Source organism: Balaenoptera acutorostrata, chromosome 5 (genome assembly GCF_949987535.1).
Source record: "Balaenoptera acutorostrata chromosome 5, mBalAcu1.1, whole genome shotgun sequence".
Taxonomy (NCBI): Eukaryota; Metazoa; Chordata; class Mammalia; order Artiodactyla; family Balaenopteridae; genus Balaenoptera; species Balaenoptera acutorostrata.
In genome coordinates, this window is record NC_080068.1 from 1686635 (window position 1) to 1830813 (window position 144179).

The window sequence follows — 144179 nt, forward strand, 5'->3', positions numbered from 1 at the left end:
ACGGAAAGGCTTTGGGTTTAAAGTGTTAGAGATTAGGGAAAATCCTCCATTCTCCCTGGGTGATATAGTCACTGGGATCTCATCCAAATCTGCCCTTGGAAGAGGCGATTGCAGTGCCAACTGTTAACGAGTGTTTTGTTTATTCAAAAGGTTGATAGCTGACATCCTTTAGAATACTCACGCAATGCGCTAACATCTTTGAACACACTCAATCCTCTGGCTCAATTTTTCCATCTACATCGGGTCTTTGATGTTGATCATTTTTGTTGGCTCATTAATTCAATTTTTCTTTGTTCAATAAATTCCCTGCCTGCTGATGTTGAATTGCCAGGAATAAGAATCCTGATGATAGAAATAGCACCAGAGAAATCACTGCTATTCTTGGCCACAGACATTTCCAGTCTGAACAATAGCTGTTTTCTTCATAGCTTTCACCAATGTCATATTTTAAGCAGGGATTTTGTGGGCTCCACAAATGAATGGAAAACTCTGTAAAATATGTTGCAGAAATCTCTCACAGGTAGGCAGGAAATTTGGAGTAGATTATCAGGACAGAAAAGTTATATAGAGATGTCTAGGTCAAAAGACAGAGTGAAAAAGCCGACGCGTGTGGTAAAGTGTGATGCAGTCAGCAGCTCGGCCGTGCTCTGCCCAGCTGATTCTGTATCCACTGCTATGAAAGAAATTAAAGGAGGGAGGCCAGGAGACCTGGCTATCTGAAGATCTAGGAAGTGTTAAGAAGGCAGGTTTCATAAGAATAGAACTATCTTAAGGTAGTTTATTTTATAACTCGGTATAATAAAGCTCTTATCCTTTTACTTTATTTATTTTCAAAAAAATTTTTATTGGCGCACAGTTGATTTACAATGATGTGTTAGTTTCAGGGGTACAGCAAAGTGAATCAGTTATATACATACACGTATCCACTCTTTTTTAGATTCTTTTCCCATATAGGTCATTATAGAGTATTGGGTAGAGTTCCCTGTGCTATACGGTAGGTCCTCGTTGGTTCTCTATTTTATATATAGTAGAGTGTATATGTCAATCCCAATCTCCCAGTTTATCCCTCTCCCTTTCCCTCCTGGTAACCATCAGTTTGTTTTTTACATTCTTATCCTTTTAAGTGATAATTATTTAAACCAAAATTTTCACAGATTGCAAATATCCAAATAGTCCATTCCAGAGTCAAGGGATATGAATGAGGGAGAATTAGGGAGGACACAGGTAACATGCTCATACCAGAGCTATCTGCCTTTCTTGGCTTTTCCTTCGAAGCATGAGTGGGAGGTAACACATGCAAAGAAAACAATATCTAATTGTAAAAAACATGCAGAAGAATAAGGAGTTTTCCTGAGAAATACCTGAGACCTAGGGAAATTTCCCAAGTTTATTCAAATCTTCTTCATCTTTCCATCTCTCCAGAGATCCTCAGGAGTGACAGCTGCCCCTCCAATACTGCCAGTCTTTTCAACCTTTCTCTTGCTGTTCTATACTGCTTTTTTTTTTTTTCTCATTCCTCTTTAGTGATCTCTTTATTATGTGAATCAAGATAAACCTTCGTAGACTTTTTCCTTTGGATCACCACAGTGACTCCCAGCAAATGTACTTCATTCTGAAAGTTTACCTCAAAAGGTCAATTTGTTTCTCTAGTTTAGAAGAGGCACCTCTTGTTAGGAAAAATTGATTATACTGAGACATCACAGGTATTTGTGGAATTAACTTCTCTGTTTTCAGACACTGAGTTCAATGGCTAGGGGTACTGTATTCGCTCATAGGCGGTCTAGGGAAGCTCCAACAAGAGTCACTAGACATACCTGACAGTTAATACTTGAGTTAACTTAAATGTACTAAAATTAAACTTTCACTCCCACTTGCCATATTTCAAAAGCTTACTTGCTAACTATGCCTACTATCTATCATGTTGGAAAGCAGGGATAGAGACCCTTTTCCTCTTTGCAGAAAGTTCTATTGGGATGACTGTTCTAGAATCTTCTATTCAAGGTGAATTCATGGACCAGCAGGGTCAGCCTCCCATGGGAGTTTATTAGGAAAGTGGATTCCTGGGCTCCACCCTGGACCTACTGAGTCATAATTTGCACTTTTTCACAAGATACCTGGGGTTTCATATGAGGACACCTCAGTGCCCCCAAGAGGTCATTTTGGAGTCTGCCTTTAAATATGAACTTCCTTGCAGAGAGAGCAGATTAAAATATGCCTGATTTTTGAGATGTAGAGGTCAGAACTCCATCTGAGACTTTCTTATCATGCAGTGCCAGAACAACCATTAAGCCCCTATACATTTATTTTAATAATAAGGACAATTATGATGTGTTTACAATTTTCCAAGATGTCTTCTTCAATTAAACAAGCTAATGATTTGCTATAATTTTTCCAACACTCACATTTTTCTGAAATTATGCTTATTTTATTGGGACCTTCAGAAAAAACGGAAATCACAGGCAAAGGGCAGCTCATCAAGATGTGACACTTTTTTTGAATCATGAAAATACTTTGGTCAACATGAGGGAGACAGCACCTAACACAGGCAGTTCTCTGGGAGTTGAATGAACTATCCACACTTGTAAATGTAGAATATAATGGGGTCAACCCAATTTTAAAGACAAGGATAATAATTAATCTATATCCACCATTACAGATAGCAACCTGAAGATATTTAATATTCATTTAAAATCGTAAAACAAAATTCAGTTCTCAAAGTTGCCAAGCCACTCACCCTGGCCTCCTTTGAAACTGAGAAAATCTTGCTTCGCATATATTGTATATCTCATCACTTTTTACATTACTGGTGAATTGTTTAATGACAATGAGAATTATTAACACGTCAAATATCAGAATTATTCCTGTAAGTCTTCTTAGGTAGATACTTTTAATATAATTACGTCCCAAATATTTATTCTTGAAGATGAATATTCTTTTCTTTATGAAATGCCAAGATTCTAAGATAAGCAATTCTTGTAAAGATGTATAGGGATTAGCTCAGGCTCTGAAGATAATTTGAAAGTTTCACAATTGGGCTGGCCCTGAATTCCATCTCTTGAGATAAACCAAGGATCCAAATAAAATAAGCTAATCTGGCTCAAGTTTTGTAAAATCAGGCCAAAATTCCATCTTTAACTGGTGAAAAATACAATATTCTTTGTGGTGGCCAAACAAAAAATAATCACGTTAATTTACGATGAAGACTATGGTCCACGTCTTTCTTTGAAGTGAGATTAAATTTGTTTTTCTCTGGCTCAGCTTCCTGGGTTCAAAGATTACCATTTGTATGTCTGAATTATCGAAAACACTGTTCAAAGTGAAAAAGAAAATTTCCAACTTCTAAGCTCATAGACCCTCACAGAGATCTTTTCTCTCACTCTGTCACTCTCACAGAGATCTTTCCCCTCTTGCTATATTTGATACTACTTTTCAACGCTGAAAGGCAGGATATTACAAAGGATGAGTATTTACCATAAGAACCTACTCTCTGCATTGGTTCCCACTGGCCTGCTGCACGCACTAAAATTTCACCATTAGGAGTTTATGACTTTATCTCAAGCTATATCATTTCCAAACGGCAGGGTTTTTTCTTATTGCAAAGTCCTGGGGCAGTTTTCCTTGACATTCTACTGTATGCATTCCTTTATCACATGATTAAGCTCCAGCTGTGACAGGTGGCTTCAGTTTTAAGGAATGTGGCAGAGGATCAATGGGACAGAAGGACAGAGCCAGAGCCCAGCACGTTCCCTGTGGACGCAGGCGTGGCCAGGCTGCTGAGAGGAACTTCTGGGTTGCCTGGTCCCCTGGGATGCCCTGGACGGAGAACAAGCCACACAGAGTGGAAGGGAGGGAGGAGGCTTCAACTTTATCCAGTGTAGACATGGATAAAGGACTATAATATTGGGAGACTATATCTATTTATTTATTTCTATTTTTATTGAAGTATAGTTGATTTACAATGTAGTTTCAGGTGTACAGTTTATATGTATATATGCTCATATATAATATATATTCTTTTTCAGATTATTTTCCATTATGTTTTATTACAAGGTACTGAATATAGTTCATTGTACTACACAGTAGGTCCTTGTTGTTTATCTATTTTACATACAGTAGTGTGTATCTATGAATCCCAAACTCCTAATTTATCCCTCCCCTCCCCCTTTCCCCCTTTGATAACCATATGTTTGTTTTCTAGGTCTGTGAGTCTGTTTCCGTTTAGTTGTGCTACAGCTACTTAATTCAAACAAGAATGCTCTACGTAATGTCTGAATCTTAGTGAATTTTAAGGGTCCAGCTTATTAATTAAGCAGATGGAGTTTCAGTTCAAAAGTTATGCCAAGCAAGGGACATAAAGCAACAAAGACTTTTCATGTACCAGTAAAAATAATTCAGATAACCGCTCCATTTTATTTTCTATTTTGGATATTTGTGAAAAAGTAATTTTTAGAATTTTTGGAATCAGCAGAGTTAACTGCTGATAATTCTTTCAAATATCCATCTCATTGTCACACCACTTATGACCCAGGGCAGTAGTTGGATTATAATTCACACACTTCTGGAATATAACAAAATAGTCACTGCACTTCACCAGTGAAATTATCACAGTAAGCCACTTTAATAAGAAAAATAAATCAAGGAGAATACATTTCAGTAATTGAAAATTATAAATATATAATGTTATGTTTATAATTTTACAAGTTTTTTTGTGTAATCAAACATGTTAACCATTTGCCATAATTGTTCCTATTGTTAGTTTGAGAAAATAGTTTTTCCAAAACTTTATAGAAAATGCATAAATAAATACATCGAGAATAATATAACTGAATAAACATATGGAAAGTGGAGCTGATAATGATATAAATTCTAAGAGAAATAAACTTACCTATAAAACAAAATTGTTAATATAATTACATTTGCATGAATCCTAAGAATTTACCTGGATAAAATTAACTGCATAAAAAAAGACTAATTATAATACTTAAGAATATAGAGAGGGACTTCCCTGGTGGTGCAGTGGTTATGAATCCGCCTGCTAATGCAGGGGACACGGGTTTGAGCCCTGGTCTGGGAAGATCCCACGTGCCGTGGAGCAACTAAGCCCGTGAGCCACACTACTGAGCCTGTGCTTTAGAGCCCGCGAGCTACAACTACTGAGCCCATGAGCCACAACTACTGAGCCCGTGTGCCACGACTACTGAAGCCTGTGCACCTAGAGCCCATGCTCCACAAGCCCATGCTCCGCAACAAGAGAAGCCACCACAATGAGAAGCCCGTGCACTGCAACAAAGAGTAGCCCCTGCTCGCCGCAACTAGAGAAAGCCTGCACACAGCAATGAAGACCCAACGCACCCAAAAATAAATATTAATTAATTAATTAATTTAAAAAAGAGTATATAGAAAAATTCCTGTCTGTGAAAACTTCCATTTAAAAAATCCAAATCTTCCAATTCCATGTATGTGGAATCTAAAAACAAGATACAAATGAACTTATTTACAAAACAGAAACAGACTCACAGACATAGAAATGAAACTTACGATTACCAAAGGGGAAAAGAGGTGGGGGAGGGATAATTTAGGAATTTTAGATTAATATATACACACTACTATGTATAAAATAGATAACCAACAAGGTCCTACTGTAGAGCACAGGGAACTAGATTCAATATCTTATAATAAGCTATAATGGAAAAGAATCTGAAAAAGAAGAGATATATACATGTATAACTGAATCACTTGGCTGTACACCGAAAACATTGTAAATCAACTAGACTTCAGTAAAAAATAATAATGATAAGAATAAAAATAAATAAATGTAAAAAAACCCAGCACAATGATTAGGCAAATATTGACAATGTTTACTGATTACATTCTTTGAAAACACCTATCGACGTTCATTTAGGTGTAATTACAAATTATATTTACAACAAATTAATCAATACTAGTAATATGATTTTTCTGCTATATAGCTACAATTCTTTGGTACTTAAGCTCATAGAGTGAAATGTTCTATATATTACTCACATTTAACTCTACCTTTCATTAAATGTTATTGAAATGGCAAACTCAGAAGATGGTGTTATGTAGAGGAAAGAACCTTAGATTTTGCGTCAGAAAAACTGGTTTCTAATCCAGTTTTGATCACTAATTGATTTTAGACACATCTCTTAAGTTGCCTGAACCTCATAGTTTTTTTTTTTTTTTTTCATTTAATGAACATTTACTGTGTGGATCTATTATGTTCCATACACCAAGATAACAGAACTAAACCCATAAATTCTTTTCTCTTACAGTCTGGTAAGAGTGGGGATAGATACACAAGGTAAAACATTCCAGTAAATGTGTGCATAGAATGATACAGAAGCAAATGGGCAAGGTGGTCAGTGAGTTCAAGGGTCAGCAAAGTTTTTCTGCTTCAGGTAACACGAGTTTGTTATGAAGAAAAAGTCTATGTCACAAGTTGAAGGAAAAAGGAAATCCAAGGTAGAACAAGAAACATAAGACACAGATACACAAGCCAGCATACTGGAAACTACAAGGAATCCAGGATGGTAGGATAGGGAGGTTTCAAAGTGCTAGGTGAAGAAAGATAAGGGGCAGGAGAAATGGGCAGGAACATATCTATCAATATTTGCATACCATGTTAGGAAATTTAGATTTGGTTCTGTAAGCAAGGGGCAGTCACTAGAAAAATGAAAAGCTTGGAAGTTGTCACAATCAAAAATTGTTTATTTAAATAGATCACTCTGAAAACAGTACAGAGAATGGCTCTGTAGAGGTTAAAACCATTGCCTCTAAAATCACAAAGACAAGCATGGCCTCAGTTTCCCCATCTGTAAAAGTGAGAATAATAATCCTAAGACTGTCACGAAGTTTAAATGAAATAGTGTATGCAAAACACTTAGTATAGTTACCAGCAGTTTGGGTGATGATGAAGGTGTCACTGCCAGAGACAGGATGAACCTCATGGTCTTAATTTTGGGTTTTATTTGATGATTTCTAATGTCATTTCAAGATTCATGGGTTGGGGGTTATTTGATTCAATGAATCATAGACGAACAATACAATGGATTTTGTTATTTGCTGAACAGTATAATGATATGCTATAGAATTTATACACATGACCTTGCTTAAAATAATGGTGCTACAAAGAATATGAAGAAATCATCCTGTCTACCTATTTGCTTCCAGATACATTAGCATACAAAAGTAAGATAAAATATTTTCTTTAGTAACAGCACTTTATTGAATAGAAATGGATCTCTGTTTGGTAGAAAATTGTTGCATTATTGCTAAAATTGGAGAAAATTCAATTAAATTTGCCAGAATCAGAAGGACATTGTGAGTTATTGTCTAAGCTGTGCTTTTTAAAAATAGATGTTAAGCTGTTGGCCGGGGGAGAGTACAAAGTAATTATTTTAAAGGTCAGTATATTGAAACTATTGAATAATCAATCTTGTATATAAAAAAGGGTTGCTATGTGAAATAACTTTGCCTTTGGAAAACTTGCCATTTTTCTGAAATGTGAAAATAAGAATCAAAGTGACATTAATAAAACTGTTGATTTCTAAAGCAGGATAAAATTTTGTAGAAAAAAAAATGGAAAGGACTGACTAGACAAAAATATAAAAGAAAAACCTGGAGTCTGGATGCTGAACCCAAGCTGTGAGGATTCTGGAATTTATTAAAAGGAATAATTCATGGGGCATTTGGAAGCAATATTCCTGCTATATTATGCATTCATGAACTCTTTACTAGGATCCTGTGGCTACTTTGTGTCACTATACTTTGTAAGAGATGCGGACAAACTGGAAAAGATGGGAAAGGAATGAGGAAAATGAAGAAAGGAACAGAAAATAGTAACCTGAGGAAAGTTTTGAAGAATCGTGTTGCTTATAGTAGAGAAGAGAAGCCCATGGGGCAGCCTGATTGTTATAATTAGATACGTGAGGTATTTTCACCAGATTGTAACTAATTATTGTTTTTTTTCTCCACACCAATGTTTCCTAGAACAAAAGAGGGTGTTTAATTAAAGAGCATTTAACTGTATATATACCCCCAAGTTAAACGTGTGTGTGTGTGTGTGTGTGTGTTTTTCCACTTCTTTGATCTAGCGAGAGGAGCGCTAGAAAGTTACCTCAATAATCCCTAGGAGGAGAACTCTCCCTTAAGACCTGAAAATAGATCCCTCTCTTTCTGAACAGAGTAGCTTCCTTGGTCTAAAAAAGGGACTCCATAGGCTTCTCTTGAGTTTTGCCTGGTCTTAGACGCAGGACATTTGATCTAACAATCCTTACAAAGGTAGGTGGCTGAACTGGTGAGAAGAGGCATATGGGGGGCCCTTTGGGTTTTGAGAGTTACAAAGCGGCAGGTTCAGAAACGCAAAGACAGTTTCTGAGAAAATGTGGTCCCTGTGCTCCCTGATCCTAGAGGATGTCCAAGGATGGCTTAGAGGTATAAGCACAAGTAGCTGGGTGATGCACATCCAAGCAGGGGAGATGCTTGCTCCAAGGGATTCTCAGAGCAGAATCCTTTGGGGATGCAGGGACTCATCACCTAGGCGACCGTGGAGTATGAGTTGTCAACAGAGACACCTTGTGGTGGGGAGAAGCAATGGCAGCAGGAGGAGGATGAGAAACCGAGCTTCCCCACCTAAGGGGGGTGGGGGAGGACCACAGAGCAGGGCTGGGGTCTCTTCCCAGCGTGGATACTCCTGAGGGATGTGATCACATCTACAGCCCGTCTTGGAGAAGTAGCTATGTGGAGGAGCAGCTTGTCAACAGAATGTTTTTAAAGATGAAAGGAATAATTAACAGGTAAAAATACAGATAAGTTGAAAACATTTAATTATGCCCACACAGTATTTCTTTCTTTTTTTTTTTTTAAGGAATACCTTTATTTTATTTTTTATTTTTATTTATTTATTTATTTATTTATTTATTTATTTTTGGCTGTGTTGGGTCTTCGTTTCTGTGCGAGGGCTTTCTCCAGTTGCGGCGAGCGGGGGCCACTCTTCATCGCGGTGCGCGGGCCTCTCACTATCGCGGCCTCTCTTGTTGCGGAGCACAGGCTCCAGACGCGCAGGCTCAGTAGTTGCGGCTCACGGGCCTAGTTGCTCTGCGGCATGTGGGATCCTCCCAGACCAGGGCTCGAACCCGTGTCCCCTGCATTGGCAGGCAGATTCTCAACCACTGCGCCACCAGGGAAGCCCCACGCAGTATTTCTTTACGAAAGTTGTTTCTAATATGTCTAGGGATCAAATCTTCTTGTTATTAACTCTCATGGCAGCCAGAGCCTCTATTTAAATTCATTAAAATTGAAAGTTTATGTTTATTGCTGTATAGTTGACAAAAACTGGTCTTTCCTCTAGAGTGTATTCCAGAAAAGAAAGCCCATGCATCTCACCTTTGTATTTTCAACACAAGCTCCATTTTAGACTCATAGGCTTACCGCTGAATCATCAACCTCTATCACACTGGTATAGTACATACATTTGATACATAGCTTGGTAGGTAAGATACACTCAATAAATAGGGATTAAATATCACTCCCTAATAGTCTAGAAGTTAAAGTTGAATACGTCATTTAAAAACCTTCTCACAGTAAAAATCCCAGACCCAGAAACATTCACTGGTGGATCTTTCTAAACTTTTAAAGAAGAAACGTAAATAAGAAATACCAGCCAGACATAAATTCTTCCAGGACATAGAAAAAAGGGAATAATTCCTTGGGTATTTTTTTGTTTGTTTATTTGTTTTTTATAATAGCATCCAATCATTGATTCCAAATCCTGGCAAGGAAATTACAAGAAAGTAATATTACAGACCAACAGTGAACATAGATGCAAACATCCTTAATAAAATGTTAGCAATTCCAATTCAGTATATGTATATGTATGTCTATATATATGCCGATATCATCCTTCCATATGCAAAGTTAGTTTAACACTGAAAAACCTTCAGTGTAATTTACCACACTAACCAAAAATGGTGGAGGGGAGAAAAATCACATTATTTTGATAGGTTGAGAAAAATCATTTGACAATATTCAACACTTACTCATGATTAAAAACTCTGAGAATACTAGAAATAGAAGGGGAATATCTTAATCTATAAGTAATCTATAAGAATATCTATAAAAAACCTAGTGCAAACATCTTACATAATGGTGAAATACTGAAAAGATTGTCCTTGAAATTAGGAAGGAGACAAGGGTGTTCACTATCAACATGTCATTCAACACTGTACTGGAGATTTAGCCAGTAAAATAAGGCAAGGAAAAAAGACATAACAATTGGAAAAGAAGAAATAAAATGATCATTATTCAGACATAGCCATTGTATGCTTAGAAAATATAACGAGTTTACAAACATTTAAAATTAATAAGTGAATTTAGCAAAGTTACTGCATATGTGTTCAATCTACAAAAATCGTTTGCATTCCATCAACAAATGACAAAAATGAAGTGGAAAAAATTATACCATTACAATCACATCAAGAAACATCAAGTATCTAGGAATAAATCTATCAAAAGAGGTTCAAAGCCTCTGCACTAGAAACTAAAATCCTTCTTAAGATGAAAGGCTAAAGAAATGGAGGGATAATTTATGATCCTTGGGAGTACAATGCTAGACACTTCCAAATAGCAAGACCTATTATAAAGCTGCAGTAATTAGAACAATGTGATATTTGTGCAGACAGAGAAGTTGAAAGCCCAGAAGCGGCCCCGCAGACTGTCACCTGACAGGGGTGGGTGCGCTGGTGAGCAGCCCGTATTTCCCTGAACAAATGAAGGGCTCCTTCTGTCGGCAGCTGAGAATGATGTAGATGCTGAGAAAGCTGCTGGGAGATGCTTCCAGACTGACAGCCATTTACTTTGATGGCCTCGGCTGAAGGAGACTGGCCTGCCCAAGGTCACAGCTGCTTCTGGGGTTCTCCTGCACCCAGTGACCGATCGGCCCAGGCCCCTCTTGCCCAACTTGGGGCAACTCTGAAAGGCCATGCCTGCTCCAGACCTCTCCATGGAATCCGGGGAGTCTTTTACCGGGACGTCATCGCAGCTCAGCCTCTCCTTCTGTCCAATCCTGTTTCCTTTCTGTCTCTTCTACACTTGCGGAGTCCCAGGAGTACTCTTTAACAAATGTCTGGCAAACTCATCTTCATCTCAGAGCATGCTTCGTAGGGAAGCCAAATCGCAGTAGCCGGTGCCAGGAGTGTTCAAAGGAGCAGATGCTCACACAGGATTTCAGGGCTGGCTCGCCTGCTGCCTGGCTGGAGGACGCAGCAGACTACTGGAAAGTCTACCAAGGCCTCATCCAAGTTGCAGCTCCTGAGCCAGATGTGATTGTCCTTGCTGGAGTAGAATAACAGGTGCATGGTGTCTGGCCACTGATTTGATGAGTTTGTTATTTTCCATTCTTACTAACAAAGAGCATCGTAAACAGTTTGTATGCAAATCAAAACTACAATGATGTATCACCTCACTCTGGTCAGAATGACGATCATCAAAAAGTCTACAAACAATAAATGCTGGAGAGAGTGTGGAGAAAAGGGAACCCTCCTACACTGTTGGTGGGAATGTAAATTGATACAGCCACTATGGAGAACAGTGTGGAGGTTCCTCAAGAAACTAAAAATAGAATTACTGTGTGATCCAGCAATCCCACTACTGGGTGTATATCTGGAGTAAACTCTAATTCAAAATGATAATGCACCCCTATGTTCACAGCACTATTTACAATAGCCAAGACATGGAAGCAACCTAAGTGTTCATCAACAGGTGAATGGATAAAGAAGACGTGGTGTATATATACAATGGAATATTACTCAGCCATAAAAAAGAATGAAATAATGCCATTTGCAGCAACATGGATGGACCTAGAGATGATCATACTAAGTGAAGTACGTCAGACAGAGAAAGATAAATACCATATAATATCACTTGTTTGTGGAATCTAGAAGAATGATACAAATGAACTTATTTACAAAACAGAAGTAGACTCACAGACATAGAAAACAAACTTATGGTTACCAAAGGGGAAAAGGGGGCAAGGGATAAATTAGGATTTGGGGATTAACAGATACACACTACTATATATAAAATAGGTAAACAGCAAGGACCTACTGTATAGCACAGGGAACTGTACCTGAATCACTGTGCTGTACAGCTGAAATGAACACAACATTGTAAATCAACTGTACTTCAATTAAAAAAAGAAAGCTCACATTTACTTGGAATAGACAAGACGTTTAGAGACCTTTAGAGTTCTGCCCCAGGGCACACTGTGTCACAATGTGGTCCAAGGAGATCTGTGCCCTGTGGATGCACCACAGTGCATCACATTGGTCCATGATAGTGATGCCCTTATACTAACGCGACTGGATGAGCCAAAGTGGCTAGTGATTTGGAGGTCTTGATAAGACCCGTGTGTCTGAAGTGTGGGAAATAGAATCCACAAAGATCCAGCGAACCATCACATCAGTGATGCCCTATTATCTTCAGGTTTCTCAACTTTAATACAGGTCAGGCAGTGTGTGTGTGTTTCAGAACTATAAATCTGTATAATACTGGTAACTTAGCATTTATTGAGTATGTAACCTGGTGCAGGTTACTTAACTTCCTTGGACCTTGTTATTTCCATCGATAAAATAATTTCCTAACAGTCCACAGGAAATTTATATGACAAGAAATATAGTTTTCTAGCATGAGATATTTTGCTAAAATTGAATCATTGTTGAAAATATTACTTTGAACTAAATTCTTTTCCTTTATGTCCCCAGTCTACATCTATAAAATGAAAATAATAATAGCACACCATAAGGGTTTTGTGACGATTGAAAGTGATAATATACGAATTTCCTCAAGTACATTTTCAATCCTCTCTCGTCTCCTTATGGGTCCTCTATAATGCAAATGTTGGTATTCTTATTGTTTTCCCAGAGATCTCTTAAAATGTTTTTATTTTTAAAAATTTGATTTTCTTTTTGCTGTTCTGATTGGATGATTTGCATTATTCTCTCTTCCAGATCACTTAGGCATTCTTCTGTATCACTTAGTCTTCTATTCATTCCCTCTAGTGGGTTTTTTATTCCAGTACTGAATTCTTTATTTCTGCTTTGGTCTGTTTTGTATTTTCTAGTTCCTTGCTAAAATTTTCACTTTGTACATGCATTCTTTTCCCTAATTCAGTTAGCATTATTTTTTCCAAAGCTTTGAATTCTTTATCTGGTAACCTGTTTATTTCTGTTTCATTATTTTTTTTTATGGTTTTTCTCTCACTCTTTCGATCGAGAGCAGATCCTCTGCCTTCTCATTTTGCTTAACGTTCTCTGCCTCTATGAACTTTGGTGAACCAGTTACCTACTGCGGCCTTGAAGCGGAGTTTTTATGTGGGGACGTCCCTGCGGGGACTCTGTGTCCAGTGCCTGTGGTGGGATTTGACATGGATGCGACTGGTGTCTTTCCCCAGGGTGTGCTGGCCGCCGTGGTCGGGGGTGGGGCTGAAGTGGAGGGGCCCCTGTCCCAGGGCTGGGCGGCTTCTAAGGTGCCCCTAAGGTGAGCGCCCACAATGGCACTGCCGCCCCACCTGGGCTCTGCCCCCGGATCGTGGGTCCTGGATGTCCCATGGTCAAGTCTTCTGCCCACCTGTGACTGCCCCAGACCCGGCGCCGCCCCGTGCCTGGGACCATAGTGTTTGCTCAGCTGGGGCCGAGGCCAGTGTGGGAAACCTAGCAGCCACAGAGCAGACCTCTCTCTGCCCAGCCCGGGACAAGCCAGCACAGGCCACCCTCAGGCTTCCCACTGCCCTCCTGTGGGTCCCAGTGGCCCTCCAATCAGCAAGGGGGGCTTGTCTTCCCACTGGGGGTCCCAGGACTGGGGGCCCCAATCTGTGGCTCTCCCCACTCAGTCCCTGGGGCAAGTGTCCATCTGTGTGTTCTCCCTTTTCCTCCGAGTCCCCTCACAGGGGCCCAGGTCCTGACCTGATTGCTTTCCTTCCATTCTGATTACCTGTGCGGCTTTCCTCAGCCTTGGTTGTACAGGAGTCCTTCTGCCAGTATCTAGTTTTCCGTGAGAATTGTTTCCCATGTAGATTTTTTGGATGTGTTCCTGGGGGCAGGTGAGCTCCACATCCCTTCATCCTGCCATCTTTATAGATCTCCAGAACTGTGTATTTGTAATAGAGACGATCTTGCTGGCAAAGTTTCAAATACAGTAAGTCCCCTACACGTGAACGAGTTCTGTTCTGAGTGTGAACGAGCTCTGTTCTGAGAGCGCGTTCGTAAGTCCAATTTGTTCGTAAGTCCGCCAGATTTAGCCTACATACCCAACTAACACTATCGGCTATATAGTACTGTACTGTAATAGGTTTATAATACTTTTCACACAAATAATACATAAAAAACAAACACAAAAAGTAAAGAAAACATTTTTAGTCTTACATTACAGCACCTTGAAAAGTACAGTAGTACAGCACAACAGCTGGCATCCAGGGGCTGGCATGGAGTGAACAGGCGAGAAGAGTTACTGACTGGAGATGGGAGAGGAGTTAGGAGATGGTAGAGCTGAAGGATCGTCAGCAATAGGAGACGGAGGGCAAGCTGCAATTTCACTCACGCCTGACGTTGATGTCACAGGTTCTGGTTCCTTGTTGGATTCAATTCTATCTACCCTCTTGAAAAAACGATCCAGCGGTGTCTGGGTAGTAGCTCTTTTTTTCTCATCATAGATGACATGGTAGCACTGGATTGCATGCGGAACAGATGCTGCGACCTTCGTGTACCATTCTACGTTCGGGTCCTGTGCCTCAAAAACTAACAGTGCCTCCTCAAATAAAGAAAATCCCCTTGCCATTTCCTGCGTCGTGAATCTCTTCAGTTCTTCAGTTACTTCTTCTTCCTCTTGTCTCCCTTCATCCTTTCTCTGGGCCCCCAATTCCTGGCACTTCTTAGCAGTACCAGCTACATCACCGCTGCTTGTACACTTGCTTCCAGACATCCTGATCTTGAAATAAAGATACTGTGCTACTGTGCTCTATACAGTCCTGTACAGTAAAGTACACAACAGCACAACCACTTGTAGAGGATGCACGCATGTGACAATGTACGCCAGACACCTGAACTAACTTACGCGACTGGACATGCGAACACATGTTCGCATCTTTGAAAGTTCGCAACTTGAAGGTTTACAGAAAAATGTTTGTCAATCCCTGCAATAGAAAATCCAATATTCTTTTCAATATAGTCTGTGGATATTGGTGTTTTTGTGTTTTCTATGTCTTCTTGAGTCAATTTTCATCATTTATCTATCTACTTGGCTATCATCATCTATTGCAACTGAATTTATTTTTTCTTTCTGTTTTCTCATTACTAATAATCAGTTGCTACCAACTTTTATTTTGGTAAAAATGATACTTGGCCAGACATTATTATACTTAATTGGCATAATTTACTTGTTATTTATTTTAATTAATTTTTACTTTTGATTTTATTGTCTACATTTAAAAGAAAATAACCTTGTTCTTCTTTGTAATTTCTTGGACTGAATGTTTAATTCATTTATTTAAAATATTATTGAATTATAATGAATGCATTTATAGTCATAAATTTTCCTCTTAGTACTGCTTTGGTCTAACTCCATTATTTTTGAAATATGGAGATTCGTGATTAAGTCTTAAAGTTCATATATATATATATTTGTTTTGATTCCTCTTTAACTCAAGTTTTATTTAGAAATGGATTTTAAATTTTGGAACATAGTGCTTTACGTGTATGTGTATGTTTTGAGTCATTTGTAGCTAATATCTAGTTTATTGCATTGTAGCTTGAAAATGAGGCCTGTATAGATTCTTTTTCCAGAAATTAATTGAGTTATTTGTTGTGGCCTTATACATAGCCAATGTCTACTACTGCAGGGGCAAAGAATTAGGGTTTGGGGTAAGAATATCTGTGGATTGTTAACATTTCTTTGTGATTTTTTCCTTTGTTATTGGCTATAAAATTCTATCTATATTAGATCAATCATGTTAATTGTTTCATTCGAATTCTATCCTCAGCATCTGGTCCCAATCCAGACAGAGATGGGAAAGGGGGAGGGAGGAGGGACAATAGGGAGACAAAACTGAGGGCGATTCCAGTTACTTCATATTCCATGCAGCACAGACCTACTCAGAGGCAAGGAGCATCTTATATCTTGTTAACAAAGCAAATAGAAGAAGCGAAAAGCAAACACATTCTCTACCTTTTACCTGTTTTGTCCACTTCATCTGACAATTTCTGAAAGATGTATATTAAAATCTCCCACCATGATGGTAGAACTGTGTACTTCTCTTTCTATTAATAGAAATTTTTGCTGTACATGCCTTAAGGCTAGCCTATGAGGCATGAAAATTTGTGATTATCAAACATTCTTTAGGTAAGCTATTTCTTCCCTTGCTGTGTTCAGTCTCCTGACAAGGTCATCAAAGACATTCCTCATTTCTGTCAGTCTTTTAGATTTCTAGCACTTCCTTCGATTCTTTCTTAGAATTCCCATCTGTCTGTTTACATCACCCACTTGCTCTTACTTGTTGCTGCTGTTCCCATTAGAGCCCTTATCATGTTAATCATGGTTATTTTTAAATTTTATTTAATTTTATTTTTGGCCATGCCACACAACTTGTGGGACCTTAGTTCCTTGACCAGGGATCGAACCCAGGCCCATGGCAATGAAATCACCAAGTCCTAACCACCGGACTGCCAGGGAATTCCCTAATCACAGTTATTTTAAATTCCCTGTTTGAGAATGCCAATACCTGTTGTCATATCTGGATCCGGTCTGACGCTCACATTGTCTCTTCAGATGGTTTTTTTCTTACTTTTTGACGTACCTTGTAATTTTTTCATGAAATCCGAGCATGCTTTACTGGATAATGGGAAGTGAGGTGATAGGTCCTTAGGGTGTAGCTTTGTGCTAATCTGGTTTGGAGTTGGGTTTTCCTTATGTGGCTGTTAAGTGACAATGTTTCAGACTCGTCTTGTGCCCTTTTTTTTTTTTTTTTCCTTCTTGACTTTGGACTTCCTTAAGTACTTCTCAGAGAGTCTGTTTGTATACAGTTGTAATCGTTGTAATCCACTATTCTTATAATAAGGTATGGATGACAGAGGGCATTCCACAAATTTCCAGTTAAATCTCTTTCATGGGGCCTATATCTCTGGCCTGTGACCTTCACGAGTGTTTTTTCTTGTATGCTTCTCCCCTTAGGAAGACAGGGACCAGGCTCTGAGGAAGTCTTGGTTCTTGTCATAGCAAAGTCTCCGGGCATTTATCACAAAGCTCACTCTACCCTTCCCCTGTCAGAGCCACTAAGGGACTTTTCCCCAGTCTTCACTGTGACAATCAGGGGAGGTCCCTAAAGGTAAAGTCCAAGAAGTGTGACGCTCGCTCGGAACTCAGCCCCCAGGAGATCTCACTCTTAAACAAGTCTTCACTCTGCCTCGATAATTTGTCAAAATCCCATTTACGGGTTCCTATCCGTTTACAGCTCCAAGGGCTTCTGCTGCAGGTAAGCAGATCTCAGCTAGGCGGCTCTAGGTTTGCCCGTCACTCCAGATTTGGGGATGGAGACTTTCACTACGAACTTAGTTCTCCGAAAGGTCTAAGAAAAAAAATCACTGATTTTCAGTTTATTCAGCTTTTTCTTGCTGTAGGTTTAGGAGTAACAACTTCCAAGCTCTTCCCAGCTCTTTACATCTGAAACTGGAACTCCCAATCTAGTCTTTATCATTATAAATATACTTGTTTTTGGCCTCATTTAATGCTTTTCATGTCATAGCTCACTTCATTTGGTTTTTAGATTATTATTTGTTCAATACATCCTTAGTCATTTCATTATTGTTAGCCTTTCTATGTGACTTTGTTTTTGTCTTGTTCCTTGTGAAAGGCACATAGCTGGATTTTGTTTTCTAATCCAACCTAGTATTTGTCTTTTAATAGGGCAATTCAACCCATAAATGCCATACCATCATTCTTTGTGTTGTGTGTATTCTGACCTTCGATTTCCCAAATTAATTTGCTTTCAGCAATCTATTTTTAATTTTCTTTTCTTTCCTTTTTTAATGATTGCTTTTATGTATTTATTTAGTTATTTATTTTTGGCTGTGTTGGGTCTTTGTTGCTGAGCGCGGGCTTTCTCTAGTTGCGGCGAGCGGGGGCTACTCTTCATTGCGGTGTGTGGGCTTCTCATTGCGGTGGTTTCTATTGTCACGGAGCACGGGCTCTAGGCGTGCGGGCTCAGTAGTTGTGGCATGTGGGCTCAGTAGTTGTGGCTCGCAGGCTCTAGAGCACAGGCTCAATAGCTGTGGTGCACAGGCTTAGTTGCTCTGCGGCATGTGGGATCTTCCCGGACCAGGGCTCTAACCCATGTTTCCTGCATTGGCAGGCAGATTCTTAACCACTGCACCACCAGGGAAGTCCACTTTTAATTTTCTTTATTGACTTTTTTTAATATACAAAATTATTTTGTTGCTGTTTTAAAAATTTTTAAACATTATTGTGTTCTCTGCTCTTTTCTTTGAAGTGTCGTCTTGTATTATTTTAAGAATTCTTTTTTTTTAAAATAATTTTTGTTGGAGTATAGTTGATTTACAATGTTGTGTTAGTTTCAGGTGTACAGCAAAGTGAATCAGTTATACATATACATATATCCACTCTTTTTAAGATACCTTTCCCATATAGGCCACTACAGAGTATTGAGTAGAGTTCCATGTGCTATGCAGTAGTTTCTTATTAGTTATCTATTTTATATATAGTAGTGTGTATATGTTAATCCCAATCCTCCAATTTATCCCTCCCCTCCCTTCCCCTGGTAACTGTAAGTTTGTTTTCTGTATCGGTGAACCTATTTCTGTTTTATAAATAAGTGCATTAGTACCATTTTTTTTGATTCCACATATAAGTGATATCATATGATATTTGTCTTTCTCTGTCTGACTTACTTCACTTAGTATGATAATCTCTAGGTCCATCCATGTTGTCTCAAATGGCATTTTTTCATTCCTTTTTTTATGGCTGAGTAATACTCCATTGTGTATATGTACCACATCTTCTGTATCCACTCCTCTGTCAATGGAGCGTCAATGGAGTCTATTTTTAATTTCCTTTCCTCAATATACAAAAATCATTTTGTTGCTTTTTAAAAAACTTTTTTGGCTCTCTGCCCATTTCTTTGAAGTGTCCTCTTCTATTATTTTAAGATTCAATTTTATTTCCTTACTCGTATCTGGGGAATGTCTTACCCAGGTGGTGAGAGGTTAGAAATGAATCCTGTCATCATTTGGTGAGGACCCCATGGCCTGGCAAGCTGACCATAGGTCGAGTGGCCCTATTTGGACTCCTCCAGGTTTGTCAGCCTTTAGGGAGGGAGCAGAGAGGGGCATTCTTCTCCTGACTTCCCATTCCCCTGGCCAGTCGTCCTTAGGGGGACACGATGGATAAGAGCTTTATGCTTTTCCCTGAGCCATGATCACAAAGCAGACAGGGGCATTCCTCTGCGAAAGCCACAGCCCGGGGCGTCGTCACCCTAGTGTCCTCAGCAGGCTGTCCTTTCAGACTTCACAGCCTCGTGACGGACACTGCTGCTTGCAGGGCCCCTTGGAAGAGAGAACATTTTACAAGACAGGGTGATTTCCTGCTTCTCCCTAAGCTGTAGCCCTTGGCCCCAAATTCTTAGAACACACACACACACACACACTCAAATGACTAAAGAGGTAATATTTTTAAAAAAGGATTTATTAGTAGCATAGGAAGCCATCTTTATAGACTCTTTTGCTGGTTATTAACTTTTCTCCATCTTCTTGAATAACAAAAAATTAGACGAAGCAGCCCTTTTATATTGAGATCTGCTAAAATACAGCAATGTGTGCCTGACAAAGACTGCAGAATGCTTAATATTTCATCTTTATAAGTAAAAGAGATCCTCACATTTCAATTAACTGAAGTAAAGAACTATATCTATATCTTTGTATTAGAAAAACTCTTCAATTCTTATTTCGCATCTGGCCAAGTGAAAATTCTCAAATCAAGACTGCCCTATTTATTCACAAAATAATATTATCCTGATAAATTGTGAAAATGAAGAGGCCTATTTCTTGAAATACATTTTGGCCTACTTGTCAATGTGGAGATCATAAAATACGTTGCTCAAAAACAATGGAAATAGCATTAAATTTACTGAGCTTTACTCACGTGTCAACATTCCAGTTTCTTTTGACCTTAAATCTTGGCATACTTTCTCCTCCCTGGCTTTCCTCATCTTCCTGATCAATTCCCATTCGGAGCCACAAATTTGCTAAAAGCAGCATTTACGTGTTCATGAGGAAATCAGTGGAACTGCACTAAATGCCACCTACTGTGAAATCTGAAATATGTTCTTCCACGAGTCCTGCTTTTAGCTATTCCATCAGTAACACTGTACCTGGTATGGCATCTGGAGGACACATCTTTTGTCTTGGTTTTCAAACGGAAACAATTAACTCAATCAGTTGCACACATTTTCCCTTGGAATTATACTAACCAAAATGGAATGGCAATAAATGAAGAATCATTTCTGGAATTCCTATATTTCTTTGTAAAACACACTCAAACACAAACACAAACAAAACTACCCCATAATTTTCCAAGGGGCGTAGACTCACATTTCAAGTAACATACTGATCTGTTTTTATGCTTGTCTTCCTAAATACATATCATTATATTCTAGACTAGAAAAAAGATAATAAATATTTTATCCTTATGCAATTTAAATGTATTATTCATCTGGAAGTTTTCCAAAATCCATGGACAGAGATTTATATTAAATAGCTAGGAATTCTGACCCTATTGTGTCATATAGTTCTCCAATACTTAGGAAGATAAAAACTTTAATTCATAATTCTAGTGGAAAAGATTCCCCAGGGCTGCTCCAAATTCATCCTGAGATATAAATGTCTCTCTTCTTCCTCTTTAAGTATTCCCAATGCAAGCCTGTCCATTGTGTGCACGTACTAGCATTCCGCGCCTGCTCGGGCATCAGGCTTCCAGAGGTTCAGCAAACCCAGCCACAGTTATGACAGCACAGGTGGAATTTCCTTGAGTGACACTGATTTGTGTTAGAGCAACTATTTTTGCCAGCTCTATTTTTTAAAACAGAAGTAGAGTTGATTTACAGTATTATTTTAGTTTCAGGTATATAACGAGGTGATTCAATTATATACATATACGTATATTTTTTCACATTATTTTCCTTTATGCCAGTACTATTTTTATTTTTAAAAAGTTTTAGGTACAAAATTACTTAACACATACCATTGGGATAGAGCCAGTTATCAATTGCGGATAGAGATTGGTTGACAGTCAAGTTTTGCACAGAATTTGTTAGTGGAGAGATTTACATTTTAAAAAATACCATAAATAACCTCTTGAATCAGTTTTACCTCTATTCTAATAAAATTACCTAAAAGTAATTAATATAGCACAAAATTGAAATAACGGTGCTGTGTTATTTTGGAATCGCAATATGTTACTTTGAAAGAGATTTACTCTCAGTGCAAATTCATTACACTGTTTGCTTAATCTATTTTAATGACACCCTTCAATATTTGACAGCAATTCAAAATCAGCATGTTCTTTTGCTAATCATACTTCTTAAATGTTAATCTGGTCGTTTTTATCTCCCAATTAAAGTTCTTCAATGGCTCTCATAGTCTTCAGAATAAAATGAAAATAAACTCTTAAGCATGTTGTTCAATGTTCTTCATTATCTGGTTATACTCTCCTCTCTGGCTTCATCTTTTTCCATTTCCCTATGATGATCCAGCCATTGTGTTAAGTGGCAACATGTAACATAGTTTTATAAATATATCTGTTTGCCTCACTTTGGATCACTTTAGTGTAAGTACCATTTCTTACTAGTTTTTATATTTCAGTTGCTTCCACAATGTTTGACCCATAGTGAATACCCAGAACATGCTTTTATTGAAAGAAAAATAGAATTAAAATAAGCTATATGATATTTTTTCAGCTTTAATTAGAGTAATTTTCTTACTAAAAATTAGTATTGTCTGATGTCATTGTTCTAAGCATCTATCATTTCCACCTTCAAGAACTTTCAATGACCAGATTCTAGGTTTCAGTAATCTACAAAGAAAGCATAGGAAACTGAGTTGAATTAGTTAGAATTAGTAAATAAAAGAAATTGAACACAAGAACGACAGAAGAATTTTTATCAAAAGTACAGTTAGTTATTTTGTCTTGGTTTAAATAGTTTTCACTTGGGACTATCAATTTTGACTAATGAGAACTTCATAAATGCTTATGGAGATCTCTTATTGGCACTTGGTGACCTACATATGAGGTTGAAGAATGTCAAAAAAGCTACTTAGTAGAAATTAGCTTCTACTAATGTTTTTTATAGTCTATCTACATCTAGGTATCTATCTATCTATCTATCATTTATTCTTACCAATTCTGTTTTCTGTTCAATACTGTGTTTTGACTTCAAATGTATTTATTTTAACATTCCATATAGATAATTTACTATGACTCATTTACATGAAGCAGGGTATGAAAATGAAAAGACCTAGATTTCAAACCTGGCTCTAACACAGAAACAAATGAAATCCGATACCTGCCTTCAGTATCAGAGATACAGCCCATAAAGCTTCTGATGTAAGGTAGCTGATCCATGCTTGTTCTGGGTCCCTGACCTCCCCCCCGACCCCCCGACCCCATTTTCCCGTGAGCTCCATCTTACTCATTGAAGATGGCAAACTCCAGCCTTAGGCTCTGAAGTCCTCTCTCTCTCTCTTTTTTTTTTTTTTTCAAACGCTCTCCTTTCTTCGCTTCCATGAATTTCATTTCCTTATCAATTTTAACAATTTCCCCATCATTCTTCCTCTAAGTGTAAGTGTCCCCACAGATGCAGCTGGCTGTCTTATTCTGTATTTTCCCTCAGTGTATCGGTTGGCATTGTGCCTGATATTACCTCTGCTTCCCTGACTTTCTCCTAAGCACCGGTTTGCTGTCTCAATCTCAGTGCCCCTGAAATAGAACACTTCATCCTTCTTCCCACAATTGCACTTCTTCTGTTCCGTCTCTCTAGAAATATCCCAATGGCCACCTACTCATCCAAGTTCAAAAATTGCGAGTGGTCTTTGAGTGCTTTTCGCTATCCTCCGCATTCAATCAGTTCTCTGTATCAACTGCATTGTCAAAACACTGTCCCTCATGAATCTCTCCTATGCATTCCAGGTGCTATGACCAAAGTCCAGGTGTTATAATAGGTCTGAAACGGTTCCCTCCACCTTCAGAATAAGAGAAGAAACCAATAACCTAATGCGTAGCAGTCAGTCAAGTTATAAGAGTCTTCGCTGTGCTCCTCCTTTATAACTGCTTAGAGCTCTTGCCTTGGCTGAATTATGCCCGCCCCGCCCCCGTCCCGCAAATGCATGTGTTGAAGCTCCAACCCCTGGTACCTCCGAGTGTGGCCGTATTTGGAGATAAGGTCTTCAAAGGGGTGATTAAGGTAAAACGAGGTTGCGAGGGAAGAGCCCTCCTCCAACAGGACTGGCGTTCTTATAAGAAGCAGAGGAGACACCAAGGATGTGTGCAGCACAGGGACGGCCACGTGGGCAGAAGCAAGAGGGCCGCCGTCAGCGAGCCGCGCAGAGACGCCGCAGAGGAGACCCCGGTGGAGCGCTGGCCTCAGCCTTCCAGCCCCAGAACCGTGAGAAGATGCACTTCTGTTGTTTACGTCGCGCGGTCTTTGTAACTTTGTTGTGGCAGCCGCAGCAAACTAGTACCGCATTGACCTTGGGTCAAGGACGTTTCCATCCACAGGTGTCCACAATCCACAGTGCAGAATAAAGCTGATCACGCGAGGAGGGAGAAGAAAGGTCTAGCAAAAGGAGCAAGCGCCAATGCGGATGGAGAGTTTCAGAGGCGGGGTGCTGTTTCCCACGACTTTGATTTTACTTAACACCAAAGTTTATTGTCAATGACTTAGCTTTCGGGAGAAGGTTCTTAGTTTCAAATGTTGGAAAGTGTTATGTTTGGTGCTGGGGTTGATAGGAAGGGAGTAGATGGAGGTAAAGGAAAGGGAGAGGGGAAGGCAGCGCCACAGCTCCTGAATGCGTGAAAGATGCTGAGAGTGGGAGCGAGGTGACGCAGCTGGTGGTGGACGGGAGGAGAGAAACGTCTTCTGTTGGCTGAGTGCAGGAGAAAAGCGATGTTCTCATCATGGGTAGGTCTGTTGAATGAACGTCGAGTGAATGCTGCCTTCTGTTTTGTCACCTGGTGAGGGTGAGTAGGGAGCCGGGTGATGGAAGTTCGAGGACCGTGGAGAATGTATGAAATAACCATGGAAACCGGAGCAAACGTAATAAGATTGCTGAGCACATAAAGGGCCCGTCTACTGTAAATGCCATTAAAGCTGTTCTGTTAAGTAGTTAATCCGTCCACTCAGTTTTGGAGAAAGCAGGTCGTGGGCTTCACGCAGGATTGGAATTTTGTCAAGGAGATGTAGCAGGACAATCAGGGAGTGTAGTGCAGGATATCGATAAGAAAGTTATTCCTTGAAACTGCCCAACCACAGTTGCCATTGTCCTGTCAGCCACTGAAATGAAATAAAACAAACCAAACACACAAGCCAAGAATAAGTTCCCTGTCGTGCCTGTTTTTGGCCATCAGCACACTTGGTTCTGCTACCCTCATCCTACCATGGTCCATCGTGCATCCTCAAGTCTGTGTCATCGATGTCTCTCTTATTCTCTGGACTCTTTTTTTACTTCCTGAGACACTACCTACTGACAACTTGCTCAGTGTTCTTCTTGCTCCTTGTCTGTCCCAACACTGTCTCCAGATGGCTGTTCAAGTGATCACTCTACAAAACAAATCCGATTACATAATTCCCTTCTCTTAAGACCCTTCCCAGCTTTATGTCAACCTATAAAATAAGCATCATTGTAAATGAGGCCCTTACTTGTCTGGTCCATGAACCCCTCCAGCTTCATTTTCTGTCATTCTCTCTCTTCCCTGAATCACAAATTCTTTATGTTCCAGAAAAATAAAACTCTGTGGAAAAATGTCCACACCATGTATTGTATATCTATGTCTCCACACCCATCTTTCCACTTGTTAGGAATTCCCTTTGGTCAATCTGGCACACTGATTCTCTAAAACCCAACTCAGACATCATCTCCATGAGAGATGGTAATCTTCCCCCTTCCCCCAGGCTGTTAATCACTCCCTCCTCAGGGAGCCATGAATACCTCATACATGAGTCTTTTGTCGTAATGATAAAACTCTAGTGTTACCCTGCTGGTGCCACTAGTCTCTGATTTTCGCTAATATTCTATTCTTACATGAAGCATAAAAAGCATAGAGATTATCAGACCAAGTGAAGTAAGTCAGACAAAGACAAATATCATATGATATCACTTATATGTGGAAACTAAAAAAAAAATGATGTAATTGAACTTATGTACCAAACAGAAATAGACCCACAGACATAGAGAACAGACTTATGGTTACCAAAGGGGAAAGGGGGTGAGGGATAAATCAGGAGTTTGGGATTAACAGATACACACTACTATATATAAAATAGATAACCAACAAGGACCTACTATATAGCAAGAGAACTATACTCGGTGTTTTGTAATAACCTATAAGGGAAAAGAATCTGGAAAAAATATATATATATGTATACCTGAATCACTTTGCTGTACACTTGAAACTAACGCACCATTGTAAATCAACTATATCCAATTAAAAAAAAAAGTGAATAGGAAACTTAAAAATAAAAAATGAAATAAATACTATATTTCCCCCATTAAAAAATTCTATTGCTAAAGTAAGTTCTAAAAACTAGGTTAGAGAGATATTATGTTTAAAATGCACAGCAAGCTTGTGTCTAGAATGATGTATAATAAATGTTAACGAGTTATTTTTGAAAAAAAGACAAAAAACCAAATTTATGTAATTTAATATATATGGTATAATTGTTAGATGATCAAATCTAATACAACAAATATTCATCTTGATTTCTAAAGTTGGTTTCACAAAAATGAACAGATTCTGGATTACTTTTCTATAACAATTTAAGAAGTTTTCTTCCTTAAATATTTGTGTTTAGAATAGTTAAACATTTATAATTTGCTTTTGTTCAAAGTAAATCTTTTTTTAAAATCATTTCTCATTTTATTTTTTTAATAAATGTATTTATTTTATTTATTTATTTATTTTGGCTGTGTTGGGTCTTTGTTGCTGTGCACAGGCTTTCTCTAATTGCGGTGAGGGGGCTACTATTTGTTGCGGTGTGCAGACTTCTCATTGCAGTGGCTTCTCTTGTTGCGGAGCACAGGCTCTAGGCACGCGGGCTTCAGTAGTTGCAGCTCGCGGGCTCAGTAGTTGTGGCTCGTGGGCTCTAGAGCGCAGGCTCAGTAGTTGTGCGCACAGGTTAGTTGCTCTGAGTCATGTGAGATCTTCCTGGACCAGGGCTCAAACACGTGCCCCCGGCATTGGCAGGCAGATTCTTAACCACTGCACCACCAGGGAAGCCCCCAAAGTAAATATTTTTAAAAACATATACACCACCACAAAGCTCCACTCACCATAAAAGCTGAAGAGAACATTCCAGCAATATTGCTTTTTATCATTAAAATATTGTCTTTGCCCCCCCCTTCTTTGGAATAATTATTTTGGTGACTGTGTCTCTAATCCCTGTCTCCAAGAAGGAACACATGATTCTGAGAAGAAAGTCATGCATCCAGGGCTTTTCAAATGATCTTTTGAGAGATGGGTCATGAAAATACCAAGACATAACTAATATACTAATAAAATAAAGCCATAAACTCCAACATGCCAAAAAACCAAATCTACGACAAGCTAAAGTTGTTCTTAATGATAACATGATGAGCTTAATTTGCTTGGTGAGGCTGATTTTAAGTCTTATTTTAAAACCATAATAATTTGATACATACCACAGTTTTATTTCTATAGCTTACTTTTAATATTTGTACGACCATTATACATTCACTTGCTAATTCTAAAACAAAAACTGCTGAAATAGGAAGCCAGTTCTTAGTCATCATCTCTCATATCATAGACAGAAATTGTAAATGGAGTTTACTGGTATGGCAAATAGAAAACACTTCCAACAAAGACACAGATTTAGAATCCATCCAATTTGCATTTTTGGAACTTCCAGTTGATGTAGCTTGGTATTAGAAAACTTAGAGGAATAAATTCTTAATATTGTCCATAGGTAATACTTCTCTAATATTAATTGTTTACCTAGGTCTTAGAAAGAGGTAATAAGCAAAAAAAAATGAACATTGACATTACTTACAAGTTTCTAAAAGACAGGTTTTGGGTTGCTTTTTAAACTGATGTGACACATCTGCTCTGGTTACAGGGGAAGACAGCTGTTGTTCAGGACACTTAAGGCATGAACTCCTGGAGGAGAGCATGACGTCTTCCCAGACTTGCAGCACTGCTGATGGGCACATTCAGAGCTGGTCAAAAGAGGCTGATATTACTTAGTTCAGACTTGGTAAAAACTGAAAATACTTTTGGCAGAGATTCTGTTTCACTGGAAGATTTGTGGGCCTGAGTGACTGGCCATCTGCTTCTGCCCCAGGAACTGTCGTCATTGCTTCAGAGAAGCATCTGGCTTTGAGCGGTAGGAACGAGCTGACTTATCACAAGCTAACTGCAAAGCAGAAGAATGAAAGACTCAACACACACAGAAAAGGCAGGAATGAGCGAGAGAAGGCACGAGAGAGAGAGAAGCATGATGTGAAAAAAATATATATGTTTATGTTAAAATATAAGTTTATATATATATTTTTAAATAACTGGGGAAATTTAATTATGGGCAGAATTTAGGTGATACTAAGGGATTCTTCATTTTGTTAAGTGTGAAAATGACATTGTGGTAATGTGTGAAAGTGTCTGGTTTCCAGAGATGCATATGGGAGCAAGTATTGAAATAACATGGCAATGCCTTTAACTACCTTTAAAAAGACACAGATAAAGCAAATGTTCAGTTATTGATAACTATTTTATGATGGCTATATGGGGGATTGCTGCACTGTTTAAATTCCAGGTCTATGTCTTTCTAACTGTAACCTTATTTACACTAACTCTTCTAGACAGAAAAATGGCTTCAATACAACTTTCTGCGCCTATTAAAAAAAACAAAAAGAATAAATAACTCACACAAACTGATCTGTGGATGACAGTTGCTCCATAATATCTATCTGGATGTTAAGAGCTTTGGTGAAAATCAGTGATTTTGATATCGTTAATATTGGACTAGCCTTGATAATGAAACTGTGTACAAGCTCCTGTGTCCTTGCTTTTTTTGAAGTAAAAGGCTGGGTCAAGAGTTAAGGATTAGGAATATGAAGATGTAGAAACAAAGGTTAGCTGTTGGGCTTGGAAACTGGTAACAATTTAGACTATAAACCAGCCACATAGCAGAATCACTGAACTCCCAGTTCCCGGAAAGATACAGATAAAGGCCCGACACACAGTCCTAGGTTGTTTTTATAGGAAGCAGACCCACCAGATGAAAACTGCTGACTGTAAGAACGTAGACCCTAGACCATTTGAAACCAGAAGGTTGATGATGCTTGAAACCTCACCTTGATGCCAACCAAGCCGAGAATCGTGCATGAGCTAATCATGCACCCTGCAGCCCCTCTCTCACATGGCCTTTAAAACCCTTCCCTGAAAGCCATCAGGCAGTTCAGGTCTTTTGAGCATGAGGTGCCCATTCTCCTTGCTTTTGCCCTGCAATAAACCCTGTACTTTCCTTCACCACAACCCAGTGTCAGTAGTTTGGCTTTTCTGCACACCAGCAAGTGGACCCAAGTTTAGTTTGGTAACAATAACACTAATTAATCATTAAGTTCACTTGTTTTTTCCTAAGGCATATTCTTAAAGTATGGTAATAGTATCATGTCATTAACAAAGAGGTGAGTAATTTTTCCTCTTTTTTTGCTAAGGCCTTAGGACATACAGTATATCTAATTTATCTAAAAGCTGTATCATATAATGTCACTGCTTTTATAGTGAATATTCTGCAAAACATTAAAATCTTGATATCCATACACCTCCAAACACAGATAGGTCCTCTCTATGGGGTAAGGGCTGTGGTGGATTAATAGAAGTTACAGTGGCCTTTGATGGTTCAGAACTGTTTCCTCAATTGGATGAGACAGAATATAATACTCAAATTCATAAACAGGAGTTTCTTACTCATATTTCTACTTTTATTTTCTCAAAATTACATCACAGTTAATGTGTTTTGGCTGTATATAAATGTTATTTTGGATGTCATTAGCTATTATTAAGTATAAAATTTACAGCCACACAAAAATATTTTTAGTGCCCAGCTTCCAAAATCAGACATACTTAGGTGCATAGCTCTCTCAATCATTTATTAGGAATGTTATTAACAAACTTGGGAAAAGTTATATGATGCCTTTGGATCTTTATCTATGAATGGTAATAAGAAGAGTATTGCCCTCATAAAGGTGGAGAGGAGATAATAAATTTATGCAGCACCTGGAAAATAGTACACCCTCAATCAATGAAAATGATAATTATTATTATTGCTATTATATGGAACAGAAAGAAAAATTAAGTGAAAAACAATTCACATATTCATTAATCTTTAGGACCAACCTGGCACTGGAAGTAAAATTCTGGATCTATTACTAGAACAGCCTCTTTTACTTCAACTTCCTAAACTGTAGCCAGAAATCTGTACAAGCCAAGTCTATGTCTAAAAAATAAGCTGCTTTAACTCGTGTGCAACTAAAACTGGAGTTTTAATGTTCTAATATGACATTAAAGGTGAAGTACTCCTATCTCTTCCCCTTCAACTCTATTATCCTGGAGAAATAAATTCCTTTTCTGAGCCTCTGGTTTTTCGTAGATAATAAGTGTATTAAAATAACTTGCAGTCAGAGTGGAAATACATGAAATAGAGACCAAAAATAAAAAACAATAGAAAAGATCGATGAAACTAAGACCTGCTTTTTTGAAAAGATAAACAAAATTAATAAACCTTTAGCCAGATTTATCAAGAAACAAAGAGGGCCCAGTAAATAAAATTAGAAATGAAAGAGAGGTTACAACTGATATCACAGAAATATAAACAATCATAGGGGAATACTATGAACAGTTATATGCCAATAAATTGAACAACCTGGAAGAAATGGGAATTCTTAAAAACATACAATGTTTCAAGGCTGAATCAGGAAGAAAGAGAAAATCTGATCAGACCAGTTACTGGTAGTGAAATCAAATCAGTTATCAAAAAACTCCAAACAAAAAAAAAAGATAGCTTCACAGGGGAATTCTACCAAATGTTGAAAGAAGAGTTAAAACCTATCCATCTCAAACTATTCCAAAAAAGTGAAGAGGAAGGAACACTTTCTAACATATTCTTAGAGGCCAACACTATACTGAAACCAAACCAGGAAAAGATACTACAAAATAAGAAAACTACAGACCAATGTCCCTGATGAACATAGATGCAGAAATCGTCAACAAAATATTATCAAACCAAATTCAACCATACATCAAAAGGATCATACATCATGATAAAGTGGGATTTATTCCAGGGATGCAAGGATAGTTCAATATCCACAAATCATTCAATATGATACACCACATTAACAAAACAAAGAATAAAAAACACATGATCACCTCAATAAATGTGAAAAAGCATTTGACAAAATTAAAAATCCATTTGTGATAAAAACTCCCAACAAAGTTGGTACAGAGGAAACATATCTAAACATAATAAAGGCCATTTATGACAAACCCACAGCTAACCTCATACTCAATGATAAAAAGATCAAAGCTTTTCCTCTAAGATCAGGAACAAGACGAGAATGCCCACTCTTGCCACTTCTATTTAACAAAGTACTGAAAATCCTAGCGCAGCAATCAGACAAGAAAAAGAAATGAAAGGCATCCAAGTTGTAAAGGAAGAAGTAAAACTGTCACTATTTGCAGATGACATGGTACCATATATAGAAAATCCAAAAGACCTCACCACAAAACTATTAGAACTAATTAATGAATTCAGAAATGTGCAGGATACAAAATCAGTATATAGAAATCTGTTCCATTTCTATACAGTAGTAATGAAATATCAGAAAGAGAAATTGAGAAAACAACCCCATTTACAATCCATCAAAAAGAATAAAATACCTAGGAATGCTTTCTTTAACCAAGAAAGTGGAAGATCTGTACTCTGAAAACTGTAAGACACTGATAAAAGTAATTGAAGACAGTACTAATAAATAGATACCCAGTATTCATATATTAGAAGAATTAATATTGTTAAAATATATTTTCTACCCAAGCAATCTACAGAATCAATGCCACCCCTATCAAAGTACCCATGGCATTTTTCACAGAACTCTATAATCCTAAAATTTGTATGGAATCACAAAAGATCCCAAATAGCCAAAGCAATCTTGAGAAAAAAGGACAAGGCTGGAGGTACCACACTCCCATATTTGAAATGATATGACACAGTTACAGTAATCAAAACAGTATGGTACTAGCACAGAAACAGACACATAGATCAATGGAATAAAATAGAGAGCCTAGAAATAAACCCACATGCACATGATCAATTAATACAACAAAGGAGGCAAGAATACACAATGGGGAAAAGACAGCCTCTTTGATAAGTGGTGCTGGGAAAACTGGACAGATACACGTAGAAGAATGAAACTAGAACATTTTCCCACACCAGATACAAAAATAAACTGAAAATGGATTAAAGACTTAAAATGTAAGCCCTGAGACCACAGAATTCTGAGAAGAAAACTTAGGCACTATGCTCTTTGACATTGGTCTTAGCAATAATTTTTGGATCTGACTCCTCTAGCAAAAGCAACAAAAGCAAAAATAAACCAATGGGACACAAACTAAAAAGCTTTTGCACAGCAAAGGAAACCATCAACAAAACGAAAATGGAACCTACCGAATGGAAGAAGATATTTGCAAATGATATGTCCAATAAGGGGTTAATATCCAAAATATATAAAGAACTCATACAACTCAATATGAAAACAAACAAACAAACAACCCAATCAAAAAATGGGCAGAAGACCTGAATAGGCATTTTTCCAAAGAAGACATACAGATGGCCATCAGACACATGAATAGACGCTCAACATCACTCATCATCAGGGAAATGAAAATCAAAACCACAATTAACTATCACCTCACCTGTCAGAAAGGCTATCTTCAAAAAAGACAAGAAGTAACAAGTGTTGGCAAGAATGTGTAGAAAAGGGAACCCGCCTACACTTGGTGGGAATGCAAATTAGTGCAGCCACTATGGAAAACAGTATGGAGGTTCCTCAAAAATTTAAAAATAGAACTACCATATGACTCAGAAATTCCACTTTTAAATATTTATGTGAAGAAAATTCAAAAAGATACATGCACCCCAATATTCATAGCAGCATTATTTACAATAGCCAAGGTACGAAAACAACTTGTGTCCATGTTTATACGGTTTTAGTGATTCTGCTCAATGTAAGTGCGCTTAAAAGGTCAGGCTTTGAGAAATTGGAAATAAGACTCCGAGATGAAGTTAGATGCCAGGAGACTAGGCAAACGATGAAGTCACAGAAAATGTATGTTTGGTCCAAGAAGGTCATTTGTTAGTCTATTGTTTTTTTGTTGTTGTTGTTTGTTTGGTTGGTTTTTTTGTCTTTTCAAACTAATGGTCAAAAATAGACCCTAAACGATTCCAGCTCCTTGAAAGGGTTTTCCTTCTGATCCAACACTGCCCTCACCACCCCCGCCCGCATCGTCTCCAGCCCCTGGCGGGGACCACGTTCTCCCGCTCAGACGCGGGGAGGCGGCGCTCGCGCGGCCGGGACACGCCTGCCGTCCCCGGCCCCGGCCCCATCTCCGTCCCCATCTCTGTCCCCAACTCCCCTTCTCCGTCCCCATCAACTCCGTCCCCATCTCCGTCCCCACCTCCGTCCCCAACTCCCCTTCTCCGTCCCCATCAACTCCGTCCCCAACTCCGTCCCCATCTCCGTCCCCATCTCCGTCCCCACCTCCGTCCCCATCTCCGTCCCCAACGCCGTCCCCATCTCCGTCCCCATGAACTCCGTCTCCAACTCCGTCCCCACCTCAGTCCCCATCTCCGTCCCCATCAACTCCGTCCCCATCTCCCTCCCCAACGCCGTCCGCATCTCCGTCCCCATCTCCATCCCCAACGCCGTCCCCGCTCCGCGCCGCGGCCGCGCAGCGCCCCGACCGCACAGGCGCGGACCACACGGCGCAGGCTCGGCGGCCGGAGCAGGCGCGTCAGCCCATCGCGGAGACGCGGGGACGGAGACGCGGGGACGGGACGCAGCCGCTCCCCCCGCACCGGCGCGTCCGGCCCGAGCGCGCGTCCTCCGGGGTTGCGGGCGGGGCGCCAGGGTAAGTCGGCTCCGGGGGGAGGGGCGGCGCGGGGGTCCGGGGTGAGCATCGCTGCGGCGAGGCCGGGGCGCGGGGCGCGGGGGTCCGGGGTGAGCATCGCTGCGGCGAGGCCGGGGCGCGGGGGTCCGGGGTGAGCATCGCCGCGGCGAGGCCGGGGCGCGGGGCGCCGTGGCGGCGGGAGGCGGAGGCGGCGGCGGCGGCTGGAGCGCCTCCCGCGGGTCCGCAGTGCCGGCGAGCTTGGCCGCAGGGGCGCCGTCGGCGGCGTGTGGTCTGCGGGGCCGCCTTCGGGAGGTGTGGGCGGACGCCGAGGGACGGGGCGGCCTCCCTCTCTCCGCCCTGCAGACCTCCGGGACGGCCTCGGGCTTCCGGGCGCCGGGAGGGAGGGCGGCGCGGCCCCTGCGGCGTGGGCACAGGTGCGGGGCCGGATGCCGCTGCCGGCTGGGGTGCGGGGCGACCGCGGGCAGCTGTGGGCCTGGTGAGCGCCCGTCGCCCTCGGGAGGGAGGACCAGGGAGGAGTCCCCGCCTGCCTGCTTAGGGCTGCGAAGGGGAAACGTGAGGAGATGAGACTTCCGGGGCGGAGGAGAGAGGAAGAACGTGACCCCGGGGAAGCCAGATGATGAGGGCGAGCTGGGGCTGCCGCGAGTGCGGAGGAGCAGACCCGTCTCTTACTCTGCAGGAAGCAGCGAAGGAGACACTGCTTCTGGTTTGCGAATTAAGGATGCGGAAGAGGTTTAAATACTACGGGGTTTAGGAGATGCTTAAAGGTTTTTTGTTTTTTGTTTTTTTAATGCATCAGATAGGCAAGAATGTAATTCTCCTGGAGCAGGGAAAATGTTATTAAAATACAGCTAAGAAGAGTATTTGGAGGAAGCTGACTGTATTTGCTATTTTATTTCATACAATGTTGCCTCGAATTTCTGGAGTCAGAAATCGTCATTTGAATGATAAATGTCAGTATCATGTGAGTAGGAAAGCCAAAAGCTAACTTAAATCAATGTGCACCGTTTTTGGGTAAAAGGTAACTTGCGAATTTAATGTACATAAATAAAAACAATGAATTTAGACAGTGAAACTCTTTGATAATAATTTTTTCTTTTTTCTCTATCAGTCCTTTAATAGAATTATCTTTCTTCGAGAATAGTTTTATTGTTTTTGAAAAAATATACATGCGAAAGTCAAAGAACAGACGAAATTTAAAAAACAAAACATCGATTTAAATGACCTAGCACGACGTAACCATCTTAAAACCGTGTAAACATCTTTCCATGTATCTTTCTAAGCATATGTTGATATACTGTGCGATTCAATATCAATTTACAATTTTATGAAACTATACAGTGGAATTTTTTGCATACTTACCTTGTATTCCTCATAGGGGTCTTATTTTCTATGAAGCATTATTTAAACTAACTTTTACTATGAAACCATCACAAAATGTATAGTAAAGTATAACCACGTAGGGCCTCCCTGGTGGTACAGTGGTTGGGAATCTGCCTGCCAATGCAGGGGACACAGGTTCGAGCCCTGGTCTGGGAAGATCCCACATGCCGTGGAGCAACTAGGCCCGTGAGCCACAACTACTGAGCCTGCGCGTCTGGAGCCTGTGCTCCGCAACAAGAGAGGCCGTGATAGTGAGAGGCCCGCGCACAGCGATGAAGAGTGGCCCCCACTTGCCACAACTAGAGAAAGCCCTCGCACAGAAACGAAGACCCAACACAGCCAAAAATAAATAAATAAATTAAAAAAAAAAAAGTATAACCACGTAGGTTTGAGCAATGAGAATTTTTTTAAAGCCAAATAGCATTTATTCAAGTAAAACAAATCACAGACACTATACATGATTATACATGAAAACACACATGATATGATTTTAAAAGTCTAAAAGTGGACTTCAAAGATGGAACTTACAGAGTTTTTTCTTCAGAAGAGAAAGAATAGAAAATTATACTGAATATATTGAATAAGCTTAAAATATGATAAAATCTTAATGTTTGCACCTGCATGCAAGACAGATGTTTGCCACGAGCAATGAGAAACTGATGTACAAGACACCCTTGTCCATTGAGTAGTAATGGTCGTACTCCTTAAAGAGTCATGTAGTTACCATTTGCCTCATAAATGTAAACATTTTCTTGTTCTTTCTTGTAGATCGATCTCCTGAAGTTTAACTTTTCAAGATGAAGTTTGTATTGGCGGTGGCCTTTTTTATTTTAATTTCCTTGTGTGTTGAAGAAGCCTGTTCTAAAGAGAAGTCGTCAAAGAAAGGGAAGGGGAAAAAGAAGCAGTACCTATGCCCATCGTATGTTCTTCATGTCTTATATTCTTATACGGAGAAATATTATTGCATTTTTTATCAAAGTGGTTTATTGAAACACATGCCAACAGAACTTTCCCTATCAGAATTGCACCCATTTGTTTCATAGGTAGAAAGTGACAGAGTGAAGAAGGCTTTACAATGGGAAAGCTAATTCTCAGTATGATAAAGGTAAAGTTTTATAAAGTTTTGTTCGTGCCCTGGGCTTCTGTAATTTTCATACATCTTTTATGAAAGTAGAAGAAAGTTACTGTTTCTTTCTTACCCTGAATGTGCAACTTTCGTTGGTTACTGAGATTCCCTGCTTTGAGCAAATACCATTTCAAAAAGTTGACTTTAAAAAAAAATACTCCTGAAATTGAATATTCATTTAAAAAAATCAGATTGCTAGACTATGATTTTAAGGTCTATTTAATTCACATTAATGCACAGCAGGAGAAGAATTACATGGTAGATCCATTTTCCATTTCAGTGTTTTTTTTGGGGGGTAAAAGATTTATCTTAGGAAATGAGTATATTTCTCAAAAAATATGTCATTAAATTTGAAGTTACCTGTAAAAACAAAATCTAAATCCAATTCCCACTCCCTCCCCACCCAGAAAAAAAACAGCAACAAAATTTTATGGACTCCATTTTTTAAAAAAATAAAGTGTTACTATTACTGGTGAATAACAGTAAATAATATCCAATAGTTAGAACAATTGAACAGTATATAAATCAATAACCTTCACAGAATATGTGCTTTTAAGTAGTAATGTTACAACATATGCAGTAATGTGGAGGAAGAATTAATTTGCTGGTACTGGTTATTTTTACATTAAGATTTCCTAAGTGCCATATTGATCTCAGGTAACATTATTTCAGCATCATCATTACTTAAATATTGATTATTATAGTTTCATAGATGTTCCATAAGAATTATTAAGGTACCTTCTGGGAAGTAAATTTTGTAAAGAAAGGATATTAGAGTTGGTATTTCGGAATGGACGTCTGTATGATTATGTGAGACGGAAGATCTGGGGACGGTATCGTGACCCACATAAGGTCCCGTAGTACAGAAAGCTCCCTGTTAAGAAATACCTCCTAGTTTTCAGTGTTCCAGTTACTGCTGCTTCCAGTCTACACAGCCTGACGTCAGGGCCAGGCTTCTGGGTGTGACAGGATGGCCCCACCCGCCCGACTGAGTGTGACTCATCTTCACAGATGAGCGTGTTTGAGCTGCGACCAGGAGACTAGCATTTTCGGGAACTGGACATGGTCAGGCCTTACTCTTCCCCAGTATAAGGACACCTTGTCGTATTTTGGATGTCCTTCATTTTAACGTTTTGTTTGATAAATCTTGGCATATTGATGTGAACGCCTGTATTTGTCTTGAAGGCACGCTGATCCTATGTGTGGAGTCAGGCCATCTGTGGTCAGTCGGGTTCCGCTCTCTGTGGAAGCTCATGGGGCTCCTGTCTCCCTCGCCCCAGCCCTGCTCCCCCCCCCACCCCGTATCCCGTCAAATGTCATGAATCACAGCTCTGAATATGGCAACTGCAAGCCTAACGGCTGCCGTGTACCTTACAAGAGTCTTTAGAGGGCATCCTATTTCTTCCCAGAACTGCGCTGTTGCCTCATATGTAAACTGACTGTGTATGCTTAGGCTGTCTCTGGTTAGGACAGATTTTTAACGTTAAATCTGGTAGATAAAGAGTGAAACAATGAAGGTTCTCTTTGGTGCATATGGAAACCTCCAAGTGGAAGGCCCAGCATACACGTGGTGAGCTCGTATCGCAGTGTTTTACGTATGTTGAGAAATTCAAAGTTTTATCTCTGAAATTTTCTACCACAGTTTTCAAATTTTGATTATATTACTTACTTTCTTGCAATTGTGAGACTGAATAAAGCTTTATTAACAGTAGCCCTGCTGATGCTGCCCCAGACCCAGCTTATTAAAAAGCAGACGTACTTTGGAGAATTACGTTTGTGTATTTTTTGTTTGAGCATTTTACTAAGAATTTTGATTTCATGGTCACTGAACTTCTGAAGACTAAGGCTTTCTCTGGCTATTGTTGGATCCGTTGTATTAAATTGCTTTGGATATCCAGGTTGGGAATCTCAGTTATAATAACGGGCTGAGAAAGAATATGCAAATTATTTGTTTCTCAGCGGATGGTCCAGTTTGCCCATCTTGTGTAAGCTGACTAAGCATAAAACACCTTGATTAAGAGGAATATTTGAGATCACAAAACCCGGAAGTTACGTACAGGCTTCCATATACTCCTCAATATGGTGAAATTTTGCCCAGTGATGTTCTGATTTCTTTAAATTTTTTTTTGAATAGAGTTGAAGAGCAATGGTGTTAAATGGATATATGCAGTTGATGTGTTGTGCACATGTAGTAAACAGGAGCAGAAACTTCCCTTTTTATTCTTGTAAGATTGGAAATAAGAGGAAAACTGTTTCTAAATGTAGAAAGGACTTAGGACCCTTCGTATTCTAGGTTGATGTGGAACTTGAATCGTATGATACACTCACCCTGGCTCTTTATTGTTTTTTTAAACTTTAATTGTTTTGAGAAGCTCGAAAATGATAAATTTCTGCTATTATTCATTGTTTTTTGGTGTGTAACCGGAGCAGCAGTACCAGGTTGACAAACTACCTGATAAATTTGAGTTCCAAAATTTTAGAAATTTAGTAGATATTAATAAATACAAAATAAACTTTAAATTAGAAGCTAGGTTTTAGATTAAGTCCTTGGACACGGTTTAGCTTTATATTTTAAAGCTTGAATTTGACACTGACCTGAATCTATTGATCTTCTGATTTCCTATACATTGTGTCTCAGCGATTTTGTCCAAATCTCTGGCTGTAACTCCATCTATGCACTGTTAACGCCGAAGGTGCTGTATGCAGCCCAGCCTCGCTGAAGAATGTACCCATACATCCATCATTTCTACCTGGTTATCCCATCTTGATCTTAAAACTCAATTCAAAATGATAAAACCCGAGTACAGAAATCCTCCCCACCTCTCCTAATACAGTGTTTCCATTTGCATCCTTTGCCATCCAAACTCAGATCCTAGGGATTACCTAGGACCCCCTCTTTCTACCTTAGCTCCTCAAGTCCAGTCGTTGCCGAGACTCCCGCGTTCAGAGTCTGCGCCACCTGGGAGTGTGTCCCTCACTTCCTTCCCCATCGTGACGCTGCTGTCGCTTCTCCCGCCAGCCTTTCTGGCGAGCTCTTTATTAGTCTCCTCTCCTTGTCTTCCTCCACCAGTTCCTACCCCGCCCTGACCCTAGAGTGCGTTTTCCTCAGCGCACTCAAGCCACTCCAGCGCTTAGAGCCCCCTGAGGGGTTCCATAACCTGCGGAAAAGGTTCTGATTTCTTGCTCCGCACGCACAACTCTTGCTGAACTGGCCTCTGACTCCCCCGGCTGTATCTTTCCATCCCGGCCACGCCCTTACTCGAGTCTCATACACGCTTGCTCTTTCACACCTCCGAAGTGTTCTTCCCTTTACCAAAAGGCCAGAGGTTTCCTTCTTCCATTAGTTAACCCCTGCCTCAGTGGTCTTATGAAAGTCCACAGCTGTAAATACCACGTGTTCGCTGGCGACTCCTGTATCTGTGTGTCCGGCCCAGATCTCTCTGGAGAGCGCCACATCCATACATCCAACACTTTAATCTGACTGTCCCGTAATGACCTCACACTCAAGCTTTGTTGTCTCCTTTGGGAAACCTTTCCTAATCCTGACAGTCTGATTTAGACAATCACACTCTGTGCCTTCGTGTTCCCTAATTGCCTATCCTGCTTATAAAACTATGTGGTGATACCAGCTGTAATTGTCTGCTTCCCCTACTAGACTGTAAACTCCGTGAGGGCTGCGTCTTACTTAGTCGCCAGAGATCAACATCGTGCCTGGTACAAAATGTACATGCAATCAACATTTGTTGAAAGAGTGAATACAAACTCAAGATCGTTGACCCGTACAAGTCACTGTATCTGGATTTTGTTACAGTACTTGAAAATAATTTATATGATCTCTCTGGACAGTATTTAGACATATAGTCTCAATATAAGGAGAAGAAGGTAGTTAACGTCTAGGTTATTGGTAGAGCGTCTTCAGCCTGGATGATGGTTCCTGGTGAAAGTTTGGCCTCGTGATAAACATCGTATCAATGACTAAAATAAACTATACAGAGGAAACATCCAGATGGAGAGTAATGTGATACTGAAACACATGGTGGGTATGTGAGACAGAATTAGGATCTAATATGACCTTGAAGGTCCAAAGCGATGGGCTGAATCTAACGAGATTGAAGTATAAACTGCACTTTGGTTCAGAAATCATGTGTGCAAGTATAGGATGGGGAAAGCAGTGTGGCCGAACACATTTGGAAAAAATATTAAATAGTGTTTTAACCATAATACAAATGAATAATAATTTACTATAGTATAGTATAGTATAATATGATATAATATAATATGATATATAATATATATACCTGATGTAGATGAGTAACTCTGTACACTATCTTTCCGTCCCAGCTAAATATAACTATATATATAGTTACTTAAGAAAGAAATTAGTGTTCTTATTTTACCAATTCTGTGTTAAGCATATTACTAGCCTTAAAAGAATTATATTATTTAAAGCAGGACTTACAGAGATTTCTGCACTGTGCTGGCCAGTACCTTCAGGGGAGAGAAATAAGAATAGTTGAGGTAATTAAAATAATGTCATATTAGGAAGTGCTGAAGGAACTGAGGTATTTGACAGTTATCTTCAATTTTGTGAAAACTTGTGATTTTAGATGACAAAGTAGACTTTGCTGCTTGGCACCAATACTTACAACCAGGACTAATGAGTAGAACCATGAGAAGGGATATTTTTGGCTCCAAATTAGCAAGAACTTTCTAATAGCATTCTGCCAGATATAATTGCCTGGGAACAGAGGCAGTGGAGCTCACAGCAACCCCAAGCACTCCGCCATGGGGGATAATTACTTGCAGGCATATTTGATAGAAAGTTTGAGCCTTGGGTAGGTAGTTTGGCCAGACAGCGGTGTTTAAGGACATTTCAATTTGTGAGATTTTTAAGAGTCTTTGATTCTAATATATTGTATGTGATGACGGTCTTATGATTATCCAATTGCAGAATGTTATAGAAAGAATCACCTTTTAAAAATTTAATCTCCATCCAGATTTAAATAGCTTGGCCGCTATTTTTGGTGCATTGTCGTGGAGAGCTCTACCATATAAAATAAGTATATCTTGGTCTAATGATAAGGATTTAAAAACTTGCAGTGGTAGCATTTCTTCTTGAAATTTCACGAGTAATCAGGTTTTTTGAATATCTTTCAAACTCAGACCATCTTTTCTCTTTTCTGACCTAAACCAATCGGAATAAATATGTCAAGCTACTGTTAATCTCAAGAAATAATGATTGAGGGATGACGAATATTAATTATCTAATCAATGCCTGCCATAATTGATAAGAAGAAGGCATAGGTTTATGGATTTGTGTTTATATGTCTATTGTATATGAAACCAGAACATTCTAAAATATACTTTCAGAATTCTTGATTGAATGAACAAAAACAAAACAAAACAGAACTATTTGAACCAAAACCAAAGCATTATTTGTCATTTCTATTTGTGCTCATAGCAGACACAATAACACTTTTTAATACTGAATTTGGCCCGACTGTAACCTCTTGACACATACTGACATTTTTGTCATCGCTGAGTTAGGGAACTTTCTACCATTTGTTGAGGACTGTTTGAATTTCAGGCATCTGATAGCTCACTGTTAAGTGTAACTAATTTGCTTACAAGTTACATTTGAAATCTTTCTCCCATTTTGGGCCCAGACTTATATCTTAGTTGTGAGGAAGCATCATAAGAAACCCTTAATTGATACTTGATGAGGGCTGCTATTATTTATATGAGTGTTCGGTCATGTTTGCATGTATTTACTTCATCTTAATGATCTTTCCTCCAAACTGTTGGTACTCTAGCTTTAAAATCATGGCATGAAGATTTATGGTTCTGTGTGTGTAATGAGAAACAATATGACTACTTTTTATTAGTTTGTTCACAACCTAAAAAAGTTGTGTGTGTATAAATGTGTTTGATACCAATATGAGATTTTTTTTGTCTCCTTGAGAGAGATACCATTTAATGGTAGTGTTTGTGGACATCAGTTCTGTGTAGTAAGAAGGGTTGAGTTAAGTATAATGTTAGCCATTTTCTTCCTATTCTGATTTTATTACCTGTTATTCATTAATAGAATGGATTGATTTCAGTTTAGTTCCATTTTCTTACTTCCTAATGGAAATGTTCAAGATAAATACATTGGCCCAAAAATGAAAGGCTGCTTGGAAACGGATATGGAGAATCTGTACAATGGATACAATTGAAAACTGCCTGTATTATTATTACTATAACAAAGGTAGATCAAATTTTTCATTGATGGGCAGTTATGTATTTTCTTACTACCTAACGGACAATTCTGATTTAATGGCATGATATTATTTTGCAGTCAATTGAATTAATGATCTTCCCTTTCCAAATAATTTCCTAGGTTTTGAAATCGGCATCCTCATTATTTTAGTTATTCGGGCATGAAACTTAAATGGAACCTGTTTTCTCTTTAAATGATCTCCTGTGTCTGTCCTGTTCATTGCATCTCCACTTACCGTCATTTTCAACATAGTCTGTTACAATAGTTTCCTAATTACTTGCCGTATTATTTTCCCCGCTCATTATTATTCATCTTACATACCGTTTCCATTTTCATCTTGTTAATCTTATGTTCCAGACCCACAATGTCCAGACCCACAATGTTCCTGCCCTCAAGGATCCAGGGCAGACTGTCACTCTGACTTTCAAAGGTCTCTCTGATTTACATGTGGAACTTTGTGCGAAACTACTCTCTCATCTTAGAAAGGCTGATCTGTCCTCGTGCCAACCTGCCACTGCTTATGCTTAGACATGCTTATGGTTATAGAGCGACAACCTCCTCTTAATCTATGCAGTCCTTCAGGGCTCATCTCAGTCATTACCTTGCCTGATGAAACCTTTTAAACGATTAGAAGTGTTCACTGAAAGTAAGATTAGTGCAAATTATTAGCATGCTATGGCTGTTAGTGCATTGAGGTCTTGGACCTTGATAGAAATACAGTGTTTGCAGGTGAAAAAAAAGGGTTAATTTCGTGGTGGGTATATCATACCTGGAACATTGTATTGAATTCTGGTTGCATTTGTTTGTGAGGATTGGATTTATGTGGGAGTTTGTTCAGAGAATCATGACCAGCGTTTGCAGGAACATGAAAGTCTGTGGTTTGATAGGTTTACCATGGGTTATTTTCTTTAAGAGTAAATGAGTAATCCCCCGTTTTGAGGAGTTTTCATATAATACGAACTAGAATTCATATTTAGACCTCAAGTTATAGAACCAAGACCAAAGAGAGAAACATAGAGGAAGACATTTCCATTTGAAAGGGTAGGATGTAACTATCCAACGATATAACTATCCAAGGATTTCCTTGGGAGGTTCTTTGTCACCAGAGTGACGAACATAGCTTGGGTAGGGACACTACCTAAACGAAGCATCACTGGGAAGTTGCCGAATTTAAAAGTTCTTTTCACCAGGGTTTCATGAGCTTATGATTAGAGCTAAAATTAAACTCCCTCTTCTTGATCTCTTAGAATCCTTTTTGTGCATCCTGTATGTTTTGACACTTGATTAGATTTAATAGTAATATTCTTCCTATGATGTCTTTTATTTTCTAGTTGAAATGTATATATTGTGTTAACTCTTTAGCCAAATTATAAATACTTGAGATGAGATGGCTCTCCCTGTCTATCCACTTTCATTACAGTATATACACTTTCATTTAGTAAGCATAAGTGAAGCTCTGATTCAAGGAATTTTGAAGTAGGAAGAATATATATATACACACACACTTTCATAAAGATACACACTTTCATATATATATAGTTTCATTTTCTGCCTACTTCAATGTTCTTTGCATTTCAGCTACGTTTATACTTACTAAATCAAATGGAATCAGATGGGTGACTGATCAAATAGAAAAATCATAAATTAATCTTTTGATGGGTCAGTGGCTCACTGGGACCATGTTTAGAGATCACCTTGAAACATGCATTGTTTAAAATTCCCTTTGTATGTCTGCTTAATCTAGATGGATAAAACCTTGTAATCTGGGAGAAAGCCCACTGCTGTATCTCAATTAGGACTCTTGCTGATGGGCTTTATAACTTTCAGTAAGTCATTTAATTTATTTGGGTCTCAATTTTCTCATTCTTATGGTGAAAAGTTTCATCTCAGTAGTTTCCTAATTTCATTCATTCATTCCAGCTCTATCTGTTATGATGCAGTCAAGTTTTATTTATGATTGTTTTGCTACCTTTATATTCAGGGCTAACTATTCCTGTTTTTGTCAAGATTTTTCATTTTCTGATTTAGAACTAGACAAGCCTAACCAATGGAAAGAGAATACACAAAATTCTGTTTCTTAAGCAAGTTAATTACTAAGGGATCTAATTGCAGAGTTGACTTATCAAAATGTAGGTATGTAACCATCCTCCCAAGTAGAAGAATAACATGTGTGCAAGGTGAATTGTACCCATTCTTAGCTCTATAATTTTTCACAAACTGAGGAATTTGACTTACAAAAATGTGTCCTATGTTTGTCTTTTGTTTTCTTTTGGAGGTGAATAATTTCTGTAATGCAGTAAAGGATAGCATATCTTTGCCGAAGTCTCTTGTATTCTTCTTGAGCTACTACCTGAAAAAAGCACATCACTGCGGTCCTCCAGAGAGCAGAGAGCACATCATAAATGAGTTCCTTTGCCCTCAACATGGAAATTTACGCTTAGAATTCAAGAAGCAAATTATTCAAATTTATGTACATACAAATAGCTCCTCTGAGAGATGATGTAAATAGGAAATTACCTTTCTAAGAGCTCTGATTGGAATAGCAGCAAACCAATGATTCAATCACTAATAGACTTTGTTGGAGAATGTGAAACATCTGACCTTTATTAGTCCTCCTGTGAGAAAACAGTGGGAGGAATTCTTGATGATTCGGGGGAGTTTAGGACTCCACTCCCGAGAGTAACCCAATAGAAAAGGCCCACATTTAGTGAGTGGCCTCGTAGCCTTGTTTGCATCTGTGTTCAGCTCTCAGTTACACCATGGACGCGGCTGCCGAGATAATCCGAAGGTCGTACTGCAACACCCTTTAATATCTCCCGGGAGTTCCATATGTATTTGACCGGAATATCTATAACGTTTTCGGTTTCATTCTACAGATGTTGTTTGGAGTCTTCACTGGTTTATTTTGTGTGTTGATGTAGCCTTGGCTGGGTCTTCATCGTGGTGCCTCAATTCTTCACTGGCCCTTAGTGGCTGCATGTTTCTCTTTCCCTAATAATGCTTTCGGTCCTTGATCAGTACCCCGTTCAGTCTTCACCTACGATAAGAACTTCTACTTTAAAGAAAAAAAAAAGAAGCTGCTAGACTCGAGCTCACCCACCCCTCCATCTTCCCTCCAGAGCTGCCTGCGGCATCATCCTTTCGCTTCTCCTTGGCTCCTGACCGAGAGGAAAAGGGACGTCCTTTTCTCAGTCCCGGATTCCATCCCCCACCCCCTTCTGAGACTCCCCCCATCACCACACTCTGCTTGCCCATGCTTCGTCGTCTTCTCTTCTTTGGCTCCTTTTTCTAACGGCTTAAAAATACGCTGAAGCGTCACCTACCTGAAAAAATGCATAGTTTTTTTGTTTGTTTGGCTGCACTGCATGGCATGTGGGATCTTAGTTCCCCAGCCAGGGATTGAACCCACATCCTCAGCATTGGAAGCACGCAGTCTTAACTGCTGGACCACCAGGGAAGTCCCAAATGCATAGTTTTTGTATTCCTATTTCATCAACTTTGTTTTATCCTCTGTGTTCATTATCACATTTCTTAAACTGACAGCCCACAATTTCAGCTCTAATTCACTATTTTTTTTCCTTTTCTTTACTTGAATTTCTTTGAATTACAAAAGCCAGACATTATTGTTGTAACAAAGGAAACAGTAGAACCACTTAATTCTCCTATTAGTATTGAATCCTGCCGCCATTCTGTTTTTTGATGAAGATATTTATTTTATTCCTTTTAAGCAAATCTGCAAAATTTCTTTGGAGTCCTTACATTACTTGACAAGGACAAATGATTGTCTTCTGCGTCCTGAAGTGATCTCTTACCCCCAACCCCTCTGCCCTGATTTGCCTTCCAGCTTTGCGTCTGCCTCTCCTGCTACCCCTGATTAGACACCTTCCCAGCTATTCTTTTTTGTCTGTCCAGAAATAGTGGGTTGTACCACATACTCATATCCTGGATGTTGCTAGATGTTCATCTTGGTCCTTTCAGCTTCTTACTTATCGCTCTCCCCCTGAGTAATTTCTACCTGTCTGTGGTTACACGCACATCCTTATCTCCAGGTGTAACTACTCTTGTGAGTTCCAGGTCATTATTTGTAACTTCCTACTGGACCTCAGAGTTAATGTATCAAACCAGCTCTGCCATCAGCCTTCCTCAGCTCCGCACCCAGCCTTTCATGAGAAACAGCTGAAACATCTGCCATTCTGTCCCGGACGTTCACCCGGATCATCTCATCAGTTACTCATTCGGTTGATTCTTGCTCAGAAATGACTCTTGCATCTGGCTATTTCTCTGCATCTCAACGGTTGTGGTCCTTGTTGGGTTCTAATCATTTCACCTTGAATCTGTTGTTGCAGGAACTTCCCCAGACTCCTGAATTCCATCCTGTCCTCTGTAGTTCGTCCTCTATAACAGCGGCTCTCAAACTTTGGTCTCAGGACCGCTTTACAATCTGAAGCATCTTTAAGGACACAGTGAGCTTTAGTTTATGTGGGAGTTATCTATTGGTGTTGCCTTGTTATAAATTGAAACAGAAATTTTAAAAATACTTATTAAATTACCTAAAATATACTCATTGCAGATTAACATGAATAACTTATTTTTATGAAAATTAACTATATTTTCAAAAATAACAAAATAGTGAGGAGAGTGGCATTGTCTTACAATGTTCCTATCTGTTCAGTGTCTGGCATAATGGAAGACAGCTGAATTCTCATATCTGCTTCTGGATTCCCTTTGTTGTGATATATTGTTTTGGTTGAAGTAGGTGAAGAAAATATGACCTCATGCCGACATACAATTGGAAATGGGAAGAGTATTTCAATAGCCTTTCTATAATTATGAATATTCCTTTTTAATGCCATGCCAAAATTTGACAAGTGATAGTTCCTTAAAAGTTAGTCGTGATGTAAAATCTGAAATCAGATCAGTGAACATTTTGATCTCTGTTGTATTAAAATTTGCTCGTCTTGCATTTTGAATGGCTTTTTTTTTTTTTTTTGCCCAAACATAAATTTATAACATGCATTGCTCATTTGGAAAATATTGGTTTGTTGGGTTTTGCAGATGTTCCAAATGTTGACAGGTTTCATTATACAGTATCAAATAATCACATCCATTAACTATTACTTTCGATCTCATTGGAAAGTCTGTTAGTATCAGGAAGTTGTCAAGTTCATGGTGGTGAATATTAAGTTTTCTAAAATTCCGGTTGTTTGAAAACTCATATTTTATTACTGGCAGCGAATACTCTCATTAGTTTTTCTTGAACTTATAGTCTCTCTTCTTTCACTTGTGAAAACTTTTTTGCCAAATATCCAAGTCTGAATCACTATAGGTTTTCCATGGTCTTCCATGAAAACAGTGTTGCATGAAAAGTCTCTTGTTCACTAGCAAGTGAAACTGTCATCCAAGTGCTGTTCTTTGGAACAATTATCGTAGTTTAGTTTTCTGTGCAGCAGAAGTGCTGTCTGGATACTTCCCATTTTTTTCATGCAGAATATTAAAATAATATGGATTTAAATTGCAAAATTTAATAAATTTAATATTTTTTACTGCTTCTTTAAGAACATTACATGGGAGCACCATCTTTAACATCTTTTATTTATTTTTTACTGCTCGTGTCTAGTGGTTAAGAATACGAACACTCTTGCTACATAAAACTATTATTTTCCTGATTTGTGCACTGACAGTCTTATCCACTGTTGCTTGTGCAACATCAGTGCAAATGTCTGCAGAGTGAAACAAAGTAAATGTTGTTTTGAGGATGATGATGATGATGATGATGGAGATGAAGAGAATAGGTTGACTTTCTGGATGCTTGGAAAAGGTCTTGGGCACCGTCAGGTGTTTGTGGACCACCCTTTGAGAACTGCTGTTTTCTAGTGTCAACAGATTTGAGATGCTCATTGTATATCCAACCATGTATTTCTCTTTTCTTTTTTTTTTTTTAATTGGAGTATAGTTGCTTTACAATGTTGTGTTAGTTTCTACTGTACAGCAAAGTGAATCAGCTATACGTGTACATATGTCCCCTCTTTTTTAGATTTCCTTCCCATTGAGGTCACCACAGATCACTGAGCAGAGTTCCCTGTGCTATACAGTAGGTTCTCATTAGTTATCTATTTTAATACGTCGTAGTGTATATGTGTCAATCCCAATCTCCCAATCCGTCCCAACCTCCCCTTTACCCCCTTGGTATCCATCCACACATCTGTTTTCTATGTGTGTCACTCTATTTCTGCTTTGCAAATAGGTTCATCTGTACGGTTTTTCTAGATTCCGCATATATGCATTAATAGATGATATTTGTTTTTTGCTTTCTGACTTCTTCACTCTGTATGTCAGTCTCTAGGTCCATCCACATCTCCACAAATGACCCAATTTCCTTCTTTTTGTGGCTGAGTAATACTCCATTGTATATATGTGCCTGTATATATGTGCCACACCTTCTTTTCCTGCCATGTTGAGCTTCTCAGTGCCTCTCTGTTAGTCATCTGCTGTGTTCGCTGTGACCACCTCCTGGAATCTGCCCTCCCCCTTCCCTTTCCACCTGTTACCTGCTTCCTTATCCTTCCAGCCCAGCTCAGGAGTCACCTACTCTATGTGTCTACTCTAGACACAATTAAATGATAGAGAAATAAAATTAACATTGACAAATTTTAACGTGAAATTAGTTGAATCAATACAGGGGAGGAAGAATGGGAAGAATGGGGTTCTAGTTCACTCTGTTACTAACTCACTGTGTGTCCTCAGATAAGTCACTCTGGACCTTAATAGTCCTGACCTGTAAAATGGAGGAATTACCAATAGGATGAATGAATTTTTCATGGTCATTAGGAGAGGAGTTTGTTTTGGAGTTTTAACGTGCAGAAACAATGTTGTCTTGAGTCAGATGATCTTGGTTCTGTTCTAGGACAGATCACTTAATACATTTGTGACCTTGAATAGGCAATCATTTTGCCTTGCCTGTGCTCAATTTTGTTACCTGTAAAATGGAAATGATAAACTCTAATTTACAGCGCTTATCTAATAGTATAACTTGACAAATGTATATGAAAGTATTTTCTGAACTCTAAAAGTTCTGCAAAGTGGATTACCTGTGTTTGTGATATTAGAGTTTCTTCTAAAGAGCTCAGAGGTGCTTTGCATATTTTATATTATTCTAGGTCCCTTTTTTCTGTCATTACTTAAGCTAATTTTTACAGATGGAACACCTAATTTTACAGCTAGAAAATCCTGTGTCACCTTATTACACATCTTCTCCTTAGACTCAGGATATCAGGACTGGGGTGGGTACAACTTGTGGCCTACCTTTCTGTGCAAGGGCAGTGCTGTGTGCTGTGTGTGGGACTCAGGACCTGGTGAATTCTCAGGCGATTCTATACAGCAGGCAGCTGCAATCTCCTTTTATATATGAGCAACCTGTGTTGTGGAGAGTGTTTCTTAAAGTCATAAGGTTAGTCAGTGACATTCCAGTGATCTAATTCAGGTGGGTATTTTAGGCTCACTTTTTGGTTGTACAGCACATGTCATAGTTTATCCTGTTTATTTGGGAGGTGAGAACACTGAGGTCCCAGGAGGTAAGATGGCTTTGCCAGGGGCACAACTGGGTGCCAGAGGGAAAGGTAGGCCTTCTGATTCCGAGTCCAAGTCTTTTTATGTGCTTTCTTGCCACATTGTATGTATTTATTTAGTTGTTACCCTTACCAGTAAGACCACCTCTTTCTTTATCTTGATTTCACGTTGTGTATTTTCAAGCAACATGTTAGATTTACTTGGGCTTTTACTAAGACTTAAACGTCAGTGAAGTCCTTTCTCTTTTTTAAAAAAATTTATTTATTTTATTTATTTATTTTTGGCTGTGTTGGGTCTTCCGTTGCTGTGCGCGGGCTTTCTCTAGTTGCGACGAGTGGGGGCTACTCTTCGTTGTGGTGTGTGGGCTTCTCATTGCAGTGGCTTCTCTTGTTGCAGAGCACGGGCTCTAGGCACGCGGTCTTAGTAGTTGTGGCTCACGGGCTCCAGACGCGCAGGCTCAGTCGTTGTGGCTCACGGGCTTAGTTGCTCCACGGCATGTGGGATCTTCCCAGACCAGGGCTCAAACCTGTGTCCCCTGCATTGGCAGGCAGATTCTCAACCACTGCGCCACCAGGGAAGCCCTGAAGTCCTTTCTAAATAACAGAATGTGACTTTCTGAGCCTGTAATCTCAGAAGCTTCCTGTTCATGGATGTGTGTTCCACCTCATAAAAACTATCCTTAGTTTGATTAATGGTATTCAGTCTGGATGTTAGTGACCAATAGAGTTTTGTAAATTAGAATGCATTCTGAGTGACTATTTTCAGGAAATAGTATGTGATTTATTACCTCTTCCTGCTGAATGTACTTATACAATAAGATCTACAGAGGACATGGAGTATAAAACACATGGTTCTCTGCCTCTGCTTTCAAGAGAGAAAAAGCGATCCTTTGGTTAAAGAAGGCAGAGTAGAAGGACGTGTGCTCACTCCCTCTTGTGAGAGCACTGGAATCACAGCTAACTGCTCAACAATCATCATCAGGAAGACACCGGAACTCACCAAAAAAGATACCCCACATCCAAAGACAAAGGAGAAGCCACAATGAGATGGTAGGAGGGGTGCAATCACAATAAAATCAAATCCCATAACCACTGGGTGGGTGACTCACAAACTGGAGAACAATTATACCACAGAAGTCCACCCACTGGAGTGAAGGTTCTGAGCCCCACGTCAGGCTTCCCAACCTGGGGGTCCGGCAACAGGAGGAGGAATTCCCAGAGAATCAGACTTTGAAGACTAGTGGGATTTGATTATAGGACTCCGACAGGACTGGGAGAAACAGAGACTCCACTCTTGGAGGCCACACACAAAGTAGTGTGCACATCGGGACCCAGGGGAAAGGAGCAGTGACCCCATAGGAGACTGAACCAGACCTACCTACTAGTGTTGGAGGGTCTCCTGCAGAGGTGGGGGGTGGCTGTGGCTCACCGTGAGGACAAGGACACTGGCAGCAGAAGTTCTGGGAAGTACTCCTTGGTGTGAGGCATCCCAGAGTCTGCCATTAGCTCCACCAAAGAGCCCAGGTAGGCTCGTGTTGGGTTGCCTCAGGCCAAACAACCAACAGGGAGGAAACCCAGCCCCACCCATCAGCAGTCAAATGGATTAAAGTTTTACTGAGGTCTGCCCACCAGAGCAACAGTCAGCTCTACCCACCACCAGTCCCTCCCATCAGGAAACTTGCACAAGCCTCTTAGGTAGCCTCATCCACCAGAGGGCAGACAGCAGAAGCAAGAAGAACTACAGTCCTGCAGCCTGTGGAACGGAAACCACATTCACAAAAAAATAGACAAAATGAAAAGGCAGAGGACTATGTACCAGATGAAGGAACAAGATAAAACCCCAGAAAAACAGCTAAATGAAGAGGAGGTAGGCAACCTTCCAGAAAAATAATTCAGAATAATGATAGTGAAGATGATCCAGGACCTCGGAAAAAGAATGGAGGAAAAGATGGAGAAGATGCAAGAAATGTTTAATGAAGACCTAGAAGAATTAAAAACAAACACCTGGAAGAATTAAAGAACAAACAAACAGAGATGAACAATACAATAACTGAAATGAAAAATACACTAGAAGGAATCAATAGCAGAATAACTGAGGCAGAAGAACGGATAAGTGACCTGGAAGACAGAATGGTGGAATTCACTGCCATGGTACAGAATAAAGAAAAAAGAATGAAAAGAAATGAAAACAGCCTAAGAAACCTCTGGGACGACATTAAATGCACCAACATTCACATTATAGGGGTCCCAGAAGGAGAAGAGAGAGAGAAAGGACCCAAGAAAATATTTGAAGAGACTATAGTTGAAAACTTCCTTAGCATGGGAAAGGAAATAGCCACCCAAGTCCAGGAAGCACGGAGAATCTCAGGCAGGATAAACCCAAGGATAAACACACTGAGACACATAGTAATCAAATTGACAAAAATTAAAGACAAAGAAAAATTGTTAAAAGCCACAAGGGAAAAATGACAAATAACATACAAGGGAACTCCCATAAGGTTAACAGCTGATTTCTCATCAGAAACTCAACAAGCCAGAAGGGAGTGGCATGGTATATTTAAAGTGATGACAGGGAAGAACCTACAACCAGGATTACTCTACCCAGCAAGGATCTCATTCAGATTTGACAGAGAAATCAAAAGCTTTATAGACAAGCAAAACTAAGAGAATTCAGCGCCACCATACCAGCTCTGCAACAAATGCTAAAGGAACTTCTCTAGGCGGGTAACACAAGAGAAGGAAAAGACTTAACAATAACAAACCCCAAAAAATTAAGAAAATGGTAATAGGGACATATATATTGATAATTACCTTAAATATGAATTGGATTAAATGCTCCAACCAAAAGACACAGGCTCCCTAAATGGAATGAAAACAAGACCCATATATATGCTGTCTACAAGAGACCCACTTCAGACCTACGGACACATACAGACTGAAAATGAGGGGATGGACAAAGATATTCCATGCAAATGGAAAGCAAAAGAAAGCTGGAGTAACAATACTCATTTCAGATGAAATAGACTTTAAAATAAAGAATGTTACAAGAGACAAGGACACTACATAATGATCAAGGGATTAATCCAAGAAGAAGATGTAACAATTATAAATATATATGCACCCAACATAGGAACACCTCAATACATAAGGCAAATGGTAACAGCTATAAAAGAGGAAATCAACAGTAACACAATAATATTGGGGGACTTTAACACTTCACTTACACCAATGGACAGATCATCCAGACAGAAAATTAATAAGGAAACACAAGCTTTAAATGACACAATAGACCAGATAGATTTAATTGATATTTATAGGACATTCCATCTGAAAACAGCAGATTACACTTTCTTCTCAACTGCACATGGAACATTTGCCAGGATAGATCACATCTTGGGTCACAAATCAAGCCTTGGAAAATTTTAAAAAATTGAAATCATATCAAGCATCTTTTCCAGTCACAACACTATGAGATTAGAAATCAGTTACAGGTGAAAAATATGTAAAAAACACAAACACATGGAGGCTAAAGAATACATTACTAAATAACCAAGAGATCACTGAAGAAATCAAAGAGGAAATAAAAAAACACCTAGAGATGAATGACAATGAAAACATGACCATCCAAAACCTATGGGATGCAGCAAAAGCAGATCTAAGAGTGAAGTTTATAGCAATACAATCTTACCTCAAGAAACAAGAAAAATCTCAAATAAAAAATATAACCTTACACCTAAAGGAACTAGAGAAAGAAGAACAAACAAAACCCAAAGTTAGTAGAAGGAAAGAAATCATAAAGATCAGAGCAGAAATAAATGAAATAGAAACAAAGAAAAAATAGCAAAGATCAATGAAACTAAAAACTGGTTCTTTGAGAAGATAAACAAAATTGATAAACCTTTAGCCAGACACATCAAGAAAAAGAGGGAGAGGAGTCAAATCAATAAAATTAGAAATGAAAGAGGAGAAGTGACAAGGGACACCACAGAAATGCAAAGCATCATAAGAAACTACTACAAGCAACTCTATGCCAGTAAAATGAAAAACCTGGAAGAAATGGACAAATTCTTAGAAAGGTATAACCTTCCAAGACTGAACCAGGAAGAAATAGAAAATATGAATGGACAAATCACAAGTAATGAAATTGAAACTGTGATTAAAAATCTTCCAACAGACAAAAGTCCCGTACCAGATGGCTTCACAGTTGAATTCTTTCAAACATTTAGAGAAGTGCTAACACCCATGTTTCTCAAACTCTTCCAAAAAATTACAGAGGAAGGGACACTCCCAAACTCATTCTATGAGGCCAACATCACCATGATACCAAAACTAGACAAAAATACTACAAAAAAAGAAAATTATAGACCAATATCACTGGTGAATATAGATGCAAAAATCCTCAACAAAATACTAGCAAACAGAATCCAACAACACATTAAAAGGATCATATACCATGATCAAGTGGGATTTATCCCAGGGCTGCAAGGATTCTTTAATATACACAAATCAATCAATATAATACACCAAATTGAAGTATGAAAACCATATGATCATCTCAACAGATGCAGAAAAAGCTTTTGATAAAATTCAACACCCATTTATGACAAAAACTCTCCAGAAAGTGGGCAGAGATGGAACCTACCTCAACATAATAAAGGCAAACATCATTCTCAATGGTGAAAAACATATATGACAAACCCACAGCAAACATCATTCTCAATGGTGAAAAACTGAAAGCATTTCTTCTAAGATCTGGAAGAAGACAAGGATGGCCACTCTTGCCACTATTATTCAACATAGTTTTGGAAGTTCTTGCCATGGCAATCAGAGAAGAAAAAGAAAAGGAATAAAATTGGAAAAGAAGAAGTAAAACTGTCACAGTTTGCAGATGACATGATACACTACATAGAGAATCCTAAAGATGCCACCGCAAAACTACTAGAGCTAATCAATGAATTTGGTAATGTTGCAGGATACAAAATTAATGCATAGAGATCTCTTGCATTCCTATACCCTAACAACGAAAGATCAGAAAGAGAAATCAACAATCCCATTCACCACTGCAACAAAAAGAATAAAATACCTAGGAATAAACCTACCTAAGGAGGTAAAAGACCTGTACTCAGAAAACTATAAGACACTGATGAAAGAAATCAGATGACACAAACAGATGGAAAGATATACCATGTTCTTGGATTGGAAGAATCAATATTGTGAAAATGACTATACTACCCAAAGCAATCTACGGACTCAATGCAATCCCTATCAAATTACCAATGGCATTTTTTACAGAACTAGGACAAAAAATCTTAAAATTTGTTTGGAGACACAAATGACCCCAAATAGCCAAAGCAATCTTAAGGGAAAAAAAAAAAAAAAAAAAAACGGATCTGGAGGAATCAGACTCCCTGACTTCAGACTGTACTACAATGCTACAGTAAACAAGACAATATGGTACTGGCACAAAAACAGAAATATAGATCAATGGAACAGGATAGAAAGCCCAGAGATAAACCCACACACCTATGGTCGACTAATCTATGACAAAGGAGGCAAGGATATACAATGGAGAAAAGACAGTCTCTTCAGTAAGTGGTGCTGGGAAAACTGGACAGCTACATGTAAAAGAATGAAATTAGAACACTCCCTAACACCATACACAAAAATAAACTCAAAATGGATTAGAGACCTAAATGTAAGCCTGATCACAGCAAGATCTTTTCTGACCCACCTGCTAGAGTAACAGAAATAAAAACAAAAATAAACAAATGGGACCTAATGAAACTTAAAAGCTTTTGCACAGCAAAGGAAACTATAAACAAGATGAAAAGGAATCCCTCAGAATGGGAGAAAATATTTGCAAATGAATCAATGGACAAAGGATTGATCTCCAAAATATATAAACAGCTCATGCAGCTCAATATTCAAAATACAAGCAACCCAATCAAAAAATGGTCAGAAGACCTAAATAGACATTTCTCCAAAGAAGACATACAGATGGCCAAGAAGCACATGAAAAGCTGCTCAGCATCACTAATTATTAGAGAAATGCAAATCAAAACTACAGTGAGGTATCACCTCACACTGGTTAGAATGGGCATCATCAGAAAATCTACAAACAATAAATGCTGGAGAGGGTGTGGAGAAAAGGGAATCCTCTTGCACTGTTGGTGGGAATGTAAACTGGTACAGCCACTATGGAGAACAGTATGGAGGTTCCTTAAAAAGCTAAAAATAGAACTACCATATGACCTAGCAATCCCACTCCTGGGCATATACACAGAGAAAACCATAATTCAAAAAGACACATGCACCCCAATGTTCATTGCAGCACTATTTACAATAGCCAGGTCACAGAAGCAACCTAAATGCCCATCAACAGACAAATGGATAAAGAAGATGTGGTACATATATACAATGGAATATTACTCAGCCATAAAAAGGAACAAAATTGTGTCATTTGCAGAGATGTGGAGACTGTCATACAGAGTGAATTAAGTCAGAAAGAGAAAAACTAGTATCATATATTAACACATATATGTGGAATCTAGAAAAGTGGTACAGATGAACCGGTTTGCAAGGCAGAAATAGAGACACAGATGTAGAGAACAAACGTATGGACACCAAGGGGAGAAAGTGGCAGGGTGGTGGTGGTGGTGGGATGAACTGGGAGATTGGGATTGACATGTATATACTAATATGTATAAAATAGATAACTAATAAGAACCTGCTGTATAAAAAAATAAAATAAAATTCAAAAACAACAAAAGAGGGAGAAAAAGCAATAGACTAATTCTTCAGAGATAGAAAGATGAATTGTCTTTTAATAGCAATAACACATGCCTTTATTCTCTCTTCTAGAATACTAAATTGGAACTTTTAGTTTTAACTAATCAGTAATTCTAATATAATCTTTTGATTGCTTTGTACAATCTCTCTCTTCACATATGTATGTGTGCAAGTGTTTGTGTCTGACTATATGAGTGTATGCACACATCATTAAACACAAAAGTTATTTTTGTATTATTGTTTTTAAACATTTTTGAAGTATAATTTGCTGACAGAAAAGTGCACTAATCTTAAGTATACAACTTAAGTGTTCGTGTGTAAGCATGTAACCAGCACCCAGATCTAGAAATAGAACATTACCAAAGCGTTAGCAGCCACTCACTGTCTTCTTCCCATTACTCACTGCCTTCTCGAAGATGACCATACTGTATATTGTTTGCCCATTTTTGAAATGTATATAAATGGAGTAATCCTGTAAGTATCTGTAAGATTGATCCATAATGTTAAATGTAGCAATAGTTCAGCTGTTTTCATTGCTGCATAATAATCCATTATAGAAATCGCTATCCTTTATTTTTCTATCCTGCTCTTTGTAGACATTTGTGTTGTTTCCAAATAGGCACATACACACACACACACACACACACACACACACACACACACACACACCTAATAAAGACTTTTATGGAGAATATATAGGGAACTTTTAGAAATCATTAGGAAGAGGGCAGACAGCCTAATTGAATATGACCAAATGATGATAGCCAAAAGGCCAAAAGCATATGTAAAGATGATCAACTTCACTACTCATCACGGAAATGCACATTAAAATTACAGTGGGATACTATTATACAGCTACCAGAGTGGCTAAAATGGAAACAAAAGGGAAATACCAGGTGTGAATGAGAACGTGAACAAGTACAATCCTCATGTACCGCCGGTGAAAGTTCAAATTGGCATCAACATCTGATAAACCATTTGGCAGTATCTTCTGAAACGGAAAACTCATATACCCTATGACCCAGCCATTTTATTCCTACATATATCTCAGCAGAAACATGTACACATGTTTACCAAAATCTATAACAAATAAATGTTCATAGGAGCACTGTTTGAAATTACCAAAAATATAATTCATCTTTTTTAAGCTTGGCTGTGCTTTTTTGATTCAAAGGATTCAACATTTTTCAGACTAAAATAATGTTCAGCATCACTTAGGTTGGGCAATTGGAATTTCGGTAGTACAAAGATAGATTGAGTTGGCTAGAATAAGAATCGTATGAAAAAGGCAAAATTGACATTTGAAGCTGTAGTTAAAATATCCATGATAAAGAGAAACCCCTTTAAGTTATTACTGGAATTATTGTGCATCTTCTTACTTACCAAGATTAGGTGGGTCTAGTCAGCTCTGAATTATCGGTGGAATAGGAGTAGTTCTACACTTAGCTCTAAATAAAAGGTACCATCATTAGTATTTTGAGTGCATTTATAATATTATATTCTGGGATTTCACAAACCTTAGGCAAATTTCCAACTTAGAGCAAATGGAAAAAGATCTCTGTATGACTCTTAACTGGCTTACTCTTTCTCATTTCATTTTTTCAAAATGAATCATTTAGTTCATTCAGTTACTCTTTATTGAGCGTCTGCTCTGTGCACCTACTAACCTTGCCATTTATTCTGCACTAGCGCACAGATTCAAGGCAAAATACCTTACCTACAGAGGCGTAGGAGTGAAAATCTTCTGATGACAGAACATCAGCTGTCTTTCTCCTAAGCCTCTGTTGTAGAGGCGTACGGGATCTGTAAAACCTGCGTAGGCTTTAAATGAGGGACTCCTCTGTGCTGTGCAGTGGATGTCGGGTGTGGTTCATCCTTCCATTTCCCTGGATTCCAGAATCTTCCTTTACAGACCTTCAGCTTGCTTTCTTGCCATATATCCGTCTGTCTTTGGAGACCTGTTTCTAAGCAATATTGCACAAATCACCTTTCAAAAGTGTGTAACATTTTACGGGAAAACCTAATTGAACAGGAATATTAAAATGAAGACTTCCTTATGGACAGCAGATAAATGACCTTGCAGGGGAAGAAATAGCATCGATAAGCCATGACCCGCTATTCTCTTTTACATGTTATTCTAAACACTTCATATCCGAAATGAAAATAGTTTTTGAAATAGTTTTTATTAGCTCTTTTTGTCGAAATGATCCACGGCTGATTCAATTATTAATTAGGACAGAGAACTTGTATTTAATTAAAAAGCCAAGTTGCTAAAATTCTAATTGATAATGTTCATAATTCTGAAGTCCTTAGCTCATGTGAAAATTCTTAAATTTCTACTTTAAAAAGCCTGCTTAGCTCATTCATATACTAATCATATCTGCTTATATTAATTCATAGTCACCTGTATTTGAAAGTCTTGTCCGTAGGTTACGTCCTGCCAGAATCCAAATAGAGACGTGGTAATTGATTGATATTAAGGACCATTTTAATAACATATTTAATTTTTAAGTAAAGACTGATATTTGCTTATATACCTTATACAAATAATCTATAATAACTCCTTATGTGTCCTGTTAGAAAGGACCCCGAGGGCAGTTGAAAGCTGGCTTAGCGTATCAGGAATTTGACGCAGGATTCTTCCCATCTCCGTCTCGGTGGAGGTTCCAAAGGTCAAGGACAGACATGCCCGCGCACGGGAGGTGGGATGCGGACCTCTGATGCGGTCGTGGCCGTGGGACCCTCAGCTCACCGCACGCCTCCGCGGCCTCGCAGGGTTGGGATGGGAGAGGCCCGGCGCAGAGGCTCTCGGGGGAGGCGGGGGCGCTGCTGGGGCTCTTTCCACGCTCCCCACCAGCCGTCGGGGAACGCTCTCCCGCCTCCTCCAGCCCGGTGAGAGGCAGGGTCCCCTGCGCCTGGGTCTCACGGTGGCCTGGTCCCCGGAGCGCAGGGACGTGAAGGCGTGGGTCTGGCCGTGGGCGCGCACAGAGGGAGCTGCTGTGAGCGGAGCTCCGCTCCCGTCTGTGTGTCCGGAGACGGAAAGCTGGAGTCTTTCCTGAGCCTCCGGCGTGGTCCCCGGAGAGGGCGCACGGGGCGGGCGGTGGCAGAGGGACAGCGAGAGAGCGCGGGCAGCTGGAAGCAGAGGAGCCGAGCCCGGAGGCCCGGGGGCGCGGAAACCCCAGCAGGGCGGGACGCCTGAGGCCCGGGCAGGGTTGGGGTCCGGGCTTGGCCCCTGGAGCAAAGCCCCCGTCAGTCCACAGTGATGGATGTTCTGGGGGAGGGGATTCTGAGAACCCCGCAAGGATGCGGTGAACCAGCAAGGCAGGCGCAGAGCAGGGGCGGTGAGGCCCCCTGCGCCCGGGGCTCCCGGCCGGGGAGGGACGGACGGCCTTGGCGTTTGAGTCACACGCGGGGTTTTGCTGCTTTCTCAGGACGGGGCGTCTCCACCGTGGACGCACCTACTTCAGTGGGGGGCCTTTTTACTTCTGAGAGAGCCTGATGGCGGGGAGCCTGCGTCCCAGGGCCCTGAGGCCCTTCCGGCCCCCAGAGCGGGTCTGGGTGCGCTCGGGGGAAAGCAGACTTTATCTCTGAGTCCCCTGGATGCTAGCGCCTTCAGTAAGAAGTTACATGGCTTCCAGCTAAGGGTGACGGGAACCGACAAGGCTGATCTCTCCTCGGCCAGGTGTCTCCTCTGTTACCTGGGGCAAGGAGGCAGTTCATCCCCAGAACGACATTCCTGCTTGCTACCTCGTCGTGGGACGCTTGTCCAGGACACGTGTCATCTTTCAGACGTGTCATTGCCAGTGCGTATTTTAGTGAAGAGATAACCCGAAAGAGATGACTCTCTTGTGTCCATACTACAAACAATATTACAGGTCAGAAATGCTTCAAAGAGACTCTGCAGACAGCAGTGAAAGCGGAAACAGGCCCAGTGGCGGTGGTGGTCTTGTAGGAGTTTCGCCCAGATCTTAGGCTCGCCGACAGTGGCAAAAGCCCCTCTATCCGTGGGCTCCGGAGCTTTCCTTGGAGTGATTTACTCTAAAGGGCTTTGACGCTTAGATTATTCCTTTCGGTTCCCAATTTCTACTCTGGCCTCTCTTTACTGAATATCTTGTTTCTGAGTTTTGTTTGTAGGAGCAAGGAAAACACTCCCTTTTACTAGCTCGGTGCTGTAAATATCGAGGCAGCAGTAGGATTAGAGCGTTGACTTGGAAAAGAAGATGCATGAATTTACGTTACGTGTATGTGTGAGAGATCAGGATATTCTACATATTTGTGAATCAAATCACATACTGAAAACTTTCAACAGGTTTGGATCAGTTTTTTTCTGACTAGGGGTCTTTTTAAAAAAAATTATTTATTTTTATGTATTTATTTTTGGTTGCATTGGGTCTTCGTTGCTGCGCGTGGGCTTTCTGTAGTTGCGGCGAGTGGGGGCTACTCTTCGTTGCTGTGCGCGGGCTTCTCATTGCGGTGGCTTCTCTTGTTGCGGAGCTCGGGCTCTCGGCGCGTGGGCTTCAGTAGCTGTGGCACGCGGGCTTCAGTAGTTGTGGCTCACGGGCTCGGGCTTAGTTGCTCCGCGGCATGTGGGATCTTCCCGGACCAGGGCTTGAACCCGTGTCCCCTGCATTGGCAGGTGGATTCTTAACCACTGCGCCACCAGGGAAGCCCTAGGGGTCTTCTTAATTGTAACCAGTTTCTCTTCCTTTGCCGATGACACAAGATAGGGTACCGTGCGCTGATAGATGTGTAACACCAAGTATTAGGTGTCTTCTAAGCTCTTACTTAAATCACCTAATTTAATTCTGGAAACATGCCTTTTATGAAAAAGAGTGATTTTCCAGGATTATCAGCACAGTTTACAAGACAGCTAATTGAGGCACAGGGGTTAGGTGTCCAGGGCGACACCACTAGTAAAGCAGGATTCAGACGCAGGCGGCATGGCTTCCAGAGCCAGGATGCTGTCACTAATGGTGCCTCTCATGTCAAGGGCTACATATTTCCTTCTTTTAGATGAGAAGGGGATCTTGCCTTTAATACGTGGTTTAGGAAGGCTCAGAATGATACGGTGACAATCTCAAAATCGTCATAAACCGTCCAGAAAAAGTGTATATAACAACGAGGTACAGTGCCTCATGCCACGTAAACGCTATGTAAATAGTGGCCAGCACACTGCAGACTCAAGTTTGGCTTTTTGGAACTTTCTGGAATTTTTTTCTCCTCACATGGTTTCCACCTGAGGTTGGTTGAATCCTGGATGCAGATATGGCCGGATGACTGTACTACCGTCAGTTCTCCCATCTTTGTTATGCATTTTCATGTCTTAACAGTGTCTTTTGATGAACTGAAGGGCTTATTTTTTTTTTTTTTTTGAAGTATAGTTGATTTACAATGTTGCGTTACTTTCAGGGGTACACCAGAGTGATTCAGTTATACATGTATGTGTATCCACTGTTAGATTCTTTTCCCATATAGATCATTACAGAGTATTGAGTAGAGTTCCCTGTGCTATACAGTAGGCCCTTGTTGGTTATCTGTTTTGTATTTAGTAGTGTATATCTGTTAATTCCGAACTCCTAATTTAAAGTGCTTATTTTTAATGAAGTCTGACTTATTAATTTTTATTAATGCTTTTGTGTTTTATTTAAGGAATCTTTCTCCGAGGCAGGTCACGGAGTAGTCTGTTTTGGTTATTTTCCTAGAGGCTGTCACTGCCTCGTGTTTCACGTTTAGCTCTGCAGCCCACTTCAGCTCATTGTGTGCGTGTGATGGGATAGACACATCCAGTGAGGGCGGCACATTTATGCAAAAGGCTCTCCTTACTTTGCTAACTGGCAAGTGTACATTTACTGTAGGTCGGTCATCGCTTCTCTTTTCTGTCCCACTGGTCCGGGACTGCTCACCTCATGCAGTGACACACCCCCCATCAAGGGAGTGGAAAGCCTCCCATCCCCTGCTTGGTTCTCCTTCCGTGTCACCTTGGCCATCCTGGGCTCGTAGCATTTCCCTGTGAAGTTTAGAATCAGCATATCCATCTTCACACAGGTAGATACAAAAGCTTGGGATGGTCCCTGACATGGTATGGACTCAATTTTGTTTCTAATTTTTAGTCGAATGTGAAATAAAAAGGTAAACAGAGCAACGTACGTGAGAAAATAGGCAAAGCAAATGAACTGGGAATGGAGATATTTATCGTCAAGTTGTGACAACCACCTTTTCCTAAATGTGGCTGGATCATGGGTACTTGAAAGCGCATCAGATGCAAACCTTAGCACTGAACAGTTCCCTGCTCTTTCAGGACTGGGAACTGGGGGCTTTTGGATTCCTGTCCGGTGGCAATCACTCCACGAGTCCGGGGTTGAGCTCCAGGAGGGCAGGGGTTTTTGCATGTTGTTTTGTGCGCACTTTTCCCAGGCTGAGGAAAACGCCTGGCTGCAGTTGTCTAACTCAATGTGTGTTGAGTGCTACCTGTGCAGAATATGGAGAACGGTAGTTCCATTTAAGTGTGGGTTCTGTGAGCGAGAAGTAGATTCAACTCTCGAAAAACTTACACTCACAGAACATTTCCCCCCGAAGGTGTTAACAAATATAGACAACGATAGGCCGTAATTGATATTAGTCATGATTAGTGAATCATTTGGCAACAGTATTGGATACTGTATCATAATACCTTTAAAACGTAAGTTTCAAAATCAGTCACATTGATGTATTTTTGGTTACCTTTAAGGTTCGGAATTGTTTTAAAATACAATTCAGTATGTTTCATTTTTTATCTTCTGGGTGCTCTGTGATAGCTTAATTCTTGGCAGGTAAACAAGAAAATTGTTCTGAATTGTTAGCGTGAAACTTTCAAGGAGGACAGGACATCTATCTTACTGTTTTCCCACCAGGCATATGATCCTGCCTGTATCCCCCACCTTTCCCCTTTCAGAGAAGGCACTCCCCACCTCCATCCAGGACTAATTCTGTCTCCCATGACTTAGATTCCATTGACTCTGGCTTTTTTTTGGAGGGGTGGAATCTGAAATGGGAATTAATATTTTCAAGTTTTTCCACTCAACTGCATCTTCTATCACATACTCAGATTTTACATCACAGACTAATGTAAAGAAAAATTCCCACATGTTTCTGAAACCCACACTTGTTTCTAGTCAGTTTTTCTCCTTTTCTGGAGTCAGTATAGTCCAACTCTTCTTTTGGGGGTGGTAACAAAGAGTAGATTTATTTTATTAATTTTTGAAGTCCAAGTATTTAGGAACTATACCCAATGATGTTTTGTCCTGCTAGTATTCACTTTTTTATCTCTTCATGGGCCAGATTTTCCTTAGAAGAAAGCCAGGACGTTAAACTTGGTTTTCAAATATTAGCTAGGGAAATAGTTCAAATAATCAGCCATTTGGTTTAAAAAAAAAAACAAAAGCAAACTAGTAATTTGATTGATTTTTTTTTTCTATCTTAAATTGAGTAACAACTCAGTCACAATATTTTGTATAAGTACAGTGTGGATTTTCTTTTGGAGTGAGTTGTCACTGGATTTTTTTTTTTTAATTTAAAAGATTTTTATTGTGGCAAGAACACTTAACATGAGATCTACTCCTTTTCACAGATTTCTGTGTCCAATACAGTGTGGTTGACTTTGGGTACAACGTTGTACAGTAGATTTCCAGAACTTACTCATCTTAATTAAGTGAAATTTGACATCTGTTGATGACCAACTCCAGTTCCCTCTTCACTCCCAGCAACCCCCATTTCTTCCTTTGTCTCTATGAGTGTGACTATTTTAGGTTCCTCATATAAGTGGAATCCTGCAGTGTTTGTGCTTCTGAAACTGGCTTATCTCACTTAGCATCCTGTCCTCCAGGCCCATCTGTGTTGTGGCATATGGCAGGATTTCCTTTTTTAGGGCTGAGTAATATTCCATTGTGTGTATGTATGGACTGCTTTTAAAAAATCCACTCACCTGTCAATAGACATTAGGTTGTTTCCACACAATGTCTATTGTGCAGAGGTGGCAGGGACCCTGGGCTGCAGATGTGGGGAGGAGCTGGGGTAGAGTTTTATTGTTTTAATAAATTTATTTATTTTTATGTATTTATTTTTGGCTGCGTTGGGTCTTTGTTGCTGTGCGCAGGCTTTCTCTAGTTGCGGCGAGTGGGGGCTACTCTTCGTGGCGGTGCGCGGGCTTCTCATTGCGGTGGCTTCTCGTTGCAGAGCATGGGCTCTAGGCGCGCGGGCTTCAGTAGTTGTGGCACGCAGGCTGTAGAACGCAGGCTCAGCAGTTGTGGCGCACGGGCTTAGTCACTCCGCAGCATGTGGGATCTTCCTAGACCAGGGCTCGAACCCGTGTCCCCTGCATTGGCAGGCAGATTCTTAACCACTGCGTCACCAGGGAAGTCCCCCGGAGCTGGGCTTTAGAGCTCAACACTGTGCAATAAGGTGTCAGGAGGGGCTGTGGCCAGTGCCCCTGGTTCCAGCCCCGGCTTGGATCTCTGTGGTCCCCACGGGACTGGTATCCACCGGCCCCATCATTGTCCGGAGGCAGGCGAGCTAGAAGCCCGTCCCTGGGGCGGCACCCCAGTGAGCTGGGATGCTGGTTCCACTCTTTCCCTGTTCTCTCTGGTCTGTGTTGTGGTCGGTGGTGCCTGGGGGATGGGGATTGTGGGGATACAGTGTCTCCCCTTTTCCTACTGGGGTCATTGAGGCTGGTTGGGTGGAGAAGCCTGTCAGTTAGTTTCTGGATTTCTCACAGAGGGGATGGATCCGTGCCTTGCTCTTGAGATGGTGTGTCCACGGCGAGAGGAGAGTCCAGAATTTCCTGTTCCATCTCCTGAAGTCCCTCCAATCAAATTCTTCATTCCATCTCCCACCCTACGTCTTACCATTCCATCCAGTGTGGCTTCTGTTTCTCCCTCAGCTGGAAAGCAGCTCTCCCTTTTGCTCAATCCTGTGAAGAGTCTTTAGTCCTCAACTTATTAACCTCTCAGCAGCTTTGGTCCTGTGAACCAACCCTTCCATCAAATACTTTTTTCCTGGAGTTCTGTTGACTCCACATTTGTGGGTTTTCTCTGTTGACGGAAAAAAATGCACAACCTAAAAGTTGAGAATTATGCTTTATTTGGCGGACAAAACTGAGGACTTAAGCCCGGGACGCAGCCTCTCAGAATAGCTCGGAGGGACTGTTCCAAAGAGCTAAGGGGAAGCCAGGACACAGAGGAGTTTTTGCAACAAAGACCAGGTGATCGGAACATCAAAAGATTACCGTTAATGAACGAAAGCCAGACATCTCAAGTTAAGGAATTTAGCACTTTCCTATGTATGGGGAGATGCAAGAGTCCGGGCTCACTGAAACCCTTCCTTGGACGTGCACCTCGGCTGCCGGGGGCCAGCGTCCTGGGCTTTCTCGTCCTGAGTCCCCTCAGGGGGCACCGCCGGGGGCGGCTGTCATGTGATGGCTTGGGGGCTGCAGCATCCTTTGTTTACTGATATGGCAGGCGACATTCTCAGTCCACACCGCCTTCCTCTTGGGCAGCTAACCTTTGCCTTAATTGTCGGCTTATCTTCCTCCATCGCTTATTCAATGTTGGGGCTCCTCGTGTTTCAATTCCATGTCCTTTTGTCACTGTAAACTTTTTTTTTTTTTTTCTAACTAGTGATTTGTCTAATCATTAAAATCATCCAAGGAGCTTTTAAATCCTGATGCCTGGCTCTCATCCCGCACTAATTCAATCTGGACGTGGGGCTTCGCATCTGTAGTTTGCAGAGCTCCTCCGGGGGACTCAGTGCACAGTCGAAGCTGAGAATCACTGGACACAGTCATCAGAACCTGCAGCTTTAAATACCACCTTCATGCCAGAATCATCTGTATGCGTGTCTGACTCTTGAATACCTAACTAGCACATGCACTGTGCATGGCGTGTTGTGAATGCCAAGAGCTTTCTTAAATGAAACCTTAAATGACTGAAGGAGGAGAGAAATGCAGCATATTGTAGTTGCGTGACTGGTGAAGCTTTGTTGTTCTTTAAGGGATTTTATTGTTTAATGTCCTAAGTTGAGTTTTCTCAGGGACAGACCCTGAGATGGAGATTGACCTGCAGAATGAGATTGTTTTGGGAACAAGACCTCTTGGGGCTGAGAAAGGCAGATTCAAACACAGGAACAAGGCAGTTGCAACTGAGGCTTCAATTGATGCCCCGGGAGCTCGAGGCTGGGACGGCCTTTCAGAGCGGCCTCGGTTAGTAGAGGGGGACTTGGGGCTTGGTGTCCCCACAGAGAGTCTTCAGACGTGGGTTGCCTTCAGCTGAAGGCTGTTTCCGAATAGACTGAGCTCAGAGCCTTAAGCAGCTGCATTTCTGGCAGCCTCAGCTGCGCTGGGAGATCTGGGGGGAAGCAGCGCCCCAGGATCCATCACAGGGCAATCTCGATTGTCACCTGCACGGATCTTAGAGGTCACCTCATCTAGACCTTCATTGAAAGGTGAGTACGCAGAGGCTCAGAGAGGATAGGCGATTTGCCAGTGTCACGTGGCCATCTCACAGTCTGTCTGGCACTAGAACAGCGCCCACTCCTAAGGTAAGAGTGTCTTCAGTGATACCCGTACTTAACTTTTATTATGCGACTGTGGAGCTTATCTTATTACCACGTCTCTTAGGCCAGAAGGGAAGTATTTTACATTTATTCTGCATGTGGAAAACTGACAGAAGATAAGTCCTGTTCTAGTTGTAATTCGTCTCAGAGTCAGAGGTATTATTGCGATACTAGGGATTCTGATTTTCTGGGCTGGATGGAATACCATTTCTGTGTAGTATGGAAAATAATTGCACAGTAAACATTTTGTTTGGGTTGAGGTTTAAGTTTAATTCCTTGTGCATGAGGCTTGTATCAAAAGGACCACAGCCTTTGATGAGTTTTGGAAATTGCTAGTGTCCAATGTATAACACCTCTAAATAGATGTTTCTACTTCATGAAAAATACTTTTTTCTATGGGCCATGGGTACTGTAATTGCGTAATTGAAGACAGACAAGTTTGTCAAATGTTTCCATGGGATTTAACAGTTCCTTAAGCCCAACTGGAGTGATAAATAAAATGGTTGTTGAGGAACACTGTTTGTAATTATAATTCTTGGACAATTATAACACAACAGACTTTGCTGCACATATACACGTACACTGATAAACACATTCTTTTCAAATAATATAAAACTAATTAAAGTCAACTAGTCAGTCAAAGGTATCACTCACTGTATTCATAAACCTTCCATTCACAATTTAATCTGGGAAAACCGAATGGAAAATAAATATGGAAGCTGTTAAGAGAGGTGATAATAAATTATACTATAGTAAGGCAAATACAAAACAAATAAAAATACTCTACAATAACCCCACAATTATCTGGATTCTTAAATAACTACTGACCTAATTTATTATCTGAATCTAGGAAGTGTTTGTCTGTCTTTGTATGTCTATCTGATTGTCTAATTAAAAATTCTTCCATGTAGATAAAAACGGGAACTAACTTCTTAGTAAGCGGATATGTACAGACTTGTAGCAGTGGTTTTTCATAAGCCCCAGCCTTCACGTATGATCAAAATGTCAGTTTTACCTGACTGTATAGAGAGTTTACCTCCAGTTATGGCTGCGGATTTTGGAATAAGAAAGTGTGATTGCCTCTCTTGAATCTTTTAGCTTCTTTCTTGTTCTTTCTCTTAACTTTACTTTTTCAGAGAATTTTTAGGTTCACAGCACAATAGAGAGTATGGTACAGAGATTTCCCGTGTACCCTCTGTGCCTACAATGGCCTAATCTCCCTCATTATCAACATCCCCACCAGATGGTACATTTGTTACAGTTGATGAATCTACATCATGATCACTCAAGGTCCATAGTTTCCATGAGGATTCACTCTTGGTGGTGAGCATTCTGTGGATTTGGGCAAATGCACAATGACATGTATCCATCATTATTGTGTCATACTGAGTATTTTCACTGCCCTAAAAATCCTCTGTGCTCTGCCCACTCATCTCTCCTCCAAACTTCCAACCCCTGGGCAACTGCTGATCTTTGTACTGTCTCTAGTTTTGCCTTTTCCAGAATGTTATATAGTTGGAACTATACAGCCTTTTCAGATTGGCTTCTTAGAAATATGCATTTCAGTTTCCTCCTTTTATTTTCATGACTTGACAGTTCATTTCTTTTTAGTGCTGAATAGCGTTCCACTGTCTGCATGTTCCCCAGTTTATTTATCCATTCACCTACTGAAGGACGTGTTGGTAGCTTCCAGTTTTGGCAGTTATGAATAAAGCTGCTGTAAGCCCTGTGTGCAGGTTTTTGTGTGGACATAAGTTTTCATCACCTTTGGGTATATACCAAGGAGTGCTATTACTGGATCATATAGTACGAGTATGTTTCATTTTATAAAAACCCACCACAATGTCTTCCAAAGTGGCTGCACCATCTTGCTTTCTCACCAACAATGAATACGAGTTCCTGTTGCTCCACATCCTTGTCAGCATTTGATGTTGTCGGTGTTCTGGATTTTGGCCACTCTAATCGGTGTGTAGTGGTACCTCATTGTTGTTTTAATTTGCATTTCCTTGGTGATACATGATGTGGAGCATCTTTTCATATGTTATTTGCCATCTTGCTCATCTTTGGTGAGGTGTTTATTATTATTATTATTATTATTTTTCCCCCCTCTTCTTTTTTGTTCCTCAAATAAACTTTTTAAAACAATTAGAACAGGGACTTCCCTGGTGGCGCAGTGGTTAAGAATCCACCTGCCAATGCAGGGGACATGGGTTTGATTCCTGGTCCAGAAAAATCCCACATGCCGTGGAGCAACTAATCCCGTGCACCACAACTACTGAGCCTGCGCTCTAGAGCCCGCGAGCCACAACTACTGAAGCCCAAGCACCTAGAGCCTGTGCTCCGCAACAAGAGAAGCCACCACAATGAGAAGCCCGTGCACCACAGAGAAAAGTAGCCCCTGCTCACCGCAACTAGAGAAAGCCCGCACGCAGCAACGAAGACCCAACGCAGCCAAAAATAAATAAATTAAAAAAAAAAAATTAGAACAGTTTTAGATTTATAGAAAAATTGTCAAAATAATATGGAGTTCCCAATATCCTGCATCTAGTTTCCCCTATTATTAACATCTTACATTAGTTTAGCACATTTTTTACAACTCAAGACTCAGCCATAAAAAGAAACAAAGTTGAGTTATTTGTAGTGAGGTGGAAGGACCTAGAGTCTGTCATACAGAGTGAAGTAAGTCAGAAAGCGAAAAACAAATACCGTATGCTAATACATATATATGGAATCTAAAACAAAAAGGTTCTGAAGAACCTAGGGGCAGGACAGGAATAAAGACACAGACGTAGAGAATGGACTTGAGGACCCGGGGAGGGGGAAGGGCAAGCTGGGATGAAGTGAGAGAGTGGCATGGACATATATACACTACCAAATGTAAAACAGATAGCTAGTGGGAAGCAGCCGCATAGCACAGGGAGATCAGCTCGGTGCTTTGTGACCACCTAGAGGGGTGGGATAGGGAGGGTGGGAGGGAGACGCAAGAGGGAGGGGATATGGGGATATATGTATGTATAGCTGATTCACTTTGTTATACAGCAGAAACTAACACACCATTGTAAAGCAATTATGCTCCAATAAGATGTTTAGAAAAAGAACCAACAGTGGTATACTGTTATTAACTACAGTCTATATTTAGCTTGTTTAGTGGTTACGTAATGTCCTTTTTCTGTTCTAGGTCCCCAGTCAGGATACAAATTGCATCTAGTCCTCACACATCCTTAGCCTCCTTTTGGCTGTGACAGTTTCTCAGACTTTGTTCTTTGTGGCCATGGAAGCTTTGAGGGATCGTGGTCAGGTGGTCTGTAGAATGTCCCTCCACTGGGATTTGTCTGATGTTTTTGTCAGGACTAGATTGAAGTTATGTGTTCTGGGGAGGAAGAACACTGGTTTAGAAATGACAGTCCCATCACATTATGTTAAACGTACACAGAATCAGCATGACTTATCACCTGGTTAAGAGGTTCAGGTTGATCACCTGGGTGAGGTCGCATTTGCCAGGTTTCTCGCCCAGAGAACTTACCGTTTGTCCCCCTTTCCATCCCGTGTTCTTTGTATAATTATTTTATAATTTTTTTTAAAAATTTTATTTATTTATTTATTTATTTTTGGCTGTGTTGGGTCTTCGTTTCTGTGCGAGGGCTTTCTCTAGTTGTGGCGAGCGGGGGCCACTCTTCATCGCGGTGCGCGGGCCTCTCACTGTCGCGGCCTCTCTTGTTGCGGAGCACAGGCTCCAGACGCGCAGGCTCAGTAGTTGTGGCTCACGGGCCTAGTTGCTCCGCGGCATGTGGGATCTTCCCAGACCAGGGCCCGAACCTGCGTCCCCTGCACTAGCAGGCAGACTCCCAACCACTGCGCCACCAGGGAAGCCCCCATGCTCTTTGGAAAGGTGTCGCCGTGCACCGATCACACCGAGCTGGGGGTGTGATGCCCCAGCAATCTGAGGGCAGAGGGTCTATGCCAGTTATTAGGAATTCTGCACCGGAGATTTGCCTGTGCTCTACCATTTCGTTGTTTACTCAATCAGCCATTTTATTCACATCTTTATGGACTCATGCATTTTTATTTTATACTTTGGATTATAAGCCAGTACAATTTTATTTCATTGCTCAAGTCATCCTAGATTTGGCCATAGGGAGCGCTTCCAGTTGGCTCCTGTGTCTTTTTGACAAAGTCCCATCAGCTTTAAAAAAAAAGAAGACTCTCCCCTTATCCCACTTTAGGTGAGGATAACAGCGTTTGTTTCCCCGAAGGAGGGTTTCTTAACCTGCGGGACACATCCGGGAACCCTCAGCGTTGCAAACTTTGTGGCCATTTTCTACGGGAAGAACACAGCTTTCATCGTATTCTCAGCGGTGTCTGTGGTGCTAAAAAAGAGGTGAAGAATCACTGCCCTAGAGTAAAGAGGAGAAATAAGACAACGTACACATTTTGCACGCCTCGCTCTTTCCTTCCTCCCCGGTGCTTGCTTGAGTTCACATCCAGCAGAAAGCTCTGCAGCTCCCTCCTTGGGATGACCTGGCGAGTGCCCTGCCACACTCAGGTCGGAGAAGACCTGTGACCATGGTTGCTGCATTTATAACTGGAAGAACAAAACGGTCCTTTGACTCAGATTCCTGGTTTAAGGGAAGATGTGAAGCCAATATGCTCGCGCACACCAGCTTTGAAATGCAGCAGTGCAGTGTGGTCGCTAAAGGGTCATGGAAAATAAGTACCTTCTGCAGTTAATGGAAAACTGAGCTTCCCTCTTTGGAAAGACATTTCTGGATTTTTCCTTTAGTGCTGGAAAACATTACATCATCCAGTTCTACAGCCTGGTCCATTCCTTAGCGTATTAGTCACGACATCAGTTCAAGTTTAGGTGAGTGAACGAAAGAGGGCAGGCTGTAAAAAGGCTTTTGATATAAAAGACATTATTTTCTCTAGTCATTTGATGACTTTGCCTGAGTAGACTCAGTTATCGTCTTAAATTAATATCATATTTCCATGAAATCAATCCTGTTGTGTAATAATGTCATAATCGCTGATAGATTTCTTGAAAGAAAACACAATGGCCTCTTCAGATGGATAAAACATTGGACAGAGATTCAGAATGTGAAATCTCTAATAACGAAATAGACGTTGAGCGTGGAACCTAATTAAAATCATTTAACTATTCTTATTCCTGGTTATTTTGTATAAATACTAGCCGCTTTCCAAATTACACGGTTAAGTATAGTAAAGTGCAAACCCAGGAAAATGTGCTGTATGCAGATTGTTTCAGCTCTCTTGAAGAAAGTGATGTAGCTATCTAGGCTTTTAAAATATATTTTAATGTGTGGAGGTGACTTTAATGTTATTTTAGGATTGACCAAGCTGAAAAATAATGATTTCTATTTTTTGATTCAGGTAGGAAAAAAATCCCTGAATTCATCCATGTGAATATAAACTACATGAGATTTCACTTAAATTTTAAAATGTCTTTGAATTTCTAATATAAAGAAAGGTGAAGTGTTGATTAAAGACTCATATCAGGTTACTTGCAGCAGAGACATGAAAATATGTATTGACACAAATGAGAATAAAGAAAAAGGGCTATAACATATTTGATATACTCCTTTCTTTTAATTTCAAGAGATTTTTGTCAACCAACACTGTGCTTTTGCTGTTACTGGCAAATAAGATTTTTAAAAATTTAACTGTAGGGAGAAATCTAGGCATTTGGAGATGGCTAGAGGGAAGAGTGACCCTGGCAAGTTGTAGAAAGGGCAACGTCAGATTTTCCAGGACTAGTGGTTTTAAAAATTAGTAATACTAATGTAATATCTATCTACCTATCTATCTTATCACCTAAAGCAATACATGGATGGGTGGTAATAAGAAGATAGATAATATTTCACTTCCATTACGGCAGGCTTGTGAAATGACGGCTAGAAATGGGGGTTACCAGGTTTCACTCTTGACTCTACCACTTTAGAAAATCTCTGAACCTTGCTGTGACCTGGTTTCCATATACCATGTACCCTATGGCTCCAGTAGCAGTCAGCTACTGCTCACTCTCTACCCATCTGGTTTTTCTCTTTCTCTGCTGAAAAGCCATTCTCTGTGTGGTTCATGTCTTTCCTCTGTAACCAAGGGAGTCTTTGTGATGATCAAGTGCAATCATGTAATGGACATGGTGGTTGATTATCCAGTACCTGTTCTCTATCAGATTATTGATCTGAGCCAATCATGATGGCTTCTTCCTCTTTGCTAATGGTTGGTTCAGGAATGGCTAATGCTGGAAAGCTTCTGAGGGAAATGAGTCCTTTTTCCTAAGAGGACATCTCAGGAGCAAATGCTCTTCATCTGGAAATGTTGAGTGAACAAACACCATAGCGCCCGCGGGCATCCTGAGGCTGAAACCAACCTAGAAGAGCAAGCATGTGGGAGACTGCCTGGGGCAACGTGTATTCAATGCCGTACAAGTGTACGGAATTACAAAACCATAGAAGCCATGATTCCCTCAGGAATCACTGGGTACATTCCATCTGGTTGGTAATATACACATAGATATGAAAAAAAAGCTACAAAGTAATTGCCAAACAGTAAATGTATCAGTTTGTGTTTTTTACGGTAAGCCAGGATGATTGGGGCAGGATTTTAGAAGGGCAGCATTAAAGGATAGGTTGTGTTTGGATTCATACAATGTGGAGGAGTTATGATATTCCATGAATGGGGGCGGACTGATTCTGTAGGAAGGATAAAATCTGGTAGTGAGTTAGACGGGCTAGCCAATGAGTTTGGACGACACAGCTTACAGATGAAGGGGAGGAAAGGTTTGTTGGTTTTTTTTTTTCCTCTCTCTATCCTCAATAGCTGGGTCTATGAAATAGTCTGACAGCAGTCATGCTAACAGGATAAAAGGAATACACATTTATTAATTTTGGGGACTTAAGACAAGTGACTTCCTTCTGGAGGATCTGTCTTTAGGCAGATAAGAAGAATTTAGAGAAATCTTCTCCCTGCATTTGCTGTTTTTCAAGTGCCTTTAGCTCAAAATAACTTTTATGCTGAAGAGATATTATGGGGTGGCAAATTCTGCCTCTCTTCACAGCTGGAGAAAAATCAGGCTGGAAATGTCTCTACCACAAAAATTATCGTGGGACTTCCCTGGCGGCCACTGATTAGGACTCCGCACTTCCACAGCAGAGGGTACAGGTTCCACCCCTGGTTGGAGAACTAAGATCCTGCATGCCCTGTGGTGTGACCAAAAACGAAAAGAAATTGTTAATTGTCTTTATGTTGTCTGGTTCATTCTATTGCTTAGAAGAAATGTACTTGTGAAGGATTTTATATCGAGACATAACAATAGCAGTCCTTAAATGATCCAATTCAAGTGTAGTTTGTAATCCATCAATTCCGTTTTCCTCCCTTGAATGAGAAAACTTGTAGATGGGTTTGGACACTAATTTGCATCTTAATATCTAATTTTTCCACATAACCTCATTCTCTTGAGAATGAAATAGAAAAATGAAATGGAAAAATGAATGAATGGGAAAATCTCATTACTGGTCCCCAAATCCTGGAGAATGAAATGGAAAAATCTCATTACTGGTCCCCAAATCCTACAGCTAGGATATGGAAGCTGATAAGGTCGTGAGAAAAAAATCTACTTAATCTCCTGCACCTTTGGGAGGTTTAACTAATTGATTTTCATTTTTTTTCTCCAATGTTTTGGATTCTTTCTGAGAGCTACTTGAAAAGGTTGTCTGTATCAACTCATAGTAGTTTTAGATTTTTTCATACGCTTCTTAATATCTGTCATATTTCACCTGTAGTAGTTGTATCTTATCAGCACATTGTATGATAATTAACACAGAAAAGAATTGCCTGATAGGTCAGAGCTGGGATTTTAAAACAAAGCCAAGCACATGACATTTTTTGCTTCCTATAATGTCATTTATGAAATTGACACTTTTACCATTTCAGTACAGAATAGACAATGCTGGATGCTCCAAGTGTAGTTTTCATCTTCCCTGTGATTTTCATGGATATTATTTTTGGACTGGGAAAATGATTATATGATAAGACTTTACAGGTGGTAAACGAATCCAAACAAACAGTAAAGAACAACAGTTTCCACTGGCTTCCAAGGAAGTGTTTATATGGTCCCAAGCAACTACCAATTTAGTCAAGATTCGTCGTTCAAAGGTGATTAAAATAGAAAAATATGGCAGTTTTTCTCTTTTTGATAGTTGACAGCAAATATGTGCATATAAAAGAAAAAGACAGCTGTATCTCAGAGCTCTATATTTTCCCTATTTAATTGGTCTGCTATTTGAAGAACTGCTTTTACCAATCCCTGATGTATTTAACTCCACGGAGAGCATACCTTGTGTGTTTCTTGGACAATATCATTTTATATGTCAGCATGATTGTTTTATGAATTCTTGGACTCTCTCTGGCCATATCATCCTGTAGTATTCACATACTCCTTTGCTTAGGTGGAAGGTTAATATATATATTATTCAAAAACTATTTTTTTCTTTTTTTTTTTTTTTCTTTTTTTGGCTCGTTTCTTTGTCTGCCATTCTTTTGTGCTTGTCTAGATTTTGATTGCATGTTGCTTCAGGACAAGTGAGAGGTCTGCTTAATTTTATTTAAAGAAAGTAACATGAAGTATTTAGGGCAGTGTTTCATGCATTTGGTAAAATTAAATGCTAAAGTACTTTTTGTGTTTGTTTTTATTTTTTATGACAAATACCTTTTGGTATTCTGATAAGGTCTACTACTTTTCACCTCTATTTGGAAAAGTCATGCTACAAATTTGTCTCAGAAAGCTAAGTCTTTTCTCCAGTGAACATCACGCACTCCTGTTGCTTGCTGTTGTAAATACTTACCAGGGCTTTGTTTTGCTTTTTCTCGTGTAGGCAGCAGTCAGCCGAGGACCTTGCCCGAGTACCGGCCAACTCCACCAGCAATATCCTGAACAGGCTATTGGTCAGTTACGATCCCAGGATAAGACCAAATTTCAAAGGTCGGTCTCCCTCCACCCCAATATCTCCATTCTTTGCAGTTTAAAAACTAATTTTATCTGTATAAAATCATTTATTTGTTTTATTCAAAACAGTGTATTTTAAATTGACATCTGTCATGTAATGTGCTTAAGTCAGAGCAATTTAATGCCAAAAATGTTTAAAGATAAGCAAAGCATTAGTTCTAATAGGCTTATATAGTTCCCAGTTAAAAAAAAAAAAAAGATATGTTGTGAATTAATAGGCTAACCTATCTGATGGGTTTTCTAAGTACTTTGTATTCTTAACCTTAATAATTTAAAATTTAGGTTCTGACTTTCATTCAAACACCAAAGTTCCACTTTGTAGGAGAATGGCCATATACTCATTTGAGGATAGAGAACACTCTGATAGACATTTAAATTCTTTTTTTAAAATCTTTATTAGGTTTTCACATTGATTAAAAAAATTCCCTCTACTTTTTAGCTGAAAAAAGTGGCCATATGGTTTTTAAAACCGTGTTAACTTTGTGAATAAAATGACTATGTTTTCTTCAACAAAACATTATCTCCTATCATTCCTTTCAAGAACCAAAACTGTACTTGAGCTAAAAGTTGTGGGAAGATGGTACAGCTTGCCTCCCTCCCTCCCTCCCTCCCTTCCTTCCTTCCTTTCTTTCTTTCCTTCTTTCTTCCTCTCTCTCTTTCTTTCTTGCTTCCTCTTGATGAGTTAGGAAAAGTTATATGAACATATCTCTGGAAAACTCTCGTCGTCGTTGCTGGTTAAGGACAGGTATTAATGTAGATCGGATTAACATTATAAGGCTTGATTATTTTTTCCTTTATGGAAAAAAAAAGAAAGAAAGAAAAAAAGAAAGAGAAAGAGAGAAAGAAAGAAAGAAAGAAAGAAAAGAAAGAAAGAAAGCAAAGCTTGCAGCTGCTTCTAGTCAAGTGAAGTTATAGGACTCTGTTGTAAAAACAGGGTTTTTGTTCGTTACCAGAACCTGCGGTTACTTTCAGCAGTGCTGTGCTCTAGGTTGTCACATGTCTACCCTGCATTGATTCAACACCTGTTTCTCATCAGTCAGAGGTTATGTGGCTAAAAGGCTAAATTCACATTTTCCCTTTGTTAGCCCAAGCAACAGTTCACAATGAGTAAAAAAAAAAAAAAAAAAAAAAAGAAACAGAAAGAAATTGGCAACATTATAATTTAGTTCTCACTCCATGAACTTTAAAATTATTTTCCAGCAGGTCAGGCAAAATCTTAATAATGATTTTTTTATATGTCTGATTAACTTTGAATTTTCATGAATTAAAAATCAAAATATAGCAATCGTAATTGAATTCTGCTTTACCATTTAAGGTAAAAATTTAAAATGATTATAAAATGCAAAGAAAACCCATATTTTAAAAATGATGTTTTTTAAAGAATAATTTACAATCTCTTAAAGTAAATGCATCAGCCCAATTAAAAAAAAATTAAGGTAAATGTATTTTCCCAGAGTTTCTACAGTTTAAGAGAGAAATATTTCTGAATAATTAACGCTATAAAGTACAATGTAACTCATTTTTTATTTGTGTGTTGATCCCTATTTAGAAAAATAAGTCAATAGCAACTGTGAACATAGTATCCTGAAACCATAGGTTTATAATTTTACATCCATGCGGATTGGAAAAAATAGAAAAATCAAATGCATAAACCATAAAAAATGAAGATTCTGACCAAGTTTTTTACAGCTACTAATTATATCCTTAATTTTTATTGGCAGGCATTCCTGTTGATGTAGTTGTAAACATTTTTATCAACAGTTTTGGATCCATTCAAGAGACAACAATGGTAAGATTACAGCCAATTTAATATTTTTAATTGAGAAGATTTTAACTGGAGGATAGTGGAAGAAATTATAACTGAAGAATAAGGAGTAACTCTCAGGGAAAAAAATGCAAGCTCTCTCCTAGTATAAAATATTCAAATTTCAGGGTTTTGTTGAATGTGATTTCAATGGCTTTGTAATTTTGCAATTCAAATTTAGTCTTTATATTGTATTGAAACTTACAGACTTGGGAGAATTAACGTACCCACTCTGAACGACTAATTGGAGACCACCTGGGAAAAGGATTTATGCAATTAATATTCTGGAGCGACATTTTTTTCTTAATATGCTTATGTGTAGAAGCATTCAAAAATATTTAAGTGTTCATAGTTTTTTTTTTTTCCTTCCAATTTCCTGAGAAGAATCTTTGTTTTCTCTCTTGTGCTAATTTTGTGATGTGTGCAGCAGAGAATTGTAAAAAGCAAATTTGATTTTCCTAAACTAGAGCAGTGGAGCTCCCTGAAAGGATTATGCGACACAAAGAAAGGGCAAGGAGAGGGCCAGGGAGAGAAGGGACAGAAAAGAGAGAAAGGAACAGAGAAGGGAGGCTTGGTGTGGGGCTGCCATCCAGGGTGAGCTGGGCTTTAGGGACAAAGATGTCTGTGGAGGGTGATTAGCAGATGCCCTGAGCGACGTGTGATGCAATTACCCCTCAGCTTTTAGAAGACATTCGGTACAGTCCACTTGCTTATTAATGTTTTAACATATTAGATTTGTACCCTTTTTGAAAAACCACATGCTGAAATGATACTCTAGGTGGGAGAAAGAAAGCTTAATGAGTTTTTTTTTTTTTTGGTACCTTTTTTCTTGAGATACTTATATTTTTCTTAAGGAATAATATAAGGTTTGGATTAAAAACCTAATAGCAATGGTTAGAACACAGTATAGTTTTTCAGGGAAAATCTCAGACCAGAGAAAGAATGATTTTAAATGTTTTCCCTTATTCCTAGGAGCAGCGTAGTGTGTTACAAAAACAATTGTATATTGCATTTAAATTATGACACCTATTTTTATATTAATTAATATAAGAATATAATATATTAATTGTGAGGAAGATGTTATTTATTTTTTATAGAACCATGTCTTTAGCCCTGAGTACTTGATTTTTTTAGAGAGTGTGTAGATATTTTGGATAATTAAAGAGTTTGAAATCAAGTCCAAAATTCACTTGCAGTGACTTTAGTTCACCTAAATGGCTGTATGTCTAATACAGTATAGATCACTAGAAGACAGCTCTGAAATAAAGGACAGACAACCGTATATCACTCAGGAGACAAGGGTAGCCCTCATCATTTGAAACTATGACTAGTTTATCTAAGCACTTCACTTAACAAGAGTGAGAAATTTCATTTTCTCGAGGTGAAACTTTCAGGGGATCTATTTGGTCTCTTTACTCTTCCCTGTACCCTGTTTTATCTTTCATGGCATCATTACGCTAATCCCGAAACACCACCGTCGAGGTGTCTCAGCCTGTGGGAAACATTCCCAGCTCTATCTTGCATTTTAGGACAACTAATGCAGGGTTTTTTTTTTCTCATTTGCATGAAGGCTACATATGTGTCCCAACTCAGGAAGTACCATTAATGTATCTGCCCTTTAATAAATATTGAATGCCTCCCAAATATCAGATGCTACACTTCTCTAGGTCCCATCAGCAGTTACTTAATTGTAGCAAGCTGAAAACACCTGGGGTAAAGGGTCATAGAAAAGGAGTAAGAACTTTCTTACAGGTTATTGGAGGATCATAACAAAATACTGCGTAATTTCTCACATAATCTTCTCTTGTCCTCCTGCCCGCTCTGCACGGTAACGAGCCCAAAGCACCCGTTGCTGGGACCGGATCCCATCAGTTTTCAGCAGTCTTTGTCTCCGCTACTTGCCTCTAACCTCCATCTCTCGTCTGTAATCAGGGCCTCTGACTCTGAGCTACTCCCACTCACTCTGTGCCCCCTTTTCCATCCAGGTCTTTCAGCTCTATCATCTGTTTGTTTGTTAAACCAGATCGCTTCTTGACTGTAATGCAGCTATTTTTGTGTCTTTTCCTTTTGTTCTCTGATGGACTATTAACTCCTTAAAGTCAGGAAAAATGTATTCAACTTCTTCATTTCCTGTAAAGTGAGGAGACAATAGGCCCTCCGTTAGTGAACACATAAATAATGTCATATTATTAACTAATACTGGTTAAATAAATGAACAAATAAATTCTGCTATTTGCCTAGCAAAAAGTGAGTCCACGTAGCCATAAAAAAATTGGCAAGCAAATTTAAACAATAGACTCATGTTGAACATTTATTTGGTTAAAAAACAGAGCAAATAATGTTATAATAGTAGAGGGTTACTTTTGTCAGTTTTAGAGACCTTTATGCAGAGGAGCCAAATTATTTACATTTACTGTTTCTTTTGATGAAATAACCTGCCTTTCCATTTGTGTTGTGAAGATACAGCCTAAAGGTTCAGAATTGGAACCATACTCATCAAATAGACTTAAATGTTCCATTTTATCATAAGAATTATTTTTTGCTTTTGCAGTGTTTATTTCATACATACCTATAAGACAGAGTTTTATAGATGTGTGTTTTAAGCCTGTCATATTTTATAGATTTGCTCAGTCTTTCCAAAAACAGATGCCCTAATACCTTGTTGCTTAATAGTTAGGAAAGGTACAAGCTATTCTCGATATAGAGATAACATTACGATGTCTTCTATGGGAAAAAAAAGTATCTAAGACAAGCTTGCTCTTCATTACTTGTTACAAGACACCAGTCAGAAATAATAGTGATTACTCAGCAGGGTAACTAAGAGGGTCCACGTGTGGAGAGCAGTTATTTCTTTCTTTTTCCTTCCAATCACTCAGGGTGGGCTTATTTTTTTTTTTTTCAGCTTCATTGAGGTATAACTGACAGATGAAATTGTAAGAAATTTAAAGTGTATGTGATGATTTGATATGCCTCTACATTGTGAAAGGATTTCCCCCATCAAGTTAATTAGCATATCCACGTTATCTCTTTTTTTTTTTTTTGATGAGAACATTTAAGTTCTATTCCCTTAGCAAATTTCAGTTACACAATTGTGTTATCAACTACAGTCACCATGTTACACATTAGATCCTCAGACCTTATTCATCTTACAACCTAAAGTTTATACATTTTACCAACCTCTCCCTATTGCCCATACCCCCAAATTCCTGGCAACCACTTTCCTACTCTCTGTTTCTATGAATTCAACTTTTTTTTAAGATTCAACATGTAAGTGATACCATGGAGTAATTGTCCTTCTCTGTCTGGCTGATTTTACTTAGCATAACGCTCTCCAGGTTCATCCGTATTGTTGTAAATGACAGTATTTTAAGGCTCAATAATATTGCACTATATATGTATATATATACCACATTTTCCTCATTCATTCATCCATTGATGGGCACTTAGGTTGTTTCCATGCCTTGGCTATTGTAAATAATGCTGCAGTGAACATGGAAATACAAGCATCGCTTCTAGATATCTTGTTTTCTTTGGGTATAGACCCAGAGGTGGGATTGCTGGATCATATGGTAGTTCTATTTTTAATTTCCTGGGGACTCTCCATACTGTATTCCATAGTAGCTGTACCAGTTTGCATTCCCACTAATAGTGTACAATTGTTCCCCTTTCTCTACATTCTAACCAGAATTTATCTCGTCTTTTAAAAAAAATTTTATTGAAGTATAGTTGATTTACAATGTTGTGTTAGATCTCTTGGCTTTTTGATAATAGCCAGATAGCATATTTCTTAAAAACAAAAGAAAACAAACAAAAAGACGCCTCCAAAAACAGAGGTTGGAAAAGCAGAGAGCCTTAGATTTGTCTAAATATAAGTTATATGTTCATAGAAACAGTATGATGAATAGTGTGTAAGTTGTGATATCAGACAGGCTTGTGCTGGAATCTGTTGTGTACTTGATGTGTTACACCCTAAAAAGAGTGAAAAAACTATAGAAATAAAGCAACAGTATTTTGCCTGGCATAGTAACTCTTAGGAATGGCTCACTGTTTGGTTGTCATGCATTTGCAAATTAACGTACTATCAGGATAGAATCTCATCCTAAAGAAAATGAACCATTTATGTTTGTTAGTAGCTTCACTATACAGTTGTGGTTTTGTTTATGAAGAGCCCCCTGGAAATTTCCCCTATAAAGATTTGCTGAAATAAAGGAAGTCCTAAAATTTGGAAGCTTCAGTGTTGCCCAGAGCTTTCCTCTGCAGCTCAGATCTTTCTACTTTAACTGGCAGTTGCTTACTTCAGAAAACATAATGTAGAACACAGAGCTTGGGGTGGGCGTAGCGTGAGGAACTGCAGACAGAGGTGGGGCAACTTCTGAAGGAGGAGGGCAGCCCTTTCCTCCAGTGTATAAAGTTCATTACCAAACAAAGAAGCCATCGAGGTGATGCACGTTAACACTGCTATAAGGACATTTTAGCCAATTCTGTTTGGAAAACATTCCTTCCTGCTTATTTGTCTTCTAATTCAGAGGATTTTTTTTTTAACATCTTTATTGGAGTATAATTGCTTTACAATGGTGTGTTAGTTTCTGCTGCATAACGAAGTGAATCAGCTATACATATACATATATCCCCATATCCCCTCCCTCTTGCGTCTCCCTCCCACCCTCCCTATCCCACCCCTCTAGGTGGTCACAAAGCACCGAGCTGATCTCCCTGTGCTATGCGGCTGCTTCCCACTAGCTATCTATTTTACATTTGGTAGTGTATAAGGGTAAGCTGGGACGAAGTGAGAGAGTGGCATGGACATAATTCAGAGGCTAACTTGCTAAACTAAAAGCAATCTCACATTTGTTCACAAACTGTAGCTGTGTAGCGGAAGAAACAACGTCACAGCCATATTAATACTCCTTAAGCCCTTCCAACCTCCATGGTTATGTGCTCCTTCAGCTTGTTTCATAATCTCATTTTTTAGCTTTATGGTTCCTATTTCTCATGTCTGTGGGTTCGTTTGCATTCTGCTACCTTCCATTTCTGTAAGACATCGTTATTAATGCTGTAAGTGATATTTACTGACTTCATAGCAGCATTACCCAAATCATCAAATAAATGTAATCATCCTCATTTGAAGTTGGTACAGCAGTCACTTATTGTATCAGTTTATATGCTACTGCTGGTGACTACTGAAATAAGACCTTCAAAACAGAAGAACTGTTTGTTAGAGGCGAGGTGGCATCTGCTCTATGGTCATACTGAAAATATTTGTTGATTTCTCCGTTCAGTTCCTACCTTTGGCTTACATCAGTTGGTTTTTAGAATTGAAAATGTGAACTGTTGCACTTGTGGGGAAAATTAGGTATTAGGTTTATTGTAATGATCTGTACACAGACATTTTACCTCATCAGAAGTACGTAAGAACTCTTTCATGGAAATAAAAGCCTGATTATACAATCCATTTTCTTTGGTGTAGACACGCTTTGTAATTATATTGAATTATTGTCGCGCTATGATTCATGATCCTGCCAAACTTTCTGTGCCTTTGTGCTGCATGACTTTTTCAAGAAGAAAATCATATTTGGGATCAGTTAAAAGAGCTTAATTCTAGTTCTTGGCAATTACTTATCTTTGTTGTTTTAAAACAATTTTATTTTATATATTTTCTTCTATCTGTAACTTTAAATTTCTTTCCTTACAACTTGTCTTAGTTTACTAAGTTACTCTCTATCCTATTTCTCCTAGCTATATTATTCAGAAGCACTGGTGATCAGACATCATAAGTAAGAGGATTGTACAGCTGACCCTTGAACAACACGTTTTTGAACTGCACGGGTCCACTTTATACAGATTTTTGTCACTATAGTACTATATACGTACTACAGTATTACACGATCTACAGCAGTTGGTTGAATCCATAGATACAGAAGGGCACACAATAAAGTTACACGCAGACTTTTGACTGAATGGCGGGTCGGCACTACTAACCCTGCGTTGTACAAGGGTCAACTGTCTTAGACAAGAAGGAAGGATGAGAAATGTCCCAGTTTTATTTTCTCCTTCCAAAATTTGCCATTATCAGCTGGTACAGAAAAATTAAATTAATGGTGTAAACAGTGCTAGCCAAATATCCTAACCTGTCAAAATGTCATAGAAATTATTTCTTCACTTCTGTATTTAAGAGAAATATGTTGGGCACTTGCTAAATATCCAGTCCAGCAGACTGCAATTCATGTAGTTTATAGTTTAGGGTGGTCGCATTATATCACCTAGCAGGCACCCCTAATAAAAGAGGAATGTTGACATAGGTCTAGAAAAATTTAAATATTCATAAGGTGTTATTAAACAGTATTTAACTAAAAACTCTTAAAAATGACATATTGAGAAAAATAGATAAAGCATAACCTAAGAATTTTTACTGACATTTTGTTAGCTTGCAGTTCTTACATGAAATTTCTAACCTCACTAATGACTAAATTTAAATCCTTTTCACACCAGGCTTTATAACAGCTCTGTTGACAGAACTTTAATTATAATGCTGCCAGATGCCATGAGAGTTGATCTTCTTTATTTCCTTGAACGCCATTTTTTTTTTATCGTAGTGTAAAGAAATCAAATGAGGAAACATCACGTATGTGAGAGTTAGGTAAAAATTACAAGTTACGAGAAGAGGTATCCTAACAACAACACAAAATATAGATGAACAGTTCTTAATATTAAAATATCATTAATGAAACTAACCATTTTTAATGTCTTTTTGTGAAATGTTTTATTGCCTTGAAGAAGTAGTATAATTTGGGTGTTAATTGGTACTGAAAATCTTGGAGAACATCCATTTTCCAGATCATGACTATTAGTGTGCTATTTGGAATGAATAATGATAGTATTTGTCACCAAGTTCTTTCAAAACAATTAAGTAATTTCCCAGTGATAAAAGAGGTCTGTTTCTGATGGGAATTTGTTCATTGCAAAATAAATGATAGAGCTATAAGTATAGTGATTGAATAAATGAAAATGAAATTAAATAGGTTTCTAAGTTAGTTATCTAAATACAGAGCCTTTGAAATGCCAATAAGTAGCAATTATTTAGAAATGACCATAAAACATGAACCAAAGCATACTAATTAATAATCTTTTATCTTTTAATGAATGTTAAGCCAAAGCTATTAATTTAAATTGTGAAATTTTTAAACACTTAAAAGATGCATCAGCGTGCTGCAACTTGTATTGAATATAATACTATGTAGCTACATAACTAATAGAAAAGCATCTTGGAAGCACTTTCGTAATGAGATAATAAGATGTAATGACCAAGAATGATACAATGAAGTAACTGATTTCCAGTTTTTCAGCGATGCTCATTGTAATACAACTGGAGTTCTACTCAGAAATAAAATTTGAAAAAGGATTTCAGTAGAGACTCAAAGCTTATGGTATATTGAGCTTACATCAGTGCAGCTGAAAGCAAGAAGAATTCATTTCAGGAGATGCTCAAAGCAGTTTCAAGATTTGTGACCTAGAAATGGATTACCGTTTAGAATAATTGTAGATCGATCACAGTACAGAGCAAACCCAATGAATTACGGTATAGGCTTGATTTTTTTTTTTTTGAGACAAAAAGCCTATTCACCACTATTACCAACATTATAAAAGAATAACAACATTAAGGATATATACTATCAATAATAAGACAAAATATCAATACTTGCTTAGTGCTTAATATAGCCAGATGAACTTCGTGTGCTTTACATATGTTTTCTCATTTATTCCTGATAAAAACCCTGTGTTGTGGGTGTATCATTATTATCTTCATCTTATAGATAGGAAACATTGTTCACGTCCTAATTCTCTGTCATCTTGCTTTTATATGCCACAGTGTTTTGCTGAAATCATCAGTGTCTCCCTCATTTGCTGAAAGTATTCAGTTTGATTGTACTTGACCTTTGATGGCATTTATTGCTGTCGACCATCTTAAAGCTTTTGACTCTGGTTTGGTGAAATCACATTCTCAGGGCTTTCTTCTTTTTCTCAGACTTCTGAGAAAGCCAGCCCTTTAAATGCTTACCCTCCGCAGGGTTATTTTTTCCCCTGCATTCCTTCTCTAGGTAGTAATATTGGACAAACTCTTTTTTAGTCTTGACTTTTTTGGGTAGTGTTTTCAAGGTTCATTCATGTTGTAATATGTATCAGAATGTCATTCCTTCTTATGGCTGAATAATATTCCACGGTGTATATGTATATACCACACTTGTCTATCCGTTCATCAGTTGATGGGCCCTTGGATTGTTTCCACCTTTTGATTATTGTGAATAATGTTACTATGAAAAAGGGTGTACAAATATCAGTTGTAGTCTCTTGCTTTTAATTCTTTTGGGCATGTACCTAGGAGTGGAATTGCTGGATCATATGGTAATTCTATATTTAACGTTTTGAGAACAAAGCACAATTTTTAAAAAGTTAAAAACATGAATATTGTAAGGACATGTCAGTGATTTATTTAACTCATTAATGAGGGAACCAGCCAGATAGTAAAGCTGATTCCGTGGAGAATTCAAGAGACTGGAGAGAAAGAATGCTGCAATTAGGTTGCTAAATTAGATATACTTGTTAATGTTCCACAGGGCAATAAAGGCATACCTTTGGGAATGTCTTTCCTACCTGACAGAAATCATTTGTAATTTAGCAATCTTCTTGAAATGACATAATTGTACAGAGTCTGGGCCCTAATCCATAGAAAATGGCAAGCCAAGCAAAGTTACATTTTCCTAGAGACTCATACAACCCTTAGATGGGCTTGTTAGATAGCATTTAGTGTGATATTGAAAGGGCCATCTCTTTGCCTGTCTCCAAATTTTGGCTAATTTTTTAACTTTTTATTTATTCCCTTTCCTTTTGTTTACAGAATTTTTTGCATTTCCTTCTTTTAAGTAGACTTTATTTTTTAGAATAGTTTTAGGGTCGCCGCAAAAATGAGTAGAAAGCGTAGAGAGTTCCTGTAAGCCCCTTACCCCTGGGTGTGCAGAGTCTCCTCCACTATGGATACTCCACCAAAGTGGTCCTTTGGTCGCAATCGATGACTCTACATGGACACGTCATCACCTAAAATCCAGAGTTTAGATTAGGGTTTGACCTTGGCATTGTCCATTTGATGGGCTTTGACAAACATATGATGACATGTATCCACCATTATGGTATTAAACCGAAGAATTTCACTGCCCTGGAAAACCACTGTCTTCTGCCTGTTCATTCTTCTCTCCCCCTAATCGCTGGCAACCACTGATCTTTTTACTGTCTCCTTAGTTTTGCCTTTTCCAGAATGCCATTATAGTTGGAATCATACAGTATGCAGCCCTTTCAGATTGGCTTCTTTCACTTAGTCATATGCAGTTAAGGTTCCTTTATGTCTTCTCATGGCTTGATGGCTCATTTCTTTTTAGTGTCGCATAATATTCCACTGTCTGATGGAGCACAGTTTATTAATCCATCACCCACTGGAGGACATCTTGGTTGCTTACAAGTTCTGGCAGTTATAACTAAAGCTACAATCAATACCCATGTGCAGGTTTTTGTGTAGACATAGTTTTCAACTTTTTTGAGTACAGACCAAGGAATGCCATACGATAAGAGTATGTTTAGTTTTGTAAGAAACTGACACACTGTCTCCCAAAGCAGCTGTAATATCTTGATTCCCAGCAGCAATGAGAGTTCCTACTGCTCCACACCCCCATTTCCATTTGCTGTTGTCAGTTATTTTTAGTCCCTTTTAGCTTCTTTATGGCTGCAGGAAACGTGTGTCCAGGTGCAAGCCCTGCAGCAAAGGGTCCCAGGTCCCAGGTCCCAGCCTGTCTCAGACATATAGAACAAAAAGAGGGTTGACTGTAGATTAAAACATTCCTGTATCATTTGTAATTTTGTAATTTTTCCCACAGACAGTTTATTTTGTCAAGGTCTCTGACACTATCTAGGGCTTTCATCAGCTTTCAGCTGATTAAAATGCTTTGAACTTAATAAATGATAAATGGCATGGATATATTCTGGGATGGTGTGGAAACATTGATTAGACTTCAAGAAGAATTTAGAAAAATGGACTTCACATGGAAAAACACTATTGCAATTGCTATAAAAATTTTTAAAGAAAAATAATTTTGCTATACAGTTTTAGATGAGTTAACCATTGCATTTTGGAAATAGGTGGGAAGTAGAACAGCGCTCCCAAAAGAATGTGTGCGTGTGTGGAGATTTTGAGGGGAGCTCGACATAACGCAGGCTTAATTCCTGAAGTTCCATCCCAAACATTGTAAGATGGCTTCTTTTTTAATTATGCAAAATATGCTGAAGTTAAAGGTTAGCGTTGCTTTAATTCCTGTCAGATATCTTGCTGATATTAAAAAAATACTGATATAATGTCTTTAGAAATTAATTACTAAGAAGCAAAATGTAGTTGCTTGGGTCTAGATAAAGAATACCAATGAGATCTTAATATTTCTATCTCTATACATATTTCTCACCCTCTTAAAAGTAATAAAACATAATATTAGGCTAAAACAAAGCATCCAGATTTTAGAAGCCACACTGCTAAAGTTGCTTGGGAGTTGTGCCCAAATAATACTGAAAAAGTCTTGTTAGTATATGGCAGTGTCTCAACTGTTATTTATTTTTTTATCCAGCCCCCTATTTCTGGAGAGGATTTACAGTATAGAATAATAACAAAAATACAATGAAGTAATTGAAATAGTACTAAATGTGCAGGAGCTGTACAATGATAGTCATACCAGGATGTGAGCTGTACATTCATTCAATTAGCTATAGGGTTTAGCTTTCAGTTCCCTCGCTGCCAGACAAAAAGGAAAACACGACAATAGGCTTACCTTGTACTTCCCAGTAACAGGAAGCATTTACGAGCATCAAGAGACCATTTTCATAGTATAAACTTTCAAAAATAGACACATTTTTGTAAGGCACTTAGGCCAAATATGCCTAGCACGTAGTAAATACCTATACAAAGATATTATAGTTATATTTGGATAAACAAATGAAAACTTAAAGAAAAATTCATCTTCAGTATTTTCATGTTATGGTTATTGACCAAAATAAGGGACCGTAGCTTTTATAATAAGCTTATAAAAGATAAATCGGCAACCTCGTCTGACCCTTAGGACACAGTATTTTATCATAATACCGTGAATGCGTATTGCAAATGCCACAGCTTAAAGATGTAGTATTTGATGATTTACCTGCATAAGAAACAGTAGTTATAAGAGGGCAATAGAATAGCTTTTACTGTATATAATTTTAGAATACCAGTCGTTTCGGCTGAACATTACAGGGAAGCTTTTTAGCAAATAATTTGGAATTGGATACTGTTAAGTGCTCAAAGTAATGGCAAGGAGATATCAACCATGCGCTTTAGCGAAGCTAGCATAATAGGAATTTTATGTGAAAATGATCAAATCTATGGTGTATTAAGTTGGGGGCCATGCATGTTTTTCTGGGGTGAGAAAAACTTTGGTCAGGAAGCAGCATTGTGGCCACTGGAAGGCTTACTAGTTGATAGGCCTGTGTCCTGGACATGTTTTGAGCTAATTTCTTTAGCTGTCACAATCAGATATGCGGTAACCACTTAAGTCCCATCATGAACTGTAGGATATGTGTTTATTTGACAAAAAGTTAATGGAGCTGTGTGTAGTGCAGGTCTTCGTCTTCCAGGGTCCTAGGCCTCCTTCACGTCCTCCTTGATTCCATGTTCGTTTGATTAGGAAAATGTTATTTTTGTTTTCCCTGCCAGTGGTACAGATATGTTCAGTGTCAGCTTCCATAATTCTTAATTTATTTGACTTTCGCACTTCAAGACCGTCTGCGTATGATTTTTAACAATCAATTTATATTATGTGTTGAAGTTTATTTATTTATTAAACATGTATCTAATTGAAGTATAGTTGATTTACAATGTTGTGTTATATGTGTTGCAGTTTTTATAAACATCAAGTTTAGCTGTTAGATGTAGGTAGCTTAAATCTTACTTCACTGTCTGTAGTTCAGTAAATATTTATTATCAATATGTGCCTTACCCTCCTCTGATTACTATTATAGAATCTGAAGATCATAGGAGAGAGAAAGTGAATTCCTCAAATTTTCCTAGAGTCTCTGTGCATTGCTTATGCTTTATTTTATATTTTATACATAAATAAAATGTGCACATTTATGTTTCATATAAATATGTTAGGTCTTATTATTTAAAGAAAGATAATCTATCATCTCTTCCTATTTAAATATTTGGATTTTGATTTGAAGTTTATGATCTGATTCATTTTGATCATGTCAAAAGGCCATGGATAGGTAGTATTTTGTGAATTTTGAATGGTTGAAAATAAGGCTGCTGAAGCCCAATGTCATTTATGCCTTGAGCACTTTGGTGCATATTCTGAGTTCAGTGTATAAAATTAAAATAAAAAAACCTGAGCATAATGCCACAATGCTGCTTTTGACGGTATATACCCCAATAACCCAATGTGTGCCAGAATCTCATTTCACTGGCAAATATAAAATGTATTAAGGTATTAAACATGTTTCTAGGTTCATATATTCTTAGAATGTACATGTCTTGATATAATCCAGCTTTTACAAAGTTTTACAATTAAAACTTTGGAGATAGGCAAAAAACTGAAGTAAAATAATCAGCTGTTTAGTGGATTTCAAAACCTTTTCCTACTGTAGTTGAATATAACATTTACAAATTTTTCGTGTACTCTCATCTGCTTGGCAAAATCCAAATGTTATTTGACTACCTCTGTATAATCATTTACATGTATGAGAAGGCAAGGATAATGTTTCCTTTTCTTCCTCAAGTATATATATAAAGTATGTGTTTTATACATATATGTAGTTCTATTTTTATTTTATTTTTATTGATGTACAGTTGATTTACAATGTTGTGTTAGTTTCTGCTGTACAGCAAAGTGATATAGTTATACTTGTATACACACTCTTTTTCATATTCTTTCCCATGATGGCTTATCCCAGGATACTGAATGTAGTTCTCTGTGCTCTACAGTAGGACCTCGGTGTTTATCCATCCTATGGATAAACAGCTTTCATCTGCTCACCCCAAACTCCCAATCCTTTCCTCCTGCACCCCCTTGTAGCTTTATATACATATAAATTATTTTTGTAGTTTGCTACTTAGTAAAAGACAAGTGAAATATTTTCTCTTGGCTTCTTATCTATTTTTAATCAAAATGTATCCTACTTTTGGGAGAAGAATAATGGCAGTATTTAGCAGTTCCTGTGCTTTTTTGACAATACCAACTAACCCCCTGGTATAATTGGTGTTTGTATTACAGTAAAGCAATTATTGGTAAAGTTCTATGATGACGTTTGAACTCGCAAGCGCTAAGAGGATGTCTGTAGAGAGTCTTAGAAAGACACGAGGGGCTTTTTATACCAAGCTGTTGTGATCCTTGTTGATGCTGGAAGAGCAAACGTATTTGTGCTGCTAATGATTGAACCCTTTTTATTCTGGTGCTGAACGCATTCTTAAAAATGGCAGTAAACACACACACACACGTAATTTCCCCAGGATTATAGAGTCAACATCTTCCTGAGACAGAAGTGGAACGACCCCAGACTGAAACTGCCTAGTGATTTCCGGGGCTCGGATGCCCTGACGGTGGACCCCACAATGTACAAGTGTCTGTGGAAACCTGATTTATTTTTTGCAAATGAAAAAAGTGCCAATTTTCATGATGTAACCCAGGAAAATATCCTCCTCTTTATTTTTCGGGATGGCGATGTCCTCGTCAGCATGAGGTACTCTTTTCTCTCTAATATTTGTAGATTCATATTTTCCTTTAAAAATCAGTATATCGCAGAGACATGTGTTAAACAACTTCTAAGATGTCTGTTTTTACTTTCAGGCTATCTATTACTCTTTCGTGCCCTTTGGACTTGACCTTGTTTCCCATGGATACACAACGTTGCAAGATGCAACTTGAGAGCTGTATGTAAATGAGACCCTAAGTCACCATAGGGATACAAATGCTTAAAATTTCTAGGCAATACATGCTACTAATATCTTAGATAATAACTGTGAAACTAATGCTTTTGATTACAAATAGACGTTAGAATAAGTTATTTAGGGAAATTATAGTTTTCCTTTTACTATATTAATTTGTATACTAAGATAGATGAATTCTTTTGTTACCAGTTGATTTCAGTTGAGTTGTCCTAGGTGTAGGTGTGTACCCTTCTAACTTATTCCAGTCGCCACCCGCCACCTTCATTTGAGTTAGTAATATAGACAAGGTAAAGGAGAAAATGATGTCCTAATAACTTTTCTAATGTTAAAACCACATTTTTCAGAGCAGAAAATTTGGAAAACATTGAAAAATATTATCTAAATCCTACCAAGCATTCATTTTCTATGGATCTATAAAAAATTTATTTTTTACACAATTGGCTTTTAGATTTTCTATGTTTCTAGAATCATATATTTTTCAGTTTCTAAAAGAGGTACCAGGTGTAGTCATTGAAATGATTATCTCTAAAATATATTTATTAATTACTTTGCTATGAAGCTTGTCTTGTGAAAATCAAAGTAGGAAATAAAACTTGAAAAATTAACACTAATGGAAGGAATCTTCAGCCTGAATACCCATATACTGTGACCTATTCCTACAAAGAATCACCTTATAAAATGTATGTGCTTGCTTGATGACATGCTTTAAAGTTACTTAGTGGTTACTTCTTGTTGTTGTTTAATTTACTGAAGCTGGATCCTAAATTTGAACAATATTTTTTGCTTTCTAACTATAATGTGAGATTTTGCAGATGTAAGTGTATGTATGTACACGTCTGTGTGTGTATTTTATATACCTGTGCCTGTGTGTCAATACGCATTTGTATAAATAATTCCAAATGTGTATATACATTCAATTCTATTACTAGATACACTAAAGTATGGCTTTAAAAAATATAGGCATGTAAGAGTTGAACAGTAGGCTACAACATGCTGTAAACCCATGGGGCCCTTGAATTGTAGCCAGGTTACCTAAGCCCACAATGTGGGTTCCAGGAGGCTCTAGTGATAGAGTGATGTCCATTTGAGGGGCTATTTTATTACTCTCCTCTGGCCATGCAACTCCTCTAGGGAAGTTGGTAGTGAATTCTTCAAAAAAACCCATTTTGGTGCTTAAGTTTCTTTAAAAATCTCCAGGTAGCACATTGCATGATTGTAAATGTATACATTCAGAAAGCTAGTATCACTTATTTGCTACTTTTTCATTGATGACAGTTCAGAATTCTGACATAGACAGATGTACTACTGTTCCTGACACCCGAAGATTTTTACCATCTGCCATATGCTGATTATTTTAGCTTGTTCTTTCTTTAAGCCAATTATCTGTAACTTCTGTGCTAATATTTTTATTAGTGGCCATAGATTTTACCTCTTTACATTTCTAACAAAAGTTTCATAAAAGGGCCTATTGTTTTACCATGTCTGTGTTTAATATCTGGATGTTAAAATGTTAAAGAAGTGTTAATAATTATATCGCAAACTAATATTTTATTTATTTTTGTTTATAGTTGGTTACACAACTGATGACTTACGATTTATCTGGCAGTCAGGGGACCCTGTTCAATTAGAAAAAATTGCCTTGCCTCAATTTGATATTAAAAAGGAAGATATTGAATATGGTAACTGTACAAAATACTATAAAGGCACTGGTAAGTAATATTCTTTAAATTAAACAAAACTAAGTCTTATTTCAAAGATTTGTTTCAATATGAAAATATGCTAGGGACAGAACAGAGAAAACTAGTTAAAAAATAAATTCAGTATTTATAAACATTATATCTGTATGTTGATATATTTAAATCTTTCATAAAATTACATCCACTAAAGTTAAAATTTATTTTATCACTAGATAGTTTTGCTTTCCTTTATGTAATTCTGGATAACAAGAGGTTTTCAACTTTTTATTTTATATGAACTCTCCAGGCAGTGGTTTTCTTAGATGTTGCCTAGAAATTCTGCTCTGACAAGATTCATATTAGGGCCAAACATTATGGATATAAACAATGTAACCCATATATATTCGTCTGCTGTCTTTGGGGCAGTTTTTCAATGTTGGTTGACCCATTTTCTTAATTTTCAAAAAATGTAATCTTTATGCTGTGCAGGAAACAGTAAACACGTGAAATAATTGGACATGAGTAAAAATTTGCCGTATAATATTGTTGTCTAGGTTATGGAACAGCCAATTATGAAAGCTCAACAAATTAACCTCATTCATTAAATCACATCAAGCTTTGCAGAAATGAAAATACCATACTCACTGATCAATACTTTCATAATATGATTAGTATTCAACCTTTGGGTCTCCTCTGGAGGTTATCGGTTATTGAAGGCTCTAGATAGTAAATATAGTGCTATTTTCCTCAGCAATATAAATAAAAAGGTGATTGACTTTTGATCAATACATTCACACTACTAATCAGTCTAACTTGTAAATTACCAGAAAATTCTAATTCTGTATGAGGAAGTAAATCATGGCAAAGATATTCAGGAATAGATGTAATTAAAGTTTAAGTTTATTGCAACATTTATGTCGACTTTGCAAAAATAAAAATGTGTAGTGTAATTGTGGAAAATTTACAGAGATGAAATGTTTGAGCTAAAATGCTGCATCGTGACATCTTCAAGGACAAAATATGATTTAAAACATACCTGTTGATTAGAATAAAAGAGTGAATAGTTGCACACTTACGTTGTTGTAATAATAAATACAACACGGGTCAACTTAGAGATAACGTTAGTTTAAGCATCTGTTGTCATTGACCTTCAAATAAGTTAACAGATTATATAACATTTATACATAAATAGTCCCTTCTCTTGTAGAGCTTATAGTATTTTAAGACAAGAGACAAAATAAGCAAATACACTGCTGAAAGAATTATCAAAATTTTTAATGGAAAAACAGAGCTCTTAAAAATTTGACCATCAAAGTACTCAGTGAAGAAATCGTAGATACCTTGATTGTCAGATGTGGAAGTGATCTTTCGGCTAATGTGAGCCAGCTCTTTTGTTGAACACATAAAATAACTGAGATGCAGGGTCAACGACTTCCTGAATGTCAAGGGCAAATCAGTGTCAGCTGTGACCTGGGCACAGTCAGTCTCTTCTCTACGACTCATGCAAATTGAGACTGACTACAGTTTTCAGGGATTTCTCACGTAGTAATGGAAAAAATAAACTTGAAAAGCCAAGAGAAGTTTTTTGGAGGATTGATGTATAGAAACATTTAATAGATGGCTTTTTGAGTTCTTGCTATCTGTCAGGCATTGCTTTAAGCACTTTGCAGGAATTCTATCATTTCATCCTCACAACAATCCTATGAGTTCAGTGAGTGCTATTATATTTGGAAAATAGTTACCGACATTCAGATTATATGATTAACATTTCAAAATGAAGTCTCTAAATTGTTTGAGAAACTTGAAATAGAGTTTACTGAAGTTTTAAACTTCATCTAGAGATGAAAAATAAAACCAGTAATTTTATTTCTAGTTTTATGTAGTATAAAATCATGTAATAGTATTGAAAATCACGGGGTTATTCATTTTTTCACCTTTAAGCCCTGAACTTAAAATCTCTCGGGACTTCCCTGGGGGTCCAGTGGTTAAGATTTCACCTTCCAGTATAGGGGGTGCGGGTTCGATCCCTGGTCATGGAGCTAAGATCCCACATGCCTCGCGGCCAAAAGGACAAAACATAAAGCAGAAGCATTATTGTAACAAATTCAATAAAGACTTTAAAAATGGTCCACATCAAAACAATCTTAACAAAAAAGAAGCCTCTACTTGGGGACTCAGCAGTGAATAAAGGACAGATCTCTGCTGTTTTACAGATCCATATTCTTACATGGCAAGCAAATAAAATAAATATAATTCTTTTAGTCCTAAGAAGGAACTAAGAGGGTGTGCTGTGGTAGAGAGTATTTGGGGATATACTCAAGGTTTACGATAAGTAAATCTTTCATAGATTTTTGTGTGTGTGTGGTATTTTTTGGGTTATCATAAATAAGTCGCTCATATCTCATTAGATACAGAAAATAACAAAAAACTCATGGCTAACATAATAATAATTGGCACTATATTTCAGTAAACATGCTTTGTCAGTATTTATATGAATCAGTATATGGCTATAAGAAAAACATTTTAATGTTTGGATAATACTTAGAAATGTATGTAGGAAAATAGAACATTCAAAATATATGGAATGCTTAACAGTGTAGAGTACTGGAAAAGATACAGAAAGTAACACATAAAATGATGGCCAGTATTTTCTTTAATTTGTACAAAATTATCAGAAATGGTGATTTGGCTTTAACTTTATTAAAAATTAGGGTTTTATTTATAATTGTAGAAATTACACAGGTGGAGAAATATATGGGTACACAAGTATAGAAAAATCTTTAAATTGGAAGCCTGAGTGAATAATAATCAAATAAAAGCTCACAAGAAATAAAAAGTAAATTGAATTTGCCAATGAGCATTTATATCCATTAGCTGCCCACCTGCCCCTCATAAATGTAACAGTACCAGGAAATCAAAAAAGATCAAGAAATGTTTCTCATAAAAGTTTATGGAGCAAATCACTATGATATCCAAGCGTATATTTTAGTGCTAAATGCATCCGCGTCTTGGGAAGCTCCCGGGGGGGTGGCTTCAGATGAAGCACTCGGTTACTAGGCTGTCATCTAAATGTGGTGGATGCAATGCGCAAATGCATTGGAAAGCGAGCAACTTTATAGAACATTGTTATAATCCTTGTGACAACCTAGGCTCCTATAGATACATAATAAGCACATGTGTGTTCTTCCCCATTTCATAGGCACTAGGTGAATGTAAAGTTACCTTGAGGGAGTGACGCTCTTAGAAAGCAAGGTACTGCAGAACCACGTGTAGGAAACGCTGTGGGACTCCTTAATTGCAACGAATGGGCTTATGAAAGATTATAGTTTGGAAGTTTTGCACATGGTTGTTAGTTGGAAGCATATGTTCTCGTTTGTCCAGGCAGGAAGTTGAGATAAGAGGTAGGCACTGAAAAGGGAGGGGGATTTTCCATCGTTTTGCCTTTCATATCTTTTTAGAACCTGTGCACCATTTAAATGAATTGCCTAGTTTTAATGAACTTGAAATTTTTAAAAGACAAACACTCTGCATTGCTTGTCTTATTTTGATATAATATGGAAACATTTGGCATAATTAGAATTTACTTCAGTTCAAATCAACTATTTATTTTTGTTACAGATTAGCCCTAATATCTTTCTAATCCCTCCGAGGTATCGATGATTATTGGGAAAAGGATAGATTTCTAATCTAAGCTATTTGATAAAAGGATGAGAATAGCCATTCTTTTAAAGACCCTATTTGTGTGCAATTACTGCTCTAGATACTATTAATGAATAAAGATGAAGATTATTCTAGTATCAGAAATATATACCTTCTTCCCAACTAGGAGAACTAGATAAATACAACTTTTTAAACTAAAACACAGTAAAAAAGTAATATTGTCTTTTTCCCCATAATTATTTTATTTATGCACTGTCCATTCATTTGTCTCAACATTTTAAAATAATTCTGTACAGTTTAAGTTGAACACAACTGAAGATATTTTAACTTTTTGAAATTCATGCATAACCTTCCATTTGTTGAATGGGAAATTACATTTTTATCTAAATTGAACATTTAAAAAAATCATCTCAAACATCTGGAAACGTCTCTTGTATGCCAGTGCTGGGAGGATATTTGTGTCACTTATTTTCTTTCTCCAGTCAGCAAAGGCCATTATGAGGCTGCCCATAATTTATGATTAATTTGAGAGACCAGTTGATATCATGGCAGCCCTAGAATGATGTGTAAGGGCAATGTCTGCTTTAGTCTCAGCCTGTGAAAGTGAAGCCCTTTCCCTTGATTCCAGAACATTTGAGGTCCTGGAGTGGAACCAGGGGAGACTTGGGAGGGATGTCAAATGTTTGCCCTTTATTAACTTTTACCTGCATAGACTGGGAACACTCACTTCTTACCCTTGCTAGTGTTTACCCCCAAGACTGTCTTCACATTTCCTGTGTAAATATGCGTATGAGCTCCTGTAGATGGTCATCCCTTCCAGATAAGAAATGGTCCACGTGGCTGAAAATTATACTGACAATGTGTAATCCAGGGATGTTTCTTTTTAAACTTGCTCTGCTTTGATTTGCTGCTCCCAGTGGCTTCTTGAGATCTTTTGCTCCCAGAGTAGCCAAGGATAATGGGAAGTTTAAGTCACTGCAAAATCTCGGAACAAAGACTTCAAAGCCGAGACTGGCCATCCCAGAGCAGCATATGGTGTCTGTTTGTCAATCTCATAATGAAGTTGCAGAAGGTCAGGTGAAACAGGTCTCATCATGCCGTCCTCTTAGATCACGTAAATGATATATATTTACAGAACCAGCCCCCGTCCTTTTCTCGTGGAGTTCACTTGGTGAAATTGCCTCAAGCAGAAGCGACCTGTAATTTACGGGCACGTTGTGATTTTGCGGTTGGATGTTGCGGGAGTGTCACTGTTGCCTGTGTCTGTCGCTGGCAGGGTACTACACGTGCGTGGAGGTCATCTTCACCCTGAGGAGGCAGGTGGGCTTCTACATGATGGGCGTCTACGCCCCAACCCTGCTCATTGTGGTTCTGTCCTGGCTTTCCTTCTGGATCAACCCCGATGCCAGTGCTGCCAGAGTGCCCCTGGGTAACGTGTTCCAGCCTCTCTCTCGGGGGGTCGAGAGTGTGCTGCATCTTTATACAAATGACTGTATACTTTTGAAATTATACCAAATGATTTTGAGACAGTGAGTTTTGGAATTGATGGCAACCTTTTTTTTTTCAGACTTCCTTCAGTCCTTGACATTGAACTAGATTTTCTGCGTGTTTATGCATTCTATAATTAAACTAAGTTTTCTTTTTGTGTCCTTGGGGTATTTTAAGCAGTTAATCCATCCTACTTTGACTCTCATGAAATAATTATTAATAAGCAATTTTCACGGATAGCAGAAGGCTAAAATCCCCAACGGTGCCAAGCTTAAAAACAAATGACTATTTGGATAGAAGTCTTTCTAAATCATATACTGTCTCATACTCTTCATCAGGGAATACGTAATAGAATTTATCTTTTTAAACATGACTTTGCATCATCTTCCTAAACACTAGTTATTGTGTACTGTACCATCAAGAGAGGCTAGAGAGAGGGAAGGCTGGTTAGCTGTGCTCTCCAGTTTGCTATTTTTAATGCTCTGTGACATAGAAACACCAATAGCCAGACTTGAAAATTATGTCTCTATAGGGCTTAAATAGTCTTGGGTTGGGGAAATAATTGAGAGCCTTTCCTTTTTTTTTTAATTAATTCATTTATTCATGGCTGCGTTGGGTCCTCGTTGCTGCGCACAGGCTTTCTCTAGTTGCGGCAAGCCGGGACTACTCTTCGTTGCGGTTCATGGGTTTCTCATTGCGGTGGCTTCTCTTGTTGTGGAGCATGGGCTCTGGGCACGCAGGCTTCAGTAGTTGTGGCGCACGGGCTCAGTAGTTATGGCTCGCGGGCTCTAGAGCGCAAGATCAGTAGTTGTGGCACACGGGCTTAGCTGCTCCGCGGCATGTAGGATCTTCCCGGACCAGGGCTCGAACCCGTGTCCCCTGCATTGGCAGGCGGATTCTTAACCACTGCACCACCAGGGAAGTCTGAGAGCCTTTCTTATGGGTAAAGTGAATAAACTTCAAAATAAGGACATTGTAACAACAAATTTTGATTGCTTGGAGTGTTTTAAAACTTGTCATTAATGTGTGTGTGTGTGTTTTCTTAATATCACCTGGAACTTGTATCAGTAAGTCTGTGAAATACCCGACCTCTTGGTGACTGATTAGTTGCAGCATTTAATTTTTTCTATTATCAAAAAGGCCTTGTGTAAATCTCCCTCCTGACTTACTGGGGGAATTAAACAAAATACAGATTTTAAAGAGTAGGAAACCAGGAAAATGCCAATGAAAATGACAATTTTATCCAAATAAGAAATTTGGTGATTTACATCAAACTAAAACCACAAAGACCAAATCCATATCTTAAGAAGCAAAAAATGTGAGAAATTTCATCCTAAAGGTGGTGTATCTGTAATGAAGCAATGACAGTTGATAGAGTAATCCTTTAGGGAAGAAGAATTAACTATGTAGTATATTGTACTGGGAATAAAACACCCCCAAAACTAGATTTAAATTCTTACACTTGTCAAAAATATCACGCATTTCCCTCAAATTGCTAAATTTTTGGTTTATTACAGGCATCTTATTCTCATGTAGTGATATAAATTGAAATTTCAGCCTTCCGAGGGTTCTCTGGAGACACCCCAGTCCCTGACATATTCTCAAAGGACATTCTCTGTAAACCCCCGTCTCTTGCAGGAATTCTGATATAAAATCTGTGAGCTGTCACTTAGCGTCCGGCAGACCTGTTGTCTGGAAAGCAGCTAATGGTTAAACGTGAAACCAGGTTTGAATTCCAGCTCTGTGCCTACCCGCTGTGACAACTTCCTGTCACATCCAGCCTCTGTGAACATACGCTGTGGACGTGTCCAAGTATGGATGGAAAAGTACTCCAGAGGTTTTTGGAGGCTTGAGAAAAATGAACGTAACACCCATTCAGGAGTTCATCATATGCCTCCTTTACAGATTGCTTTACACTTTTCAAAGCACTTCGACACATTCGGATTCATTCCACAAATATCTGTTGTGGGCTGACTATGGGCTAGGTACTATGCAAAAAGATGGGGATATGGTTAGAAAGTAAATAGCGAATAAATAGTTAATAAAATAGATTAAAAAACAAACAAAACTCGGCCACAGTGAGTTTATACTCTCTTGTGAAGAAACAGACACCAAATAAGTACAACCTGTAATACATAAGATGGTGATACAGGGGTGGGAAGTTGAGGGCAGCAGCCTGCTTGTCGGGAATTGCCTTGATGAGAAAGGGATGTTGGACAGAGGCAAGAAGGAGGGGAAGGAATGGACCACTGTGGATAAGATAGGATAGGATGGGTTAGGAAAGGGTACTTGGAGAACGATCAGGGCAGAATCCCTGAGACAGAAGCATGCCTGGGGTTTTCGGGGAACACTAAGGAGTCCAGTGAGAGAGAGGGAGATTAGCAGATGAGATCAGAAAAATAACAAGGGCGAGGGGTGGGCTATGGAATATTTCTTAAGGAATTCCGGTGATTTGGGCTTTTATTCAGAGTGCAATGCGAAGCCCCTGAGGGCTTTTGAGCACTGATCTGATTTAAATTGTAAGTGCTTATCTTTACTGCTTTGTTTAGAATAGACTGGTAGGGGGCAAAGGTAGAATTAAGCAAAGCAGCTAGGAGGCCTGCAATAAGCATGATGTGAGCCAGGGGCGGTAGTGCAGGTGCTTGTACATATTAGATGAAGGACGTGGTAGAGAAAGATGTGCAGATGTGTTGCATGTGGGATTTGAGAAAGCAGAATCAAGGCTGACCTCAAGGTGTTTTTGACTTAGAAACTGAAGAGATGAAATTGCCATGAATGGAGGTGAGCAGAGCTGCAGGTCAAGTAGGTTTGAAAAGGTGGGAGGACCAGGAGCTTGGTTCCGGATGCACTGAGTTTGAGATGTCTGTTAGGTGGAGATAGCAGGTAGACAGGTGGATGTACAAGTCTGGGGTGTCTTGGAGAAATCAGGACTGGAGGTCAGAATTTAAGGTTTGTCAGGATGCAGATGGTATGTAAGGCGATGAGTGGAGTGTAGGTAGAAGAGTCTCAGGGCTAAATCCTTGGGATTGAGAAGATGAGGAACAATCCATGTGATGTAGCTTCCTGGAATCCTGCCAAGTGGAGAAGGTGTGTCCCCGTGAGGAGAGTGTTCGGCCAGCTGCTTGTAGGTCAAGGTTAGGGCTAAAGATTGCCCTTGGCTTTAGCAGCCTAGGGGTCACTGGGATCCAGAACAGAGACAGTCTCCATGGAGTAAGGAGAAGAGGGAAGCCGGGTCGGAGTGACTCAGGAGAACACAAGAGGGGGGACCCAGAGCCGTTCATTGGAGGTCGTTAGCTGCCCACAGGAGGGGAGGGTGGGAAAATAGCCAGGGAGGATGGGAGCTGAGAGGGTTTCTTGGTTTTGTTTTTCTAAGGGGGACAATCCACACACATTTATTTTTGGTGGAAAACAACCAGTAGTGAAGGAAAAAATGAGAGATGGAAGAAGTGCAGGAGCGGTGAGAGGGGATGGGAGGTAGGAAACAGAGGGATTGGCCTTTGCTAGATAGAACACAGTGGATTTGTCCGCGGGGTCAGCAAACTCCTTCGGCAACAGACTGAATAGCAAACATTTGAGGTTTCTGTTGAAACCCCGAAATCCGCTGTCATAACACTAAAGCAGCCTTAGTCAATACATAGCTGAATAGGTGTGGATATGTCCCAGTAAAACTGGATTTATAAAAATAGGCAGTGGGTCAGAAGTGCCTGGTGCATCGGGTTGACTGATTGCTGGTCTGTAGCGTCAGGAGAGAAGGTAGAGCTGATGGGCACATACTGAGACGCAAGGGTAGACGTGGTCATGGGGGCTAGCCTCTGATTTTGTTTTCTTAGTGAAGTGGGAAGCCAGGTCATGAGTTGCAAGGGTGATGGGGAAGAGCGCTGTGGTTCTGAAGGGAGAGAGACTGGTGAAGGAACTGGGGAAATGCACCCTGATTGCCTGGTAGGATCGCGGACCTCTGGAGGTCAGTGATCGTAAATTGAAAGTGGGATCAGTCAACATGTTGACTCATTAAAAGAAAACTAGGGACATATTTAGGTTTTTGAAATTTATATGTGTTGTTGCGTGTGTTAATGTTTGGTTCTATCTTATTACCGAGTAGCATTTTGTAGTATGGATATACCACAGTGTGTTTCCCCATTAACCAGTAGTTGGGGATTGGGTTGTTTCCAGTTTGGGGGTATTACACATGATGTGACGAATAATTGCGTACAAGGCTCTGTGGGCATACATTTTCATTAATCTTGGGCAAACACCTAGAAATGAGATTTCTGCATTTTATGGGAAAAGTATGTTTAACTTTTCTAAAATATTAGCATAGTGTTTATCAAAATAATGGTAGCGTTTTGCCTGTTTCACATACTCCTGTGTCATATACTCCCAAAATAATTGTTTTTACTTCTTGTAGTGCCTTGGACCTTGGTACAATGTTGAATAGAATTGTGAGAGATGCTTATTCCTGATTCTGGGTAGAAATAGTTGAAGTATTCACTGTTGAGTGTAATAGTGGCTCTAGTTATTACAGATCTCTTAATCAGGTTGAAGAGGTTCCCTTCTCTTCCTAGTTGGCAGAGGGTTTTTATCATGACTGTTGACTTTTGCCAAATGCTTAAATGCTTTCTCTGAGTATATTTAAAGGTTTATATGTTTTTTTCCTTTATTTTGGCAAATTTTACCAATTGATTCCTAGCTATTAGATGAGTAGGTAAAATTATTAGCACAAACATGTTCATAATATTGGTTTTTCCTTTTAATGTCTAGCTGTAGTGATGTATTCATTCCTACGTACCCCTGATATTGTTAAATTGTGAATTCTTTTTTTTTTTTTTTTTTGACCACTCTAGATAAAGACTTATCCGTTTTCTTGGTATTTTCAAAACATCAGCATTCATTTCATTCATTTCTATCTATTTGTTTATTTTTCTTTTTCATTGATTTTGGCTCTTATCTTTATTATTTCTTTTTACTCAGTTTGGATTTTATTTGATCTCTTTTTGATGATTGAAGTGGAAACTCAGATAGCCGATTTTAGACCTTTCTTCTTTTCTAACATGGACATTTAAAGTTACAAATTTCCCTTGTAAGTCCTGCTTTAGCTGCAGTGCACAAATTTTGGTATACTGTATTTTCATCTTCCTTCATTAAAAAAATATTCTCTAATCTCCCTTGTGATTTCTTCTTTGGCCCATGGATTCTTTAGATATGTGTAGTTTGGAATCCAAATATTTAGCGTTTTCATAAGTACTCAAATATGATTTGTTTTTAATTTTGTCAGGGAACATACTCTATGATTTCAATCCTTTTATGTTTATTGAGACTTTGTTAATGGTCCAGCCCAGCATATGTCTCCTAGCAAACATCCCATGTCACTTGCACTGTATATTTGTCACTCTTGGGTGTAGAATTCTGTAAATATGAATGGAGTCAAGTTGGTTGATAGTACTGTTAAAATCTTTTATGTCTTTTGTCTAGTTATTATAGTTATTGATGAGAGTGTTGTTAAAATCCCCAACTCTAATTATGGAATTATGCTTCAGGTATTTTGAAGCTCTGTTATTAGACCCACACATATATATAATTTTATCTGAAAAGAAAAAAGAAATAATATTACTGACAGATTAAATATCAGGATATTCTGTCAATACAGCTATTTTGACACAGTGTATCTTTCCCTTTTCTACTTTTTTCCCCCTACATTGTTCCAAAAGATTATGAAATCAATTTGCCAATCTTTTCCTTCTATGGCCCATAATTTTTATTTTCTAAAATTTAGGAGAAGAACATATATCATTTACCCTAGACTCATTTTGCTTTAAAAAAAAAAAATCAGTTTTGTGTTCTAGTTTTATTTTTCTTCCTATCTCTTTTTGATTTACTTTTTCCATTGCTAACAAGTATCAAAGCTTCCTCTGCGAATTTTAGGTAGACTTTGTCTTCACCTATTTCTTTAAGTATAAAAGTAACTATGGAGGTAACGTCTTATACTTTTTACCCTACGTAAACTTTACTGTAACACTTTCTTTTCCTGGTACATGAAATGCTATAGTTGCTGCTAAAAAGGATTTTTTTTAAACAAATACTTTTTAATTATAAATGTAAAAAGATGAATAATTCAGGTCACAATTCAGACCTCTAGCAGGTCACACACAGTACCTTTCTTTCTTATTATAGTCTTTTCTTATCATCTGAAACAGTGGTTCAAGATCTTTTTGATTATAAGGATCTCTTTCAAAAATTTCAGAGATGATTTCTGGATTCCCACATGGTAGTAATTGTAGTTTTCCTTTTAGTATCCTTTGATTAGAATGCTGTGCAATGATAACATGCTGATGTAATAATTTAGCAGTATTTGTGAATAAATTTTCATGTTATTAATCACAACTCCATATAAGAATTTGGTGCATAGTGTAGTTCATCTCAGTATGGGATAAAGATGATTTCAGGTTTAGACAGTAGCTGTTGTGTACAATTTCTCCTTGACTTGCTCTGTTGGTTCTATTTGTTGTTAATAAAAAATACGACAGGGACTTCCCTGGTGGTCCAGTGGTAACGAATCGGCCTTGCAATGCAGGGGACGTGGGTTCGATCTCTAGTTGGGGAACTGAGATCCCACGTGCGGCGGGGCAACTAAGCCCACGCGCCACAACTACTGAGCTTGCGTGCCACAAACTACAGAGCCCACACGCTCTGGAGCCTGCATGAGACAACTAGAAAGAGAAAACCCGCATGCCACAACTAGAGAGAAGCCTGCATGCTGCAACGAAGACCCAACACAGCCAAAAGAAAAAGAAAAAGAAATAAAATAAATAAATAAATAAAATATAAAAAAAAATACTATCTCTACCTCCCCTTTCTTTTCCTTTTCTTTTTTCACCCTTTTTCTTGCTTTCCTTTTTCAGTCTTCTAGATTTTGGTATTCCTCTTTTAGGCAATAGATTGCTAGAGTATATGCTATTAAAGAATTATTTTTCAGATGTTTCCTTGTATGAACGAGAAATCTCTGGGCATCCCATAGTCAATGGGAGTTCACTATCAATAGTGGTCTCTTAAATAAGGATTTTATCACTATAAAGTTCTTTCTGCATACTGATGAGCTAAACAACTTTATCTTCACCCTGAATTCTTTATAGAAGTTTTTATTCAGGTTAACTTTTTTATGTAGCTAATTTATTAATACTTTGATTTATATTATTTGTTAGCCATAACTTTTAGTAGATGTAGACCCCACGCCTATTTATCAGAGTTGATATCAATTTTATGACATATTCCCTGATTTGAAATCTAGACTTGGTTTGTTTTTGCATTAGGGAGAGAAAAATAACAAATGACAAATAAGGACTATATGTTTTAAACACGTTATAGAAAGATTATACCAAGAAGTCCTGGAATTTATTAGAGAGGTGCTCCATTAAAGGGGGATAATATATTAAGAACACAATATTGAAGTTATAAATATCCCCATTTTTATGAATGATGGGTTTCACATTTCTTTTTATTGGTTCATAATGTAGTAAAATTCAGGCAGCATTTCACTATGGGTTATTTAAACAATGAAGTAATCTCATCTGAAGGCCATGTTAAGATAAGGCTGAAATATTTGTCCAGAGAAATATTTGCTCAGATTTCTTATTTTAGGATAAAAAAGCAAATGGACATTTCCTATTTTAATATGATTTCCTGAAGACAAGGCACACAGTGAGGTCCACATTCTCCTCCTTCTCAACTGATCTCCACTTCCATTCTTACATCTTTGAAATGGTACCGATCTTAACGGAATTGGCCGCCATGGTTTCTAACCTAACACCTGGGATTATAAATATCTCCCAAATGTCCATTAATATCCTATTATTCCGAATCTTTCTCTGCTCCTTTGACCCCCTTTTTCTGATGCCTGAGCCTCTCTGGAGTCCCCTCCCTTTCCACCACAACCTCCCCGGAACGAAACTGGCCAATCTGTCCTTCAAGAAGTTCCTGGGTGCCGTGTGCTGAGTCGTGGTCACCAGTTCTTTGTTCCTCGGCCTCTATCTGACCTAACTCGGTGTTTTCCTTCCAAAGTCACGTCTTTTCTATATTCTCCTCTTCCTGTATTTCATGGGTATTTTCCCAGTCATTCTGTTTAGAAGTTTGTCTCAATCTTTTCCTTCTTCCTTTAAACAGTAATCAAGTTTTAAAAAATGTTTTCTCCAAAATCCTTTCACATCCATCCTATCCTTCATTTTCTTATTCTTTGTTTCTGCATCTCCTATATTTTTCTTTCTCAGGATATTTTTTTTATCCCTAGAAGAGTGACATTATTGAAATATTCTCTTGATAATGTCATTTCTCTATGAAATACGATAAAAGATCCACTCTAGGGCTTTCAAGGCCTTCTATAATCTGGCACTATTCTCCATTTCATTCATAAAGTTGCTAATATATCAGGATAAAGAGGCAGGTATACTACTAAATTTACTACAATTTGATACATTCTGTGTTATTGATGAGCATGAAATGCTATGGAAACACAGAGAATGGTGTCAATATATGCTACTTCAAGGCTTGTTTTTGATTGATAAGTTGACATAACATTTGATTAAGAATAAAAAAATAACTTGGGAAGATGATTTGCCAAATTAATGCCCATAGGTATAATTAACTGAGTTTAGGGAGATGTTTGAGAAGATCTTGGATTTTTATGTTACTTTTCACTTCCAGGTTAGAAAACGTTAAAACCTATATTAACTTTTAAAACATAGTCCTGTTAATTTTTTCTTCAGGATAGAGGATAGTTACAATATAATAGTAATATATATGTATATATATATATGTAATATTGTTTCAATCTGCAGAAGTTATATTTTACTAAAAGCCTTTCTTTCTAGGAGAGAGTCTCTTAGTTCTTCAATATTAAAAACAAAAAACAAAAACCCAAAACTCCACACCTTTCAGGAGCCTCTAAAATGATGCAACTGGCGGAATATATATTTTTCAATGTTTTAAATGATTATTGATACTAATATAGTGTTTACCGTATTCCCAATGCAAGAGCAAAGAGAACCAAGTACATCTCTCATTATTAGGATAATAAAAAATATAAATATTTATTTTTTTAAAATGTTAAGTGTTTACACACATACTACCCGCTTTCAATAATTCTTACATAAGAAGCAAGTACATGGTATTTCTTCTACTCTTTGAGTTTTAAGGGGACCTGAGGGGCGTTGAAAGTTATTGGAGGGGGATTTCCTCAAAGAGCAGTGATTGTAGAACATTTCACGGGAGTAAAAAGCAACTTGAATTCCTGTTTCTGTCCGGCAGGAATCTTCTCAGTGCTCAGCTTGGCCTCTGAGTGCACAACCCTGGCTGCGGAACTTCCCAAGGTGTCCTACGTGAAGGCTTTGGACGTGTGGCTCATCGCGTGTCTCCTCTTCGGCTTCGCGTCCCTGGTGGAGTATGCGGTCGTCCAGGTGATGCTCAATAACCCCAAGAGAGTTGAAGCAGAAAAAGCCAGAATTGCCAAGGCTGAGCAGGCAGACGGGAAGGGGGGGAGTGCGGCTAAGAAGAACACCGTGAATGGCACGGGCACACCTGTTCACATCAGCACCTTGCAGGTAAGGATGACGTCGGCCATCAAAGTGCATTCTGCGGGTTTAAAGGTTTGGTAGAATTGGTCCTCACTCGTTTTTCTCTCACAGATGAAAAGGGACTAAGCACAACCTACTTTTTGGAAAAAGAATAGAAAACACTTAGGTCCAATACTAACCGAGAAAAAAATCAACACTTTATCAGATTACTGGAGAACTTTCCGTGGAATTTAAGGATGCTTAAATTCCTTTGCTTTGATGGTCACCATTGAATGTGGAGACCTTGCCCAAATGACAGACCTTCTTACTCTTTCTCATTTGACAAACCTTCGTGAGTGGCCGGGGGGCTGAAGGCTTATGGGCCGCATGTTCTTGATTCAATCTCCCGCCCATTCCCCATCAAGTTGGAGAGCTTCACAATGCTCATGTCAGGCAGGCTACTTCTTTACTGGGTGCCTGGCTCATAGGGAAACTATGCCCATGGTTTGGGATTTGTCCGGCGCAGAGTGAATAGCTAGAGAAGAACTGAACAGTTAAAACGCATAACCTTGCCTTGTCACTTGGTGATGGGTCTAAGAATAGCGGACCATGCCTCTAGATTCAGGTACTGATAAATCCTGGGGCCACAGACCACATCATGGATTGAGGACAGTTGTCTACTCACCCCAGCATGCCTGTGCTTGGTGACCTCTAGTTGAGAAGACCCTAGGCCAGGGGACCATTTCCACTGAACGTAGCATGGTAAGTTCCACAAGAGACTAACAGGTCCAGACCATCCTACAGCCTTGGAAACCTTGCCTACATCTGGCCCCAGACCATGTCCATTTGTTGACTGCCACTCCTACCAACACCGAGAACGTCAGACACGTTTTTAGAGACACAGGCAAGCAAACTGTTCTTACGTGGTGCTGTCTGCAGGTCTTTGTTTGTTTGTTTGTTTTTCTTTTGAGTCATTCATCTCATTTTCTGAGCCCACAGCCAAGACCCTCTGCAAATACTTTGTTGCCGCCTTGTAAGGAGGTTCCTCCAGCCCTTGAGCTCTTTATACCCTAATCCTCTTCATGAAGGATATGTATAAAATATCCATTAATGCAGAGCTATCATGGCCTTAAAGAATCATGTCTTTGGCATATCTCTTTCCATTTCCATGCAACGTGTCTATATCATTCCATGTGAAGTGAGTTTCTTGTAGGCAACATATCATTGGTTGATGGCATGTAATCTTCTCTGCCATTCTCATGTTTTAATTTGTATATTTAGATCATTTAAATTTAATGAACTTATTGATATATTTAGGGCTTCAGTCTATTTTATTTTATTTATTTTTTAAATTTTATTATTATTTTTTATTGGGGTATAGTTGCTTTACAATGTTGTGTTAGTTTCTGCTGTACAACGAAGTGAATCAGCCGTATGTATATGTATATCCCCTCCCTTTTGGGCCTCCCCTGTCTGCCCCCATCCCACCCATCTAGGTCACCACAGAGCACTGAGCTGATTTCCCTGTGCTATACAGCAGGTTCCCACTAGCTATCTGTTTTACACATGGTAGTGTGTACATGTCCATCTCAATCTCCCAATTCATCCCCCACCCCCCATGTCCACATGCCCATTCTCTACATCTGCATCTTTATTCCTGCCCTGCAAATAGGTTCATCTGTACCATTTTTCTAGATTCCACATATATGCGTTAATACACGATATTTGTTTTTCTCTTTCTGACTTACTTCACTCTGTATGACAGACTCTGGGTCCATCCACATCTCTACAAATGACCCTATTTCGTTCCTTGTTATGGCTGAGTAATATTCCATTGTATATATGTGCCACATCTTCTTTATCCATTCATCTCTCGATGGACACTTAGGTTGCTTCCATGTCTTGGCTATTGTAAGTAGTGTTGCAATGAACATTGGGGTGCATGTGTCTTTTTGAATTATGGTTTTCTCAGGGTGTATATTTTGTGTCCTGTTTGTTCTATTTTTAATCTCTTTCTTCTTTCTTCTTCTTCCATGTGACTGCTTGAACAGCTTCTAGAATGACATTTTGAGTTTCCTGTATTGTTTGTAAGCATGTCACTCTCTTGCTTGGAGGCTGCTCCAGGTGTCCCATTATATACACACGACTTTATCAGTCTCCTGGTGTCACTCTGTTGCCACTTTGTATGATGTGTAGAAATGTTACCTCCCTTTAACACCTTTTGCTTTCCTCTTCACATGACAAAATTATTGTAAATACTTCTTAGAACCTAATTAGAAAGTGTTACAATTTTTGCTTCACCATCAAACATAATTTGGAAAACTCAGAGAGAAAAGGAAAGTTTATTGTATTTGTGCATATTTTTGTTTACTTTGATCTTTCTTCCATTCTGATATTCCAAGGTTCTATCTTTTATTGTTCTCTTTCCTTTTAGAGAATTGCCTTTATCCATTATTTTGGGTAGCTCTGCTGGTAACAGATCCTCCTAGTTTTCCTTCATCTGGGAATGTCTTGGTTTCCCTTCATTCCTGAAGAATGTTTTCACTGGGAATAGGATCCTTGGTTGAAAGTTCTTTTCTTTTGGCACCTAAAAGTATTGTGCCCATTCCTTCTGGCCTCTGTGGCTTCTGAGAAGAACTCTGCTTCATTCACACTGTTTTTCTCCTTTAGATAAAGTGTCATTTTTCTCTGGCTGCTTTCAAGATTTTTTTTTTTTGCCTTTAATGTTCAGAAGTTTAATTATATATTTTGGAGTGGCTTTTTTAGGGTTCATCTGGTTTGGGGTTTGTTCAGCTTGTTAAAAAAAAATGCAGGCTTATGCTTCTTGCCAAATGGGAAAAGTTTTCAGCTGTTATTTCTTTGAGTACCTTTCCCCCATCCTTCTAGGACTGTGATGACATAGATGTTAGATTCTCTGTTACAGGCCCACACGTCACCACCGAGGCTCTGCTCATTTTTCTAGTAAGTTCTCTGTTGTTCAGGTCGGGTAATTTCTCCTGTTACACCTTTAGTTCACTGATTTCTTTCCCCACCCCCTTCTCTTCCTGTTGAGCCTATCCACGGAGATTCATGTTTTGATTAAATGTATTTTTCAGTTATAAAATTTTCATTTGGTTTTTCTTTTTCTTTTTTTACTTTATTTTTTTCTTTCCCTCCCTTCCTTCCTTCCCTCCTTCCCTCCTCCCTTCCTTCCTTCCCTCCCTCCTTCCTTCCTTCCTTCCCTCCTTCCTTCCTTCCTTCCTTCCTTCCTTCCTTTCATCCTTCCTTCTCTCTGTCTCTCTGCTGGGATTTTGTACTCCTTTTCCCAGGCTTTCCATTTCTCATTTGCTCCAAGCATGTTCGTAATTGCTGATTTTGCCGTGCTGCTTTAAAACCTTTCTTGGATAATTCTAACACGTTTCATCTTGGTGTTGGTCTCTATTGATTGTACTCTGAGATCTTCCCCAGTTCTTTGTACCATGAGTGATTTTTCTGTTGCCACCTAGACAGTTCATATTATGTGGTGAGATACTGCACCTTGTCTAAACTTTCTGTTTTTGCTGCCTTCTCTGGCTGTTTGTCCGGGAGAAGGAAGGCTTCTCCCTCCTTGCTGCCTGGTGGACGTGAAGTCCGGGCCCCTCACACAGCGGGGTGGGAGCTCCCATTCCTGCCTGGTGACCTCAGCGTCCTTGGTCCCTGTGTGGCCTGCCTGGCACGGGGTGCCTCAGTACACTGGCGACGGGGAGCAGCTTGGTGCTGACACGCAGAAAGGATGAAACTCCAGTGCCTCGATCCCCATTCCTACTTATCAACATTGTCTTGTGTACTTTTGTACAATTATACTTACATAAACATCTTTTTCAAAAGTTCTTACCCAACAGGATTGTACAAATATCTATGTGGTATAAAGATATAATAATAAAGCCAACATTCAGAGACCAGCTTCAAAAAATAAAATTACCAGCACTTGTTCAAAATTGAAAAAAAAAAAAGGAAACAACCTAAGTGTATAAAGCCAGAGGATGTGGTAACAGATTTTCATTTGTTTTTTCACTCAGTCTATGTTGGTTTTCTTCTCTATCCATCTCTGAGCACTGCCATCTGGCTTTTGCCCAGAAAATATGCCTCAGTGTTTGTACGGATAAAGGATACCGTCCTGGTACCTGAAGGGCTGCTGGGGAATGATTTGTTTTACATCTTACACTAAGCATCATTTTTACCCAGCCACAATCTAGTAAACGTGAATAGAATCCACATAATCAGTCAATGTATTATTCTAACTAAGGCAAAAACTAGAGTGTACTAATAGTGTACAATGACATGGTTTCCTTTTTCGGTAAAACAGTAAATATTTTAGTGAAGATCCCCAAGGTGAATCACAAAGGTCGGGAGTAAGAACAGTGGAAGATTAAGCAGTGGAATCATGGGTTCCCCCTTCTGTGGCCTCTCCTTAAGCCACTGGTCAGCCCTATCCCTCTGTCTTTTCCAAGAGCTTTTCTGACAGCCAGAGAGAGTTCAGTGTGAAATAATTATTTTGTACATTGTAGGGAATTGAGTCAAATTTAATAATTCAGAGATGATCAACTGAATAGTCTCTGTAGCATATGATCTGGCTGAAATATCCACAGTTTCTTTGGATTTTCTGAGTTTGGATTCTCTGGCTAATTCATCTTCAGGCAACAAGTGAGGAATGCCTTTCGTTGGTCAATCTTTGGTTCATGATCCTTGTGACCATTTTTAGTTCTTACTTGTGAGTGTGGTTCAGAGACACAGTCTGTCTCATTGCAGGGATAAATGCCTCAGTCTTTTATAAACAACCCAATTTGGCAATAGGATCCCTGGGGAAATCAAAGGTCAGAGGTACCAGAAGACGTTTGTATTCTGTATGTTCTGCTACTATGATCTGTGTCATGGTTAAATGTTGGATTTTCATTTATTGGTCAGTCTTTCAACTGAGAACTCTCACAAGCCTGGGAGCATGTAAGATAAATGATGATTTGCGCCTTGATCCCTTAACATAAAATAACCTACCAAAAGTTTATTCCATGACATAAGCCTTGTTATATAGGTAACGTTTTAGAGCCCTAAAGGTTCAGGTAATTCCGTGGTTTAATCAGTTGACTATTATTTCTGTTTGACAAAAAGACATAATAGTCAACTGAATAAACCATCATATTTTTAAAATATCTTTTTGAAGACGTTTTATAAATAGAAAAATTCTAAATATCCTGTCTTTAATATTTATTCTCAGGTTGGAGAGACCAGATGCAAAAAGGTTTGTACGTCTAAGTCTGATCTGAGATCTAACGACTTCAGCATCGTGGGAAGCTTACCGAGAGATTTTGAATTGTCCAATTATGACTGCTATGGAAAACCCATTGAGGTCAACAACGGACTTGGGAAATCCCAGGCCAAGAGCAACAAGAAGCTGCCTCCTGCCAAACCCGTTATTCCGACGGCAGCGAAGAGGATCGATCTTTACGCAAGAGCGTTGTTTCCTTTCTGCTTCTTATTCTTCAACGTTATCTACTGGTCTATATATTTATGATAAACCTTTTCCATTCGTATAAAGTCAAGTCCCATTGCATTGTGAACAACCTCGTTCATTAATGCCAACCTGTGAACATTCTTTGCATTTTCATAGCAATATATTGCATTTTGGATGCCATTGGAGTGCAATACAAATACGGCGCCTTCACCATGGGGAATGGCAGCATGATCTTGTTACGTCTGTGCTCTAATCATGATGAGGTATTTATGTAAAGCAAGCATAATTGCTTCAGGACTAAATGAAGGATAAGCATACTACATAAAATAGAATCCGAACATTTCTCTCCAGTTAGTGTAAATTGCAAATATGCCGATAATTCTGATAATAAAATGGGGTGCACTCTGAACCCTGTTATGTCATCATCGCAATGTATGTAGTGTTTCAAATCCCTTTCCTTGTAACTTTCAGAGAAAGCCATCTTATTCTTGTACAATTTTAGATGGTATTATCATAGATAAAGCAAAAGTATATTACATATGGTATAACTTTATAAGTAGAAGTATATCAACTCTAATTACATGAGCTCTGTGGAGAAATAAAGTTCAAACAAATTCCTAATTTGTAAAAGCAGCTCATTTTAAAGTGTGCCTGTATTGTCAAATGCCAGGTAATAAAACCCAGTAAGCATTTTTGAAACAAAGGCAAATCTAGATTTACCTAAATTCGTGCTGAATTCTGGTTTCTCATAAAATAAAAATTAAAGTAGATATATTGATTAAATATTTCTGATAAAAGAAATTCTATTTAGTCCACTTTAAAACCTAGATATATTTTCATGGATTTTATTTTGTTGATACAGAGTATACAAAATCATTGTGCCTTAAAAAGAGTCATAAATATTTTAAATTGGAATATAGTAATGAATATGTGATTTCATACCATTTGTAAGAAACCAAGAGGAAGATACCTTATTACTAGAAGTAACTTGAGTTGGGAAGAAAAATCCATAATCATTAGAGGATTTTAACTTCTTTATTTTATTAAAATGCTCACATATTTTAAAGTAAAATTAAATTTTTTTCCTGAATTTCTTTTTTTCTTATTTGAATAGTGTTTGATTTTGTTACAAGACATTTAAAGGTTAAATAAATGATTACTTAGTTAGGTCTCACCTCCATTTGTATTTTCTTTCTTGCTAAAAGTCCAGGCTACTTGGATTTACTTGCTTTGGTCTCATTCCAACTTGCAAATAGGTACTTTCTGGTCTATAAGACTTGTATTTCCTAGTAATATCAGAGCCAATGTACCTTTTTATTTCTCCATAGCTGGTACTAGGACTATCAGTAATCCATGTAACATAAACATAAGACCAAATAAGTATATTGACATTATTTGGAGAGTTTGCAGCAGCTGAGGGTTTGGATTGTCAATTCAATAATAAAATGTGTTTACATATTGTTTATGCAAATTGCCATCTATAATTCAATGTTATTTTATTGAAGACTTTAATTTGTAAAAGAGTCACTGATTACTAAATCTTTAAAAGACGAGATATATCTAGTCCTCTGTGGTACTTCAGCACCCTCTAGTTGCAAAAGCATAGTCAACTGAATCATTTTAAAAATGCCACAAGTCACCCTATTGATGGACTTCAACATCCTGCTAGGACCCGGATAATAATATCTTAAACTCTGAGAGGAAAAAATGTCTTGAATAATACTTAGACCATTTAAATTTGTATTTATAATAATTATATTTGCTTATGATCTTTGTTCTTCATTCTTGCAAATTTCATTCATTTTAGGGAGTTTGATTTAGATATAGAGTTTTAAGTGGGAAATGTACGAAATGGAAGACAGTTCTCATTCTGTAAGAATTTATTTCTTGAAAATAATGTGAATGAATTCCTTTCTGTAATATAATATTGTAGCCTCTTCAGATCCATTTTAATACCCAAATGTATATAAATAGCTGTCCCAGGATTAAGTGTGTATATATAACTACAAATGGAACATTACACAATGGTCATAAGGAAGTACAACTGGTGTCCACTAACAGTTGCTTTCTATTGTTATCTCGAGAATTTAGTCACTTAACCCCAGGGTAGTTCTGATCTGTGTACTTTAAATATTATGTCTTTCTAGGAAACTAGCAGTATATTTATCTGGATGTCAGTATCGCAAATTCCATGTTTCCAAAATAAAAAAGATCTTCTCCTTACAAATCAGCCGCTTCTCTTATTTTCTGTTTCCAGTAAAGCCATCACTATTCCAGTCCCCCTGGGCCATCTGCCTTCCTCTGTCACACGGTATACCCTGTCAAGTTCCAAGTCCTAAAATTTCCCCCCTTACACCAACCACTGCTTCTCCATTTCTGCAGACACCACCCTAATTCAGTTTCCCTTTCCCGTGCATCAGACGATTACAGCAGTCTACAAACTTACTTTGTGATGTTTATTTTGTAATTGCATAAGTAATACATGAATATCTCGACGTATTAGAAAAACAGGTGTGTCTAAAATAAGTAAGCCCTTAATGTTGTCATAACCTTCTATCTTCAAACCTTTCTCTTTTCCCAGAGGTCACCACAGTGACCTCTAGGCATCTACAACCTCTATCTACTTTTTAAATATAACAGATAATGTAATGGGATTTAACGTAAATGAGATTTTACCATATGTACGGTTTTGCAATTTATTTATTTTTCATCTACTATATTTTGGAGCTCTCTCTATGTGAGGATATATTGGATGCTAATAAATCTTTTGCCTCCTATTATTCTATAGCGTGAATGTGCCTGAATTTAGCTTCTTTTTAAACATGAATTTTGATTGTTTTTCTTTTCTAGTACAAAATAGCATTGCACTAAATATTTTTGTGCACACATGCGTATATTTCCATGAGGTGGATGCCAGACGTGGAGTTGCTGAGTTGAAAGATGTCTACATTTTAAATTCTGGTAATGTCTTCCAAAATCCTTCCAAAATACCTTTAGATTGTCAAGATGCTGCGTGCAGACTCTCACAGCCTGGTCATCTCTTAACCTGTTGTATGTAGTGTACGTATTACTTTTCTTTTTTTAAAACTTTTTTGATCTTGTTTCAGACTTCCAGAAAAACGTGCAAAAATATTACAAAGAATTCCTGTGCACCATTCATGCCAGTGCCCCAAAGGTTAGTACTTCATCACACTGGGTTTATTTTCCCTCTCCCACTGTGTGTGTGCTCACATGGGACACTTTTTTTCTGAAACATTTAAAATACAGTTGCAGAGATGATGATGACCCTTTGTATTTACACACTTCAATGTATGTTTCCTAAACAAGGAACATCCTTTCATAACCACAGTAGTACCAGGTACCCACATCAAGAAATTGACATTGATAAATTACTCTAATCTAGAGACCTTATTCAAATTTGCCAATTGGCCCACCTTTTTTTGTTTGTTTGTTTTGATTCTGGATGTAATCCAGTATCACATTCTTTATTTACTTGTCATGACATTGACTTCTTTAAAATAAAGCTGAGATCACAGCATTCTGCTCAAACATCTTTAGAGCTTTGTATTGCCCAATGAACTAAGTAAAAAAATCCTCTCGCTGACATAGAAAATTCTCCTTGTTAAAGTTTAACTTATCTTGTAGCTGTTTCTCACATTACTCACATCTCAAACTCCAACCAAACTGAAGCTGACCTTTGCTTATCACACTTGGCAGTGACAGGATTGCTAAGTCCAGCGAGGTACCTTTCCTTTTAGGTTAGTGTTTAATTTTACGTCTCATTATTTCTCTTAAGTGGGTCAATCTTGGATGGTTTGTCTTCACATACTCATTTTAACTGATATGATTTTATTCAACATTAAGCGTTTGTCAGTTATACAGTTTCGTCTCTACTGAATAATAAAATTAAAAATATTTCCCATTGCATATGCAGCGTTCAAATTAAGCTGCTTTAAAAACCATTCAATTTATCATCATCCATATCATGGAAAATTTCAGTTTACATAAATAGCTGGATATAAAAATTTAAAGTACCAGGCCTAAGATGAGAAATAGTTTGAAATCATTTTTTTATAACCTTTAATAAGGATTTCTTGTTAAAATTTTATTATCTTGTTTTAGAAAAGCAGATTTATTCCAATTATATTTTCAAATGAAGTGCATATGTTTACACAACCTATCAATAACCTAGCATTCACTAATTCCCCCCAACCTTTTTTTATGAAGCTGGTCGTAACCTTTTAAGAGGTTAGGGTCCAGTTCTTTCGAAGCATTGGAAACATCAATGGAGTAAATATGCTTTACCGACTTTCTTGTGATGGATATGAAAGGATAATATGGATGCCATATTCAAGGGTGGTTATAATCTTAGGGTGTTTATATACACATATGCATAAACTTCATATTTTGAATTTTAATACATTTTGCATTTTCTCCACATACATACACACACATATATACATAGGTATTTTTTTTAATGTATTTATTTTATTTATTTATTTTTGGCTGTGTTGGGTCTTGTTGCTGTGCGCGGGCTTTCTCTAGTTGCAGCGAGCGGGGGCTACTCTTCGTTGCGGTGTGCGGGCTTCTCATTGCGGTGGCTTCTCTTGTCGCGGAACACGGGCTCTAGGCGCGTGGGCTTCAGTAGTTGTGGCGCACGGGCTTAGTTGCTCTGCGGCATATGGGATCTTCCCGGACCAGGGCTAGAACCTGTGTCCCCTGCATTGGCAGGCGGATTCTTAACCACTGCACCTACCAGGGAATACATATGTATTATAAAATTTTGTCCTTAACCAGCAAGAACAATGAGAAAACTCGTGAATTCTGTTCCAGTTGGTATTTCTGTACTCCAAACAATAAGTGCATTTTCACTCTCATAAGTATTTTTATAGTTTCCAAATCTCATGTATCACACCCAAAACAAGTCTTTCTAAATCCTCTCAGAGTAGAATACTAAATAACAACAACAAAAATGTAAATCAGTAAATGCTTCTTGGGTACTTAATATTTTGAAGGTCTTGTGTTAGCCCAAAACCGTGAAGATGAAGAAAACATTTAAGAGTGGAAGCTCTCTTAAATGATAATCAATAGTGTGAGGAGGAAAAGTATGCTGATTATACAAATCTCTATAATGCAAATCAGAATGCATAATGCATGTCATTAAAAAGCATAAGGGAAGGAAGAAAATCAGTGATTTGAAAGGAAAAGACTTGTCTTAAAGAAAATGAAGTAAATTAAGTAAAGTATACTTTACTGTAGTTAAATAAAGGCCATTTTACTATGGATCATAGAATTTTGAAGCTAGACATTAACTAAAAGAAAAATTATGAATTGTAAAGTGCAGAAACATTGCCATAAAAAAAAGTTAAAGTGCTATTTGAATTTTATTTCCTAGTTAACATTGCTGAGGAAATAATGAAGAGGAAAGCAGATTTTCCACAGCTGATGATGGAAGGCACTTCACCTGGTGTTTGTTTCTTGACTAAAACTCCCATCTGATCTTGATCCTATAACTTGAAAGAATTTTCAGTAAATCTCAGTTTGCAGCCCGAGGCAATGGCAGTTCAATTAATATTATGCACAGTGAGGTGACCAGAAGGGGTCACCTCCTGGGCTCCGAGATTTAGCGAGAATGCAGTCAATTACCACATCAAATAGGGATTTTATTAGTCAATTAGCATTGCCTTGCCCCTAAGCCACTGCTGACAGGCAAGAGAAACCCTATTTTGTGAGATGGTAAACTAGATGAAGAGGCAAAGGATTTTAGCTTTTGAAAAGCTCAGCTGAGTTTCCTGTATGTTCTCAAGGGATGTTCTTTCAAGTGTTTCTTGGAGCTGGCAACGTAGCAGGAGGAACACGGCGTTTAGCAATAGTAAACACGCTGGCTGCTATTCTTCAAGGACCACGACCTCGTGCCATCAAGCTTTTAGAAACCCGCGGAGGACAAGAATTTGACACACGATAGCAGCATCATATCTGCTGACTTACTAACAAGCTTCAGCATTTTTAATAACTCTGAGTCAGAATCTGCAGGCTTCTCAGCTACAAAGATGATCTTTCACTTATTAACTGAGAGAATATTTTATGGAACTCATTAGAGGGAATACCTAATAAATTCTGCCTTGGACTATTATAAAGCCTCTTTCTAAACACAGCTGCCCTTCTATGGTTTATTCATTTGTATACTCAAAAGCCCTTTCATTCAAAAATCTCTAGAGTTTCCAATCAGTCCACTGACATCCTGGAAGCTTTCAAATTTTAAATGTCCAAATAAAAATGTGAAATTTCCTGAGGCATATACATGGGAGGTGCATCCTACAGAAATAATCCCAGGACCTACGCTAAGTCAGAAGCCAATCCAGTATGTAGACACAGAGGGAACAGGAGAGGGTAGAAAGACTTGGGCTGGAAGGAATACGAATACATGGTTATACTTCTGGGTTTCCTCTTCACAGCCCTGCAAACCTTGTCAAAGGACGTTTTTCTCAATTACCCTATTTCTGAAGAGGGAGTAAAAATAATCTAAGAATTACAGATTACAACATGCAAGTGTATCTTTTATAGTTGTTACAAGCAATGATTTTCAAACACATAGTCTAGGCTAACGTCCCATTTACTAGGGTAAATATGGCAAATTTTTTTAATATCCTGAGCCTCAGTTTCCCCAATTATAAAACACGGTAATAATGACCACCTCATAACATGATTGTGAGGATTTAATGTATTATATAAACTGCTCAGCAGAATTCCAGCACATAGTAATTGTGCAATAAATTGGGGTTATTATTATGTCCTTTTATCTCTTAGTACTGCACTATTTCTAGCACTACAACTACTTTTTTATTTTTCTCTTCAAATGAATTTATTAATTCAGCTCTTCATGTTCCATAAATTGTCACTGATTTGGTAATTTGTTGAAAACATTTATATACAAATATTCCACTAAAACATAAAACTTTAATCATAAAGAAAATACTAAACCTACTTTTAATGAAGTTTGTCTTCCAAATAAAAAATGCACTGACATCCATAATCATTGAGCTCAAATTTCTTTTTAACATCTTTATTGGAGTGTAATTGCTTTACAATGGTGTGTTAGTTTCTGCTTAATAACAAAGTGAATCGGCTATACACAATTTTGAATATAAAATAATTGAAGGAGAGGAACAATAGCAGAAACTATCAATTGCATATTAAAATATTCTTGGAGTGTGTTAAGGAGTCCTTAGAATATTTACTTGGAGGTCCGAAATTTAAGAATTAGGTTGTGGGCAATGGAATGCCCAAAATTCAGAATCCACATAGTTAAGGGTCATATTTTACATTTATCCTTTAAAAAGAAAAATAAATGAGAATACTTCAGAATTTTAAAAAAAAAGAATAAGGAAAAGAATTTCCTAGATGTATTAAACATGCTGCACAAATCAAGATCATATTAACTCATGCGTGTATGGTAGTGATGCACGTATTGTAGGATCTCTTATAACTCATGTGTTTATAGTACTAACAAAAGATAATTAATGCTCATAATGATCATCCTGGAAAACTGCATGATTGTGAAATTCTTTCTGAAACAGAGAGAGAACACTAAATTGTGTTCAATAGAATTGTCATGTTAAAATATTGTATTCTCATTCTCTGAAGATTGGTAATCCAACTACTGAACATAACGTTTATTCTCAATTAATCAAAATATCCAATTAACCCAATTCTGTATAAATGGCAATGTATTGCATTCTGAATTCATACTAAAAATGTATGAGGTCAACCTCTAAGTAATAAAACCATATTTAACTCTCTTTAAGGCAATATATTTTATATTATAGTAACAATAGTTATCCACTTATTGAAGAAACATGGTTAAACACTTAAAACCTAAGTATAATACTGGGAAGATATTAGATTATAAAAAGTACATATATATATATGAATGTGCATATATATGTGTGTATATGTATATGAATGTGTGTATGTATGTGTGTGTGAGTAGGTTTAGGTAAATACAGGTCTATATTTGTATATGTATATACATATCTGTACATGTATACATGGATACATGTAGTATGTAACATTAATTGGTGTTTTATATGCAACTAAGACATACCACATTTTTGCCCTTTTGGAAGTCCTGCAGGGTAGCCTATTTTATGTATATCTGGAACAGTTTCACAGGAAGGTTACATTAGGAGCTCTGGAGGGAATGCCTATTTAAGGGTCAAATAAGTGTGTGCTAATTGACATGAACCAGACGGCGCCCAGAAAAGATCTTAGCCTCAACAGATTGTTCCATTTATTTACTTACAAGCAATTCATTGAAGACCGCTCCCATCCTTGTGTATAGGCCAGGTCCGTTCTGCCCCGCCCCAGGAAACTCGCCGTCCGCTCTCCCGCCCCATCATTCTAGACATGGAGAACCGCTCCTGTTTCCTACCTGCCAAGCGGTCCTGGGAGGAAACGCGCCCAGGTGCATCCCTGCTCACTTAGTCTCGGTCTTTTGGACCCACGCGTAGTTTAGGCTGAATCTAACAGCTTCCACACGCGCCGGGTCACACCTGTCCTCCAGGGCGGACTGGCGCGTGCAGGATACCCCATCTCATGGGCATGGACCATCTTAGTACCTGAGAACCGTCGGCCTGATCACAGCCCACGCCCCCGCTCCTGTGGTCCTGTCACTTCCTTCCCCAGGAGCGGCCCTCCTCGCGTTCCCTCTGTGACTTCCGGAGTCTCCATCCTTATAAATAAAACCTTAGCGTCCTGAAACTTTACGTGTTTTATTCCTTCTTCTGCCTCGCCTGCACTTAATCAGAATGCTCCAGAGAACTGTTTAATTTAGATATCAAACCGTGAACTAGATCTCCAACCGTGTATGTTTCAAGTGGCCCCTGTTCATCTTCCCTCACCATCTAGGGATGTGGGACTCGAATTAGCATTTTTCTTGCTCTCTAATTATGCTCCCAGATTATTTCTCTACCCACGTGTCTTAGCTGGCCTGAGCTGCTTTAACAAATTGCCGCAGAGTGGGGGGCTTAAACGGCAGGCACTTATTGCTCACAGTTGTGGAGGCTGGTGGTCCAAGATCAGGGTGCCAGTGTGGTCGGGTCCTTGGTGAGGGCCTCTTCCTGGTTTACAGAGAGAGGTCTTCTGGCGGCATCCTCGCATGGCAGAAAAAGAGCTGGCCAGCTCGTTCTCCTGTATAAAAGCACTAATCCCATTCAGGAGGGCTCCACCCTCATGATCTAATGACCTCCCCAAACCTCCATCTCCAAATACCATCCCATTGGGATCAGGGTGTCAACATTTCAACGTATGAATTTGGGGGGTAACAAATATTCACAACATTGCACTATGTAAAACTCTTTTCTTCTGAACTTGAACTATCTTCCTATATTATGCTTTTAAGTGTGTGTGTGTGTGTGTGTGTGTGTGTGTGTGTATCTACGAGAGAGAGAGAGAGAGAGAGAGAGAGAGAGAGAGAGAGAGAGAGAGACAGGGGCAGGAGTCAATAAAAGCCAGAAAAATGGTAAAGGAAATATAATAATTACCTATATTCCAAAACTGAGAATTAAATCACTTTAACTTTCTGACATATTTGATTGAAGTTTCACTCTTTTTATCTATTAAGTAATATATAACTTTGTCTTTTTAAAAAAAAATTAAACCTAAAGATAAACTTGAAATTGTCATCACCTCCAAGTCTTTATCTTGGTCCTCTGCAGTTATACCTTGAGGCAATCATGGTTATCAGTTTGTTTGTATTTTCCCACAAAATTTAATAATATTTTAAAGAAAAAAATGTACAAATATTAGTGTTTTTAAATTTACATTAATGCTATGTGTGTCATTCACATTAGGTTTTTTGAGAGCTATTCACATAGATATCCAGATTATTTCATCATATGCATGTGTCACATTTTATTTAATAAAGAATATTTATATTGTTTCAAAATTTTCATTATTTGAAGCATTGCTGAAATAAACATTCTGGTGTATATATTCTAGTATTTATGGGAGACTGACTGTATAGTAGATAACTACAGATAGAACCACTATGCAATTAAAAAAATAATTGGTAACGCCAAATTTTTCTACAGTAACAGTATCAATTTACACTCCTGCCAAGATTGTAAGAAAGAACTCATTTCCCATCCTCCATTCAAGTGGTGTAATCAGAATTTAACATGAAGAAATTTTGCGAGGCTAAAATGCTGAAGAAACTCATCTCAATTTGCAACTATTGACATGATATTGTTTTTCTCCTATAAACTGTAACATAGTTACTGTGTTAAAAGATTTTCTAACTTGAAATAATTCCTGGGATAAACTGGTTTTGCCTGTGATGTATTAATTTTAGCACATTCCTTTTAGTTTTAGTGTAGTTTTTCAAGAGTTATGTAAATTGTTATATCTGTATTTATAAGTGAGATTGGCCAATAATAGCATGTTCTTATGTCATCCATATTCTGTTTATGCATCAGGGTTACATTTGTCTCATAAAATGAGTTGTGTATCTTCCTATTTCTTTCTGGACTCTGGAAGAAATTAAGTAAGCCTGGAGTTAATGGTTCTTTGAGTTTTCTAAAACTCCTATAAAACAGATCCAGCCTTCTGTTATTGAGGGTAGATTTAGGGACATTTATTATTCTGAGCACATTAAAAAAAAGGACATATTGTTCCATGCAGACTTTTTCCTTCTTAGATGAATTTTGATAACTTATTTCTCTCTAGGAAATTATCAGTTTTATATGGTTTTTAAATTATTAACAATTATCCATGAAATAATGTCTTGGGACATCTAAACTCTCTGTTATAATCCATACCACTTCTTTTTAAATTAATTAATTAATTAATTAATTAATTTTTGGCTGCGTTGGGTCTTCATTGGGCTTTCTGTAGTTGCGGCGAGCGGGAGCTACTCTTCGTTGTGGTGCGTTGGCTTCTCATTGTGGAGGCTTCTCTTGCTGCAGAGCATGGGCTCTAGATGTGAGGGCTTCAGTAGTTGTGGCTTGCAGGCTCTAGAGCGCAGGCTCAGTAGTTGCGGCGCACAGGCTTAGCTGATTTTGTGATTTCTCTTTTCTTAATCACACATACAGAGGTTTTCAATTTTGTTAGTCTTATCAAAGAATCAGTTTATTTTTTTATTGATCAACTCTGATTTAATGTGTGTGCATTCTACTTCATTCATTTCTCCTCTTCAGTGTTGCCTTTCTTCTATTTCCTTTGGATTTATTTTGGTGTTCTTTCCTAAACTTCTTGATTCAAATGCTTAGTCCATGTTTTTCCAACCATTCATATTCTCCAAATGCATTTAAAGCTATAAATTCCTCTTTAAGTACTGCTGGATGCCACAAATTTTTATACGCATTTTCATTGAAGTAGAGTTATGAATGCTTTTAAGTTTATTTTTAATTTATTCTGTAACCTGAAACTATTTAAGAGTGTGACTTCTAGAATCCAAATTCATGGGATGTTTGGCTAACGTTAGGGATATCTATTTTTTTGGCTACTATTTTATTATTGATATCTTATTTTACTAGATGTGATTGCTGAACATAATCTATGAGAAAAATGCTTAAAATTTGTCCTTTTCTTTTCATAATTCTATTAGATTTGATCTCTATAGTTTGAGGCTTTATGAATATTTCTCTTTATATTTATCATACACACAAACACACACACACACACATATATATATAATTTGCACACATATGAATGCAAGACTGGCATTTTGTGATGAATTACTTCATTTGTATGAATTGTGCTTTTTAGTCTCATTTCACACCTTTCTACTTTCATTTCATTTTGAATGATGTTAATTTTGTCATGTAACTTTCTCTTTGTTGATTTTTCCATCTTTTTGGTGTTGCTTTGCCTTAGGTGTGTCCCTTACGAACTGCCTATGTCATATGGGTTATTTTAAAATCTAACTTGAATGCATTAGAGAAAGTCAAATTGAGGGACATTCCTCCAAAGACTTGACAGTCTTCTTCGAAAGTGTCAAAGTCATGAAAAAACAAGGAAACTCTCATGGTTTGGAGGAAACTGGAAAGACATGAGAACTAAAGGCAGTGTGGTATCCTGGGTGAGATATTGGAACAGAAAAAGGGCATTAACGAAAAATTTGGGGAAAGAGAATGAAGTCTGTAATTCAGTCACATTACTGTGCTAATGTTGCTATTGTAGCTTTGATACATATACCGAGTTTATTTTCTATGTCAACATGAGAGAAATCTAGGGGGGAGGTATAGGGAACTCTGTATTTTCCTTGTTACTCTTCTGTAAATAAAAATTTATTTAAAAGTAAAAGTTTACAAATGTAACTTGAGGCAATCCATTGGTGTGCGGAGGTTAATTTTATTTAAGTGTAGTTGATTTACAATGTTGTGTTAATTTCTGCTGTACAGCAAAGTGATTTAGTTTTATATATATATATATACACACATTCTTTCTCAGATTCTTTTCCCTTATAGGTTATCACAAAATATTGAGTAGAGTTCCCTGTGCTCTGCAGTAGGACCTTGTTGAGTATCCATTCTATATATATAATAGTGTGCATCTGCTAATCCCACTTCTATTTTATGAGAGAACTTTGCTGTGTGGCTCTCTCCCTATGAGGATGATTCTATGACGTCACCTCCGTGGTCATCGATATTTCTGGCCTTAGATTTTCGAACCCTGTCTGCTGTGGGGGGAGTTTGGATTAACATCCGGCAAGGAGTCAACACTTCCCTTTCAAGCAGGTGAGAATGAACGGCGGTTTTAGGAAGTTTTCAGATCCAAAACCTGCGAGGCCTCATCTGGGGAGACTGATTCACATTTTGCTAAAAGGTCTAGTCTGTGTGTGTTTGGGCTGCAGATAACTCCAGGGTAATGTGAGCGGCTCAGTCCTCAGGGCTCAGCGTGGGGCAGCGCTCTGTAACACTTCAGTGTTCCTTTCGGCTCAGAGCCCAATTCAAATTCAGATTTCCTTAAAACAGTTAACCAGCAAGGACCTACTGTACAGCACGGGGGGCTATGCTCAATATTTTGTAATAATCTATAAGGGAAAATCATCTGAAAAGACTATATATATAAAATATATGTATATATAAAACTGAGTTGCTGTGCTGTACACCTTAAACTTACATGATGTTGTAAATCAACTATACTCCAATAAAAATTTTTTTAAAAAATCCCCTCCCTAAAAAATTTGGATTTCTTTCTGTTGACCTTGTGATTAGTAGCCAACAGGAGTCCTGAAAGAGAAGGAAGATCTTGCTTTACATATCAAGTAAACTGAATGAATCGGAGGATTCACCACATTTAACCCTTAATCGGCTACTGTTCACCTTTTGTTCCTGCCTGACATACTGGCTGGACAGGATTGTGACAAACAGAATAAGCCTTTAACCGGTTCCTTAATCAGAGCAGTGATCGTTCATTGCCCTTCTGGATGTTTATCTTGCTTAACATTTACTACTGAGCAGAGCTCAGGGGATTCCACAGTTCCCATTCATCATGGCCAATTTAAACTTGGCCAAAGGCAGACTTAATTTACAACCCTCATGAAAACCATCCCTGTGTCCCATTCACATGTAACATCTATCCCAGTGATGATATCTTCAAAGGCAATGAGGCCCCAGACTCATCCACCCGGCCACCGCTTCCAGGCTGCAGTTCCATCCCTAGCTTGCTTTTCCTAGCTCAGTGTCTTTTTACCCTCCCACTCTCAGCCTTGGGCCTTTGAGGGCACCATCCCCACCACCAAGCGGATGACTCTGAGCTCTGGGCAGGGAGGCATGTGCTTGGCATCTTAGTCCAGAAGCTTCATTCATTGTCAAGCTCTTCTTCCTTGTCCTATACAGCAAGTCCCCTACATACGAACCTTCAACTTGCGAACTTTCAAAGATGGGAACGTGCGTTCCATCAACATCAGGCGTGAGTGAAATTGCAGCTTGCCCTCCGTCTCCTGTTGCTGATGATTCTTCAGCTCTACCATCTCCCACCTCCCCTCCCTCCTCCAGTCAGTAACTCTTCCTGCCTGGTCCCTCGATGCCAGCCCCTGGAGGCCAGCTGTTGTGCTGTACTACTGTACTTTTCCAGGTGCTGTACTGTAAGACTAAAAATGTTTCCTTCATTTTCTGTTTGTTTTTTATGTATTAGTTGTGTGAAAAGTATTATAAACTTATTCCAGTACAGTACTATATAGCTGATTGTATTAGTTGGGTACCTAGGCTGGCTTGGTTGGACTTAGGAACAAATTGGACTTAACAAACATGCCCTCGGAACTGAACTCGTTTGCATGTAGGGGACTTACTGTATTGATCTCCTGGTCACTCATATTTATTGAGGAATTTGACAAGTGCTACTGCAGATCATACTTGCAGACCTTTTTAAGGCCCATCCTTCAGCTCTGATGTGACTTTACGTGGAAAGTTCATGGCTGAGACTCCTTCAGAGGACGCTCTGGACGCTGCCGTGGCTTCGGGAGCAGCAAGGGGGCTCTAATGTTTATGGAGGCGTTTCAGCTAAGCAATTCCTTCTAGGTCCTCCGTGTAAGATTTGAAGACAGAAATTCTTTAATTTTTTTTTAACATCTTTATTGGAGTATAATTGCTTTACAATGATGTGTTAGTTTCTGCTGTATAACAAAGTGAATCAGCTATACATATACATATAACCCCATATCTCCTCCCTCTTGTGTCTCCCTCCCACCCTCCCTACCCCACCCCTCTAGGTGGTCACAAAGCACCGAGCTGATCTCCCTGTGCTATGCGGCTGCTTCCCACTAGCTATCCATTTTACATTTGGCAGTGTATATATGTCCATGCCACTCTCTCACTTCGTCCCAGCTTACCCTTCCCCCTCTCCATGTCCTCAAGTCCATTCTCTACGTCTGCGTCTTTATTCCTGTTCTGCCCCTAGGTTCTTCAGAACCTTTTTTTTTTTTTTTAGATTCCATATATATGTGTTAGCATACGGTATTTGTTTTTCTCTTTCTGACTTACTTCACTCTGTATGACAGACTCTAGGTCCATCCACCTCACTACAAATAACTCAATTTCGTTTCTTTTTATGGCTGAGTAATATTCCATCGTATACATGTGCCACATCTTCTTTATCCATTCATCTGATGATGGACACTTAGGTTGCTTCCATGTCCCGGCTATTGTAAATAGAGCTGCAGTGAACACTGTGGTACATGTCTCTTTTTGAATTATGGTTTTCTCAGGGTATATGCCCAGTAGTGGGATTGCAGGGTCATATGGTGGAAATTCTTTTAATATTTGGAAATGGTAACTGAAGGAAAATGTTGATGGTTTGTGTCAGTTGGACTGTAGCACTGACCAAAGCTAGAACAACAGACAGAAGGTATGACTTCCATTCACAGTTGTAAGGACAGTATAAGGAAGGTCCACGGTACCCTTATTTTGCTAAATTAAATTAAATCTGAGTCTATGCCCTAGCTTCCCAGCTGGTAAGAAATTCAATTTTGTCATATTTTGAGGAACCTTCCCTTTCGCATAATAAACTGGAGAACTTAGCAATGCCTGGAAAATGGAAGAAAGAATTCCAGTCTCCGGGGCATCAAGCCATTTTCTGAGTCCTGTGATCTTTCACATTGCGTGAGCAGCTCTATCTTTCTGCACAAGCCTCAGCACAGAATGTTTGCTCAACACCAAGCGGTGGTGCTTAGGGCTCTCCATCTCTCCAAGTGTCCACATGCCACCCCGTTTGGGCTTCTATCAGCTCTCAAGTTCTTCCATATTTTTCCATGTCTTGTGAAGAACCGCATCCCCCACAACTCTCATGAAAAATAATCAAGTCCAAAGTAAACAAAACACCCATCTCCATCCTTCACGTCAGAGAAATTGTCTAGCGGTTTAGACATTTTCAGCCTTAATTTTCCACCCTTCAGTGTATAACAATTTAATCCAAAACCTGTTAAATCTGACCCTAGGGTAAGGGCAACCTTCTGCCTCTAGGACTCAAAGCCCAGCAAAACCTTTCAAAGGGGGTTAGCGGTGAGAGAAAGAAAATAGTTCTCATTCTTTAGGATTCTTCTGTAAGATGGAGAACAAAAGACTTCTTGTCATTAATATCCGCGCTGCGATGCCTTCCAGCGAAAAGGAAGGTTAATGGCAAATCTGAATGAGGCTTTTGTGTCTAACCTGGCAGAAGTACTTTTCCAAAATTAATAATGAACTAGACAGATCGTGCAAATTTACAATTAACTTTCAAAACTTCAGGTGGTTGGTTTCCTTATTTCAGTGAGTAGCTTTGATCCATAGGTGAAATTAAATGTACTCGAACTGGGAGTTTTGCTTTAATGTCGCCATCTGAAAAACACTTTTTGGCTGCAAATTTAATGTGTTCATCCATACATGATATAAAGCAGCAAAAATCTGTCATTGGTACTAAACCAGTCAGACATGGCTCTGTTTTAATGCCGGGTGAGGGGAAGCAAGCAAACAAAGAAAAAACAACCGACAACAAAAACAAAACTCTGTCTTTCTGTTATGACAGTGTAAAATTTTGTTTTTTAATTTTTAAACATAGCTATCCAACCACGATGTGTTTTAGCACAGTCACATAAAATACCTAATTAGTGTTGCCAAAAGGAGTCTGAACTAGTATGTTTGTGGGCTAGGAATTCTTTTATGGAACTCATTAGTGGTATCAGACACATAAATATTTATGATGTTATAAAACTGCTGGGAACAGAGAGGCCATTCAGGCCAGTTGTGGGTTAATTTGCGCCTCAAAGCACTTTCACGGCCTTGAACTTTTCTCAAGCTGTACGTGTGGTAGCAAAAGATGCTGTTTCAAAGGAGTTTACAGTGTTACCGGAATTTATACAATGTTGAAGGAAGAGCCTTTGAAGTGAACGGAAGGCTATAGTCATAGCACATTCTACTTAAGTGACCGAATCAGTGTAAATGTTTCTAAGATGAGAGAAAGCATATTTCTGTATAAAGTCATAAAATTTCTCCTTGATTAGAATTACCCTTATTCTCCCATATTTATGCTCCCTGGTGGACAGGCTTGTCTCTGTGCTCAGCTCTCCTTTCTCCCTCCTTCCCACTGGTAGTGGCGCCCACTAACTCCTGGCTGTAATGGTGGGTCCCAAATCCAACCTCTGTTATTTCTTCCTTCCAGACACAGGCATTGGGTTAAAGCTGGAATGTGACCTCGGCAAGCTGATTAGGATAAACCTCAAATCTTAGGATGTCTTGTTGGAAACTGCTTTCTTTCCAGCTGGAAACACCAGTTGCTACCTCCATGAGAAGAATTCATTTTTTTTTTTTTGAACTGAAGTATAGTTGATATACAATGTTGTGTTAGTTTCTGGTGTAAAGGAAAGTGACATATATATATGGTTATTTTTCAGATTATCTTCCCTTATAGCTTATTACAAAATATTGAGTATACTTCTCTGTGCTATACAGTAAGTCCTTGTTGGCTGTCTATTTTATGTATAGTAGTGTGTGTATGTTAATCCCAAGCTCCTTATTTATCCGTCCCCCCCACCCCGCCTTTCCCCTTTGGTAATCATAAGTTTGTTTTCTATGTAGGTGGGTCTATTTCTGTTTTGTAAATAAGTTCACACTCTGGTCAGTATAGCCATCATCAAAAAATCTACAAACAATAAATTCTGGAGAGGGTGTGGAGAAAAGAGAACCCTCTTGCACTGTTGGTGGGAATGTAAACTGATACAGCCACTATGGAGAACAGTATGGAGTTTCCTCAGAAAACTAAAAATAGAATTACCATGTGATCCTGCAATTCCACTCCGGGGAATATATCTGGAGAAAACTCTAATTTGAAAATGTACATGCACCCCAATGTTCATAGCAGCTCTATTTATAATAACTAAGACATGGAAGCAACTAAAATGTCCATCGACAGATGAGTGGATAAAGAAGATATGGTACATACATAAAATGGAATATTACTCAGCCATAAAAAATAAGGAAATAACGCCATTTGCAGCAACATACGTGGATTCAGAGATTATTAAACAAAGTGAAGTAATTCAGAATGAGAAAGACAAATATCATATGATGTCACTTATATGAGGAATCTAAAAAAAAGAGAGAGAGAGGAGACTTCATCTTAATCTTAGCCTAAAACTGATTGAAAGAAAATCAGAGTGATTGGGTAAATCAAATCCTACCATAACTCTGGGATTATAGTTCTATGAATCGATATATTTAGCTTATTTTTAAGGCAGTTGGAGCCGAATTTTTGTTGTTGTTATTTGCATAAAACTTCATGTACTTAGCAACCAAATTACTCTTTTTAGAAAAGGAAACTTTTATTCCCTCCCACCGCATTCAAGTATAATAAGAACTTAAGTACTGCCATATTAAAATTGATTAAAATTTTCTGTAGCCTTCAGTCTCCAATACTTATTTAAATTTTTTCCTCTTTGAAAAAATATTTTTTCTAAAATGTGTGACAGGGCTGTAGATATTCCTCTCAATATCCAAAATCCTTGCAGTAACTTTGCTCTGCTCTCTGCTGATGCGGAAGTGAAATTTTCCCCACAGCAAGGTTTCATGGAATGTTAATGTAAGGAAGAGGGTTACAGCCTAGCAAGACAAGCTAACTTGGAACATTAGATCTTCATTTTTTAGTAAGTACTTTATGTCCTTTTTCCCTTGAATTTCTGACCATCTCCTCTGTAGGATCCTGGTTCCTGCTGTGCTGTGTTTCTTTGCGTCTGTTTTCTGGGCCACTTATATTGGGTGTCTCCTGGAAATTCAGTTCTCCTCCTTTAAAAAAATATAAGTGTAATCTAGCTGTCTCTGCCTTTCCTTAGCTGTAGATCCACTTCCACAGGTCTCTGTGGAAAAACTGATTTATCTTCCCTGTCATAAGAATCATGCCTCCTCTTTTTTCCAGAACACCTTATCCCCTCAATGCAGGAGTCTCTCTCTCTCACTAGAATGTGTGCTTTCTGAAGGCAAAAACTATCACATTAACCTCAATTTCTCGGGACTTCCCTGGTGGCGCAGTGGTTAAGAATCTGCCTGCCAATGCAGGGGACACGGGTTCGAGCCCTGGTGGGGGAAGATTCCCACGTGCCGTGGAGCAACTAAGCCCGTGCACCACAACTACTGAGCCCATGCGCTGCAACTACTGAAGCCTGTGAGCCTAAAGCCCGTGCTCTGCAACAAGAGAAGCCACCGCAATGAGAAGCTCACGCACCACAATGAAGAGTAGGCCCTGCTTGCCGCAACTAGAGAAAGCCTGCGTGCAGCAACAAAGACCCATTGCAGCCAAAGATAAATAAATAAATTAATTAATTAAAAAAAAACCCCTCAACTTCTCTAGTACTCAGCATTTACATGACCAATAAATATTTGTTGAATGTATTAAAAGGTAACTGAGCAATAAAAATAAAACTTTGAATATATAAAGAATTTAAGTCAACCTGATAATCAGACATGGGCATTTGCACAATCCCATCCAAGTTTTATATCCTCTTATTACTCTCCATGTGATATTTTTCTAAATTTAGACTATTCATTCTTTAATATTATTTGAATTAGAACTCCTTAGGATAACTGCCCCATTTAAAAAGCTTTGTATAGATTATGTTCGTTATATTCCAGAAAAAAGAAAAGCTACCAGAGGGTATTTTTTTTTACACTTCTTATTAGTCAGTGTTGAAAAAAATAGCAAATTCATGTCTAAGTACTAAGCTAGGATTGTACACCTATTAATAAAGTTACACCTAAGAAATTAATTTCAGAAGATCAGACTAACTTCTAGTTTGGTCATATCGGAAAGGTAACCAGGGAACCAATCCCCTAAAAACTGATCTCAACAGTGTAAACAGTGTTTCCCCGGGTCTCCTCAGGCTGTGAATTGGGTAGTTTTAACATAATGCTCAGAATTTCACTGGCTCTTGTCTTCTGCAAAATGCAGTACTTAGCCCCAAGAAATTCCTCCCCCAACTGAGGAAGTCTCCGGAGCTGCCTCACGTGTGCTCACAAAGTCCTCCCAGGGTCTCCGGCGCTGGCCTCTCATCAGTCCCTCGTGGGTGCGAAGCCACTTTATGAAGTGCCCTCCCCACCTCTGATGCTAGTGCCCTAAGTGAGAACGTCCATGTGTTTTATGAGGTGTTCCTGCAGTGACAGAGACCTCAAGCTGCCAGACTTGCATAGATCTCCCTGGCTCTTCCTTCTGACATAGTCATATCACGATCCAAGCAGACCCAGGGGAGGGCTAATACAAAATGGCACTAAGGTACCACCCTGGCTCCTAGAGACTCTTGTGGAATCGTTTCCTTCATCACCTTCTTCTCTCTCTAAGTGTATCTGAACCCACGTCAGGCAGGCAGGTCTGTCCCTTCCCTGCCTTTCCTCTAGGGACTCTGGAAAATCGAATAAGCAACCAAGCCGGCTACTCACCACCCACTGAAAATGGGAAACAACGTCCTGCCCATAGAGAGCTATTACGAAGCTCGACTCTTGGTGTCTCTGCCTCGCAGCTTACCTCATTTTCTATCACTCATTTGAATCTTGATTAAGTTTAAGAAATAATGGTTCATGTGTACTGGATATATTTCCATTTCTTCTTCAAATTCACTCTCTTCTTCTTCATCCTGCATTAATGGCTTTCTTCACTCTGACTTTCTGTTGACTTTAGCCAACAGGGAGCTTGGTCAGGTGACTAGAGGAATAAAGCAGAGTAAGCTTAAGATACTCCTTCCTCTGGCTTCCTTCTGATAGGTCACCTCAGGTGATTTGTGTCCTTCAGCCAAAGATCACTGCATCTTTCAAGATGGCCTTCTCCTCATGACTCTCATTTTGGCTTCAGGTTGCCTGTTTCCTCCTTCATCTCCTTCTGCCAAAAGATGTCAACAGGTCTGCGGCTACTACCCTGGATTGTTTACTAAATTTTGTGGTTTCCTTCACTTAGATACGCTTTGTGAGTAAAACACCCTTGGGACATTCTGTTAGCAAAAGTCATCTGTTTTATGCTGGGACCCAGATAGAGAGTAATCGGGGTTGCCGAAGGCCCTAGGGAACAGAACGTCACAGTGGAATTCGAGGATTAAGTTGCTCATACATTTGAGGAGCAGGGGCTGCGCTCTTGACAAAGTGGGGGATGGCGGGACTTGGGTAACTTCTGGCCGATGGTGACATCATGATTACCCGCATTGTCACTGATGGTGGCAAGGGACGAAGGGGAGCTGGAGGGAAATTGGGTAGCTGTGGCATTTTGTGGCTAGGACAACAGGAGTGGCTTGAAATATTGGAGCATTTCAGCTTCTTTTTCTGACCTCGAAGGACAAACACAGAGGACTTGAGAAATTAAAACCTATGAGCGTACAGTTAAGAGTATGTGTGAACCAGAAAGACTCCTTGATGTTTGAATGAGTTCCTCCTCTCAGGTAGTAGTGGGGAATTTATGGCTTGGGGAAACCTAAGTAAACAGTGTGCACTGCCCATTAAATGCTCTAGCACAGGTCCCTAATGTAGTGGTACTGGCAGACAAAGTGGGGAATACAGGTGCATCCAGTAATGACATTTGTACAGACTTGGTTGAGGCTGGAAGCCTAGAAATTCCAAACTGCCCAGAATTCCCATTTCTTCCCAAGCAGAAGCAAACCCTTTAACTCTGCAAGGGAGGCATCCCCTATGTGCAAATATATATATTTTAAATACATGTTTAACATATAAGTATATATTAAAATGTATATTCATATAAAATATCTAATATATAAATATATATTAAAATATATACATGTATTTTAATGTCCATGCATGGAACGGTTGCTTCCCAAGATGAAGCCAATCCTTTCTCACGCCAACATCTCTCATTGTCTTTAGGTCAACAGTAAGAGTTTTATCCCACCATATCCTCAAAAGAGGTACTGGAACTACTCTGGATGTGATGACGTCTACAGCAGAACACACTAAACTGGGTACATTATACTGATGACACCATGTAAACTGGAACTGATGAGCCAGAAGTATCAATAGTAAGTCATTTAGATGCCTTGCAGAAATATGTGTGACCGAGTGTGAGAGATAAACCCCTCAGAAGTTAGAGGGTCCGCCTCACAGGTAAAGTTTTTTAAGCATCATTGATCTGAGGCTGGCTGTACCTTGCAGCACCTGTCACACAGAAAGAAGAAAGTCTGGTAGATCTGTTTGCATTCTGCAGGCAATGTGCACCACATTTGGGCTTGCTGCCCTGTCCCATTTATTTATTGGTACTCACCTACGAGGCTGCTGGTTGGACCCAAAGAAATAAACTACAGCAGCAGTTTCAGGCTGCAGAACAGGCTGACACTTGAGTCTTGAGACCTAGTAGACCCAGTGGTATTTGAAGTGTCTGGGGCAGACAGCTGCTGATATACACTGTGGCAAACTCCAATAAGGGAATCACAGCACAGATGCCTAGGATTTGAAGTAAAAGCTTGCTCCCCGCTGCTGGCAACTACTTTCCATTTCAAAAGTAGCTTCTGACTTTCCACTGGGCACTGGGACTGGGCCTCTGTCCAGAGGATTTGACATGACTCTACAGCCCACTATTCCCATCCTAAAGAAGCGACATTATATGATCCACGGAACCATGAGATTGTACATGCACAGCGGCGTACCTTGTGAAGTAGAAATGGTGTGACCCGAACCAGGGGAGAGGAAATGGACATGCAATGGAGGAGAAGTGATTAACAATCCACTGCAGTGCTTCTTGTATTCTCTTGTCCAGTATTCATGCAAGAGACAACTCTAGAAATCCCAAAAAGAAAAGACCACAAGGGACTCAGATCCTGCAGGAATGAAGGTTTGGACCTCATACACCAAGGAAAGACTTCCGTCTAGCTGACGTGCTGACAAAATAATGTGGAAATGGAGTCAGTGCTTGAAGAAGGTGGCTGCGATTACATATTTAAATCTTGTAACTGTCTGCAGATTGGAAAATGGTTGTGGCTATGGTTTAAGCTATTTATTTGTTTCTTTTCTTCTCCTTTTTGTCCCCTCTTACATGATATGAGAACCACAGGGGAGGCCTGCTGAGTACTTTTGGCTAGCAGCTTGCCCTTCTATTTTCTGCTGTCACCCATAGACTGAAAGTCAAATGTATTAAAAAAAAAAAAAGAAAACATTTTATGACAGTTGAATTTGATACTGTGATTATGTAATTTAGTTAAAATACCTTGCAAATTGACAACATGTGAAAGGAGAATTGTTGAAAACTCTGTTGAATGTTCTGGAAAGGATCAGTCATGCAAATAGGCACAAAATTTTATTCTGGTTAGGAGTGAGTGAGACGATCATATAATATTAGAAAAATCCTAAAAATGGAAAAAGATTTAGTGTTAAGATTTCTCCACAGATATTCTTAAATTCTCGTCCCACTTTAAACAGACTGAAATGGGAAACTATTCAGTAGAGCCATGTTCAAGGTAATGGCCTGGTCCCCCTTCAAATAAGAGGAAAGCCTGTATGTTTATCCGTATGAAGTGAAAGCAGGATTTTTAAGGTATGCATATGTCTTCTCTGTTTTAGATTTTTTGCTTTAATTGCCTTTTTAAAGAAATAGTAGCTATCATATGAAACACCAAAGGCTGATAATTCTCAACATTAACCTCTGTGTGAGACCTCTTCCCCGAGTTTCAGAATCATCGTCAAGTGCTGACACAACATCTGGAGAGGGCGTGTCCCGCAGACCCTGTGAACCTAACACATCAGAGAGTGAACAGACCACCTTGCGTGCTTCCCGGCTTCTCTACAGCTCGTCCTGGGATGAGGTAGCATTTTCCTGGGCCCTCAGCCTCCCGTCTTGGGAGTCGGCTTGTCTCTTCATCACCTGTATCTCCAGCACGTACAAGTTCACGGATGAGTTCTACTGAGTTTCCATCCTAAATACTTCCTGAAACCAACCTTTCCTTCCTCTCTGCACTCTTACTCTCTTAATCCAGTCAGCCCCACCAGGAATACAGCCATTTACCTGCTCCCCTACATTCAATGTTTCCCCATAAATACATTCTCCCCACAGCCTCCAGAGTGTTCCATTTAAATGTAAATCTTAAGAACTCACCTCTCTACTTAAAACTCTCAAATGGTTCCCCTTTCCTATCGGATAAGCTACATATTTCTTACCATGGTCTGGCTTATTCCTGTTTCTCCTTGTCTCACACTTCCCATCCTACAAACACTGCACTGCGTGTAATTCCTGGATCGCACTCATGCCTGTCCTGATGGGACTGCACTTAAATGAGGTGTTCTTGGGGTCAAGCAAGATGGCAACGTAGGAGGCTCTCTGTGGTTCTCCCCCTCAGGGCTCAGCACAGAGGAAGCAGGCAAGAATGAAAGGGACCCACTGAGTCCTCAAGGATATACTGTACAGCAACAGAGAATATAGCCAAGATTTTATAATGATTTTAAATGGAGTGTAATCTGTAAAAATCTTGAATCACTATGTTGCACACCTGAAGCTAATACAATATTGCAAATCAACTACACTGCAATTTTAAAAAGGCTGCTATCTGAGGGTCAGGCTTCTGACTTAGCACGCATCTAGGGGCTGGCCAACCTCCTCCCTGGAGACTGGGGAAGCTAAGCGGACACGTCCCCTGTTTCTCCCTCCAGTCCTCTCTAAGTTGCTAAGTTGCCAGTATCCCCCTAGAAGGATCTTGTACCCAGGTCTGGACCCCCAGCTTTGGGGCTGCTGCCCAAGGGACAGGCCCCAAGATCGCCAGCTCTGATGGCCAACAGGGTTTGCTTTCATCAAGAAGCAGTTCTTAATGGGTGCAGTAGCCCCCTCCCCTTTCTTCTGTGGCTTTACACCGGGGTCCAGCACAGAGAGAGAGCAGGAAAAACACCCATCTCCAAGTTTACCCCTGGAAGGGGCTTAATTACTTACTATGCCAGCTGCTGTCTGAGGACCCACCTTCCAATCAGCCTGCATCTCTAGGTGCAGACTACAATTCTCCCCTTTGGGACACTGACAGGTCTTGGCATGTTCTCAACTGCTAGAACAAATAAGAATGAAGACGGTGGCTTGGACAATCACAAAGGTTTCAGAGACAACCCGGAGCTCGGGCCAGGCTGATTGACAAGGTTTATCTTCCACACCAGACCACTCTGTCAAGACTGGGAGAGGTGGCCGTTTTATCTAATGTGCAGAGACCAACACAAAGAGTCAAGGAAAATGAAGAAACAGAGGAATACATTCCAAACAAAAGAACAGGATAAATCTCCAGAAAGAGATCTTAGTGAAATGCAGATATGTGACTTACCTGATAGAGAGTTCAAGATAGTAGGCATAAAGATTGAATCATGAAGAAATAGAAGATCTGAACAGACCAATTACTAGTAAGAGGCTGAATCAATTACTAGTAAAGAGGCTGAACAAACAAAGAAAAGTACAAGATAAGATGGCTTCTCTGGTGAATTCTACCAAATATTTAAAGAAGAATTAATACCAGTTTTTCTCAAACTCTTCCAAATATCAGAAGAGGAGGGAACACTTCCAAACTCATTTAATGAGGCCAAATATCAAATCCAGACAAGGACACTACAGGAAAAGAAAATTTCAGACCAATATTCCAGATGAACATTCATTAAAAAATATTCAACAATTCATCCCACCACCAGCCCCTGCCCCAAGACTGGGATTGACATATATACACTAATATGTATAAAATAGATAACTAATAAGAACTTGCTTATTTATAAAAAATAAATAAATAAAATTAAAATTTAAAAAATTCAACAAAATATTAGCAAAGCTAATTCAACAGTACATTAAAAGGATCATACACCATAATCAAGTGGGATTTATTTCAAGGATGTAAGGATGATTCAACATCTGCAAATCAATCAGTATGAAATACCACATTAACAAATGGAAGGATAAAAATTATCAATAGATATAGAAAAAACGTTTGACAAAATTCAATTCTTTTCATGATAAAAACTCTCAACAAATTGGGTATAGAGGGAACGTTCCTCAATATAATAAAGGCCATATATGACAAGCCCACATCTAACATCATACTCAATGGTGAAAAGCTGAAAGCTTTTTCTCTAAGATCAGGAACAAGACAGGGGTGCCCACTCTCACCATTTCTATTCAGCATAGTACCGGAAATCCTAGCCTGAGCAATTAAGTAAGAAAAAGAAATAAAAGACATCCAAATTGGAAAGGAAGAAGTAAAATTGTCTCTCTTTGCAGATGACAAGTTACTGTATATAGCAAACCCTAAAGACTTCACCAAAAAACTGTTAGAACTAATAGACTCAGTAAAGTGTCAGAATACAAAATCAACATACAAAAATCAGCTGCATTTCTGTACACCAACAATGAACTATCTGAAAAAGAAATTGAGAACACAATACATTTACAATAGCATCAAAAAGAATAAAATACTCTACTCTACACTGAACACTATGCGATATTGATGAAAGAAATTGAAGAAGACCCAAATAAATGGAAAGTTATTCTGCATTTATGGATAGAAGAATTAATATTGCCAAAATGTCCATACTACTCAAAGCTATCTACAGAGTCAGTGCAATCCCTATCAAAATTCCAATAGCATTTTTCACAGAAATAGAAAAAAAAATCCTAAAATTTGTATGAAATCACAAAAGACCACAAATAGCCAAAACAATTTTGAAAAAGAAGAAATAAGCTAGAGGCAGACTCTCTGCTTTCAAACTATATTACAAGGCTTTAGAAACCAAGACAGTGTGTTATTGACATTAAGAACAGACAGATAGATCCATGGAACAGAATAGAGAAATAAACCCATGTATATATGACAAATTAGTTTTTGATAAAGGAGCCAAGACTATACAATGAGGAAATGACAGTTTCTTCAATAAATGGTGTTGATAAAACCAGATTGTCTCATGCAAAAGAATGAAATTGGACCCCAATTTTACACCATACACAAAAATCAACTCAAAATGCATTAAAGACTTGAACATAGAACCTGAAACCATAAAAATCCTAGAAGAAAACATAAGGGGTAAGCCGCCTGACATGGGTCTTGGCAATGATTTTTTTTTTGGATTTGACACCAAAAGCGAAAATAAACCAGTAGGATTACATCAAACTAAAAAGCTTCTGTGCATCAAAGAAAACCACCAACAGAATGAAAAGGCAACCTATGGAATGGCAGAAAATATTTGCAATTCTTATATTTGATAAGGGGTCATATCTGAAATATATAAGGAATTTATCACAATAGCATAAAAACAAATAACTTGAATTAAAAAGGGGCAAATGAACTGAATAGACATTTTTCCAAAGAAGACGCACAAATGGCCAACTGGTACATGAAAAGGTGCTCAATATCATTAATTATCAAAAAGATACAAATCAAAAATCACAATGAGATATTACTTCTCCTTTCAGGATGGCTATTATTAAAAAGACAAGAGATAGCAAATGCTGGCAAGGATGAGGAGAAAAGTGAATTACTGTACACTGTTGGTGGGAATGCAAGTTGGTGCAGCCACTATGGAAAACAGTATGGAGTTTCCTCAAGAAATTAAAAATAGAACTACCGTATGATCCAGCAATCCCACCTCTGGGTTATACCCAAAGGAAATGAAACCAACATCTCAAAGAGATATCTGTACTCCTATGTTCACTGCAGCATTATTCATAATAGTCAAGGTATGGAAACAACCTAAATCTCTGTCAATGCATGAATTGATCAAGAAAATGTGATATATATATAATATATATATTATATACTATGTATATTATATATATAATATATATAAAAATATTCCACTGTGGAATATTATTCAGCCTCAATATGCATGGACCTGCAGGGCATTATGCTAGGTGAAATAAGCCAGGCAGGGAAAGACAAATACTGCATGATGTCACTTATATGTGAAATTTAAAAAAAAAAAGTCATACTTACAGAAACAGAGAATAGAAAAGTGGTTGCCTGAGGTGGGGGACAGGGAAGGGAGAAGTTGGTTAAAGGGTTCAAACTTTCAGGTGTAAGGTGAATAAGGTTTGAGGATCTAATGTATAACACGGTGACTATTGTTGATAACACCGTATTGTATAATTGAAATTTAGTAAGCGAATAGAACTGAAATGTTCCTACAAACAAACAAGTGTAAAACTGTGAGGCGATGAATGTGTGAATTAACTTGATGGGGATAACCCTTGCACGATGTATACGTGTATTAAATAATCACATTTTATACTTTACTTTCTATTTTGTCAATTATACTTTAATAAAGCTAAAAAATAAAAAAAAAAAGAAGTGTTCTCTTTACCTACATCTCAACCTTCATTTGGTTATCCTCTACTTGAATCAATTTAGGTGTCAGCCTTTAGTGACTTTCCTCTGTCCTGAGCTCCAAGATATAACGTGCATAATAAGTTTTGTTTTTGCCTTGTTATATTTCTTAATCATATGCCTATTTATTTCATTTCTTATTGCCTTTCTCACATGGTCCTAACCATTTACTTACTTAAATGAAGTCCGGAAACTTCTTGAGGAAAGCTTCTGTTGTACCCATGTTTTATCCACTGTCATACGTCAAGCTCATTATTTAGAATATCCTTGTCCCATTTAATTTGTCGAATTAATTAATGGATTGAAACACTTTTCCAGTAAATATTTCTGCTATAGGATTGCTATTAATTGGGGTAAAATTAATTAAAATCCATGTAATCAGAGCCCCTAAAGGAACCAAAATGAAAACTTCACTTATTCTTTCCATTTTTGGACTTCATTCTAAGTTCATTTTTAAAAAAATACAAAAGCTTAACTTTAGATATATGTTTTGAGTCATATAAATTGATTTTATTCAATCAATGATCAAGTGTGTCACAAAAGACAAGAATAATCAATATTGTCTCAATCTGAATAGCTATTTAGATTAATATTATTCTTTATCTTAATTAAAGAACTGAAACGCCCCGGAATGAATATCTCTTTCTATTTACTGTCCTGAGTGATTAAAATCCTCGTGTTTTTTCTTCTATTTTTTTTTATTTTCTCTGTCTCAGCCAATAATGTCTCAAGTTCGGAACCTGGCTTCCTTCTGCAGGACCTGCTACCCTTGCGATCTCCTGCCGAAAGGGGCATGGAGTCACTTTTTTTTTTTTTTTTTTGCCACCTTCTTTTTTAATGCTAAGGTGCATGCAAGCCTTTCCGATAGCCTACATATTCACAGTTCCAGAGGATCAATAGGAAGGCAGGTGATGATCTTCACCTTATTGAGACTTCATCACGGGAAACTATGGCATTGACACTTTTAATCCAATTTTGGTAACGAATTCAGCTAAAATATGCTCTGCCAGTCATTTCAAAGCTGTCACCGCCCCCCCCCCCCGCCCCTGTCCCACCCCCTCACACACATAATGACTTTCCTTAATGTTTTTTCATTACGGAGCACAAATTGAAACTTCACAGAATATGTACGCATATATAAAATCCTAAGCATTGCAAACCAGATTTACAAAGAAAATTATTATTTCCTATATTGAAACAAAGACTGAGTAAAACAGAAATGAAAATTTTATGTATAATGTTTATTTCTAGCCTTAATGCTAAAATTATATTTAGACATACATACAAAACAGCAACAGTAAAAGCGACCAAGCAAACGAACAAATGACAGAATGGATAATATTTTTATTTCTTCCATTTTTACTGTAATTTATCCTTGCTTCAGAAACAACGCTTGCATTTTAGATAATTACCAAAATTGAACAGCAGAGGGCAGAAAATAGCAAACTGTTTCTTTGAGCACACTTTTCTATTCAATTGCAGTCCTGGTAGTTTTGAAATTTTCAAATTTGATTTTATTACTGATCAATTTGAGGTATTTTCTTGAAACAGAGTTTCTAAGTATTAAAAATAAATTGCAGTATTTTTCATTTATTTGCATAACCACTTCCTTCAGCCAATTTAAATGTATCACTTGATACTGACAGTATTCTATGCCTGAAAAATGTTATGTAATAAATGTTCTAGTGAATTTGAAAAAGTTCCATGAATGATAATATAAGTACAGTGATGTTAATTCTGCAGGAGATGTATCTATATACGATGCAAAAGGTACACGCCTTGTGAAAGGCACATTAACAGAAAAACAGTTGAATTACAAGTCATACCTACTAAAATTATTTCCATTTTATACATGAATTATAATTGGTCACTAAACAGTAATACTTGCCTTGAGTTATTACATATTATTTACTAGGAAAGGTGCTTCTATGATTCAGCAAATTCTTATTTTATATTGTTTGTTTTTATAGAATGTAATTCAGTCAATTTTGAGTCCATCTTTTTCCCTGACTTTAAAATAGATTAAGATGAATATAGTTTTTAAAAA

At 38.6% G+C, this 144179-nt stretch overlaps 1 protein-coding gene across 5 annotated transcripts; it reads left to right on the forward strand.

Moving 5' to 3' along the window:
• The first annotated feature begins 33370 nt into the window (after nt 1-33370).
• GLRB (glycine receptor beta) lies at nt 33371-116633 on the forward strand. Of its 5 annotated transcripts, XM_057547379.1 has the most exons (11): nt 33382-33489; nt 34286-34450; nt 35638-35788; nt 76084-76190; nt 77936-78003; nt 91586-91815; nt 91923-92005; nt 93592-93732; nt 98636-98788; nt 108142-108434; nt 113617-116633. In XM_057547379.1, exons 3-11 carry the CDS (start codon nt 35667-35669, stop codon nt 113911-113913), a joined length of 1494 nt encoding a protein of 497 aa, XP_057403362.1. In that variant the 5' UTR covers nt 33382-33489; nt 34286-34450; nt 35638-35666; the 3' UTR covers nt 113914-116633. The 5 variants fall into 5 exon arrangements, with proteins under 5 accessions (XP_057403361.1, XP_057403362.1, XP_057403365.1 ...); XM_057547378.1 differs by lacking the exon at nt 34286-34450 and having other exon boundaries at nt 33371-33489; XM_057547382.1 differs by lacking the exons at nt 33382-33489; nt 34286-34450 and adding an exon at nt 33877-33964.
• Nucleotides 116634-144179: the final 27546 nt, after the last annotated feature.

Excerpts from the sequence above, each read along its gene's own strand:
- GLRB (XM_057547378.1), top strand. The coding sequence starts at position 35,667 with ATGAAGTTTGTATTGGCGGTGGCCTTTTTTATTTTAATTTCCTTGTGT. Across the intron at positions 35,789-76,083 it reads AAGCAGTACCTATGCCCATC|GCAGCAGTCAGCCGAGGACC; the intron begins GTATGTTCTTCA and ends TTTCTCGTGTAG. Across the intron at positions 91,816-91,922 it reads GATGTCCTCGTCAGCATGAG|GCTATCTATTACTCTTTCGT; the intron begins GTACTCTTTTCT and ends TTTTACTTTCAG.